General features: G+C 41.3%; 3 protein-coding genes across 13 annotated transcripts in view; 1 reads left to right on the forward strand and 2 right to left on the reverse strand.

The window, feature by feature from the left end:
• Positions 1 to 21,085: 21,085 nt before the first annotated feature.
• Positions 21,086 to 45,842, forward strand: LOC129705171 (uncharacterized). 6 transcript variants are annotated; one of them, XM_055648625.1, is made up of 11 exons: positions 21,086 to 22,017; positions 30,707 to 30,764; positions 32,984 to 33,089; positions 33,999 to 34,049; positions 34,691 to 34,768; positions 34,885 to 34,941; positions 38,168 to 38,227; positions 42,030 to 42,088; positions 42,675 to 42,779; positions 44,026 to 44,146; positions 45,268 to 45,842. In XM_055648625.1, exons 1-11 carry the CDS (start codon positions 21,975 to 21,977, stop codon positions 45,292 to 45,294), a joined length of 765 nt encoding a protein of 254 aa, XP_055504600.1. In that variant the 5' UTR covers positions 21,086 to 21,974; the 3' UTR covers positions 45,295 to 45,842. The 6 variants fall into 6 exon arrangements, with proteins under 6 accessions (XP_055504600.1, XP_055504599.1, XP_055504597.1 ...); XM_055648624.1 differs by lacking the exon at positions 21,086 to 22,017 and adding an exon at positions 26,729 to 26,859 and having other exon boundaries at positions 34,002 to 34,049; XM_055648622.1 differs by lacking the exon at positions 21,086 to 22,017 and adding an exon at positions 26,729 to 26,859 and having other exon boundaries at positions 45,268 to 45,841.
• A 1,017-nt stretch (positions 45,843 to 46,859) lies between these two features.
• Positions 46,860 to 85,411, reverse strand: pdpr (pyruvate dehydrogenase phosphatase regulatory subunit). 2 transcript variants are annotated; one of them, XM_055648621.1, is made up of 19 exons: positions 85,211 to 85,411; positions 83,828 to 83,925; positions 82,523 to 82,864; positions 80,053 to 80,186; positions 78,255 to 78,336; positions 76,475 to 76,638; positions 75,463 to 75,584; positions 74,573 to 74,690; positions 71,629 to 71,778; positions 68,990 to 69,182; positions 66,792 to 66,916; positions 65,134 to 65,289; positions 61,600 to 61,733; positions 58,683 to 58,831; positions 57,645 to 57,757; positions 52,399 to 52,493; positions 50,824 to 50,913; positions 50,092 to 50,274; positions 46,860 to 49,089 (listed from the first exon to the last, which is right to left on the reverse strand). In XM_055648621.1, the coding sequence occupies exons 3-19, from the start codon at positions 82,783 to 82,785 to the stop codon at positions 48,685 to 48,687; spliced, it is 2,676 nt and encodes an 891-aa protein (XP_055504596.1). In that variant the 5' UTR covers positions 82,786 to 82,864; positions 83,828 to 83,925; positions 85,211 to 85,411; the 3' UTR covers positions 46,860 to 48,684. The 2 variants fall into 2 exon arrangements, with proteins under 2 accessions (XP_055504596.1, XP_055504595.1); XM_055648620.1 differs by lacking the exon at positions 83,828 to 83,925.
• A 9,736-nt stretch (positions 85,412 to 95,147) lies between these two features.
• Positions 95,148 to 144,179, reverse strand: part of LOC129705173 (Golgi apparatus protein 1-like) — a 90,922-nt gene continuing 41,890 nt past the window's right edge. The window contains exons 9-27 of one of the 5 annotated variants that reach the window (XM_055648629.1): positions 143,773 to 143,894; positions 137,695 to 137,796; positions 131,402 to 131,555; positions 128,785 to 128,922; positions 128,127 to 128,213; positions 126,497 to 126,559; positions 126,213 to 126,326; positions 125,221 to 125,309; positions 123,254 to 123,371; positions 121,891 to 121,983; positions 119,270 to 119,407; positions 115,312 to 115,435; positions 111,263 to 111,405; positions 107,312 to 107,413; positions 107,046 to 107,153; positions 104,708 to 104,828; positions 101,008 to 101,114; positions 99,311 to 99,474; positions 95,148 to 97,170 (exon numbers count right to left, since the gene is read on the reverse strand). In XM_055648629.1, coding sequence (XP_055504604.1) covers positions 97,125 to 97,170; positions 99,311 to 99,474; positions 101,008 to 101,114; positions 104,708 to 104,828; positions 107,046 to 107,153; positions 107,312 to 107,413; positions 111,263 to 111,405; positions 115,312 to 115,435; positions 119,270 to 119,407; positions 121,891 to 121,983; positions 123,254 to 123,371; positions 125,221 to 125,309; positions 126,213 to 126,326; positions 126,497 to 126,559; positions 128,127 to 128,213; positions 128,785 to 128,922; positions 131,402 to 131,555; positions 137,695 to 137,796; positions 143,773 to 143,894 — 2,133 coding nt within the window. In that variant the 3' untranslated portion in view covers positions 95,148 to 97,124. Of the gene's footprint in view, positions 97,171 to 99,310; positions 99,475 to 101,007; positions 101,115 to 104,707; positions 104,829 to 107,045; positions 107,154 to 107,311; positions 107,414 to 111,247; positions 111,406 to 115,311; positions 115,436 to 119,269; positions 119,408 to 121,890; positions 121,984 to 123,253; positions 123,372 to 125,220; positions 125,310 to 126,212; positions 126,327 to 126,496; positions 126,560 to 128,126; positions 128,214 to 128,784; positions 128,923 to 131,401; positions 131,556 to 137,694; positions 137,797 to 143,772; positions 143,895 to 144,179 lie in introns of all 5 variants that reach the window. The other 4 variants (XM_055648628.1, XM_055648632.1, XM_055648631.1 and 1 more) reach the window with 4 other exon arrangements.

The following is a 144,179-nucleotide window of genomic DNA, read 5'->3' on the forward strand; positions in this document are numbered from 1 at the left end:
CACACATTTTTGTGCCTATCCAAAAGCCTCCCACATGCCATGCATCTGCACCCATCACCTCATGCAAAAATCGCCATACATGTCTCCTTTGTCGTGAGGCTGCACGTGAGTATTGCGTTTAGTTTTTGTTATCCTGCTATAGAAAAGATGCTATTACACCAGAAAGAGTGCAGAGAAGATTTGCAAGGACGTTGCCAGGACTCGATGCCTGAGTTCTAGGGAGAGGTTGGGCAGGCTGGGGTTCTATTACTTGGAGCAAAAGAGGCTGTGAAGAATTGAATCAAAGCGCCTGCTTTTAGGACATGTTTGCTTCATAAAGTATTTCTACCTGACTTATGAGTAACTGTCACTTCTTTGAAGCGATTAAGCACGCATCCACCGAGTTTCCTTTTTCCCCCAGTTTTATTTTCTAGATCTAGCATGCGCACATTTGCTTTGCATTTTAATGGTACCAGGTATCCATTACTATTCCATTACTATTTTTACGTGGATTTAATAATAGTATAACATTTCCTGAAAATTGTTTTGTAATATTGTAAAAAATATCCTGAAAAAAATATTTAAAAAAAAAAAAATATTCTATACTATTACTTAAACTCTAACCCCCCCCCCCCCCCCACCACTCCCCCCCCCCACCCCCACCACCACACTCTCCCACACCACACACAACACCCGTCCGCGCCACAACGCTCCCACGCCACAACCCTCCCACGCCACCCCCCTATTGATAGTGGGTGACTGAGGTTTCACTGTACCTAGGGATCAGATTTTGTCATTCATTCTCTTCAATCATTCTACAAACAACATCTTAATTTGATTCTGATATACTCACATTAGAAGTATATCTGCATCTCTTGGATGACCCTTACAATCCATAATTTTTACTTTTACTTTTCTGATGTCCTTTCGCAGTTGTTATACTTGTTGTGGCTAATTCATATTTCTGATTTAAACTAATAGTTTCATAACTGTCCTACACATCAAGTAATTTGGAGCATTACAAGTTGACATTCAAGATATAGAAATTGCATAGAATCTCAAGATATTATTTGTGACTGCTGTTAAACATATCTAGATAAATTATTTTCACAAGTTCCAGCCTTCTGAGCTTTGATACTGAAGTAAATTATGTATTGGGTGCAGAAATGCTTGACAAATGAGACGGGAAACATTCAAATCTGTAGCGAAAATAAAAGTAAAACATTTGAAATGCTGGAAAACTGAAAGCAAAGCAGACAATACTAGTACACCGATCAGACAATATATATGAAAGAAGAGTTAATGTTTCAGATCAAAGATGCTTTTTATATATATAAAAACTTGTCATGCACATCTCCTTTAAACTTTGCCCCTTTCACCTTCAAAGCTATACCCTTTTTTTTGACATTTGCACTCTGGGGGGAAAAAGGTACTGACTGTCTCCTCCATCAATGCCATTTTTGCAAATTTGAGATGCGTTTCCATATCTATTTTATCACTACTTATGTGGCCTAGCCTTGTAATTTACCATTTAAAGCCTTCATACATGTAAGGACCTTCAGCTCTTCTTTGACTATAATACTGACTGCTCTCAAGATTCGTTTATTGACTGCCCAAAGTTCCTCAGTCCTCCATGGTAAAAACAGTGGAAATACTCATTGAGGACCTTGCCCATCTCACGTGGCTCCACACACAGTTGACCATTTTAATTCCTTAGGGGTCCCACTCTCTCTCTCTCGTTACCCTTTTCCCCTTTATGTACTAAAATCATGTGGGATTATCCTTAATGCTAGCTGCCAGAGCTATCTCCTGTCCCCCTTTTGCCCTTCTGTTTTCCTTTTTTAGTTTGCTCTTTAGTTCCTTAAATACCTCCAGGGTTACACTTGACCCCAGCTGCCTATGTCTCCTTCTTACTCTTGACTAAAGCCTCAAATTCCCTCTTCATCTCGGCTTCATTACGTTTGCCTGCCTTGCCCTTCACTCTAGTCGTCTTGAGTCTTTTACACTAAAGTGAAAACAAACTTTATGTTCATCCTCTTTTTGTACTAATCTTGCAGGAAATATTCTTTATGCGCACATCTGCTCTCGCCCCCCCTCTCCTCCAGCACGGAACAAGCATAGAGTTAATTTGTTCCTTGCTTCTCACTGCATTCAACAATTCATTCTCTGCATCGTCCGTCGTCTGTAAAAGAATTCCACCACTGGATACATTTTTCCCTTTTGGCATTTTTCAGGGACCGTCTCCTTCATGATTTCCTGGTCTACTCTTCTGTTCCCATCAACCACCCCCTTACAGGACTTTGCCTTTCAACCATACATGGTGTAATACTTTTCCTTTCACCCTTCCCTTCCCATCATCCAGAAACCCAAACATTCTTTCCAGGTGATGTGGAGATTCACTTGCACTTCTTCCAATCTAGTGCGTTACATTTGGCATTCACAGTACAGTTTCCTCGGTACTGGAGAAAACAAATGCAAATTGGAGATCCTGACTCGATATTGAATTCTTCAACTTCTAGTAACTTGATACTTCTGCCAATATCATACAGCCTTCTGTGATATTGGCTCTGCTTGTTTGTCTCCCAACCCCACGCATTTTCGTTTTTTTCCTCTGGGAGAGGTCATGCCTATTCTCACCCGCTGGGCAGATATTCTTGCTGTGCATTTTTGCATTCTGCATTCTATTGTCTATGTCCCCACTCTCTAATTTCTTATCCTACGTTGATCAGATAACACTATTTACAGCTTATCCCTACGGTCATCCTGGTTTTACCTTATTTGTGGCATTCCCTATTCCACACCCTCTCTGGGGCCTAACAAGTTTATTTTGCCTTTTACTATGCTCTGACAATGTAATGTTCGGTCTGAAATATTAATTGCTTTCCACAGCTATCTCATAACCACCTCAGTTTTTCCAGCATTTACCATATCTATATTATCACCATTTATATAGCCTAGCCTTGTAACCTAACCATTTACGTCCTAACATCAATCTAGCATGTTCCAAAGCCAATAGCTATTTTAAACTATAGTGCCCAGAAGCAAATGCCTTTTAAAAAAGGTAGACTTAGGTTCTGTAAAATTGAAGCTTTTCTTCTAATATTTTAATCCCTAGTCATTGAAGTGAAGTAAGGGGTTGGACAGGCTAGGTGCAGAAAGATTGTTCCCGATGTTGGGGAAGTCCAGAACAAGGGGTCATAGTTTAAGGATAAGGGGGAAATCTTTTAGGACCAAGATGAGGAAAACTTTTTTTCACACGGAGAGTGGTGAATCTCTGGAATTCTCTGCCGCAGAAGGTAGTTGAGGCCAGTTCATTGGCTATATTTAAGAGGGAGTTAGATGTGGCCCTTGTGGCTAAAGGGATCAGGGGGTATGGAGAGAAGGCAGAACAGGATACTGAGTTGGATGATCAGCCATGATCATATTGAATGGCGGTGCAGGCTCGAAGGGCCGAATGGCCTACTCCTGCACCTATTTTCTATGTTTCTATGAAAGGGAATTTGTAAAGCATATTTGGTTAGTCTTTGTTTATATGCACTGGCTATTAAAGGGTCTCAAGAGCTATCAGTGTGTCTAAATAAGCAATGGCATTAACACAATTATACTTCTACCAAGTCCCTCCTCTGAACAAGGACATTAAATGGCTCTCCAAAAACCATATTTCCATGTAATATGATGGAATGGCCACAATATGGGTGGAGTTGGGGAGATAATAATAAGTTACTTAACTCTTGAACTAGTTGTCTGTTATTTGTATCCACATGTGGTTTCCATTATTATTCTTGCACATGGCAGCTTGTAATTGAGGTTTGATGGCAAAGCTCCTTGTGTATTTGTAGTAACTGCAATTTATCAAAAGCCAAAATAAACTTTGTAATGTTATCCATCTAATGGCTAAATTTAACTTGCATTTCCACTAAAGGATGAAAATGTGTTTCCACTTCAATTTATTTGTAACACAGTGTGCAAATATCAAACTATTTAAGGAAACTGCCCTATATCCGATAGTGGCATTTACATTTCCGTCATTAATCAAATGTTATGTGCTTTCAAAAATGATGCCGTACTATTCAATCTTTGTATTTAGACCAGAGTTTACTGAATTAAATTATAAAAAGACTTTGGAGCAAGGGAATAAGAACAATTAATTACAGCTTTTTTGCAATACTCTTCAAATGGTGTTGAGATGTATTATCCCAAGCAATGCAAGGTTTGATTTTCACCATCTTTCCATTTTGTTCTTGGAGGTTGCACTCTGTGAATTGTTTAAAGCTGGCTGAAGAATGTTCTATTGACTTATGTACTAAAGAACATTTGATGGCCTTAACAAGAGGTCAAATGCAAGAGGAAAGTATATAGTAAATGACAGGATCTACAGGATCTTGGGGTGCAAATTCATAGCTCCCTGAGAATATCAATGCTAGTAAATGGGGTGCTAAAAATGATGTACAATATACTTGCCTTCATTGGTTGGGGCATTAAGTATAAAAGTTAAAGTTGTGTAACAGTTTGGGTTAGGCCATATTTTGGGTACTGTATGCTCTTATAAACTTCTATGGGTGAGACTTCTAAAGCATACTATTGGGTTGCATCAAAACTTGTTTTGGGAACACCTCTGCCCAAGACCACAAAAAATTGCAGTTATAGATGTAGCCCTGTCCACCATTGACTCCATCTACTCTTCATGTTACCTTGCAAAAGCAGCCAACATAATTAAATACTTGTTCCAACCCAGTCATTCCTTCTTCTCCCTGCTTCCATCCAGCAGAAAGCACGGACCTTCAGACTCTGGAACGGCTTATTTCTCTCTGTTCTTGGGCATCTGAATGATCCTTCCATAAGCTAGGTCTTTGTCTACGGAACTGGTGCACTAAAATTTCTAACCACCAAGGGTCCTCAATCAAATTTCTGGGAATTGAAGGAAGTGGGTGTTCAGCAGGCAGACTATTTTTAAGAAGGTAAAATGATTTTTAATCTCAAAACATCATAAATTAATAATTAGCCTCGAATTACAAGCTAATTAAACAAAATCAAAACTTACATAGATGGAATAATATCAAACACATTTTAAATCAAACAATGTGAAATATCACATGGAATAGCAGGAAATGGGTAAATGTGCCCGTCTAGTAATCCACAAGAGCAGAATGAAAAGTTTGAGGGCACCAGTTCATTGGCTATATTTAGAGGGAGTTAGATGTGCCCTTGTGTGCGTAAAGGGATATGGGGATATGGAGCGAAGGCCGGAACAGCATACTGATATTGCTGCTTTGCAGATTCTACCATAACAGGGCAAAGGCTACAAATGTGCCATAAAAGTTCAATGATGTGCATTTCCTTTGAATAAATAAATGTAAATAAAATTTGGCTTTGAACTGGAAATGACAGATATATAGCAGAGTAATGGTGAATAGCACCCTTGGATTAATATTAATCATTGCTTGAAGAGGTATTGATTGAATTAAATCCTTTATTTGTCATTCAGACCTTTCGGTCTGAATGAAATGTTGTTGCCTGCAGCCATACATGTAATAATAACAACACACAATAAACACAAATTAACATCCACCACAGTGAGTTCAACAAGCACCTCCTCACTGTGATGGAGCCAAAAGTCTTAGAGTTACTGTCTCTTAGGTGATATCCCCAACCGATGGTAAGTCAGTCCCGCGGTTCAAGCTCCGCGGGCCGGGGGTGGTCGAAGCTGCTGCCCTCCAGTCCAGCGGACGCAGTTGTTAGAAACATAGAAACATAGAAATTAGGTGAATTAGGGCAAAGTTTAAATATAGCCAATGAACTGGCCTCGACTACCCTCTGCGGCAGAGAGTTCCAGAGATTTACCACTCTCTGTGTGAAAAAAAGTTCTTCTCATCTCGGTTTTAAAGGATTTCCCCCTTATCCTTAAGCTGTGACCCCTTGTCCTGGACTTCCCCAACATCGGGAACAATCTTCCTGCATCTAGCCTGTCCAACCCCTTAAGAATTTTGTACGTTTCTATAAGATCCCCTCTCAATCACTTAAATTCTAGAGTGTATAAACCAAGTCTGTCCAGTCTTTCTTCATAAGACAGTCCTGACATCCCAGGAATCAGTCTGGTGAACCTTCTCTGCACTCCCTCTATGGCAATAATGTCCTTCCTCAGATTTGGAGACCAAAACTGTACGCAATACTCCAGGTGTGGTCTCACCAAGACCCTGTACAACTGCAGTAGAACGTCCCTGCTCCTATACTCAAATCCTTTTGCTATGAAAGCTAACCTTTGAATAAATAAATGTAAATAAAATTTGCAAAGGCAATGCGATAACATACCATTCGCTTTCTTCACTGCCTGCTGCACCTGCATGCCTACTTTCAATGACTGGTGTACCATGACACCCAGGTCTCACTGCATCTCCCCTTTTCCTAGTCGGCCACCAGTTGCCATGGGAGCTCTGGAAAACAGGCACCAGCCTGTGACCTGCGAGCTCCCAACGATGTCGTCCACTGGCCCGCGGCCGAGCCCCGGATTCAGGTCGCTACCGCCAGAACGCCGCCTCAGCCACCGGAGCACCGTCTCAGCCCCGCACCGGGCCGCCCACACGGGAGCGTCTCAGCCCCGCACCGGGCTGCCCCCTAGGGAGCACCTTCCAGCCGGTAGCCGCGCCGCCCACACGGGAGTGTCTCAGCCCCGCGCCGTCCGCCCTCACCGGAGTGCTGAGTCGTGCCGCTGCCCGAACGTCGCTGCAGCTCGAAGACGGCCAGCCTGGCTGGCTCTACCTCCGGAGCCTCGAGGTCAGTCGCCGGTTGGAGGCCGCCAGCTCTGCCATTAGGCCTCAGCTCAGGCGGGGGAAGAGAAGGGGGATGACAAAAAAGTCGCATTCCCCCGAAGGGAGAGACAGAAAGCCCTGTTTCACCCCCCCCCACACACATAACACCACCTAATAACCAAAAATTTAACTGAACTAGACAAAAAAAACAACACAAAGTAAAAACAGACAGGCTGCAGGCGAGCCGCAGCCGTTGCACAGCGCCGCCACCTGAAGGTACTGAGGGAAAATGTTAACCAACTTCATTACCCAAATTTTCTTTGTGTGGTTTAAAGATAATAAATTGAAAAGCTTGTATTATTTGACTTTCCTCTATGCACCCATCTAAATGCAGCAACTGGGTATCCAGTCATTGTCAAGCACACTGTTTAAACAGTGTGTCTGTCACTTTAATAAAGACTTTACCATAGCAAGGCAATTTTTTGTGTTGATAATAATTCCGCTGTCTTACAGGACAAACAGAAAACTGTCAGTTTTTCCTGGTTCCAAGAAGTCGCACATAACTAAAAACCTTTTCTTCCTATTAAAACTAATGAAACGTTTTATTTAAGCATATAAAACATTGAAGAGTTAATTAAGACTTTTATCTTTCATTAATTAAAACATAAACCAGTTCACAAGTAAATAGAAACCTAATTTAATATATTTATGAAGATTTGGCAGGGCAACCGAAAAGTTAAAATTACCCCTGGATTTCTACTTAAGCCATGTGCAAATTGCCAATATTGTCAAACGTATCAAAGCATTTTCTATTCTTGAAACACTGACATCAGTAATGGGGTTCAAGGGACCAAATCCATTGGGTTGGAGTTCACCTGAAATGACTTGGATCAATAACCATAACCATATAACAATTACAGCACGGAAACAGGCCATCTCGACCCTTCTAGTCCGTGCCGAACACATAATCTCCCCTAGTCCCATATACCTGCGCTCAGACCATAACCCTCCATTCCCTTCCCATCCATATAACTATCCAATTTATTTTTAAATGATAAAAACGAACTAGCCTCCACCACCTTCACTGGAAGCTCATTCCACACAGCTACCACTCTCTGAGTAAAGAAGTTCCCCCTCATGTTACCCCTAAACTTCAGTCCCTTAATTCTCATGTCATATCCCCTTGTTTGAATCTTCCCTACTCTCAGTGGGAAAAGCTTTTCCACGTCAACTCTGTCTATCCCTCTCATCATTTTAAAAACCTCTATCAAGTCCCCCCTTAACCTTCTGCGCTCCAAAGAATAAAGCCCTAACTTGTTCAACCTTTCTCTGTAACTTAGTTGCTGAAACCCAGGCAACATTCTAGTAAATCTCCTCTGTACTCTCTCTATTTTGTTGACATCCTTCCTATAATTAGGCGACCAAAGTTGTACACCATACTCCAGAATTGGCCTCACCAATGCCTTGTACAATTTTAACATTACATCCCAACTTCTATACTCAATACTCTGATTTATAAAGGCCAGCACACCAAAAGCTTTCTTTACCACCCTATCTACATGAGATTCCACTTTCAGGGAACTGTGCACAGTTATTCCCAGATCCCTCTGTTCACCTACATTCTTCAATTCCCTACCATTTACCATGTACGTCCTATTTTGATTTGTCCTGCCAAGATGTAGCACCTCACACTTATCAGCATTAAACTCCATCTGCCATCTTTCAGCCCACTCTTCCAACTGGCATAAATCTCTCTGTAGCCTTTGAAACTCTACTTCATTACCCGCAACCCCACCTATCTTAGTATCATCTGCATACTTACTAATCCAATTTACCACACCATCATCCAGATCATTGATGTACATGACAAACAACAGTGGACCCAACACAGATCCCTGTGGCACCCCACTCGTCACTGGCCTCCAACCTGACAAACAACCATCCACCATTACTCTCTGGCATCTCTCATTCAGCCACTGTTGAATCCATCTTGCTACTCCACCATTAATACCCAACCATTGAACCTTCTTAACCAACCTTCCATGAGGAACCTTGTCAAAGGCCTTACCGAAGTCCATATACACAACATCCACTGCTTTACCCTCATCAATTTCCCGAGTAACATCTTCAAAAAATTCAAGAAGATTAGTTAAACATGACCTTCCAGGCACAAATCCATGTTGATTCGGGGATGTTCGGGGAAATGTTCGGGGAATGTTCGGGGAAATCATATATCTAAAGTATTAAAAGCATTCCTGCAAATTGCCAGAGTTTGGGATTTTTGAAAGATGCTTCCCTAAGCAAATTCATAAGTCAGTAAATGTTTTCCATATGTTTAAAACAAAATCCAATTGTATTTTTCAAAAACACTGAAATCACCACTGGCATCTGAAATAATAATATGTGATTGGCCATATGATGATATTTTATGTTTTCATTTAATTTAATGTATCTTTCAGTATATTCATTAAATGAAACATTCAAGGTCTTGAGGGGTTTTCACAAGGTGACTGGCAAAGGTGAGTTCTTTTGTGGAAGAATCTGAATCTACTGTTTCCACAAAATAAACTTCCCCTTAAAACAGATCGGGCAACATTTTTTCTAATGTCACAATTTTTGGAACTCCCTTCTTTGAAGGCTGGTGCATATTTTAATGGATTCTAGTCAAGCAAGAGGATGAAAGACTACTACGTGTATGCAGAGTTAAAGTTGCAGTCAAATCAGGCGTACAAATATTAAGTGACAAATATTAAGTGACAGAGCAGACTATAGGCACTGAATGGTGTCTGTTTTTCTTGTTGAAGTGATGGTGGGAGAAGGTGAGCAGATAAAGTTGTTTACTGATGTTCATTTCATGATGATGATGTTGAACTTGAGTGGATTACTGCAGGTTCTTCCTATGGCTGATATTCTACGCTTATAGATGATGTTGATGAAAATGTGGACATCTGGTCACATTTAGTGCAGCGATTCATATTGGGACGGTCATCTTTGAAGGTGTCTACAACTTTTTGAATGTGATGAGCTTTTTCATAATGAGCTGCTTTGGTGCTGATGATGCTATGTTGGTAGCTATTTTTATTACTCTTGCAACCTCTGTAAATTCTTCTGCGCAAGATTTCAGTAATTCTTTCATGTCATTCTGATCTCTGACAAAACTTTTTTTCAACGATACATTTTTGGGGGTTTGTGAATCTATGGCATGCAATCTGGCCTAAATTTTTCAGTACGTCATTCATTTCAATAGTTGAAAAATCTCCTCCCACCCTCCCATCCGCCCGCCCTCGGGCTCCTCCTCCTCCCCTTTTCCTTCCTTCTCCCCCCCCACCCCCCATCAGTCTGAAGAAGGGTTTCGGCCCGAAACGTCACCTATTTCCTTCGCTCCATAGATGCTGCTGCACCCGCTGAGTTTCTCCAGCAATTTTGTGTACCTTTGAAAAATTATATGGTCGCTTTGATTATGACATCCCCAAAGGCGCTGAAATAGTTTCTGACTGTCTTGATGTTGTGCCTTGTCAAACAGGTGTTTGACATAGCTGTTTAAATATTAAATGACATGCCAATAAGACAGGGTACAGATTGCACCCTAGTAAATTATTATAATAATGAAATGGTTCCAGGAACGCAAACACTAACCAGATGTTCTCAGTCATGTCCTTGGCATTAATTGGATGTCACAGGCATTGTGGATAATGAGAAAGGCTCCATTATCTGGCTTATTCCTTGCACATTATCATTTGAGGAAGGAGGAGAGGACAGCATAATAAAATATTAGAAGAGTTTGTATTGTCTTCCTTTGATTTGGATTGATTTCCTCCCATGCCCCAAAGATATGTAGGTTGATTGGTTAATTGGCCATTGTAAATTGTCCTGCAGGTGTACACTAGAATCAGGGTGAGCTGAAGACTTTGTGGGGGAAATAATCGATTGGTGTAAATAAGTGCCCTTTTGTTAGCTGAGAATCAGTAGATCAAAGGCCCTGTCTCCATGTTGAATGATCCTGACTCTAAGAGCAGCTCTAACATTCTTGGAACGTTGACCTTTTTGAGTGGTTTTTAGAGCCCCAAGATTTTCTGACCTGTTGATTAAGAGAGGTTTAAACTTCACATTGCTTCCAAAGAGAAGAGAAGATGCACATAAATGAGAGCATCTTCTTCCAAAAGACTTGTTTAAAAACTTGTTTAGGAGAGTAACCACTTCCTCTTAATTTGTTTCAGTTCCTTTTCCTCGCCATACTATCTGCATTAGGTGCCTCCTCTACAAGATGAATATTATGCAGCTTTGAATGTTTCTTAAAGTTTAAAACCCACCATGGAGAGACTTGAAGGTGTTGGTACTTTCAGAAATTTCATTACCGTTGCATTCATTCAAGTCATTCCTGTGTCACTATAACTTTATGGAGATTGCATTGCTCTGCTTGTTATCTTGATTCATCACAATGTATTCTGTGCACCTGTGGCTGCAAAACATCCTAACAATTCTGAGCATTGCAGGCTTTCTAAATGTCAGCAAGCTATAACCATTCATATTTAGTTGGATTCATTGAATAGAATTGGCAAACTTTAATGTTTGGAAGACTTCAACTGTTTATTAAATCTTGCAGTGAGGCTCAAAAAAAGATTGTGCCCAGAATGTTACCTCCAGGAGGTGCATACATTGTGTCTAGGGGCTAGCGGAATCGAGGGATGTGGGGAGAAGGCAGGCACAGTTTACTGATTGTGGATGATCTGCCATGATCACAATGAATGGCGATACAGGCTCAAAGGACCAAATGGCCTCCTGCTGCACCTATTTCTATGTTTCTACATCATGCACCTTCGTGAATGGGAAATATATTGTTGGTCCCTTGTTGTTCTTGGATCTGAATCCTGGATTTCCCTACCTAATACTACTTCAGAAATATTTTCACCAGAAGGACTGCAGCGGCTCACTACCAAATTTTCAATCGCAATTAGGGGTGGGCATTAAGTGCTGGCCTTGCTGTGGCAATGCTTGAGTGCTTCCAAAAGTAGAAGTGGTCCATGACAATTGTTTTGTTTGATAGCAATGTTATAAAACTAACTTGCAATGGAATGCTAAAATTAGTAGATGAAATCTGGTAAATGGTTGAAGAAGTATTGCCAACACTGCAGTCCGTAAAGTGTTTGGCTGCTGTCTACGTCAGCAGCTTTAACTTTCTGAAAATTGCGCAATAGAATGACTGAATTCAAGGCAACAATTGTAGAGAGCTTGCAGAAGCAGCAAGCTCCTACCAGCACAGCTAGGTGAAAATATAATGAATTGTTTAAGAAGGAACTGCAGATGCTGGAAAATCGAAGGTAGACAAAAATGCTGGAGAAACTCAGCGGGTGAGGCAGCATCTATGGAGCGAAGGAAATGGGCAACGTTTTGGGTCGAAACCCTTCTTCAGACTGATCAAAATATAATGATTTTGGCTTGGGTGCCTGACACAAAAGCAGTTTCTTGATCCCTCCAAGGGTAGCTATGAAAATGGTCAAGTTAAAATTAGCTCAGCTATTTTACAGCATTAAACTAAACACTTAGCATGAACATGTTTGGTTTTGGTAATTAAATAGTTCACCACATCACAGACACAACATCCAATGAAAGTCACTGCCAACATGTAAAAATATGAAGCATACATTTTGGAGAGAATTACTGTGCCATGGAAAAAAGTAATGGAACACTTTCTTTTGTATCCATGTATTTTTAGTAATCAAGGTCCATTTGATGGATGTCAAATGAAAATTGTTACCATTTTGCTTGTTGACGATGGTTTTTGTAGTTTGTTCCTGTAGTTCTAGGGTTGTTCTCCATTGTAGGATTTGCAGTAGACAGAATATCCAGTCGACTATCAGCAGAGTAAGCAAATACAAGACCATACAAAGTTTCTTCTGTTTTATTGGAAGCATCTTTTACTATTTTTAAATTGACTCTGATATAGTTGATTTGTACCTGGCCGTGAATTGGTGGTAATATTATGGTAATACTTTTTGAGATTAGCATCAAGTACTTTAAGTTCTCAAAAATTGGCAACATTGGAGCACTAAATTAGTTGAAATTCCCACCTCTAATTTCTAGCCTATTGCCGTGCACACGAAGAACTCTGCTTCCACAAGTTTATAACTAATCTGAGGTCTAAATCAGCATGGGAAACAACCAATGACCATCTTAGTATATTAATTCTTCGAGATTGTTAACACTGTCCCCTTCCCTAAAGTCTTAATATATAAGATTTATATTGAAATGTGTTTTTTGTTGCAAGTGCTCAGTGTGTGTTTTGCATGATATATAGCACCACGATAGTTTCTGAAATTCCATTCCTTTGACCTCCGTGGGTATCAGATTGGACAAAGTATATGGAAACAGTTAGTTTGATGGGACTAATTACATTTGGGGTTCTTTTTGATATTCTCTGTGACTTGAGAGTTTCTCAAAACAAGGAATAGTGGCAAATATAAACTAGTGGTACAATAATATTACAATATTCCCTCTACAGCATTGAAGAAAATGTAAGTATCTTGAGTAAGCTTCATAGAGCAGCCCAGTGTTATTAAACCCATTATTAAACTTCCTGCTGTTAAGAGGCAGATGCTGAGCAGTGTAGAGATTCATAACTTCAGTAAGATATAGATTGAACCATGAAAACAGATAAACAGAAATAGACCAGTATTAACCCAAAAATGCTAAATTCGAGGTAGGTGGCATCATGAAATCTAAAATCTTTAACATATTTTTCAATCATTAAAATTTGTGTAGTGTCATGAAGGTACACTCTTGCGGGTTACAGTGAAATCCTCTGCACTAAATACATTAATCTATTGTCACTAGTCAGAGCAACTTAATTTACTGTGTAAGAAGGAACTGCAGATGCTGGTTTACACCAAAGGCAGCCACAAAATGCTGGAGTAATTCAGCAGAACAGGCACCATCTCTGGAGAGAAGGAATGGGTGACATTTCGGGTCAAGACCCTTTTTCAGACTTTTTCAGAGAAGAAGGGTCTCGACCCAAAACGTCACCCATTCCTTCACTCCAGAGATGCTCCCTGTCCCGCTGAGTTACTCCAGCATTTTGTGTCTATCTGCTTAATTTACTTTTGTTTAATCCATACCCAGTGATGGTGCTGGGAATCGTAATCTTGTTTCCCAAAATTAGTGACACTGGTCATGGATAGGAAAAGATTTAATAATATCTGAGTATCTCAGCAGCTCCTTGTTAAACAGTAAAAAAAAAATTCCACAAATGCCTTAAACATTTCCCATGGAAAGAGTAATGTGAAATTATGGGTGGAAAGATATTTGGTATTACAGTAGAAAAGACAAATAATAAGGAAATCAAGTCAATTTAAAACAATCTCAGTCCAATGGATACTTTTCTCACCAACTTTTATTATCACTATACAGGGCAGATTGGACGGAATGCAATGAAGAGTCACAAGATTGGTTTCCTTGAATGGAGGTTTTGTCCTACGAAGAGACAACAGAGCCGGGCTTGTGTTTGAAAGAATGAGAGGTAATCATTGGATTATCTTTGAAACGAGGACCTTTTTTGTGTGGAGATAGACAAAAAAGCTGGAGTAGCTCGGCAGGACAGGCAACATCTCTGGAGAGAAGGAATGGGTGATGGTTCGAGTCGAAACCCTACCTGCTGGACCCTCTGCAGTTTGCATATTGGGCCAATCGATCTGTGGATGATGCAGCCAACCTGGGCCTGCACTTCATCCTACAGCACCTAGACTGCCAGGGGACCTGTTCCTGTTTGTTGATTTTAGCTCTGCATTCAACACCATTGTGCCAGAGCTACTATACTCCAAACCTTTCGAGTTGACTGTGCCTGCGACAATAGGTGACTGCCGCAAAATTTTCAACATGTTGAAAAAAAATTTCAGCTACAGTTTTTGTTGTCATAGGTTGACGTAGGTGTTGTCGCAGGTGCTGTCGTAGGTTGTCGCCAGGTGTCGTAGGTGAATTCAATTAAAACTAGTTCCTGGCAGTTGCCTAAAGAGTCGTGTAAGTGGGACAGGCCCTTTATGAAATAAGGAAATATATTATGAAATATCCCTCGTGGAGAGGAACGTGTTTTGCATAATTAAGAATTGATGGGATGAATAGCCTCTTTCTGAGTCATTATAAGATTGATAAAACAACCTGGCATTGCTGCTTCCTTGCAATCAATGTGGGCCGCTGCGCACGCCGATTAAAATCCAGCAAATTGAATATTTGCATCAAATATTAATACAGGTACCACAATGTCTGGCAAGTGAGGGCGGGGGGGGGGTGGGGGAGTGGAATTTAACATAGTTAAACATTATCCATGTTGACCTGGTGCTATTTTTATGGTGATGGGCTATGTGATTTGTCTGTGTTCCGCTGTATTGAGGTGGAATATTTCATGTAATCCACAGTAGTTTGGAATTGATTTACTATGAGCATCGACTTACAAACCAGTTGGGGTTTGGCTTCTTTGTCTTACAATGAAGATTAACTGGCATTCTCTCTCTTCAAATTGCTGGACTGTGGACCCCCTACCTACTGCTAACTGGAGGCGATCTGCAATTATTTCCACTGTATCCTTCTCACTTTCCCACAATAGCCAGGTTATCTGTCTGCTTAGTTTGAGTTCTCGGCAGGAATTGGAACTTAAAAAATGATAATGAGCTTCTGCTACTAAATGAGACAATCAGAGCTTCCACAATTTGAGTTTTTCTTTCCTATCCACCTGTGATATTTAGGAATGGTGATTTGGAGTCTTTGATAAACTATTCATCCACCGATGGCTTCTTGTTTGGCAATTGGGTTCATCATCCAATCACAATTGGCTTTGCCTTTGGCCAACTAAATTGTAAGACCTATAATTCCCTCCCTGAAACCCTGATCACTATATCTTCTCTCCTTTGAAAGGCGAGAATAAGGAAAATCTTAATAAGGAAAATCTTGCATTTATATTGTACCGTTCATTCCCTTTTCAAAATATACTGAAGCATTATACAGCCAAATATTTTTAAGGTGTGATCACCATTGTAATAGACAGATTTTGTCAATAGCATGGATAGTTCACATAAATAAGAATGTGCTTATGACCAAATAATCCGTTTTTGAAAAATTGATTCAAGTGTAAACTATGCAGTTTAGACCAGCAGGAATAGTTCACTGTTCTTCTTTAAAATTGCATCGCGGAACCTTTGCTTCCACCTGAGAGAGCAAACAGTGTCTCCGTTTAATATCTCATTTGAAACACAACACTTTCTATAGTCTAGTAACTCCACCCCAAAGTATCAGCCTAGATTTATGTGTACATCCCTTTTTACTGGGATTTAAACCTAGAGTTCTAACATGGGTGTGAGATCCACAATTGAATCCCAGCTAACAGACTAATTGGTCTTTCTTTGGCTCGGTGCTACTTTGTGTTTAATGAAGCTTCTCTGAAGTCCCATGGGTTGTTTCCTGGGGTTAAGGACACTGTACATGATCTTTGTACATTACCTAAATGCGGGTAAATAAATCCGAAGATATCTTTTCTTCATACATTCTGCACTGCTGGGTGGTGTGGCAATTATTTTTATGGAGGGGCAGTCCCATAGATGGTGGAATTAGGAGTACTTTACTCCCTGACCTAGATCCAATAAAACACTAATTTAGATCCAATTAAGAAACTGGCAGAAAGTTTTTTTTTATCACTGTTGGCGAGTAGATTTATTTGCACCTGCAAGGGCTGATAGGTAGCTTGGAGCTCCAGAATTGTTCAGATGATCCAGTCTGTCAAACCATGCAGCAATAAATTCTAAATATCTAGTCTCGTTTTCAGTGGAAAATGACAAAAGCTGGAGAGTTGAACTTTTTCTCCAAGTGCAACATCACCATCTGCTGACCAAAAAAACCCAAAATCGACATGTCTGTTTATTCTGTGCACAGTAATTGCTGGTTAAAAAGTAAGTCAAAGATCGATTTGTTTCCTTCTGTAGTCTGGTTGAAGCTTGTGACAATTAAATGAAATAATCATAGCAATCAAACTCTACCTATTAGTCTACAGTGGATACAAATGTGACATCCTCATCCAGGCTGTCATCCAAAATCGTCAATAATAGTTTACAGGTACAGCGTGGAAACAGGCCCTTCGGCCCACCGAGTCGGCACTAACCAGCGATCCCCGCACATTAACACCACAATGTTTATGAACAGGGACAATGTTTACATTTACACCAAGCCAATTAACCTACAAACCTGTACGTCTTTGGGGTGTGGGAGGAAACCAAAGATCTCAGAGAAAACCCACGCAGGGCACGGGGAGAACGGACAAACTTCGTACAGACAGTACCCATAGTCAGGATCGAACCCAGGTCTCTGGCGTTGTAAGGCAGTAACTCTGCCGCTGTGCCACCGTGCTGCTCGCTTTTGATATTAACTAAGGATCTATTCCTTCCCTTACTTTCGGCTGCCCTCATCTACAAATAATCTCCCAACCACATCAGCTAAATACATTGCCTTGGTATCCATATTTGCATACTCTTGCCGCCTGGCTTTATCTCACTACCACTTTTCTTGTTTCCTTCATGATTTCAGCATTGTCAGATCATTTGTCCACTACTTTGTACTGAGCAAAGTTTCTTCCATTTTAATATATTCAGTCACTGTCACGTACTTTGTTTCCAAAGTGCCTCGTTCCTGCCAGAAATCATGGTAGTTTTCTGGATGTAAGAGGTAAAAGGAATCATCTTCCCAACCTGTTACTTTTGAGTTTTGCAAGCACCTTTGCAAGTATTTCAACAGCTTTCATCAAGTATTCGGTAAAATGTTTTATCTTGGTTTAACAAAAAAGATTGTCAGACCATATAAATAATTTTCACCACTTTTTGTACTTGGATAAATTTTAAATTGTGTTAAAGTGAAATCCAATACAAAGCTTACACACATAACTGAATACAAAATGTGTTGGAATACAGACAGAATTTTCCAGACCCACCTGGAAAAGCTCCTTCATTGTCCATATAATATTCATTTCTAAACCCTGCTGACGTATTGATATGTCTTACCTATGTCTTACACAGGTTGCTTATCTGTGTAACATAAAAATTATCCAAATGAAAGAAAGTAGAAGCAAGCAACTGCTAATGCTGGTTTACAAAGGAAGTAACATTATCTATTGTGATCATTTTAGTAAAATCTCTTGGATTAAACTCCCTCGCTGCTGTCATGCAAGGGAAACCTGTGTCCTCATCATTGCTCACTGTTGGGGGTATTCCACACAGAGCATATTTTGCTTATACAATACGGCATGTATTTTCTTTTAAGAATTGTACATTGTAATGCATATACTGTTAGTGGATAGTGTCGATGTTCCTATATTTCTCTATCCTGGTTCACTCCCTCTTCTTCTGCCTTATTCTTTTTCTGTCCCTCACAATCTTCAAAACATCATCAAACTCGGTGAACTAGGTGTCTGCTCATCTCTTTGCAATTAGATCCTCGACTTCCTCAACAACAAACAGTACGAAATTGCCACAACATTTCCTCTTCAATAATCATCAACACAAGAGCACCTCAAGGATGTGCTCAGTCCCCTGCTCTACTCTCTCTCTACCCATGACTGTGTAGCCAGGCATACTTCCAAGGCCATCTTTAAATTTACAGACGCTAACACTGTTGTTCACACTTGAAATCTGAAATAAAAACATAAAATGCCGGAAACTGTCAGTATCTGTGGAAAAAGAAACGTTAACATATCAAGTCAAACATTTCTTTGGAATATGACAATAGGGTATTCTTTTGCTTCCGCTTCATTTTCTACCAGGAAATCAATTGTTATTGGCTGTTATAAATGTTTATTGGTGAAGGTAGGAGAATCGGGGGAGTTAATGGGCATGTGGAAGAGAATAGCAGACTGGAAAAGAAGTGGGGGAATGGGATTACTCTGAGAGCCAGCAGAGATATGATAGACCATAAAATGAAATGGCATTTATAAAATTGTGGAAGTAATTCCTGAAAGTAACTAAATAGAATTTAATTTAGCCTTTTTTTGTTTTTCAATTGTAGGCAATCCTTATTTACCCTGAACATGGCTGAGAGCCAGCTTTAACTGTTGCAATCTTTTGCTGAAAGTACTCCAATAATATTTTGAGGGAGAAGTTTGGATATGGACCCAATGATGATGAAGAAACAGTGATGTATTTCCAATGTGCAGGATGATGTACAACTTGGAGTTGGTGATAGTTATCCACATGTTCTACTGGCACTGGCAGGAATATTGCATTGAATAAAATAAACAGGTGAGAAATCCATATGCATCATTTGAACTTTTGAGGTAAAACCACAATCCCTGCAATATGAAATGGTCTAACCAACAAGATTTGAGTAATTGAATCTTCACATCAGTGACTGAGCTAAATATGGCTGATGGAAAATAATATAGAACATTTTGACAGAAAAGTTTAATATTTTTAAAATCTAAAGGGGTTGGAGTTCAAAGAGATTTGTTGGTGTTTAAAGAGGTCTAGGTGTCCTTTTACATGTGTCACTGAAAGCCAACATGCAGCTGCACATAGTAACTAAGAAAACAAATGAAATGTTTGTCTTTATTCCAAAGGAATTTAAGTACTAAAATATTTTAGTGCAGGTATATAGGGAGTTGGTGAGACCACAGTGGCAATATTATGTAAAGCTTTTGTTTCCTTATCTAAAAAGGATATATACGTAAGACAGTGTGCAGCAACTGGAGAGCAAGTTTGCTGTTTGCAGAAAGATTATGTAGACAAGGACTGTATTACTTTTCAAGCTGTGTTAGTTTCAAAAAATGAGAGGCAATCTCATTTAAACTTACAAAATTCAGTTAGAGCTTGGCAGGCTGGATGCAGGAAGAATGTTATCCCTGACTGAGGAGGCCAATCTCAATGAATGAAGGCCATTTAGAACTGAGATGAGGAGAAACTTCTTGACTTGGAGGATGGTGAAACTTTGAAATTCTATACCCCAGAAGATTCTGGAAGCATGGCCACTGAGTTCATTAAATATGACAGTTTTTTAGAGATTAAGGGAATTGAGAGATATGGGGATTGTGCAAGAAAGTGGAGTTGAGGCAGCAGAATATACATGATCTTCACTGACCCTCTCTTGCTCCTATATTCTGAAATAGTTATAATGGAATATGACCTGCTTTGCCCATAACCCGAGAGAAAGTGAAAAAACATAATGAATACATTGGTGTGTAAACTGTCTAGTATAACCATTTCCCATGGTGGCATAGAAAATGCAAAGTATGAAATCTCCAACAGTGCAGTAAATCTGAAAGCCAATATATATCTGAGCAACAAAAATGAAGAGAAAAAAACAGAATACAATGTGCTGGAGTAACTCAGGCAGTCATGCAGCAGCTCTGGAAGATATGGATAGATGACATTTTGGGTCAAGACTCTTCTTCAGACTATTTATAGTAGGGGAGAGAAAGCTGTAGTTGTGCCTGAAGAGCCTGTCCCACTTTCATCACCTAATTTGCGACCTTTTTTACTCGTGGACATTTTTCATCAGGCTAGGAAAAACGCCCTGACCTACTTGATGCCACGAGTACCTACGACTGGCATCACGACCTTCCTACGACCTTCCTATGACCTCCTAAGACCTCGTGACGACCATGCTGCGAATACGAGTCAAGGGCAATTTCAGCAGAGGTCGTGAAAGTGGGACAGGCCCTTTACAGTGCCAGAGACCCAGGTTTTATCTTGACTGCGGGTGTTGACTGTATGGAGTTTGTACATTATCCCTGTGACCATGTGGGTTTTCTCCGAGTGCTCCGGTTTCCACACACACTCCAAAGACACACAGGTTTGTAGGTTAATTGGCATCTGTAAATTGTAAATTGTCCTTGGTGCATAGGATAGTGCTAGTGTACGGGGTGATAGTTGGTCAGCACAGACTCGGTGGGCCGAAGTGTCTGTTTCCATGCTGTATCTCTAAAGTCTAAAAGTAGGAGTGGGACAAAGCCTGGCATGTGACATGTGGATATAGATGAGGAGCGTTTTGATTGATAGACAGTTGGATAATGCCATAGATTAAATTGTGTATGGGGGGAAAAAACAGGACTAGATATGTCTAGGTATTGTACAGTAATGTGAGTAGGAAAAATAGAAATGGATAAAGGGGTAGTGGATATATTGTACCAATTAGAATCAACATCATGGCCATAGAATCGACATAAATACAGTAAAGAAAATCAGGGTGAACGCAGAAAGAACAATACAGCGCAGGAACGGGTCCTTTGGCCAAGACCAACTCTAAGCTCCCTGCACATAACCCATATTCCTCCATTCCTTGCTTATTCACGATTGTATCTTGTCTCCCCCACCACGACTGGCAGTGCTTTCCAGGCACTTGCCACCCTCTGAAAAGAAAACTTGCCCTTCTTTAAACCTTGCCCCTCTCACTATATTGTTATGTTCTCTAGTATTTGATATGTCCATCCTGGAAAAAAGATGCTGACTATCTATCCTTGCTGCTGAAGCTATTAATGGCATCTTAAACCTCTGATAGAAATTAAGAGTATGAAAGATTTCCTGGAATATTATTTCATACAGAAACTATTGACACTCCTGGGGCAGATCAAAGCCAGAGACTGTCGGTATAACTACCAAGGAATCAGAAAGGGAATTTAACATAAACATTTTTACCCAGAGAATGGCAAGAATATAGAATCTGTTACTGCAGGGAGCAGTAGAAATTAATAGTGTCAATAAATGTAAGTGGAGGGGTAGTGAAATGCTAATCATTGCCAGGAGGGTGAAGGAAATAATTTCTGTTGGTAAAGAAACGATGTGCATTGTTTAGATTGTATTTTTGCAGCATTTTCCGAATGGTGTAGTAATGTTCTTTTACACAGATCTTTGATTCGGGAATTACGTGCGGTTAACAACAAACCCATATTGTGAAGCATACAGATATTAGATACGTTTTCTGACTAGCTCTGAAATTAGAATCTCTCATATGGGTCACTGTTTTTGTAGAGGTCATAGTCAGTGACCCACAGGAGAAGCAGGTGGTTGCTGACAAATCATAATGGATAAAATATGCAGATTTTACATGGGTTTGAATACCAGGTTCATGATTGAACAATTGGTTGTGCTCCATCTGTCCATGGCCCACTTTTATTTCAGTGCTTGGTATTTTAAAATGTCTTGATGAAATCCTGGAATAAATGTGACATTGTGACATCAGAACCTCCCACATTATGACTTCATAATTGCGCATATATTTTTAGGTTAACTGATGTCTGATTGCAGGAATATGCAGTACTGCACACCCTACAATGGTATTATTCTGGTTTTTGTGCTAATAATTTTCTTCAGTGTGAAATTTTATTGGATGTCTCCATATATATTCTACAGATGTAGAGATGATGTACAATGCTTGTGTAAATTCATAACTCTTATATGAGAATTTTCCAAGATATTTAGACCTATGCTCCAGTTACCGAGGTGTAGCTGGCCATTGGGCTGCACCTGCCTGACCTCTGGATATGTGATCAACCTAGTCCAAGACTTTGTAAAGTGGCAGAGGATAAAGGCTTAGGCCAGCCTGATCTGGATTATAGTTTTGAAATGAGGCAGTGACTAAGTGCAGTATCTCTAAGCTATATTTCTTGCGAACCAGCAGATCCTAATGAGCATTGGATGAGAATTATTTTAGCGTGGCTGTAAATTTTCAATTATGTAGAATATTTGGTTAGTTATCCTCAAGGAAGATCTTCCCATCAGTTTTGACATTTGAGCACTACAACAGAATTTGACCAGGCAATCAAGTCTAACACCCTAATGCAATAATGAGGCAGTTGCATCCTTTACATAGGTGGCTGAACTAGAGTTCAACTCCCTTTGAATGTTCAGGTGAATGTTCTTCTGGTGACCTGGACTGAACCAATATCAATAGGAAGGAACAATGGCTATTTATTCATCTCGATTGTTTGTGAGGTGTGATTGTTGAGTAGGCCTATGTTTGGCTACATTACCACAAACAATATACTTTCATAATAATTGCAGTTATTTTTTGAGAAACTTTGATGTGATAAAGCACTTTAATGACTCGGGAAGTCATATTGCACCTTTATAAAGCTTTGGCAGGGTGCATTTGGAGTATAGTGTGCAGTTAGGGCTGCCTCATTACAGGAAGGATGTGGATGCTTTGGAAAAGCTGCAGAGGAATCATGCCAGGATTGGTGGTGAAAGCGGATATGATAGAAGCATTTGAGGGGCATTTAGATAGCCACATGAATAAATGGGGAATGGAGGGATGTGGTTCATGTGCATGCAGAAGGAATTGGTTTAATTAGTCATCATGGACCCAAGGGCCAGTTCATGTGCAGCACAATTCTCTATACTAGGTGTTTTTCTTTGTTGCAACTTGCTAATGTGAATGATTTTCCCCAACTTTTATTTAGCTATTTTGAAATCTCATTGTTCTGTTGCTAGAATTTTAAAGTAATGCAAATGATGGTTCTGGAAAGATACCAATTATGTGTTCATTCTGTGAGGTGCTGTATTAAATGCAGCCAATAACATGAAATAAATTCACCACTGTTTATGCATGTACATTAAGGAGCCTGATGTCAAATGTATGATGTAGTAAGTGTAGTTATGTTTTATCATGTACAGGTAATATTGTGCATTGGTAAATTACTGCTCTGCATTTCATATACTGCATGTATGCTTTACTGTTGCACATAAATAAGAGCAAGCACCATTTGTTTCAATCATTAACCTGGCCTAGTTTAAAATTGCTGAGTGCTTGCAGAGGAGACACCAATGCGGCAGCATGGTGGCGCAGCGGTAGAGTTTCTGCCTTGCAGTGCTTCAGCACCAGAGACCTAGGTTCGATCCCGACTATGGGAGCTGTCTGTGGGGAGTTTGTAGGTTCTCCCCATGACCGCGTGGGCTTTCTGCGAGATCTTCAGTTTCCTCCCACACGCTAAAGACGTACAGGTTTGTAGGTTAATTTGCTTGGCAGAAATGTAAATTGTCCCTAGTATGTGTAGGATAGTGTTAATGTGCGGGTCGCTGGTTGGCTCGGTGGGCCGAGGAGCCTGCCTCTGTGCTGTATCTCTAAACTAAAAATGTGAGTTACATTGTACTCTATATATTTTGGCCTTGGACCCTATGTGACACAAGGTGGACTGAGCCTATTTCATTCCATGGTAGAACAATTGAAGAATCAATCATTTCATATGGCTCTCCATCCATTGAATATGTAAACAGTACATCTCCTTTCCTTGATTCTGGTTCCCTGTCATAAGATAAAATCCAACAAGCTTGTACAATATAGTCAGATCACTTGGGGTCCTTGGCGAACAGGTGGCTTCTTGAGGATGGAGTTCCTTTGCACCTGTGTTGACTTCGAGTTCAAGGAGATAACTTCTGTAAATTAAGAGACCCAAAAGCAAATCTGCAAATATGCTCACCACTGTGTGCAACTGCCAGGTTTCACCTAGGTCTCGGGGTATGGCAGTATCCCAGCTTTACTGTAAAGTGTATTCTGTCTCTGTCAGGTTCAGGACAGGCATCTGCTTTGCAGCAACACCCTACTCAATTCTGTCATTACATTTGGCAGACTATGAATGTCCTTTCAAGTTATTTAGTCTGCTTTAATATTAAAAACATGCATGCTGTTTTTAAATCCATTTCTGATGTCCAATATCAAGATTAACATTCTATTTGACACAAATTAAGTCCAATTTAAAAAAAGAAAAGAAAAAAGAACTGCAAGAAATACCTCTGAATGTAACTAATGGACAGTATGATCATATGGCCAACTAGCTGCACAAGAGAGTTGAAGGAAAATGGGTGTGGCCGGGTTATTTTGAAACTTTTCAGATGAGTAGAAAGTTCAACTTCTGTTGGGACTTTGACTGCAGAGGAATTCCAACAACTTTCTGTAGTTTCTGCTACACTGCATTCACCCATTGGAATCTTCGGTTCCATTGGAACCGACCTTGAGTTTTCACGGAGCCAAAGGAGAAGCGACATTGCTTGACACTGCCTGCCATGTTTTTTATGCTCTTTAAAAGCAATTACTGATTACTCACTTTGAGTCTTCTGTCCATTAATTCCTGTTGGAACATTTTACCAAATTATATTTACATTGAGCACAACTAAACCATGCAGCTCAGGATTAAAAATAATCCTCAGTAACTGCTATTGTATCCTATTTTCAGTGTTTTTGAGGCACACATCTGCTTGCAAAAATAGATTTTGCATGTAAGCAAGAGTGTTATGGGAATAATTTAATATAACTCTTTTAAACACATCACTTCTCACCTGCTCCATTGTCACCAGCAAACACTATTACCTTTAATTCATATTGTATTGTATTGAGTGTCACCAAATTGTTTCCATGGATGTGGGCACCTCATACCTCTGTTTCCCCCATCTACTTTGGTTCTCTCTCTTCAGTCCTCAGCTGTGCTTAAGCATTTTTGTTGATTATATAAGGTACATGGTAGAAACTTACTTGAAATCATCCTGCTCTCCTCTCAAGATACAAACACAATTATTATCCCTCAATCCCAACTCTATTTCCAGTTAATTTCATCCTTCCTATAAACTCCCCTAGAATCAGAGTTTAAATGAAATATGGTCAATGCAAAATATACACTGGTCACTCATGTAAGTCTTCCGATGGTTTATGAAGCAGCTTGAACGTAGAAATTCATCCCAAGGTACTGCAGTTGATTGTTGCAGCTAGGAAATATTAGGAAAACCTGGTAGAGAGGGAATTCTGTTGCATGTTCCATGATTCTGTGATGACGACTAAGTCGGGCTGTTTCTTGATGAATGTGGTATTGCGCTCCTAATTTATACACAAATCTGCATATGTTTGAGAGGAGGAATAAAACCATTAAATGATGGAAACACTCAGATGATCAGGTAGTATCTGCAGAAAGAGAAATAGTGTTAATTTTACCAGTTGAAGATCCTTTAATCAGTGTGTGAGGAGGAGTTTGTGAGGATGCCTTTGGCTGGGAAAGACATTGTTTTCTTGCAAGTTAGGTTGATGCTGGGAGATCTGTTTTTCTTCTTTCTCTACTTTAACAAGTGCGATAGAACTGTATACTTGCCTGAAATGAGAAATAAGAGTAAACCACATTGTTGGTTATTGATTGAATTTAAATTCTGTAGTTGCAGTAGCAGGATCTGAACACATAACTCTGGTGCCTTAGTCCAGTGCTCTGAACATTTCCTTTTCCCTTTAGTTAAACATCAGGAAGACCAGAACGGTTATGTGGCCACAATAAATTCTGCAGCTTTGCTACCAACTTCCTGCACCCTCTGCCATCATTTGCTTATGCTCATAAAACCTTGATGACATATCAGACATTAAATTGTATTTCATATACCAAAATCTATCCATGTACCAAATCCTTAACTTGACCTGCACCATTTCATTTTCTTTCATACTTAAGTCTTTTCTCCATGGCTGGAACACTTTTTTGCATACTTTTCATTCAAAAACTGCATGCTTCTCTTCTCCCTTTCATTGTTAGTCAACCAGTAACTTAAATATGTGCACAATGCAGTTCACGTCTTCCTCCACAATACTGGCCATACTGTCTCCTGATATCCCAATGAACCTAATTTAAAGTTCTTGTTTTCATTCTGAAATTCTATTATTTGTGCAACTTTCTCCAGCCTCTAACCTCTTTTCCCCCTTCAGCCCTCCCTTCACATACTCAATTAAAGCACCATTGACAGGGATTTTGATTGCTTTGGAACCTGTTCTCTGGACCTGCCTCCCTTCGCCTCTGGAAACCTCCCCTAATCTTTCTCTGGCTCTGTATGCATGTATTATTTATCTGCAAAGTCCCATCTCATACATTACAGGTACCATATAAATGCAAGTTATTATTGTTATCACTTACTACAAATTATTGTGGCATGATTGTAAAATCACTCTGGGAACTAGTTATGTGAGATTTTTTTAAAGCATGTGTAATACTTGTAAATAATGCAGCTGCCATCTGTCCATTCACCAACAGAATTTCCCCCTTTTTCTAAATTCTAAAATCCAGAAATCTCTGGTGATAATGACTGAAGATATTTGTTGAAAATGTCTATTAGATTTCAATCCAACAGTACCATCAGCACCAAGAGAAAATCACAAGGTAAGAATACAAAGCATCTACAGCTTGAGCTGATGGGGAAATCAACCATAAGAATCTTTACACATACACTTCATCTCCATACTTCATCTCTAATGCTCCGAGCAACCTAGCTCTAGGTCTAACTATTGCAAAAATTATTGAAAAACCCAAGTTCTCAAGGTATAAAAATAAAATAAAAATTCTATACCAGCAGTTCTTTTGTCCCCTGAGTGCAGATTGTGACTTCATTCCATAATTCTTATTACTGCCACATGGAATTATGACTCCCACATTTATTACGATTTTCTTAAATTATGACTAGGGATAGCCTTCCATCTTGTTTCTTTGAACATGTGAAGATAGATACGAAATGCTGGAGTAACTCAGCAGGACAGGCAGCATCTCTGGAGGGAAGGAATGGGTGACATTTCAGGTCGAGACTCTTCTTCAGACTGAGAATCTGGGGAGGGGAGATACAGAGATAAGGAAGTATCAGATGTGAGAACAAGGCATCAAAGGAAGTGGAAAATGTTGAATAGATCATTGTTAGCTAGAAGGTAACAACAAAGGAAACAGAAAGTCTAACCTGGGACAGTCAGACTGGTTGGAGAACTGGGAAGTGGGAGGGATGGAGAGAGAGAGAGAGGGAAAGCAAGGGCTACTTGAAGTTAGAGAAGTCGATAGTCATATCACTGGGGTGTGAGCTGCCCAAGCGAAACATGAGGTGGTGTTCCTCCAATTTGTGCTGGGCCTTACTCTGACAATGGAGGAGACCCAGGACAGAAAGGTCAGTGTGGGAATAGGAGGGGGAGGTAAAGTGGTTAGCAGCCTGGAGATCAGGTAGATTTAGGCGGACTGAGCAGAGGTGTTCAGCAAAACAATCGCCAAGCCTGCGCTTGGTCTCACCGATATATATAGGAGTCCACACCTAGAACAGCGGATACAGTAGATGAGGTTGGAGGAGGTGCAAATGAATCTCTGCCTCACCTGAACAGACTGTCTGGGTCCTTGGGCGTAGTCGAGGGAGGATGCACAGGGACAGGTGTTGCATTTCCTACGGTTGCAGGGGATAGTATCTGGGGAGGGGATGGTTTGGGTGGGAAAGGATGAGTTAACCAGGGAGTTGCGGAGGGAACAGTCTCTGCGGAAAGCGGAAAGTGGTGGCGATGGGAAGATGTGGCTAGTGGTGGGATCCTGTTGGAGGTGTCGAGGATTATGTGCTGCATGCGGCGGCTGATGAGGGGGGAGCAAGAGTGGAGTTGCAGAATATCGAGGAGACCCTAGTGAGAGCCTCATCTGTGATGGAAAGAGGAGAGCACCCGTTCCCTAAAGAATGAGGACATCTGAGATGTCCTGGTATGGAACACCTCATCTTGGGCACAGATGTGGTGTAGTTCTTTGAACATTCCATGCTTGAAGTGCTATCATCATCTTCTGATTCCTTACAAGTTAAAATATTTCAAGTATGTTAATAAAAGGCATACTTATTTTGACACAGTAATTGCTTTGCCTGTAGTGGATTTGGTGTTGCACAAGAGTGCTGTTTATTATTGTGATTTTTGATTATCTTGACTTGGTGGGGGGGGGGGCATTCAAAAGCCTAATAACAGAAAGGAAGAAGCCACTGCTGAGTCTGGTTGTGTGTGTTTTCAAGCTTCTGTACCTTTTGCCCAATGGGAGCAGGGAGAAGAAGGAATTACCAGGTTTGGATAAGATTTTGATTATGTTGGCTGCTTTTCTGAGTCTGCGTTCTTGGGCAGAATTGGTCCCAAACTATGCTATGTTGCAACCTGACAGTATGTTTTTTATGGTGCATTTGTAGATGTTTGTAAGAGTCACTGGAGACGTGCTAAATTTCATTCATCAATCAATCAATCAATCAAATACTTTATTGTCATTCAAAAATACAATAACAAATGCAAGTCTGAGCGAAATTTTGTTGCATCTGGCTCACCGTGCAACATAAAATACCAAAAGGGTAAAATAGATAAAAAGCTAAAATAGATAATAGTGGCGGCACATTATATGGAATTCAAGAGTCTGATGGCTCGGGGGAAGAAGCTGTTGCAAAACCTGCCCATCCTTATACTGCGATACCTTTTGCCCGACGCATCACAGTGAACAGTCCATGATGGAGATGTGTGGGGTCTTTTATAATGTTGTTGGCCTTGGACAAGCCACGCTTGCACGCAATGTCCCGGATTGAAGGAAGAGAAGTCCCAATGATTTTTTTCAGCCGTCCTCACCACTCTCTGCACGAACTTCCAGTGGGAGGCTTTGCAGTCCCCAAACCAGACAGAGATGCAGCTGGTCAAGATGCTCTCCATGTTGCCCCTGTAGAAAGTGGTGAGGACGGGATGGGGGAGGTGAGCTCTTCTCATCCGGCGCAGAAAGTGCAACCACTGCTGCGCTCTCTTAACTTGTGATGTTTTGTGACCAGGTCAGACTGTTTGTGATCTGTTGTGACTGATTTCCTCAGTCTCCTAAGGAACTGAAGGCATTATGTCCTTTTGGCTGTCGGATCAATATGGTTGGTCCACGGCAGATTGGTACTAATATTAATGCCAAGGAACTTGATGCTCCAACAGCTCGAACTTGATGCTTTCCACTTCTGCACCATTGATGCGGATTAGGGCAGATACTCCACCCCACTTCCTGAAGTTGATAACTAACTCATTTATCTAGTTGACATTGAAGGAAAGGTTGTTGTTGTGACACGGTGTTACCAAATTCTCTATCTCTTTCCTATACTCAGTCTCTTCATTGGTCCTGATTTGGCCAACCAAAGTTTAAAGAAGATTCGTAGGGCAAGTTATTTTTTTACAGAGATTGGTGGGTGCCTGAAATGCACTGCCAGGGATGGTGATGGAGACTGATATTGTGGCATTTAAGAGACTTTTGGAAAGGCACATAGATATGCAGGGAATGGAGGGATATGGATCGCATGCAGGCAGAGGAGGTTAGTTTAACTTGGTATCTGGTTTGTCATGGATATTGTGGGCCAAAGGGCCTGTTCCTGCGCAGGACTTTTGTATGTTCTGCATGCCACAATGTATCTGTCACATTTGATTTTGCTAGTTTGAGTCAGCCTTAGAAAGGTACATTTGCAACAATACTGGTAAATTTTATGAATGATTGGAGGTTTTTTTTTTAATGTCCTCATACTTTCCATTATCTAAGCATATTACAATGTAGCCCAGTTGTATAACAATAGTGCCCCCTTGAGATTCAGAATGGATATGTGCATCTCTCCAGCATGTGTTTCTCCAATCTTTTTAAAGCTAACAAGGAGAGTTCATCGTAAAACAAGTCAGAAATGAATCTGACAGCGGCCTTAGTTCAATGTACGAAAATGAACAAAGAAAGCAACAGTTAAAGTAAATTTCAATCATCTTAATCTGAAAGTGTAAGTGCCTCTGGCAGGAGCATTACGAGGTTGTATGCACAGTCCCCCGCTCTACTCTCTCTATACCCAAGAATATGTAGCAGACACAGCTCGAGCGCAATCTCTAAATTTGCCGATGACCGTCATTGGATAAATGACGAGTACAGAAAGTAGATTGACAGCTGGTTGAGTTGTGCAAAACAACAATCCTGCTCATCATTAACAAGACCACAAGACCAAAAAACTGATTTTTGACTTCAAAAAGAGAAAGCTGAATGACCATGCACCTATTTCCATTGGCAGGTCAGTAGTGAAGATAGACAACCACTTCAGGTTCCTGGGTATGCACATTTCTGATCATCTGTACTGGACCCCAACACATACACTGTAGACGCAATTTCAAAGAAAGCTCACTAATTACCAAATCCTCTATCGAATGTCTATGGCGGAGGGCCAAAGATAATCTTTTTTTTTCAATTCTAGTAGATGATGACCTGGTGAAGTTTGAAGCATCTGGAAGGAACTCTGGTGTTGATATTGAGTAAGTAAAAAAAACCATGGTGATATGAAATTCTCCTCCTGAAGAAACTCAATTAATAGTGTTGAGCATGAAACACTAAAGAAGGGAGATATGTTCCCAAACACTGGCTAAAAGCTGACTCCATGCTAATACAATGCAATAATTAATTACCGTAGCTCGACACACTAACCATGCCGAAAGGGAAGAAATTCCAAAAAGAAAACATAAGCAAGTATCCTTGGAAATGCACTCGGCAAACTCATCAGTGCAAAATAATGGAATTGCGCAAATAAGAATGATGCTACATTGACCAGATCCCTCAGTTGTCATTTATTGAGTGAAATGAACAACTTATTCTTCAGTAGCTCTGTCTGTTGTGTTGATGCAATGACTTAAATGGACTTGAGCCGAGCCTCATGAGGAATTATCTGATGTGGTCTTTATTACCATGAAATGTAGACTAAGTGCATTTCCCTACCCACTGAATGCCAATCTGATCAATATAATAAGTGTTTCCCTTGCTGGGTAAACTTGATTTATAATGAAATCTTGTGAAAATCATTCGAATAGCTATTTAATCAGGTCTCCCAAAGTCAAACAAATATAAGTTTGAGTAGTGAGAAAATCTGAAAAACTATCTTGCTATATTCTTAGTTTGACCAAGACTTCTGCAGTGGTAGAGTGTGGCGCTCTGAGGTCCGATTCATGTCTGTATAGATGAAAATGGGTGTTTGATATCAAGTGATGTTATTAGATGTATGTCTTACTCCAGGTTCAGGCAAATGGAACTAACATTGTCTTGCCCAGACCAATTTCACAACCAGCATAGTTTCACTCAGAAACTACCATTATCACAATCCATTCAATGTAAAATTAAAATCTGATCTCACAGTGCTGAGAAAAGCAGGTGCAATGCAATTCATTTTTTCCAGTTAAATATTTTAACAGTATGATTTTTTTGTAGACTTTGTAATGTTTGTGAATAACATTTATAACTGTTAAATGTCTTATAACTTTGATCGCTGCTTAGCCTGGGGAAATATTTTAATTGGTTAGAACATTAATGGCAATGGGGTTTAGTGATTTCATCAGCAAGGCCTTGTCCTGCATTGGGCCTTACAGATTGAGAGCCAATTTCAAGGATTGCATTGTCCATCCCAATAAAGAGCAAAGAATCAAGCAGTAATGGCAGTTCCAATTCAATGGCTGACGTCAAAAATATCTCATGAGTCAAATGCAGGTCATAATGTTATACGCAAAGATAATAAATTGGCATCCTAGATCCAAAAGACTAATTGACCTTTTTAATGAGGTGACAAGGCAACAGATAGTAGACAAGGCTTGTATAAGCTTGACAATAACTTGGATTTTCAGAAGTCCTTGATATCAAGTGATGTTTTGGGTGATCTTTTTACCTTGTCTACTCATCTGGACGCCCGCAGCAGTTGAGGTCCTGACCATGGGGGGGAAATGGAGGAGGACTGGCCAAATTTTGTGCCTTCCACCACAGTGATGAATGCTGTGTGGATGTTTGTGTTAAATTTTTATTGTGTTTTTGTGTGTTCTTTTTCATTGTATCGCTGCTGGCAAATTCATTTTGCTTGCACTTTATGTGCAAGTGACGAATAAAACTGATTGATTCATTGATTGATAAGGTTATACACAACAGTCTTGTAACAAAGTTAGTGCAATCTGGACAACTGATGGAAAAGTGAATTGGCTAAATAAAATATAAAACAATGAAAGAATGGGCATAGGGTTGTTATTCAGATTGGAAGCAGGTAGAAAACTGTATCACAAGAATCAATGTGATTCATAAATTAAACTTAATAAATTAGATTCAAGAACAATGAATCAACGTCTACATGTCATGACACTCAGTGAGTTAATATTAACACTAAGGAATATAAGACAACCGTTGACTGACAAAAGAGACAGACAAGAGAAATGTTTTAAATAAATGTGTTAGAAAACATAGACACATCAGCTACACCTTAGAAAATGAAAAGTCGAATGGGGTGAAAGAGCATGAGGGCTGAATATCCATTGAGCTATAAAATCTGTTACGTTAACAAACCCAGACATAAATGAAATGAATAAGGTGGGACAGACAGGTTTTGTGCAAAAACAGTCCTATCCAAAGCTGGGATTCATTTAGTCTTCATCAATTTATTGTCTTTAATTCATGGTTAAACTCTGGAAAAACAATGTTTAAATAAATAGCTGACTCATTTTTACAGATTTCATGAATCATGCAGTGAAGTCCGTGTTCTCCAGGACATGGTGAAAGAAATGGGCAATGTGGAGGATGTATATTGGCAACTGAAGAAACAAAACTTTTGGCTGGTCAGTACTAGAATAGAATAATATAAGATCCAAACAAGGACAAAGAGATCAGAAACCAAGTCATCCTGGAAAATGGGACAAACAATGAGAAGAAATTAAATATTGTACTAAGAAAGATTTATAACAGCCAGCAGATTTGGAACAATAGATAAGGTTGACACAGCCGGAACTTTTCGTATTGGGACAGATAGGGAGACACTCAGACTAAAACAATTGAGTAGTGATTTACAATATTTTAAAGTGCAGATGTATGGCATTTGGCCAATCAGACCAGAATTATATGCGTTCTGAAGAAGGCCTCATTTGTATCTCCAAAGTGATGTCGGTAAGTGAAATATACTAGTGATGGTAACATTGGATGTGCAAGAAATGTCCTGGCATTGTAGAATTTTCAGATTGTAATCAAAACATTTAATTTGCTGTTGGTTCAGTGGAGGGATTAAGGCCATATTTAGACAATGGGAATTAACCATCAGCCTTCTAACCTTGGGCAGTAGTGCACCAAGGACAGAAATTGTAGACAAATTGGACAAGAACAGCCATGTAAGGACAGGAAAATGATCTCCCAAGCTGCGGCAAATGCATCATCACTGTAAATATCTTATTTTTATTAGATCGTTTATTTATCTGTAATTACCATTTTTTAAAATTAGTTATAAACTAGCACAAGTAATTGTTTATATTTTTTTCATTCACGAGGGAATTGCAAGTATCACAGGTCTAGCTCTTATTTATCGCCTACCCCTAATTGCCCTCAGCAAGATGGCGCAGAGCTTGGGTTCCATGATTCTGACTCTACAATAGAACGGTGGTGTATTTTCCAGTAAACTCATACACTAGGTTGATTGTGATTTGATTCTGTGGCTTTGATTCAGTCTGTGAACATAACGTGTTTCAATTTCATCATAGCAGCAGCAACAGGAGAGTCTTCTTGGCCAGTTCAGTTTTTACGAACAAGAGGTAAGTTCGTTTTAACCATGTTTTAACTATGCCCCCTGTTATCTCATTCCCATTGTTCCCTGCAGGCTACCTACACATCAATGTTCTTCCTCAAGTTGTGCATCTTGTATGTGCATGCTCTCTCTAGCGTAACCCCTTGTGACACACAACTGCATTTAATGGGGAAAAAAAAATAAATGTGATGTGAAAACCTTCTGACAACTCTATGGGTTGTTTCTTTTGGCATTATTTTCATTGCATTCTCTATAAGGCCGCATCGTCATTGCCACTGCCAACAAATACAGCCCCAACAAAAACAGCCATTTTAATAGTTTTAGCAGATGTAGATGTCTGATATCAAGGAGTGAGTAACATGCACGACTGTGAAGAGTTGGGTGGTAATTAAGCTTCTCTTGAAAGGCATCCATCTGGCCAGCCAGGTCTAAAACTGAGAAAAATCCAAGGGATATGCCCTCATTAACATACCCTTCTGTGGAAAGGTTGATTCCAATCTCTCTCCACTATCATCCCAGTCAGAATTAAAACTGAAATTTGTGTGGTGTTTGAGATTTTCTTCAGATTTAAGAAGCTTGCCAATTGAAACTGACATGGATTTTGGGGCTTAAAATTACTTTAACATTCCTTCTTTTGTTTTAATTAAGATTGAGAAACTGGAGGATCAGAGATGTCAGCAGGAGCACATTGTTAAGGACATGATCAACAAGGCAAAGTTCCTTCATGTAAGTTGTATTCACTATGCCTGAATTGGATTCTCGAGTGGTGATAATCTAATGTTATTTTAGAAATGTTTTTGAAAAAATTCTCCTGAAATCTGATATCAACATATATCTTACAGGAAGTGTTAGATGAAGCCAGAATGTTATCTGAAGACAGAGATCACATCATAACTGTGGTAAAATAACTTCAATCTTTCCATTGGTGTATTGTTCTATGCAGACCAAGTCCAGGATTGTCAAAAATACTAGCTGATATTGACTGCTCTGGTCATTGGGTTGTGGGCGTGGAGCATAAAATAGATTTAGCCTCAGCTTGTAGACTGACGTGGTTGAGCTGAACACACTAAAGTGAAATATTTGGAAGGGACAGTTGTGTCTGCCTCTGTCTGTTCAAGGCAGCAGAGATAGTTCACTTACACTAGGATGTGTATTTTAAGCATTAAATGTTTTTAACCAGAACTTGCGCTGGATAAGCACAATGGGATCAAACCCAAGAATTAAGAACTTACCTGTAAAGACGAGTCAAAACGCACTATGTCTTCACTACTGTTTTATTACTATTAACAATACTCAGATACATTACTGCCCTAGCTGTCCGTGGTCTGTCACTGGAGCTAGAGAGCGATCTAGAGGTGGGGAGGTTACAATTATACTGGTGATATGGGGAGTGGTTAGTAGTGGTGAGGTCACTATGTTAAAGGAACATGCACTAGTTTACATTACCATTGCCAACCACTGTAACTAATGATTAGCGTGGATCCGCAGGTAGCGTGTAGATTTGACAAAGGAAATTGAGCTATAACATAACTTTGGTTCCATTGCACTGTAGTACTCGTGATATAAAGACAAGTATTGCATTAATCTTTTTAATTGTTTAGTGACCTGTCCATGACATTTTTATATTGTGTGTATGGAGTTATGTGCCTCTGACACCATTTGGAAAGTACTTTGTCTCTCACTTTTGGATCCAAAGTGCATTACGTGTACTTGCACTGAAATCCATTTGACACTTCCCCCACCATCAGCCTAAAAAACCCCATCCCCAATGATTCCTGGAAACCTCTAATCCATGGCCTCTTCAAATGAGGAAGGAGCATTTGGGATGGTACAAAGAATCGGCTCTGTAGCACAGAACCCCTGCAGAAAGGGTAGAGACATTTCATCAGAGTATCATGTCTATCATTAAAATTTGTAGGAGGCATACATTCTTCTATGTTAGACTTCAAGTCAAGTGTTCAAGTTCAAGTGAGTTTATTGTCATGTGTCCCTGATAGGACAATGAAATCCTTGCTTTGCTTCAGCACAACAGAACATAGTAGGTTTTCGGCCCGAAACGTCGCCTATTTCCTTCGCTCCATAGATGCTGCTGCACCCGCTGAGTTTCTCCAGCAATTTTGTGTACCTTAGAACATAGTAGGCATTGACTACGAAACACATGAATAAATAAACTGAATCTTTGAGGTTTGAGCACGTGAGATTAACGTAGATGGGCAAAAAGGTCAGCATAGACACTGTGGGCTGAAGAGATCGTATCAGTATTGTATGACTCATCTACGTATTTGAAAAGCAAATTAAAGATGCTGGAAATCTGGAAATTCACAGCAGGACCTGCAGCATTTGTGGAGAGAGAAACAGTTGGGCTAAAGATGTTCTTCATTCTTTTAGTTTGGTATTTCTCAATTCTCAGCAAAGAGTAACATTTGGTTGCTGAAAGGTGGGTGGAACATTGAAGTATACTCAGTCAATATCACTTGATAGTATTTCAAGAGAGTCAAGAGTCATTTAATTGTCATTTGGAAAAATACATTACACACAAAAAGACCCCAGACACAACATAATGTCAATTAACACAAACACCCCCCCCATAACCGTGATGGAAGGCCAAAAAAACTTATCTCTCCACTGCACTCTTGTCAGAGTCAGAGAAAGCCCCCGGCTGGCGATGGCGTTCCCGCGGCCATTAAAGATGTGGTGCGAGGTCGCATTCTTTTTGGAGCCCCCGGTGTGCGCTTGGCCATTCCAGCCGCGCGGGGCATTTCAGGCCTCGCTCCAGGAGTTCTTCACCCCGCACACGGGCGGGAGAAGCCGTTAAGCCCCGAAAAGCGGTTGGCTTGCCGCGTCCGCAACCCGCAGTTGCAGCCTCCGACTCAGCAGCAGCAGCGGCAGCGGCAGCGCTCCTCCACCGCTCCACCCGCTGCCAGCCCCGCGACGGCAACGGTGAGTCGGCACCAGAGTCCCCGGCTTCTTCCCATTGGAGGCCGCTCCTCGTTCAGTCAACGACACCTGAGACCCGACGAGAAAAAGTCACTTGCAGGGAGAGATTCAAAAGTTTCCTCCCCCCCACCCCCCATCCCCCTCCCACCCATCCCCCCCCCCCTCCCACCCCACCCCAGTCAATAATTTGGTATATCTGACATACCAGTGAATGGATATCTACAGATTGATGTACTGTCTTGCCTTCACTATTAATATGGTGACTAGACTAACCCTATCAATTGGTACCATATTTTGTGGCAGAGTTCCAAATGTTACTGTCCTTGAGATTCTCAGCATTACTGATAATTGAAGCAATGCTCATTTGAGGACAGCTGCACTAGGCTGGTCATGCAGGGCATGCATTCCAAGGATTCCACTATGTAATCAACGACAACAAGGACACATCTCAGCCCCAGGCATATCCAGTAAATGGGTATTGCATTACCTCATTGATAATTCCCACTTCAGACTAGAGTTAGTGTAGGCCTCACACTGTCGACACACAACCAAGCCACCAGCGTGGCAGTACTTGCAAATCACAAACCAGTTTCATGTGATGTAAGAGTTCACAAATAAAATTCTCTCTTTTCAATAATTTGGTCATCAATTACTTTTAAACATTAAGTTTTACTCATAGATGTGCCCTCCGCACATTCTTTCCATTTGTTTACTCAACAAATTAGGTATGTTTGTCTGAATGATTGTCAAAATTTGTTGTCAAGTTGGGGCTGAACAATTGAGGTTGAATTTCTAACCTCATCCTTTACACTCTTAACAAAGTGTCTAGTTGTTACCATCTTAAATCGAGTTTTAGAAAAAGATTCCTACTGTGAAATTCCAGTTAACTTTACAGTAACTCAGTTTCCATTCATTTGCATGGATCTCTAACTGCTGTGTTAACAAATCCACATATAGAGATAAGATTCACCCACACACAATATAACAGGAAGAAGGAAAGCTTGTTTCTAATCTCTAGACCCAGAAAATTTGGAGTGGTAAGTAAATTGGGTAATCAGACAGCCAGCGTAAAGACCTTTGCACCGTTTGTGGAAGGTGGGTCTTGTTATTGGTATGAATAACCTTGTACTAAATCATGATCAAATTCATCAAATCTTTCTAAATATCAGTATTTCTTGTTCCTTCCAGAAAAATCTGTACATTGATCAACTGATGAACACGCTTGAGATGATGTTGGAATCAAACATGGTAGGTCAGTGCTCACTGGTATTTATGTTAGGATTCACCAATCTCGTAATCAGTTATACAGTGCCCTCCATAATGTTTGGGCCAAAGACCCATCATTTATATATTGGCCTCTGTATTCTGCAATTTGAGATTTGTAATAGAAAAAAAATCACATTTGGTTAGATCTGACACATTGTCAGATTTTAATAAAGGCCATTTTTACACATTTTGGTTTCACCATGTATACCATACATAGCTCTGCTTGGCCTGTATTGCAGCCATCTTCAGCTTATGCTTGTTTTGGGGGCTAGTCCCCTTCAGTTTTCTCTTCAGCGTATAAAAGGCATGCTCAATTGGGTTCAGATCGGGTGATTGACTTGGCCACTCAAGAATTTTTTAGCTTTGAAAAACTCCTTAGTTGCTTTAGCAGTATGTTTGGGATCATTGTCTTGCTTTAGAGTGAACCGTCAGCCAATGAGTTTTGAGGCATTTGGTGGAACTTAAGCAGATAGGATGTGTCTTTACACTTCAGAATTCATTATGCTACTACCATCAGCAGTTGTATTATCAATGAAGATAAGTGAGCCAGTACCTTCAGCAGCCATACATGCCCAGGCCATAACAACCCACCACCGTGTTACACAGATGAGTTGGTATGCTTTAGATCTAGGGCAGTTCCTTCTCTCCTCCATACTTTTGCCATCATGCTGATATGTTCATCTTTGTCTAATCTGTCCACAAGACCTTTTTTCCAGAACTGTGGTTGCTCTTTTAAGTACTTCTTGGCAAACTGTAACCCGGCCACCCTATTTTTGCAGCTAACCAGTGGTTTGCATCTTGCAGTGTAGCCTCTGTGTTTCTGTTCATGAAGTCTTCTGCGGACAGTGGTCATTGACACGTCCACACCTGACTCCTGAAGAGTGTTTCTGATATGTCGGACATGTGTATGGGGATTTTTCTTTATTTATAGAGAGAATTCTTCTGTCATCAGCTGTAGAGATCTTTCTTGGCCTGCCGGCCCCTTTGCGATTAGTAAGCTCGCCGGTGCTCTTTCCTCTTAAAGATGATCCAAACAGTTGATTTTGGTAAGCCTAATGTTTGGCTGATGTCTCATCAAGTTTTATTCTTGTTTCTCAGTCTCATAATGGCTTATTTGACGTTCATTGGCACAACAAGCCTCTTTGTTGGGTACGTCGAACAATCCTTGTTTGAGGCGTACTAGGGCCCCATCACCGACCCCTACCTCCGCTACATCAACGATTGCTTTGGTACCCTCCTGCACCCTTGTGGCTAAAGGGATCGGGGGGTATGGAGAGAAGGCAGGTACAGGATTCTGAGTTGGATGATCAGCCATGATTATATTGAATGGCGGTGCAAGCTCGAAGGACTGAATGGCCTACTCCTGCACCTATTTTCTATGTTTCTATGTTTCATCCGCTTCACCACTAACTTCCACCCGGCGCTCAAATACACCTGGATCATTTCCGACACTTGCCTACCATTTCTTGACCTCACTATCTCCATCGCAGGTGATAGACTTCTGACCGACATTCACTATAAACTCACTGAAACCCATGGCTATCTTGACTATTCTTCTTCCCACCCTGCTTCCCGACTCCATTCCCTACTCCCAATTCCTCTGTCTATGCCGCATCTGCTCCCAGGATGAGGTGTTTCACACCACGGCATTGGAAATGTCCTCATTCTTCAGGGAACGGGGGTTCCCCTCCCCACTATAGATGAGGCTCTCACCAGGATCTCTTCCATACCCCATAACACTGCTCTCTCTCCCCATCCCCCACTCGTAACAAGGGCAGTGTCCCCTAGTCCTCACCTTTCACCCTACTAGCCGTGACATACAACAAATAGTCCTCCGTCATTTTCGTCACCTCCAACGTGACCCCACCACTCACCACATATTCCTATCTCCCCCCCTGTCTGCTTTCCGCAAGGACCGCTTCCTCCATAACTCCCTGGTCAATTCTTCCCTTCCCTCCCGCACCATCCCCTCCCCGGGCACTTTCCCTTGCAACCGCAAGAGAAACACTTGTCGCTTTACCTCCCCCCTCGACTCCATTCAAGGATCCAAGCAATCGTTCCAGGTGCAACAGAGGTTCACCTGCATCTCCACCAACCTCGTCTATTGCATCCGCTGCTCTAGATGTCAGCTGATCTACATCGGTGAGACCAAGCGTAGGCTTGGCGATCGTTTCGCCGAACACCTCCGCTCGGTCCGCATTAACCAACCTGATCTCCCGGCGGCTCAGCACTTCAACTCCCCCTCCCATTCCGAATCTGACCTCTCTGTCCTGGGCCTCCTCCATGGCCAGAGTGAACACCACCGGAAATTGGAGGAGCAGCATCTCATATTCCACTTGGGCAGTCTGCACCCTAGCGTCATAAACATTGAATTCTCCAATTTCTGGTAGCCCTTGCTGTCTCCTCCCCTTCTCTGCTCTCCCTCAGCCCTTGGGCTCCTCCTCTTCCTTTTTCCTTTCTTCTCCCCACCCTACATCAGTTTGAAAGTTTCGGCCCGAAACGTTGCCTATTTCCTTTGCTCCATTTCCTCTGCTGCACCCCCTGACTTTCTCCAGCACTTTTGTCTACCTTCGATTTGCCAGCATCTGCAGTTCCTTCTTAAACAAAATTCATTGGTACAATTTTGGTCTTCATGTTGATAACAGCAATAAAAGTTTCCAAAGATGATGGAAAGACTGGAGGAAAGACTTGGTGCTGAGAGCTCTCTTATACCTTCATTAAGGAGGCAATTAAACACACCTGAGCAATTACAAACGCCTATGAAGCCATGTGTCCCAAACATTATGGTGCCCTGAAATGGGGGGGACTATGTATAAACACAGCTGTAATTTCTACATGTTGAAACCAAAATGGATAAAAATGGCCTTTAATAAAATCTGACAATGTGCACTTTACCCACATATGATTTTTTTTCTATCACTAAGCCCAAATTGTAGAGTACAGGCAAATAAATAAATGATGCGTCTTTGCCCCAAACACTGTAGCTACTAATGCATTAAATGGGCAATGTTTTACAAGCTTCAGAGACCATAATTGCAAATTTTCTTCATAACTAGTGGAGATGTATATCCAACCAAGAGTGTAGAAGTAATCAAATGTACTTTTTGTACATTTGTGAAGTTACCAGCATTGTAGTCCAGTTATAAAGAGTATTGATCTCCTTACATAAGGGTGGTTGTTAATGCTTTGTTAGCAGTTCAGCGGAAATATAGCAGACAAGAATGGGCAGGTTGTCCTCTGAGGAAACAATAGGCATGCTCAGCTTAGATCCACTGAAATTTAGAAGAGTGAAAGACTATTTGATTGAAATGTACTAAAGGGTGGCTGTGGAAAGGATGTTCCATCTTGTGAAATAATTTAGAATTGGGGTTCATTGTTTTAAAGTAAGGGGTCTCCCATTAAAGATAAAGTTAAAGCAAGCTTTGATCTCGTGTAAAGTTTTGGTCCCATTGCCCTTTGAGGAAGAGAGTTCCAAAGTCTTTGAAAATACTTATGTCAGATATCTTTGATAAATAAAGAGGAGAAAGGTTAGCTTGGGTCAATGGGAAAGCAAAGCTGAGGTTATGGTCATATCAGCTACAGTATGTATTGTAGCAGGCTTGACAAAGTGACATTTATCTTACTGCTCTTCAGGATCCTGCAGTTTCTAAATTAGCTGCCAGGATTGAGCTTATTTAAAAAGTAGCTATGAAGCATTTTGAGACTTTAAATAAAGACATGCTTCTGCGGTCAGTATTTTAATCTTGCTCTTACCATCTGATTTATCAATGCAATTTTCCTTAAGCACCTAAGAGAAGAATGCACTTACCTGCAGAAAGAACTGAAGAGCTTGGAAGTAACTCGGTGAGTAACCAAGGCATAGCCTTTACATGGCTTTGTTTAAATAGCACTATGGCTTGTACATGTCCTTTATATACTGAGCAAAAGTGCTTCATGAAATTACACCAAACTAGTTATCATCAGTTCCAATTCAACCATGTGTTCACTTGTTGCTGCAAAAATCGATTAATAATGGCATTAAACGGTATCGGATGAATCATCCCCATTTATACTGTAAATCAGGAGCAAGAAGATAGTGTAACATGAAGGACAAGACTGCTCCAGGAAACAAGCATTAGTGATGAACTCATGTAGGTGTGTCTAAGCATCAAGAAGACCTACTTTTAGTTGAATCATTCCTCAATCCACCTCTTAATCTGAAACTCCCATTTAATACTTTTACTAACAATTGACTATTCCACTTTAAATGAGGAATGGTGGCATCCACGCTATAGTGAAAACACTTGATACATAATTTACAAGGTTTACAAATTGCTATGTTGAGTGGATAAGATTATTACAAGGTTACATTGAGGGGCGAATTTAACAGCATAGTTTGTGTTCCTTTCGTCCCTTCTCCGACTATAACTTATGCCCCTGTCCCACTTAGGAAACCTGAATGGAAACCTCTGGAGACTTTGCGCCCCACCCAAGGTTTCCGTGCGGTTCCCGGAGGTTGCAGGTGGTGGCCGGAGGTTGCAGGTAGTGAAAGCAGGTAGGGAGACTGACAAAAGCCTCCGGGAACCGCACGGAAACCTTGGGTGGGGCGCAAAGTCTCCAGAGGTTTCCGTTCAGGTTTCCAAAGTGGGACAGGGGCATTACTCTTTTACAAAATACACATAACTGTACAGCACAAGGACACACCCTTTGGCCCTCAATGTCCATATTTAGATTAGTTTATTATCATGTGTACCGAGGTACAATGAGAAGTGCTAACCAGTCAGCAGAAAAACTAAACATGATTACAATCAAGTCATCCACAGTGTACGGATTCATGGTAAAGGGAATAACGTTTAGTGCCAGTTAAAGTCCGATTAAAGATAGTCCGAGGGTCTCCAGTGAGGGTTGATAGTAGCTCAGAACCACTCTCTAGTTGTTGATAGAATGGTTCACTTGCCTCAGAACAGCTGGGAAGACATTCTTGCCATAGAGGGAGTACAGAGAAGGTTCACCAGACTGATTCCTGGGATGTCAGGACTTTCATATGAAGACTGGATAGACTCGGCTTGTACTCGCGAGAATTTAGAAGATTGAGGTGGGATATTATGGAAACATACAAAATTCTTAAGGGGTTGGACAGGCTAGATGCAGGAAGATTGTTCCCGATGTTGGGGAAGTCCAGAACAAGGGGTCACAGTTTAAGGATAAGGGGAAAATCTTTTAGGACCGAGATGAGAAAAACATTTTTCACACAGAGAGTGGTGAATCTCTGCAACTCTCTGCCGCAGAGGGTAGTTGAGGCCAGTTCATTGGCTATATTTAAGAGGGAGTTAGATGTGGCCCTTGTGGCTAAAGGGATCCATAATTAGCACTGCACCACCTATGTAAACATTTGTCACATATAATTACTATTGATGAGATGGTGTCATTAATCATGAAAACCATGTAAGTTAATTTTTTTCACTGTCTGAAAACAAGAATATAACCTCTGACTACAAGTGACAGTACTGGAAATTAATTAATAACAAACATCAATAACAATCTTGTGTGATAGATTTCCAAGGATTTCCCTATTAGTTAAAACAATCTTGTGACAGGGAAATATATGCAGCTAAAAATCCACAAAGAAATGGCATGCCACTTAATATGCAATGCTACACAGGGACCACAATATCTTATTGTGTATTCCATAGCAATGCAGCAGCTGGCATAATCAACCAGCATACCAAGGTAATTAGGAATTAAAACATCTCTCAAAATCCACGATTGTCTTAAGTTATTCTCTTTCACTTTCATTTTAGTCTAAATGGACTGGAACCAAGTCAAGAGATTGATGTCCAGCCGGAAACTCCAAGAACTTCATCCTTCATCTTTTGCTTCCCATTTCTTCACAGAAAAAAATCCAAGGCACCAAAGGACAGGGTAAGCAGTTATTCCACAGTAATAAAACAGAAAATGTTGGAAATAGTCAGCAAGTAAGGTAGCATCTGTGGTGAGGGAGACATCATTTATGTCAGGCTGATAACCTAATTTCAAAACCTGAAACATTGTTTCTCATTCTACAGATGCTGCTGGGCCTGTTCAGTATTTCCAGCAACTAACTTTAGTACAATTGCTTGAAATTCAAAGTATTTTGTCTTTAGATTATTCCAGTGGATTTTTCAATCTAAGATAGTTTGTGTAATTAGAAACATAGAAAATAGATGCAGGATGAGGCCATTCGGCCCTTCGAGCCAGCACCGCCATTCATTGTGATCATGGCTGATCGTCCCCTATCAATAACCCGTGCCTGCCTTCTCCCCATATCCCTTGATTCCACTAGCCCCTAGAGCTCTATCTAACTCTTTCAATTAATCTGGGTTAGTTAGCAGAAAATGTTATAGTAATAGAACTGTCTAGCGAGTAAAACAAGAAAGTCCAGATGCTGATTACAGAAAAAGACAAAGTTCTGGAGTAAATCAGCGGGCCAGACAGCATCTCTGGAGAAAATAGATGTGGGGGTGGGAAGGAAGCTGCAAAAGTGGAGGGGTAAGACATAGCTTAGCAAGTAACAGGTGGTCCTGGTGGGAGAGGCCACCACATGTACAATCTGTAATAAATCCTGAGCAAACAATTATCATTGTTGACCTTGTTCTATATTTAATACAATTCACCAACCTGTTCCAAAGATATTGAGTGAGCTGCATTTGCATTGATTACTCAATGGTGGTAAGTTTTGGGATTTACAGCAGAAATCCTCATTGACATTTTAGAAGACATTTCCAGCGTTCATGAAATCAATAGGCCACACAGCCCCTAATGCATTCAATCTCCAAGACCAGGCATGGAAACCCCAGTCAATTCTGCAAATCCTGCCATAGTGCAATGGTTGAGTGGCCAGACAATTGAAGTTGGTGGGGGCTCAAAGCTAGAATAACACTGCTCGAGAAACAAATATTCAGAAAATTCTCAGTCATCTAGAATGCCAAAATTCAATAAAAATAACAACAAATAAACAAGATTCCTAGGATTATGATGCTCCTTTTTTTCCCCCCCATTTGCAGAGTGCTCACGGACTGAAAAGCAAATGAAGAGTAAAGAGGAGAGGAAATGGTTTCATTTTGCATTCTTTTTATCCTCTGTTCTGTATTTTGAAACTTTAAATGTTTCCTTTTACCATGGAGGCCTGACTGTATCTTTCATTGAGGGGATAACTATCATTTTATAAAAGAACAATATTGTGGTTGCTATTGAGTTGGGAGGAATGGCAATTTTTTTAAAGAGGGAGGAAGGAAAATATAAAATGGAAACAACAGCAACATCTGATAACAACAGAGTAATTCCTGCAGACAAAAAAGGAGCAAATTGGAAATAGTTTCTCTATATATAAACACACTCTCAGACTTGTATCCGTCCAGTCACTGTTGAACTTATTGATAATGACCTTCAGTCAAAGTAGGATTGTGCTACAAGTGGCCAGTGACTCTGAATATATAATTCTGTTACCAATATTTCAATAGCTCATGAACTTAGTTGGAATGGAATGCAAAATCCGAATACTCTGATTGTAATTTGTTGCTACCTGTCACATACAGCAGTTGGGATATGTGAACTCAGATTAGACTTGCAGCAATGACTAAGGTGCCCCCCCCACAGCTTCCTTCCTTATTTCTGACCTTTGTTCCAACCATCTACCTATCAAACCCCCTCTCACTTGTGTTGACCTATTATCTGCCATGCTGTCCTCCCTTTCCCCGCTTCCTTTCTCCCAAGTCTGCAGTCGCAACCCAAAACATTACTTATCCATGTTCTCCAGGGATGCTGCCAGACCCGCTGAGATACTCCTGCACTTCGTGTCATAAGTGATAGTAGAAATAGGCCATTTGGCCCATCGTCTACACTGCCATTCAATTATGGCTGATCTACAGTATCTCTCCCTTCTAACCCCATTCTCCTGCCTTCTCTCCATAATCCCCGACACCTGAACTAATCAAAAACTTATCTACCTTTGCTGTAAAAATATCCATTGACTTGGCCTCCAGAGCCTTGTAGGATCCTGTAGGATCTTCTGATGTCAGTCTTGGTGACTGAGATTGCCATACCATCGAGGGCTATGTGGCCCAAGAAAGGCACGATTAGTGTTCTCCCTATTGAAGTGTGCGTAGAACACATTGAGCTTGTCTGGGAATGATGCCACGCTGTCACTTCAGATGCCCTCTGATTTCACCTTGTAGGAAGTGATGGTGTGCAAACCCTGCCACAGGTACACAATGTCTGTCTGATGCTCTAGTTTAAAGCAAATGTCCCTTTTAGCCTTTTGATGATCTTTATCGTGGCCGTATCAGGACTTCTTACACGAATCTGCGTCCCTAGACTTGTATACCCAAGGTCTGGTCATCAGAAGATTGTGTACTTCCTGGTTTATCCGAAGCTTCTGGTTGGGGAACACTTGGATAGTTTACATGGAATACACTCCTCCACACATTACCTGTACACACAATGAGTTTTCAGTGTTTGTTGGACCCAATGGCTCAATAGGTGAGTGCAACAAATGGATTAGTTACAAAAGGTTGTTGACAGACCCTGCAAAACAATGAACCCCATTCCTCCCCACATATTTTGTCTAGGAAGAAAAACATCAAGCAATACTTGAAACTATTTTTCTTCTTGTATATGAAGTATTTTTTATTGAACAGATCATCAATGCACACAGTAAAAAGCACAAATCATTCGACAATACAAGAGGGTGGGGCCCCTCATTACCAGTGTATATGTGCAGCATAGGGATCCTCTGGAAGAATAAAATGAACCCATAAGAAAATAAATCTATTTTAAATGTTTTCCAGCTGAATGTAAAGTTGCAATACACGACCTTCCATGTGTTAAACCAAAATGAAACACTAGTAGGTTCAGGGTGTAAAAATACATATAGGCCTTCCTCACTATCCAGATATCCCCTTTTCAGCAGGACTCAGTATCCCTTATTAAATTATTTCCTATCTAGTTCAAGGGCTGGAAGTCTGGGCTGAATTAAGGTCAGCCAACTCAATCAATGCAGCTTGAACTTTCTGGTCACCTCACTGGGCAGCACATGTGCCTACTGAGGCTCTGGGGGCAGCAACTCACCTTGAACAAGTATGGCAGTGGCCATATCATGGAAAGAATCCAACCCATTTCCATATTCTAGCCATGGAGTGTATTGCTCATTCAGCAGCAATGTATTGGAGGCCAAGAAGCGATGCAGTTATGCCTTGACCCTCTCCAAGAGCATGATTTGTGTTTGCACAGATTCTACAAAAATGCAAATGAAAATCACTAAATGAAATCTGACTTGCTTTCCCTGTGAATATATCTGCCCATCACAAGCTCAACCAACACATTAAACAGCCTCACGTTGCAGTAAATTAATATCTAAATTCCATAAGATACCCAGGCAGATCTTAATACTTTGGTATCATTTGAACACAGTGACTGTCTCCATCCATCCGAATGATGTAATTAACCATACTTGTAGAAATGTGTTTTTGCATAATACCAAATTAATTGTAATTAAATCAGTCCGTGGACATTCACACATTTGCCTTCTCACCAACGGGGAATAATATCCTTAGAATCTGCACCCTTACAATAGGCATACATACCTCATCTTTCCTTGGTGAACTGCCAGTCACTTTGGACCTTTTATTTTCTCAGGAGACTACCAAAATTATAGATAAAAGAAAAAACATATATCCACTACACTGAACCAGATAAGAGTTATTGATGTACCTTGTGCCCATATAGAAAATACTATGTTATCTAGTTACTCTCAGTAAAAATTCAATGCAAGAGATATTCTCCACAAAATGGACATGCATGGTTGGGTTAATGGCAGTCAGCTAAATATCACAGCAAAACAAGGAGGACCTCATAATTGAGCTTACTGGCACTGAATTGGAAAGGAATTGCGTGGAGTTAACAAGTTCTTAATTAAATGTTTAAGTTTGTCTGTAAAGATTTGATTTTTAGAAGCCAAATAAAATTAGTTCTGACCCCAAGATAAAATTGAATATTTTATCGAGATGGTGCACAACCTGCTATCATTTATGAAGTCAAAGGTAGTGAAGAGAGGCTCACAAGATCGAAGTCTATGCCATCAGCGAAAGGTCTTGTCATCAGCTGCACTGGCAGCAATGCCAGGCCTGTATCTAACTCCAAAACGTACACATTCATCGGAACAAAGGAACCAATATATCAGGGGCTTTGATATTTGTTCCCAGACAAAAATAATGTGACAAGTTAATGCACCAACCCACGGCATCATTTTCCATTGTTGGTTAAAGACAGTAAACCCAAATTCAGTGCCTTCAGGTACAGAACCATCTTTAAAACTATGATTACATACAATGAAAGACCAGAGAAATGACTGCACACCACAGCTTGTAGCAATGGCCTCTGCTTCCTTCCTAGAGTGTGTGATGGGTGGAAGGTACTGCTGGGTCTCATTTCCCTTGAAAGCTGCTCAATTCCATCTCATCCTTTCTCTGCTTCTGTGTAAACAGGGAGCTGAATGGGTAAAGTTTGGCCTTGGCACAGAAGCGTTGTCTGGCAATCTCAATCTCATAGTCTCCAGCATTAACGTACTCTGGGGTCACCACCAGTTTGTCTCCATTGCCTTCTTCATACTGGTGAACAAAACCCAAACAGACGTGGCGGGCCAGTGTGTAACTATAGGCACTGCTCGTTGTCATGCCAACATAGCGGTCATTTCGGTATATGGGCTCTCCCCACCAGGGCCAGATGTCAAGGTCCATGTCGTGATCATCCAAGATAAACATGGTAAACCGGCGACAAACTCCTTCCTGTCTTTGCTGCAGCAATGCCTCACGGCCAATGAAGTCAATGCCCTACAATTAAATAATGAGCAATACAGAAAGAAGAGATATAAAATAAGCATTAGCACATGTAACTATATAAAACATGTTCAAATGGACATTTTGTAGCCTAATTAGATCATTGACTAGATTAAACCCTTACTGAGGTTCTAAAGATGCACACTGGCTCCTCTCCAACACCTCGGGAACCCCTCATACCTGTCTGCTGGTCCTTCCATTGTCTTTCCTCCACTCTCTTTGCCAGTCTGATAAGGGATGGACAGATTAGCAGGCAAGCTAATACAAAACAAAACTAAAGCACTAGGGTGAGCAGGCAGGACAATTGACCCCATTCACCTCAGGAGCACAGTGGCTGCTGTATGCTTGTTAGGGCTTCCAGCACATGGGAACACCTGCACTTATAGGTCCCCCTCCAAGTTTCACACTATCCTGCCGGGGGAAGATATAATGGAGGACTCGGCGAGGTAGGACCGCCATGAGGAAGGGGGAAGAACAATGGAGGACCCGGTGTGGGGGGGGGGGAACCGCTGTGGTGGAGGGTGGGGAGGAGAAGAAGGGGAGGGAGAACAAAAGGGGGACCTGGCATGGGGGTACTTTGTAACCCTAAGCACCCTTTATGGGGTGACTATTTGCATACCTTGGGTATTCAAGCCAAGAATTTCACTGTGACTTGTCACATGTAACAATAAAGCATTCATTCACTTGGAAACATATCATTGTTCCTTCATTGTTTTTGAATCAACCCACCCAACAATATTCAATGTGAGCCCTGCAGAGATTTAAAGCAGCATCTCTGAACCACCTTTTCAAGGGGAATTAGTGATAGGCAATAAATGCTGGCCTTGTCAGCAATACCTAGATCCTATGAAAATTGATAAATTTTACAAAGTACACAAAATAAATACACATTTCAAATAACATCTAAAATATTTAACCCGATCAAATAAATTTCCTCCAAATTAAATTTGAAAGTTAAAAAAGAGATTTGGTTACAAATCCTTGTCGGAACATCACCTTGTCAAATTTGACTCGGAATTCACGACCACATTCCAATGGTGTTGATAAAGCATCCAGATCCTGACCCCAGAATGCAAAGAACTTCTCGATCCTCAGGCTGCGCAGTGCGTAGTAGCCAGCATTCCGGATCCCGTACTTCTGCCCAACGTTCATGACTTCATTGTAGACGTGAAGTGCATACTGAAAAATGGAGCAAGAGTCATAGCGATTGGCTGCCACTGCTGTACTTCCTCAAGCTGCTAAATCTCGATGCAGACATGGGCTGCAAGCAGAGACCTCCATCTACTGCTCACCCAAGGAACCATTCTATCTGCTAATGGCAAGCACCATTATGAAATACAATTCCTGGTTTTATCTAATGTTGGAGATTTTAATTTCCTTCCATTGGTCTCTAGAGATTAATCTGGAGCAGAAACCCTACCTGATTTATTAAATCAACCACCATCTATCTAATCCAAGCCATGAAGTTCAATGATAATGTCTTGCCTGCCAGCACAGTGAATATTAACAGCACAAAACTGGATCAAACTGCTCTGAATGGTTCTATGCTTTCCCCACCGAATCATGTGCATCCCTTGGAATATGCCAAATATAAATCTGTATTTATGTAATAATCCCACTAATGAATACCTCCAGGTTCACATGTTTTTGTCAAGATATGTTAATAATAATATATTTAACTACAATGAGAAATCTTATAAACCATTACATTGAGTGCCAAACATTTACCTCGATGGGAATGTACAGCATAAAACCAGGTTCTCCTGTATGTGTCATGCTCATCACCCGGATACCATTAGCATAACCGACACTCATCTCCTGTTAAATGGAGACAGAATAAATACCAGCACATCCAGCTTTCAACATGGTCCTTCACATGAAAAACATACACAATTGGTATATCTGGCTGATCAATCCGGCTTGCATCACTCCCACTGTTAAATTTGCCACCCAATCTTAACTCTTGAAATGAAGACACGGAAAACCCAATTCTGCAGCATTTACAAGGAACTGCAATAGATAATTACAGGAAGCAAAATTTCTTCCTTCTTTCCCAATTACCCAATACAAGACGGCAGAATTTCCTTTCAGGACGTGGAGTTGTTGGCCTGTAGAAAAGCTTGGCAGGAACTTAACAAGTGCAGCTCCATAGAGGTTACAGTAAACCCTCTTTTTAACCGATCCCTTTATAATGAAGTTTGGATACAGCGGATGGGCCAGCCAATGCCACTCCAGGTCACACTGCCTGTCCAACCGCTTACAGCCCCGGCTTCTGATGACACTCCCGACTCACCAGGTGCAGCAGCGAGAGCCCTTCTTCGCCCGCTGTACAGTCTGGTCGACTCAGGTGCTGCTCACATAGCACCCCTTGGGTACAGCGATTTCTTCAGTCAGGCATCACGGACAGGATGCCCTTGGACACCATCCCTCCACTCACCAGCTGCTGCTTCTTGCTGTCAGCATGACCACCGCCGCCTCCTTCTCCCATTGCTCTGTCCACTCGGTCTCTCCACCCACCCACCACCGCCTCCTCCTCCGGAGACACTTCACTGGCAGCTGGTGAGAGGGGAGAGAGCCTCCATGGTGACTGAGCGTGTCCTGTGGTGGCTGTGGCCTAAAGAAAGCACTGTCCCCAGGGGCTACATGAGCTGAAACAACAGCCCTGTCACCAGACTGTGCAGTGGTTGAAGAAGGGCTCACTAGTATATACCAGCGGCATCGGCGACTATTTTTAAGGTGAAATGACACAAAGTGCTGGAATGAATCAGTCTGTGGAAGCGTCCCAATGTCACCTACCCATGTTCTCCAGAGATGCTGCCTGACCTGCTGAGTTACTCCAGCACTTTGCATATACACCATTATTTGCAGTTCTTTATTTCAACTACACACAATAACATTGTACTCAGTTATCGTGGACAATCAACAATTATGAACACAATTTTCCTGACCCATTATAACGAGGGTTTACTGTAATGTTGCAAAAGCATTGTTATATTCACAAAAATAAGCATCACAACAAAACATTTGATAAAAAGCTACAGGTTCATTCCCTTCACATCACTACAAATCATGGGAAAATGTTTTCAAATGGAACTTCCCACTTGTTGATGCATAGACAAGGAACATGGCATGCACCATGGAAATACCTCAAACAATAACTGGAGAGAAGAATATCTGGTACAGGCAAGACTCCAATTTCTCAGAGGAGCAATTGGCCATCAGTTACCTTGCAAGCAGGGAGCTACTAGAGCCTATTCTTTGCTGACACTTGGTTAATGTCAGTGATTCATTTCTTTAACCCACCTTACAGAACAGCGAGGGGAAGTGATCAGGAGTCATTGGGACATAGGACAACTCAGAAAGGACATCCATTGCACGGGGACCAATCAAGTTCAGAGCTAGAGGGGAAGAAAACAATTTCACCATTATAATAATTCATTTTCCTGCACTAATGCCCCCAATCCCACTATTCTCATCAGCTTTGGCAGCTGATCAGGATATTAAACCAATGTGAGATACAGGTTTGGTCCCATTACAGGTGCCATAGACTTGGAACGCTTCTGCTTTAGAAAGAAAACAGATAAAACAAATTAAACTTTGGTAATTCTAAAGAAGTGTAATAAACCCAAGGAAAAGGATCTCATCTTCCCCTAAGCTCACCACAACCCCCAAGGATGTACTCAATTCCATACCCGACTCATCCTCCTTTTTCCTGACCAGAGCATCAATTTCACATCATCCAGGGGTTCTCATTCCTGCCTGCCTTGCCCTTCACTCTAACAAAAACATGCATACTTGAAATCTCAATATCGCACTATTAAAAGCCTCACACTTCCTGGACAACCCTTTGTCGGTAAATAACCTACTGCAATCAACTTTGGCAAGTTCCTGCTTGTACCATCAACGTTGGCCTTGCCCTAATTAGAACTTTAATTCGTAGACTAGCCTTGTCCTTTTCGATACTATTTTAAAACTAACTGAACGGTGGTCGCTGGATCAAAAGTGCTCGTCCAGTGACATTTCAGTCACTTGCCCTGCCCAATTTCCTTCCAGTAAGTCAGGCTTTGCCTTCTCCATTGCAGGGTCAGGGATATATTGCCTGTGAAAATTTGCCTGAATACACTTGACCAATTCACCCCATTTAAGCCCTTGTATCAATGGCAGCAAGGGTCAATATTAGGAAAGTTTAAAAACCTTTATTATGACAGCCTTATTATTCTTGCAGGTGTCTGCATTCTCTCAACATACTTGTTCCTCTAATTCGTGTTGACTATTTAGGTGCTTCTAGTATAATCTCAACATGATACAGAGACATGTGAGGTGTTCCAATTTGGGACGCCTAACAAGGGCAGGACCTACACAATGAATGATAGGCTTCTGGGGAGTGTTGCAGAACAGAGGAATCTAGGAGTGCAGGTGCATGGTTCCTTGAAGGTCAAGTCGCAGGTAAATACGGTGGTTAAAAAGGCTTTTGGCACATTGGCCTTCATGAATGAATACGTTTATTGGCCAAGTATTCACATACAAGGAATTTGCCTTGGTGCTCCACCCGCAAGTGACAACATGACATAAAGTGACAGTTAGGAATGACACATAAAACATTAAACATTAATAATACATTATCGATTAAACATGTGAGTTAAATAAAATACCAGAGCAAAAGGAGGCTACAGATCTTTGGTTAATGAGTAGACCTACTACTCGTGGAAAAAAGCTATTTTTATGTCTGGCTGTGGCAGCTTTGACAGTCTGGAGTCGCCTTCCAGAGGGAAGTGATTCAAAGAGTTTGTGGCCAGGGTGAGAGGGGTCAGAGATGATCTTACCCACTCACTTCCTGGCCCTTGCAGTTCATCAATGGAGGGAAGGTTGCAGTCAATAACCTTCTCAGCTGATCGGACGATTCGCTGCAGCCTCCGGGTGTCGTGTTTGGTGGCTGAGCCAAACCAGACCATGATGGAGAAGGTGAGGACAAACCTTCGGTAGGCGGTGCGACTCTCGTCAGCAGAGGCCTCTGCAGCCCGTCTGCGTTTTTATTATTTTTTGTCTATGTTTCTATGTAGTTTTTGTTATTTTTTGTTGGGTGTGTGTGTGGGGGGGTGGGGTGGGGTGGGAGGGAGGGGGTAACTTTTAAATCTCTCCCTGCACGGGAGACCCGACCTTTTCTGTCGGGTCTCCGTTGTCGTTGTGGCTGCAACGAGGAGCGGCCTCCAACAGGAGAAGACCGGGGACTCTGGTGCCGACAACTCACCTCACCGTCGCGGAGCTGGCCGAGTCCGGAGCGGGTGGAGGGGTGGTGGAGCGCTGCTGTTGCGGCCCGACCTCCGGAGATTCGGAGGCTGCAACTGCGGGTCTGGCGGACGGCGGCACCGGGAGCCCGCGGGTCCCTGGAGGGAGACCGCTTTTCAGGGCTCCCGCAACGCGACTTCTCCCGCCCGAGTTGCGGGGTCGAAGAGCTCCTGGAGCGGGGCCTTACAGCACCGCCCCGCGCGGCTTGGAATGGCCGCGGGACTCTGCGAGCGCACGCCGGGGGCTCTAACATCAAGACCCGGTGTGCGACCTTGCACCACCCGGCATGGCTTTAATGGCCGCGGGACAATCGCCATCGCCAGCCGGGGGCTTTGACTTTGATTTTGACATCCGGGGGGGGCGGGGGGGGGAAGAGTGCAGTGGAGAGATAAGTTTTTTTGGCCTTCCATCACAACGATGTGATGGATGTTTATGTAAATTATGTTGTGTCTTGGGTCTATTTGTTTGTAATGTATGGCTGCAGAAACGGCATTTCGTTTGGACCTCAAGGGGTCCAAATGACAATTAAATTGAATCTTGAATCTTGAACTCTACAATGGCAGTATAGAATTAGACCATCATTGCCTGTGGCAGATTGGGCTTCCTCAGCTTCCGCAGGAAGTACATCCTCTGTTGTGCCTTTTTGACTGTGGAGTCAATGGTGGCCCCCATTTAAGGTCCTTTAAAGTCAGAGTATTGAGTATAGAAGTTGGGAGGTCACGTTGCAGTTGTACAGTGCTCTCCATAATGTTTGGGACAAAGACCCATCATTTATTTATTTGCCTCTGTACTCCGCAATTTGAGATTTGTAATTGACAAAAATCACATGTGGTTAAAGTGCACATTGTCAGATTTTAATAAAGGATATTTGTAAACATTTTGGTTTCACCATGTAGAAAATATAGCTGTGTTTATTATCCCCCCCCCCCCCCCCCCCCCCCCCCAATTTCAGGACACCATAATGTTTGGGACACATGGCTTAACAGGTGTTTGTAATTGCTCAAGTGTGCTCAATTGCCTCCTTATTGCAGGTATAAGAGAGCTCTCAGCACCTAGTCTTTCCTCCAGTTTTTCCATCACCTTGGGAAACTTTTATTGCTGTTTATCAACATGAGGACCAAAGTTGAGCCAATGAAAGTCTAAGAAGCCATTATAAGACTGAGAAACAAGAATAAAACTGTTGGAGACATCAGCTAAACCTTAGGCTTACCAAAATCAACTGTTTGGAACATCATTAAGAAGAAAGACAGCCCTGGTGAGCAAAGATACTAGAGGAGCTCCTCTAGTATCTTTGCTGGTGAGCTTACTAATCGCAAAGGGACTGGCAGGCCAAGAAAGACCTCCACAGCTGATGACAGAAGAATTCTCTCTATATTAAAGAAAAATCCCCAAACACTTGTCCAACAGATCAGAAACACTAAGTCGGGTGTGGGTTTGTCAAAGACTATTTTCCGCAGAAGACTTCATGAACACAAATACAGAGGCCACACTGCAAGATGCAAACCACTGGTTAGCCACAAAAATAGGATGGCCAGGTTACAGTTTCCTAAGAAGTACTTAAAAGAACCACAGTTCTGGAAAAAGGTTGTGGACAGATGAAACGAAGATTAACTTATATCAGAGTGATGACAAGAGCAAAATATGGAGGAGAGAAGGAACTGCCCAAGATCCAAAGCATATCACCTCATCTGTGAAACACAGTGGTGGGGTTGTTATGTCCTGGGCATGTATGGTTGCTGAAGGTACTAGCTCACTTATCTTCATTGATGATACAACTGCTGATGGTAGTCTTCTTCTTAGGCCTCCCTCAGTCATGGCTGACCATGGGTGTCTCCAGGGTTGGAGGATGCCTGTGCGTGACTTTGTTTAACGTGGGGAGGCTGGTGCACAGACAGCCACCACACGGTCCTTGACAGATCTTGGTCAGGGTCCGGTGGCATGGAGTCCAAGACGACCGGAGACCCTTTTCTACTGCAGCCTTCGTCTGCCTTCCCAGTCGTTGTAACGCTCCACTAAGGTCAGCCATCATCCTCCGCCTGTTCCACCGTTGAGGTCTTGGTTGGATTGCTCTTTGTCAGTCCTCCCCTCGACCTTCGTAGCATAATGAATTCTGAAGTATATAGACCTATCTGTTCAAGTTCAAACAAATGCCTCAAAACCCATTGGTCGGCAGTTCATTCTACAGCAAGACAATGATCCCAAACATACTGCTAAAGCAAAAGTAGTCAATCACCTGATCTGAACCCAATTGAGCATGCCTTTTATAAGGTGACGAGAAAACTGAAGGGGACTAGCCCCCAAAACAAGCATAAGCTAGAGATGGCTTATGGTGATACAGGCCTGGCAGAACATCACCTGAGAAGACACTCAGCAACTGGTGATGTCCATGAATCGCAGACTTCAAGGATATGCAACAAAATACTAAACATGATTACTTTCATTTACATGACATTGCTGTGTCCCAAACATTTTGTTTGCCCTGAAATGGGGGGGGGGGGGGGGGGGGGGGGACACACAAAGATATTGTCAAGCTTGAAAGGGTTCAGAGAAGATTTACGAGGATGTTGCCAGGACTCGAGGGTCTGAGCTATAGGGAGAGGTTGAGTAGGCTGGGTCTCTATTCCTTGAAACGCAGGTGAATGAGGGGTGGTCTTTTTTGGAGGTGTATAAAATCATGAGAGGAATAGATCAGGTAGCTGCACAGAATCTCTTGTCCAGAGTAGGGGAATCGAGGACCAGAGGACATAGGTTCAATGTGAAGAGGAAAAGATTTAATAGGAATCTGAGGGGTAACTTTTTCACACAAAGGGTGGTGGGTGCATGGAACAAGCTGTGAGAGGAGGTAATTGAGGCTGGGACTATCCCAACATTTAAGAGACAGTTAGACAGGTACATGGATGGAAGTTTGGAGGGGTATGGACCAAGAGCAGCTAGGTCGGACTAGTGTAGCTGGGACATATAACCATATAACAATTACAGCACGGAAACAGGCCATCTCGGCCCTACAAGTCCGTGCCGACATGTTGGCTAGTGTGGGCAAGTTGGGCCAAAGGACCTGTTCCACACCGTATCACTCTATGATTGATTTTGAGAGAATTTTTATTCCCCAAGCAGCAAAACCAGGACACTTTACAGCTGAAGATCTAGAACAAGAAGTTGATCAGAAAATACTCCACTGAAAGTAACCGAGCAACAAACATGGTATATGACTCCAAGGACAGTTATTGGTTATGGTGTGCAACCATCCTATATGCATGCAGTACCTGTGTACTTCCACGTTACATCCTCAAGATGTAGCTGATTGTCTTTGGGAATATGCTGCTTGAGCCAAGACCAACCATGCACCTGCTGGTCAGTGGGGGAAATGATAAAGAAGCTGAAATAAAACAAACATTCTTATTAAATTCCTTACTGAAAAGGAAAATCAACTCAAAACACCACTTCTGTCTGACTCCTGGCAGTCAATGGTGTGGAGAATAATGAGGATTACATCTTAACTTCTGCAGTTATTTCGGTCTCCAACAGAAATTTGATCTTGGGCTTCTTTCATTATTTAAATATTCAGTCCCACTGAATATAAGCATTCCTCCCATTTGTGCCTTTTGTACTGGTATAGAACCCTCTTCATTTATGTAGGTTTGCAGGAAAATATAAACTGCAGCACGATAACTTTACAACTTTACAAAACCAAAAAACCTGAAGAGTTTCAACCCAGCTGGCAACAAATTAATTTTAAAAAAATGTTTACTATCAGACAAAACTTCAAAACATAACAAAATGTCTAAATAATTATGTTTATACTCTTTTATTAGGCAGAGTGCTCAACTCTCCAGAAATCAAAGCACAGTGAGCCTCGCTCCTTGCTGGCAAACGCAACTGTAGTGGACTGAAATGTGATGATGTGGCTAAGACAAACAAGAGTGCCAGCAACAGATGAGGTCAACTCAACATCGTCACTGCAGAATTCACTGCTCAGCAACACAAGCTGACCTTGAGACAAATACTGCAAGAAGTGCAGTGAATTTGGAGGTGCTTAGTTAAATTAGCAGTTGCCTGGATATGTGCTTAGCCATATCAACACAAGGTTCTCTCCTAAATTGAACAGAATCTAATCAAGCATTCCAGGAAAAAATATTTTACCCTTGGCAACGAGTTTAATTCCCAAATCAAACTGCAAAATTGTCCCACTTACTGCTAAGATTTCCTCAGCCACTGTATGAGAAAGAAGCTGGGCCACTGATATTCAATTGTGATTTTAATTAACAACATGTATCCCCACGTGCAGTCATATGAACAAGTACCTGCGTTTGCTGAGCCGCACAACACTGCAGTCGTTCTGGTAGCCACCTCGATCATTCAGCATTCCCGTATGTACGATGTGTCCCACAGGAACATCTAAATCGTTGGAGCAGAGATGCTGCAAAATCTCAAGTGCCTGGTCACCTGAAGACTGGATTAGATGGTTAGATTGTAACACACAAGATCGCAGTGAAAAATATTTAGTCATATTTGCAATGGTGCCAGAAAACGGGGCCAGAATCTAAGTGCTATGTGCAAAAAAATTGCTAAACTCGATGCTTCATTTTCAGGTCCGTGCAACCGATCTTACCAACATTTCTACCTCAACCACCAGCATCAGAAATTGTCACGCTGGGGAAGAATAATTGGGATCTTCCACTGGGAAATCTTACATTTCACAAATGGTTGCCACTTCTACCAACAAAACTGTTGTTGCCTGAACATGAAGTTTCAAGAACTGCACAATGTTCTCAGTCAGAGTCATTTGGTCCACAGTATGAGGTGCAACACAGAAATGGTTTCTGGTAATATCAAGGCCGTCAGTCGCAGGTTCTCCAGTACAAAAGAAAATAAGTCAAAATAACCCAAGAAGTCATTGTGCAATCAATGAATAGAATTACTTGAAAAGTTACACAAAGCATTTTCAAAGCGTTTTGTGTTTAAACCGGAGGCAAGTTTTTTTTAAACTTCCTATATGAATGACAACTGAAAAACTTGAATTCCACTTCACTGATTTAGGGGATATAATCAGTGGAACACAAATTGAAGAAGGCAGGAAATGACACACATTTGGACATATCTTTACTGTGAACAGATTTCTATTGTTTATAAAAGATGAGAGAACACCATGAGGGAAATAGCTATGGTGAATGCACAGTCTTTTACCCAGAGTAGGGGAAATCAAGAACCCTTTAGTTTTAAAGAGAGGGGAAAGATTTAAATGGAATTGGAGGGGCAACTTTTTCCTCACACAGATGATGATGGATATATGGAATAAGCTGTCAGAGAAGGTTGTTGAGGCAGATACTATAACAGCATTTAAAATACATTTGGACAGGTACTAGGATAGAAAATGTTTCGAGGGATATGGGTCAAATGCAGGCGGTTGGGACAAGCATAGAGGGGGCAACTTGTTTGGGATGGACAAGTTGGGCCAAAGGGTCTGTTTCTGTGCTGACTCTATGCCCAAAGTAGCTAATCAAGGACAACAAATAGTTTGTGAAGGACAAATTGAGACAAACAAGTTAATGGAATGTATTCAGGAAAATAATGAGAATGGAATGGAAGTATGTGATAAGGTCACACCAGGGTGAGAAATTAAGTCATGGGCATAAAAGAGAATATAGTTGCAGGGTTCCAAGGAGACCAACTAATTATAGGTGTGATTATGATAACAATGTTTTTGACACTATTTTATTTTCAGTAGACAACTTTAGGAATACTTAACACTGTATATATTCCTATAAATATCCTTCATGAATATGCTACAAATAAAGGAGCTCTCAACAATCAAAAAAGTCTTAAACATACATATTGCCATTTCACCAACAAACTCATAAACAAGCAACACTAGACACACAGGACTCGTGCAAATACAAATTGATCTTATGCTAGATGGTGCTTATTACTCAATTTTTATGTGCTATTTGTAACTGCATTTAGCCACAACTAGATATTCAATTAAACATGTGGTAATGTACAGGATGATATTGGAAAAATTAGTGGATGAAGTGCATGGATATAAATGGCTGCTTTGCAGTTTAATGCTGTATGGCTGGCACTGTGCAGCAGGGTCCCAAAACTAGGAGCTCACTTCCATTCATCTAATCAATTTTGGTAAGCACTAAAGGAATGATATTTGTTAAATCTATCATCTTCAGTGAAAGGTCAGATTGAAGAGGAGTAGAATCTAAAACAAAACTCAGTTGAATGTCAGATTTTTTCTGGAATCAGTTAAAGCTTTCAAAAGCATTAAAGCTTTACAACAAGTGGAAGCAAAATCACATCCAACAAAGTTGTACAAATGTCGATGTAGGGGGGACACCCACACAGCTAAAATGTTGCTAAGGAACTGAACGTAGCAGAGGAAAGCTGTTTAAAGAGTATGATAATGTTCCTGCACACTGGAATAGATTGTGCAATTCCAAGTATCCGATTCTCAGAAAGATATTACACCACAGGTACGAGAAACAGAACGCCATGAATGAGACATAATAGCATTTCAAAAAACAGTTTTCCACAACAACAATGTGTTTGGATGGAATCTAATTAAGACTCCAGATTCTGGTGATTTGGATAGGTTGGATAGGAACCAGTGCTCGAGATTCCTCAGTGCTCTGACACCACCTCTATATCTAAGATCATTGCCAGTACATCTGCAAATAATGCCAAATTTTCCACAATAAATTATATGTCACATCTGGACCTGGTGACGACTTTCTAGTGTAAGCTCTACCTTAAAATTTTCACCACTCTTGCAGACATATATTTTCACTGTGACAAAGTAGTTATCTTGTCCCACACCCATGACTCATCTCAATAAAGTGAACTGTTTTGTTGATCATCAACCACACTTCTCCTTTTTCTACCTATTTGTACATCTATCAAAGACTTTTGTTAGTTATTGCCCATTCTCAAATTCTTTTTTCATCCTTAGTTCCTCAACCAATCCCCATGATAGCTTTCTTTATGCCACCTGGTTCTCAGTCAGTTGGAATACATCTAACTGTCCCATCGTGATATTTTAGCCAGATATGTTTTAATACTATATTTTTTAAGACTCCTGTTTATGATATTTTCTTCAACTAATTTCTCTTCAACAAATGTCTTTTGAAAATACACAACTTTACGATCCATCACAATCCCTTCAGCAAAACAACCAGAGATTTTGTTGACCCAGATGTTTCAATGTAAACTTACACTCAGTTCAAACTTGGTGAAAGACGACATGTCAATCACACAAACAGCTTCCTTGCAGCATGTAACTTCTGCTCCAACAATGTCAAACCAATCAGGTTTGTAGAAGGTCTTCCTCTTGTCCAATTCCAGCAAATCTGGGAAGATAGGAGAACGAATTTCAGACAGATTTCAAATTACATGTTGCAAAAGGAAAGCGGAACAGCTGGTGGCCACTCAGCTCCTCACACTTGCCCTGGCATTTAATATGATCATGGTTTATCGGCTCCAATCCTCATGTCCTCTTCTGCACTGGTCCCTCATACCCATCAATTCCCTATTCTTTAAATACTCGGCCAGAAAATACCACTGCTCCACCTCAGGACCAGAGGCAGAGGTCCAGGCAGCTCCATTAACCAAAGCCCCTCACCGCTCGGCTGTTAAAAGATCCCTTGGCGGAGCTGGTTTGCCAAATGGCGAGGAGGTACTCACTGACAAAAGCCAGGAGTTTCCTCCGTCTGGTGATACAGCCTTTTACTAGCTTCATCAGAAAGCTGTCAATTGGAAGATTGATCAGCAGTCATTCCACTCGTCCATCAACCTGCTGATCAGAAAGGGAAGCAAAGACTAGCAGTTACGACACGAGCTGCCAGAGCATAGATCAGATGATCTGGCACATCCTGAGATGTGGGTATCATTGGCAAAACCATTCATTGCCCTTCCCTAGATGCTCTCCGTAAGCTGCTGCTGTCTCTCCGATGAAACTACTCTCCCAATTATGAAAGTAAAGTGTTCCAGGATTTAGATCCAGCAAAAGTGAAGAGCAGCGATGTATTTCCAAGTCCAGGTAATGTTTAACTTGAAAAATAATCTGCGGGTATTGGAGTTCCATACATCTGCTGCCTCTGCCCTTCTTAGTGGTCTTGGGGAGGTCACTTGGAGGACCCTCAGTGGGTGATTGTCCAAGTGCAGCATCAAAATGCATTAGCTTCGGGACGGCTGCTATGGAGAGGGGACGGCTGCTGGGGAGATGAGACAGTTGCCCACTTCTTTGGAGTGTGTGAATTTGCGAAGATGGTATGAAGAATTATGCAAGTGTCCTTGTCATGGCTCACCCTGATCTGCTTCACAATAGAGGACTCTCTGATTTACAGACTGTTCCCAAGGACATATTCGGAGACAGACAACTAGTGCTGCAGGAAGATCATCAACTCGGCAAAAGATGCTCTTTGGTCGGCCCGAATCAATTGTCCCCCAGCACAGTGAGATGTCTGTCAGGGAATGTTACTCATTCCAGACTACAAAAGTACGTGCTGAGGGATGCACTGAAGCCTGGTGCAGCCAATGCCAAGGATGTGTGGGGGAGGACCACAATCCAAGGTCCTTCTGCTGCTGGAATTATGGTCAGAATCCGGTGGGGCCACTCCTTACACAAGGAAAGGTATTTCACCTCAGGGGCCACTAGTGGCATGCTGTTTTGTTTAAAGAACCCTACTGAGTTTAACATTCTTGAATGTATAGACACTGAGAATGTATGAGGAGTTGTTGCACAGTTTTGTTCAGTATATATTTTTTATTCTGATAAAGATGGTTTTGGGGAAAAACTGTGAGTAGTTATTAGTGACCACAGACAACTACACAACCTTCTCTAATCATCAACCACCGCATTGCTGTTGCTCTGATTGGGTGGTAACTATCAATTGTCCCCATCCAGTTTTTGTGGACAGGAACGTACCATTGGCAAAATTGTGCTCATTGATGCACTGTGTTGCAGCCAATGCCTAGATGTGTGGGGGAGGACAGCTTCCTTAGAAGTCTGCTGCTGGAAGTACGAGTCAGAATCCGGTGAAACAGAACTCTTCACATAGTAAAAGCAGAATGTCGAGGGGCCCTATCACCATCACTGTATCCAGGCCTTAAACCATTTACAGATAACATTCTTGAATAAATCACATTGGCTGAAAACTCAATTGAGGTGATGTTGCACAGTTTTGTTCACATAGACATTCTGATAAAGAAACATAGAAATTAGGTGAGTAGTTATTAGTGACCAGTGCTTCCTTCCTAATTCGAGCCCGCATTGCCACTGATTTAATATGAACTATGGCTGGTTGAACCAACTTTCAGTGGACAGTACCTACCTTGGCTTTGTGCTCATTGATTAGTGTTGTAACTAGACTGGAACAGCTTGCTTAGAAGTATGAGAAGTATGAGTGGTTCTGAAACAGAAATCTTCAATAGTACAAGCAGAATGTCGTGGGGTCCTATCACCATTCACTGTATCCAGGCCTCAACCATTTACAGATATCATACAGAATAAATCAAATTGGCTGAAAACTCAATTACGGTGATGGCAGGGATCTCGGGAAGCAGCTGAGAAGTTTCATCCACTCAACACTTTTTCCTATATATGGTTGAAATGCTTCATCACTGACAAGTGGGATCCATCGTCAGAGAGGTTAGGGGATAATCTTGGAGCCACCTCCTCTTGTTAGTTGGTTTTAATGCCCATCATTATTTACAAATGTGTAATAAGACTGCAGAGGGGTTGATCTGCTCCATCAGTAGTGGGTCATTTAGTTCTGCATAATGCTTTCATCCATTTAACACATGCAGCTACTGTACATGTATTGCAGGTTCACAGGTCAGCTATTCATTTCAAGATGCTAGTGCTGGTCCCACCATGACCCCCCCCCCCTGCATTCCTCACAGTTGATCTCCCATCTGATTATAAAGGTAGAGCAATGAATGGGCTATTCCACAAGGTCAGAGATTGTGATAGTGTGGACTTTTGCTGCTGACAGTACACAGTGGCAAATAGATGGCCTGATTTGAGCTTCCCGATCAGAATCTAACCCATTTAACCCAACACCATTAAAGCTTTTCACTCTGTACCTCATTATGGCAAGTGGGACAGGACAGAGTTTAGAGTGTGACTAACATAGACCATCTGGAACAGCAACAGAAACTGGATTAGAGTTCAACATTCAACGCAGACAAATGTCACGTCACTGCAGCTTCTATTATATCTCCAGTTACTCGAAGGGACATGTGCAAATTTGAAATATTTCATCTGATGCAATGGAAACTGGAAAGGTGACAAATATTTGATTTGAAAACATTGTTCCGGCTAGCCTAAAGCAAAAATAAAAAGCTAAGCAGGTCACCTTCAAGACTTAAAGACAGTAACAAAAACGTACAAGACAACCTTTCAGACGGTCACTTTATATTTTTTAATCTTAAAAGGTACTAGGTGAGTGGTGATACTATTGCCTTGTAATCAGAAGAATATAGGTTCAAAACGCATTGGAGAAAACCGTGCATAATGGTTAGGCTAACACACCATTACAGTACTGTTGGAGAGCCACATGCCAAAACATAAGGCATTAAAATACATGTACCCCTGGTCAAGTATACAAGATCCCATGGCACAGTACTGAAGACCACAGATCATCTCATTACTACCTTGCTACTTCTGTGACATTGCTGCACACAAATTATCTGCTGCATTTCCTGTCTGATTCATGACAATTTACTAATCACACTATATGCACTTACCTTTCCCAGGAGGGACAAAATGTTTGGCCCTCTCAAAGCCATGTTTTTCCATCCAGCGAGCGCCCTGTGCATCTAAACGATCGTACAAGGGAGAAGTCCTGAGTTGCCGGCCAGTTTGGAAATCCCAGCGGGGTACCTTCAGTTCATACATTAGAGCTACAATTGGAAAAGAGAACCAAAAATGTAGCGTGTTACTTTACAAATAAATTATTTCTTGTCTGCTTTTATTTCCTTTCATTTTTCCCTTTCTGATATCCCACGAAAACACCAGGCTGGAATTCTTCCATGTTGAACAACAGATGGACACTTATAGCTACATTGTGAATGGCAGGGTCAACAGGACACTTCACATTGGTTGATGGGCCAGAACAAAAGTGCCAGACAACAGGAACCAAACAGAATTCTGGAATTCAATGTGTGGAGTAAAGGGCCTGTCCCACTTGCATGCGTTTGGCGCGACCAAAACGGAAGTGGAGTTCGCGCTAAGTTAGTGCTAAGTTCATGGTAAGTATGCGCAAAGTACGCAGTAAGTACGCGTTAAGTTCGCGCGTGACGTAATTCACGTCATACTTACGAATCAGTTGGGCAGGAGGCGGGCCGACTGAATTTGGGCGTCACCCGGTGTCGGGCGGTGACGTCATCGTATAAACGCCACGCGCTAGGCGTACGCCGTCAAGACTCTGCATACGCCGTCAAGGCTCTGCATACGCCCTCAATGCGTCTGCGGGCCGACAGGTCGTTAGCGCGCGGAGTTTTCGGACAGTGCGGGATTTTTGGAGCCCCGCGCGATGTTGGGACCAGCCCCACACAACTCCATGCACCTCCGCGCTTGGAAGTGGGACCAGCCCCGCGCGGCCCGTACACCTCAAGCGACCACGTTTGGTCGCACCAGACGCATGCAATCAAATGCAAGTGGGACAGGCCCTTAACAGGCAGGAAACTGCATTCCAACACCCCATTTCATTTGTATCTGACAATTCTGGAACACAGCAGAGCATCAACGACACCTTCCTTGTCCTGTCTTAGTTCCTCCACCTTCCCTCTCCTCAGGATCAGCTTCTGTAATCAAGCTTCTGAATGGTCCTTCCATAAGCTAGGGTACTGCCCAATTCACCCATTATGGACATTAGACTTTGACAATGCAACTGATGTACTACAATGTGTTACAATGCCAAGAACTATATTCTGCACTCTGTATCTTCCCCTCTGCTCTATCTATTGTACAGACTCTCCCCGACTTAGGTTTGGGTTACGTCCCACATTCTTGCGCAAGTCAGATGTCACACAAGTCGGAAACGGAAGTCCTACTGTCCACGCGTAAATTTACTGTTCGACGTGGAGATAAAGTGGGAGCCCCTATGCGGCGAGCACATGCATGTCAGTGGGTTTAAAGAATTGCTTACATAAGTGCGAGTTGATGTAAGTCGCATATAACACAGGTCAGGGAATGCCAATACTTGAGTTTGACTTGATTGCATTTATGTATCTCCGATCTATTTAGCTAGCATGCAAAACATAGCTTTTCACTGCACCTCAGGACACGTGACAAAAATAAATCCAAACTTACATTAGTGCTGAAGGCCTCCAAATGCATTATCAAGCCAAAGTTCCTCTTTTCAAACACGCTTTATTTACACATAGGCTGTCTATAGACTTACGCATCACCTCCATGACACGATGTCGAAGGAACGTGCGGCTGCTCTGGAGCACTCCAAAGCGTTTGATGTCTACAGGCCAGAGGTTTGCGGAGGGATATCCATGGACCATCCATTCAGCCAAGTATCTGCAGATTGCAAGAAAGCATTGGATCGGGCAACCAAAACTAGCTGCAAAAAGACTACAATAGGAATTATTTGTTGTACACAACTTTCAAAATTTAGTTCCACTGAAGTAAAATAACTGTAGAACGAGTTGTATCTAAATATTTATTTTTCCATCCCATCCCAAACCAGCAGCAGATAGCAACCGATAGATAAACCCAACTTTATTCACCCTAAACTCAGACTTCATTCATCAGTGTTGAGCTCAAGACATCAATAACACATTATGGACACAAACTGATGGAGTAACTCAGCGGGTCAAGCAGCATCTCTGGAACATGGAGAGGTGACCCTTCTTCATACTGATGTTTTAGACTCTTCAATCTAAGTGAACCTTAAAGCTGGTTCTGCTGAGGTACAGTGGAACCGTGGTGGTCCTACCAGAAGATTGTCTGTTTTATTGGATATTATTGCTATTAATATCCAAACAAACTGTTTTATACATTATATTACATTTTCCAGTGAATCAGGCAAGTCCAAAGGGAGTGGGTAATACCATTGCCAATACTCTACACCTGGCTCCATCTGCACGCCTGGTCCATAGGACCTCACCCATACTCTTGTCCAATCAGGCCCTGTTCATGTTGGACAAAGATCGGATTTTGGAAAGAAGGACGCAAAAGTGCTGGAAACTCAAAAACATGGAGAAAGGTGCATTGTAAGGGGGGGGGGGACTAAAGTGAGATGGTGCCGGAAGAGCTAGAAGGCATGGGGGGGGGGGGGGGGGGCATTGATGCCCAATAGTTGGACAAAGATCAGAAGGACTAAATGTGGAGCTAGAAAGTTTGATGCCAGAAGAAGGAATGTGGGTGATGGGGGAGGGAAGAAATAGGTGCAAGTCCAGTCAGGGCACAGGGGAGAAAGGGAAGTGGGGAGGGGTTACATAGAAAAAGATTTAATTTTCATCACTGGTTCTTGTTTGAATTTACTAACATCTATGGGAGCTTGTTTGTTTGTTGGGAGTGTCCATAACTCGGGAGGACCTGATTATGTAGGTAAGTGGAAGAATCATCGAGTTATAGAGCATGAAACAGGCCCTTCAACCTAACTCATCCATGCCAACCAAGATACTCCATCTAAGTTTGTTCCACGCATGCATTTGGCCTATATCTCTCTGAACTTTCCAACCCATGTACCTGTTCAAATGTTTTTTAAAATGTTGATATTGTACCCGCATTTGTATAGTACTACTTCCTTTAGCAGCTCATTCCATATAACAACCACTCCTCCGTTTCCTATTAAATCCTTACCCTCTCACCTTAAACCTATGGCCTCTGGTTCTTGATTCTCCAACTTTAAAGTTGGAATAAAGACCTATCACCCTATCTATTCCCCTCACGATCTTATATACCTCTATTGTCATTCCTCCGCCTAGCTGATCAAGATCCCGCTGTAAGTCTTCATACCCACCTTCACAGTCTATGGTACCACCTATATTAGTGTAATCTGTAAACTTACTAAATTTACTAATTATACAATTTTAATTGTCTTGTTCATTCACATTCAAATCACAAATAGCAATGGGCCCAGCAGTGATCCCCGAGGCACACCACTAATCACAGGCCTCCAACCCAATAAACAACCTTCCACTACCACCTTTTGCTTCCTACCATGGAGCCAATTCTGTATCCAGTTAGCGAGATCTCACTGTATCCAGGTTAGCTAGCAATCTAATCTTTCGGAGCAGCCTATCAAGCGCAACCTTATCAAAGGCCTTCCTGGAGTGCATATAGACTACGTGTATGGTCCTACCTTCGTCAACCTTCTTGGTTACTTCTTCAAAAATCTGGGGGGGAGTTGATGACAATATAGGGAAAATTTTTAAATGGGATTAATGTAAATGGTTGCTTGACTGTTGGCACTGGCTCAGTGGCTGTTTCTTGCTGTGTCTCTGTGACTCAATGGTACCAGTTCTCCTAAAAATAGGAATAATCCGATAACTCCTTTCAGATTAAACTCATCATCTTTAGCCTCGGCTGTGTGGATTCCCACATATGCCCAGAGCGTTCTAAGAGCACACCCTCACTTCCACTCACTTCCCTGCTCCACCAGCGAAGGATGAGCCACTGGAGTTCATTCCCGCCAACACAAAGTAGTTTTGCACGGCTGCTGACTCTCCCATGATACACCTCATGTCGGCAGTGAAAGACTCTGGACAGTTCACCAGCTGCAGGATCTCTGTTTCCTCCAGGGAGGGCATCCGCCGCAACAATGCACTTAGCAGAGGCTCTGGAAACACATGACAGTAACACCAATAAATCAACACAAACACATTCATCCTGCAACTTTGCACTTTATACTAAGTGTTATGTCCTTATCACGTATATAAACACTGTAAATGGCTTGATTGTAATCATGTATTGTATTTCCGCTGACTGGTTAGCATGCAACAAAAGCTTTTCACTGTACCTCAGTACATGACAATAAACTAAACTGAACTTCAAGGTTCTGGTGGCGAGAGCTTCACATTAATCACATTCAGTAATTTCCCCATTCCTACTCATGGAGCCATTTTCTGACCTGGCAGGTGTAACATAATGTGGGGAAAATGTGATGACATCCACACTGGTAGAAAAAAATCTGTAAGGCATAGCATTCCATAGCATAGCATTCTATATGTCAATGATTTTCAAAGGGACCTGGGTACTCTTGTACACGTCACTAATAGTTCATGTGAAGGTACAGGAGGCAATTAGGGAGCACGTTGACCTTTAATGCAATAGTATTTCTCCACAAGAGTATAGATGTCGTACTCAAATTGTTTTTGGACCCAAGGAGAACATGCTTGAAATACCGTGTACTGGTCTAGTCTCATATGCAGGGGAGGATATACATTCAATAAATGAGTGTCTAGGTTCCTGCGACCTAGGTTTGATACTGACTCGGGGTGCTGTCTATATGCAGTTTACACATTCTCTGTGATCACATGGGTTTCCCCTTGGTGCCCTGGTTTCCTTCCATATCATAAAGATTTGCTGGTTGGTAGGTTAATTAGCTAGGTACTGCTAGTGTAAATGGGAAGAATGCAGAGAGGATTCACAGGGATGTTTGCAGGACTTGAGGGCATGAGGGACAGAATGGGCAAGTTAGGACTTTATTCCTTGGACATAGGTGGCTAAGGGGTGATCTTATGTGTGTAAAATCATGAGGGGAATTGATAAGGTGAATGCCAGGGTAGGGGAATCAAGAACCAGATGGCATAGGTTTAAGTTGAGGATTTAATAGGAACCTGAGGGGCAACGTTTTCATTCAGAAGGTATACGGAATGAGCGGTCCGAGGAGGTAATTGAAGCAGGTGCAAGAGCAACATTGGAAAGACACTTGGACAGGTACATGGATAGGAAAGATTTGGAGGGTTATGGGCCAAATGCTAACAAATGGGACTAGCTTAGATCGGCATCGTAGTCGACATGGGGAAGTTGGGCCGAAGGGCCTGTTTCTGTGCTATATGATTTATGGCTCTATAACAAGAGAATCAGGGCTGATGGACTTAGGACAACACTGAAGGTTCACCAGAGTGATTCCTGGGATTGGGGATGGGTGGTGGATTTCTTACTACGAAAGGAGGCTCTTGATTCATGATTAGTACAGGTGTCAGAGGTTATGGGGAGAAGGCAGGAGAATGGGGTTAGGAGGGAGAGAGAGAGATCAACCACGATTGAATGGCGGAGTAGACTTGATGGGCCGAACGCCTAATTCTACTCCTATGATCTTATGAGAAAAGGCAGCCTGGGCAGTGAATCTTGGAATTCTCTATCAAAGGCAGCTGTGGAAGCCCAGTTGATCCATATATTTAGGACAGAAATGGTTGGTTTGGATACAAAGGAAATCAAGGGATATTGGGTTTACAGCACTGAGATGGAAGATCAACTAGGATCTGGTCAATGGAACATGAAACACAACAGTCCTAATGCCTGACTCATGCTTCGATTTATGTACTTAGACCCAAATAGGAACATGGCATCCTGCCAATTCAAGGTTATCACTTACACTGCAATTTGTTATATTGGCTTTGTTATATTAATGGCTTTGTGACAAAGTAGAGTTAAAAAGAAAGTTTGGGTAGCACATGCATTCTTTTAAGGAAAGAAAACAAACTCCTTATCTGTATTAACAACATCTGCAACACCTGCCTCTAATAATCTAATGATTCTTTTGACAACACATTGGCCTTTCATCTTCCAGTTATCTTAACCATGCACACAAAGTTGAAAAGCTGATGTACACATACTCCAATGTGTATATCATAAAAAGAGGACTTGAGTATAGGAGCAAATAGGTCCTTCTGCAGTTGTACAGAGCCCTCGTGAGACCACACCCGGAGTATTGTGTGCAGTTTTGGTCTCCAAATTTGAGGAAGGGCATTCTTGCTATTGAGGGAGTGCAGCGTAGGTTCATGAGATTAATCCCCGGGATGGTGGGACTGTCATATGTTGATAGAATGGAGCGGCTGGGCTTGTATACTATGGAATTTAGAAGGATGAGAGGGTATCTTATTGAAACATATAAGATTATTAAGGGTTTGGACACGCTAGTGGCAGGAAATATGTTCCCGATGTTCAGAACCAGGGGCCACAGTTTAAAAATAAGGGGTAAGCCATTTAGAATGGTGATGAGGAAAAAAGTTTTCACACAGAGGGTGTATCTCCAATCTTCTGATCCCTAGGCTACATACCGTAGTGATCCCAATCCTCAAGCATGCTTTGGAACTCCAGCTGGTTCCTGCCCTCTGTGAAAATAGGTTTCGGGTTCTTTTCAAAGCCTCCAGATAGCACGCCACCCTGCCAGTTGCGGATATAGATCCTACCATCAAGATCCATGATCACTGGGAAAGGAAAAACATAGCTGATTATTAGGAAATACTCAATTCCATGAATCGCATGGGGAAGGGGAAATTAAAAGTTAGTATAGATGAGAATTTGGGCAAACACAAACTAACATAGCTACAGTTTCAAAGACTGTTCTGTACACTGCTGTAATTAATGCTTGGTGTGGGGATCCATCAGAATATGGGGGTGGGGTTTGGGATTAGTGTAGGAGTAATCCAATTGGGTGTTTAATGATCAGCACAGCAACGAAGGGCTGAAAAGTTGTCACTCTTCCTAACAACATGGTATCAAAAAGAAATACAACAGTTTAGAGGGCTGACTGTGGCAATGGGATACTGGCCCTCTCATTAGCCATAGCCTAATATAACTGGAAGGTTATGGTACATTTATCTAAAACATTGGTTAAGCCATAAGTGAATTTCTATGCACTTATGGTCACAAAACTAAATGAGGAATGTGCACAAAAAACGCATCTAGAGCAATTAAATCACCTGTGGACCATGTGTCGATAAACGGGGATTACTGGGTCAGCAAGGACATGATGGGCCAAAGGGCCAGTTTCTGTTCTGTCTAAATCTATCAAAGTAGTTCAGTACTTAAAGATGGGAAATAAATACTGGCCTTGTCGGGAATGCCCACAACTTACAAAAATTTGTATTTTCTTAAATAAAATATTTTTCCCACCACAGCAGTTCTCAAGACCAGGAAAATAGCAGTCTACGCCAAATATTGAAATACACCATTCTTTTTTATTGTACCTGTACTTCACCATACTTGTACAATAAACTCAACTTGATTTGTTATATTAGTAAAATATGGATCAGATCAACTGAGGCTGCCAGAAACTCAAACTGGAATTATTCCATACAGGACTAAAGGAAAAATGCTCTTAGGGAGTGCGTAAATTATTAGCACTGGTCTCCCCTCATATGATTGTAAGCACCCGTGCACCACCCTAGGTATGTTCCAACTCGTGGTGGCACCCTCAATGTAACACTGCTTCTCTGATATTTTGCTGTGGGGAAAAGTTGAAGGTCCATACATTATTTGACTTTCCAATTGCAGCATAGAAACATAGGTGCAGGAGTAGGCCATTCGGCCCTTTGAGTCTGCACTGCCATTCAATATGATCATGGCTGATCATCCAACTCAGTATCCCATCCCTGCCTTCTCTCCATACCTCTAGCCACAAGGGCCACATCTAACTCCCTCTTAAATATAGCCAATGAACTGCCCTCAACTACTTTCTGTGGCAGAGAATTCCACAGATTCACCACTCTCTGTGTGAAAATAAAAATTCTCATCTCGGTCCTAAACAACTTCCGCCTTATCCTTAAACTGTGACCCCTCTTTCTGGACTTCCCCCACATCGGGAACAATCTTCTTGCATCTAGCCTGTCCAACCCCTTAAGAATTTTGTACGTTTTTATAAGATCCCCCCTCAATCTTCTAAATTCTAGCGAGTATAAACCAAGTCTATCCAGTCTTTCTTCATATGAAAGTCCTGACATCCCAGGAATCAGTTTGGTGAACCTTCTCTGTACTCCCTCTATGGCAAGAATGTCTTTCCCTCTATGGCAAGATTGTCTTTCCTCAGATTAGGAGACCAAAACTGTAAGCAATACTCCAGGTGTGGTCTCACCAAGGCCCTGTACAACTGCAGTAGAACCTCCCTGCTCCTATACTCAAATCCTTTTGCTATGAATGCTAACATACCATTCGCTTTTTTCACTGCCTGCTGCATCTGCATGCCTACTTTCAATGACTGGTGTACCATGACACCCAGGTCTCGTTGCATCACCCCTTTTCCTAATTGGCCACCATTCAGATAATAGTCTGCTTTCCTGTTCTTGCCACCAAAGTGCATAACCTCACATTTATCCACATTATACTGCATCTGCCATGCATTTGCCCACCCACCCAACCTATCCAAGTCACCTTGCAGCCTCCTAGCATCCTCCTCACAGCTAACACTGCCCCCCAGCTTCGTGCCGTCCACAAACCTGGAGATGTTGCATTCAATTCCCTCGTCCAAATCATTAATATATATTGTAAATAGCTGGGGTTCCAGCACTGAGCCTTGCGGTACCCCACTAGTCACTGCCTGCCATTCTGAAAAGGACCCGTTTACTCCTACTCTTTGCTTCCTGTCTGCCAGCCTGTTCTCTATCCACATCAATACTGAACCCCCAATATCGTGTGCTTTAGGTTTGCTTACTAATCTCTTATGTGGGACCGTGTTGAAAGCCTTCTGAAAGTCCAGATATAACACATCCACTGGTTCTCCCTTATCCACTCTACTAGTTACATCCTCTTAGCATCTTAAACAGATTTATTTTAAACTCTTCACTAGTAGAACCACGTCAGGGTGGGTTAACATTAGTGCTTTGTCTCTTTGGTGCTTCAACTGCAAAATGCCACGTCGAATGATTTGATAAACACAAGAACTTGGCTCTAACTGTTATTGTTCCTGGTTGGCTATGATGTGGAACATTCAGACCTGGCTACCTTATCCCTTAACTATACTTATTAGCCGACCAATGAAAACAACTAGTTATGTGCAAACTGTTGGCATAAATCCCACCAGGAAACATAGCTTTAACTCTATTTGTAATGAGTTTAATTTTTCGTTATAAGATTTAGTTGGTGGTGCTTTAATCAATATATAATGTAAATCATCTGCTCCAACAGAAGAAAAGCTAAACATCATTGTTTCTTCCAAAATATTGCCACAATAGAGTATTAATATTTAACCAAACTGCTAATTACAGTGTGAAATGAATGGCCCACCTGGCGAGTCATGGGGCAGTGCCTGCTTGAGGGGTCGTGTCACCAGGTAGAAGTGCTCACATGGATGCAAGGGGACGGTTACTGGCACCTCACTTGCTAAACCAAGCTCGTAGGCCCACTAGTCAAAGACAAAAGCGGAGACATTGAACAATGTTAGCTTCAAGCATTTTACTTAAATGAGCTAGACTGCAAGTCAACGTATTCTGTGTTAATTCCTTCAGACTCTCTGATGCTACCTTGCATGAAGCCAAATCTAGAAACTGACATAAACGGCTGAAATATCAGACTAACATTGGCGCAATCCATGAGCACTGCCCATTCAAATTGCTTAATGAGCATTAGGTACATGATAAAAACATTCAATTTACAACTGAAAATTATGATGAATTACTCTGCAGCTACAAAACATATCCTGCTGTGAAGATATTCATATTTAACAGGGGAGATATATCTTACCATCCAACTTTCTAACATTAACCTTTTATCCCTAAAGCACCAGCCCCATGCATACATCATCTCAGACACCACATGCCACCATCACTGCACATCTTCAAGCTATTTCACATCATGAAAAACAACCATATTCAAATCTTAAATGTACAGCTGCCGATAGCTATGGACCTTCACTGTGAAGTCGTCAAGATGCAAGGAACAATCCCGCCTTCTACTTGAAATTAACAAAATATTTAACAACCCATATAAATCAAATGGTCTGTTGAGATATATGTATGAATTAAAATAAACAATTTATAATTTCTATTGGTTTGCAACTAAGGTTGAACAGTACACTACACTACATTTCCTAGGTGTAGACAGATCAGCAGTTTTACTAGCAGTAGGAATGAAATGCAGAGATTATCATAGATCCGCAGCCAGTCTGGTTTGCTTACCTGCCCTGCACAATTGACAAAGTATTCACACTCAATGTGCCCTCTGTCAGTTTCAACACCAATGACATGACCATCATCGACTACCACATGATTGACACTAGTGCCTTCATATATCTTGACACCTGCGTTAAAGAACACGTTCAATCAAAAATTAGGTTTCACAATTCAATAATGTTAATACACAAGAAAAGAAAAAAGAATAGGCCGTTCAGTACTTCTTTTCTTCATCATTCAATATGATGAAAGTTGATCTTTTACTTCATTACCAATTTCTTTCAAATCCTTTGATTTCCCCAATACCCAAACATCTATTGGTCTTAAATATGCTTAGTAACTAAGTGGGGATCATGACAGAAGCCTCCTTGTGGCGATCCCCAGAAAAGCCAACACGATGCACTCTGTGACGGGTCGTGCGACCAATTCTGTTAACTTGTTGGACGACGACAGAAGCCAACAGCAAGTGAGACCTCGTCTGACACACGAGCGAATGAAGTAACCAAGACTCCAAAGATCCACTGCTCCAAGTGAAGAAATCTCTTCCCATCTCTGTTCAAGATGAATGACCTTTTATTTTGAGATTGTGATTCCTGGTTCAAGACTTCCTAAACAAGGAAAACATCTCCATACTTTCCTTATTAAGAATGTTGTACTTGTCAATGAGATTGCCTCTCATACTTCCATAGCTGAGAGCAAAGGCCCAGTATATTTAATTTCTCATTGTATGTCAAATGCGGCTTTGACATGGACCGTTTTCTAGGAACGCAACTTAACGCGGGGGTCATCTGTATGCAATTGAGGTCCCAGCACAAGCCCAATGACACCTTACTGGTCATATCCACCGAACATAAAGTCAGCTCATTTATTTCCCACCTACTTTCTATCCACAAACTAATCCTTACAGGCAATGTTAACTCGGAAGCAAAAGTTTTTATTAAAACAATAATTTTTATTGTGCATTGTTTATCATTAAAAAATAATCAAACTGTAATGATCCAATGATTAGGAAACTCGCCATTGTTTGCAGCAATTGTTGACAGTGCCAGAGCAACATCTGGGGGTGAGATGACCGCATCACCTGGGACATGCATCGCTCCAACCAGGTCATGGATATTCACTAGAGGGTGTAGTTGTGCTACCTGTTTTGGACTGATGATGTCACAGGGGATCCCCATTACCCTAAAACAAACATGAAATTACATATTTTAAACATCCTATGAAGCAACTCTTACAGAACACACGCCTAAAGGAGATTGATAAAATTATGTGCATTTATGAGCAGGCGTTGAAACTATCAATGCAAGGCATAGGTGACATTTTAAGTCGAGACCTTTCTTCAGACTGAGAGTCAATTTGTCCTTTAGCGAACGACCCGAAGCATCACTTATTTCTTTTCTCCAGAGATACTGCCTGACCCGCTGAGTTACTCCAGCTTTCTGCATCTAACTTCAGTGTAAACCAGCATCTGCAGTTCCTTCCTACACATGTTGATCAAATTCCTGGACCCCTTTGTACTAGATCCTTGACTTTCTTATCCATAGACTACACTCAATGAGTATAGGCGACTGTCCTTCAACAATAATTCTCAGTGGTGGTGCTCAGCAAGGATGCTTCTCAGTTCCTTACTAAGCTCCATATACACATACAACTGTGCAACTAAATTTTGCTCTAACTCCACCTACAAGTTATGCCGATGAGACCACTGTAGTAGGCTAAACAATGACGAGACATAGTGCGGAAAAGAAAATATTTAGTTACATGGTGCCAAGACACAACATCTCCCACATTGTTGACAAATGTGTTAGATATTGACTTTAGGAAGGATGGAGGAGTACATGCCTCAATCAGCATCAATGGTGGCCAAATGGAAATAGTCAAGAGCTTCAGGTTCCAAGGTATTAATATCATCAGCACTGTCCTGGACATCCAACCACATTGAAGATAGAGCCAAAAAAGCATGCCATTGTCTACTTCTTCAGAAGATTAAGGAGGTTCGGCAACTATTACCAAATTCCACTGATGCACTGTAGAAAGTTTAGTTTGGGAAGAGCTCCGTCCGAGATCACAAGAAATTGCAGAGTTGCAAATGTAGTCCAGTCTGTCATGCAGACCCGACTTCCTATCATTACTCAGCGAATCAAGCAGCATCTCTGGAGAACGGATAGATGATGTTTCAGGGCAGGACCCTTCTTCAGACTGATTGTTGGGGCAAGGGGGATGGGGAAGAATTCTAGGGGAGAGGAGAGGAGGGACAATGCGTAGCAGGTGATAGGTAAACACGGGAGAGGGGGAGTTTCCACAGGCAGATGGTTGGAACAAAGGCCAGAGATTAAAACCAATGGTGTGAGACTAAAAAGATTGAAGAGTCGCGAATTGCAAAGCTAGAGGAAATAATATGTGGAGGGGGAGAATAGGTGCAAGTCCAGGTGAGGGAGTGGGGGGGGGGGGGGGGGGGGGGGGTTGCAGGGGTTACGTGAAAATGGAGAATTCAACGTTCATACTGTTGGGTCATAAACTAAATACCTGCCCACAAGGAAGCGTGCAACGACACCAAACTTTAAACTATCCGACCAGGTTTTTTTTCTTTCTTATAATCCAGCTCTAAATCTATGATTGCATTTATGCTTTAAATCGCAGCACTTTCACTATTTAATCAGCTGCAAATGGCAGCCCTACCCATGGCCTCATGGCAGGCACTTTATGGAGTACTTTGCCTGAACTTCTCATTAAGTGCTCAAAGTGGACATTCAAATATATCACCCGAAAGTGAGCAGTGTGTAACTTGTTTTACTTACTGTAATCGGGAAACAAGACGGCGCAGGGAAATTAGCCGATCCTGCGTATGAGCCAGTGAGATCGATCCAGTTTGCACATAACCTGGTAAAGGCAATAGCTACAAATGAAGCTACAATTCTGCATTCATTCTCTCTGAAGATGTGCAGCAAGTAATGGGATCTGTGCAGCCCATCATATAGATAAACATTGTGAACAAATAAGTATGGAAATGAAAGGGATAAACAAATAAATCTGCAACCAATCCCCAAGTACATATATCAATAGTGTTAGCTGAAACACTACAGATCTCTGACCCCAAGCACAAAAATATTCCCTTACAGCCCACCTTATCTTCTGCCAATCTATAATAATCTCATTTGCTTGCATTAGGCCTGTATTCCTCTATGTTCTTCCTATTTATGTACCTGTCCAAATGTCCTTCAAATATTCTAATTGTATCTGCTTCCACTTCCTAACTAACTACAGCCCTCCATTCTAGCAACGTACTTGTGAATCTCTTATGTACTCTCAGTATTTCTACCTCATATATCCTGTTGTGTGATGACCAGAACCGTATACAATACTCCAAGCGAAGTCTAACTAACGTTTCATACAAATTAAAAGACGGCAAGCAAACCAAATGTCTTTTGCACTACCCTATCCATCTGCCTTGCCACTTTCTGGAAGCTGTGGACTTGCACCCCAAGATCTCACTGTACATCAATGCTTCTAATTCCCCTGTCATCAACTATGTGTCTTACCAGAATTGCATCTTCCAAATTACATTACATTACATTGGATTATATGCCATATGACTGCTCTCCACTTAACTTGACTCAACAATGTCCTGCTGTATTATTAGACAAACTTCTTTGCTAGCTAAAATATAAATTTTCTTTTTGTCAGCAAACTTGCAAATAATCCCACCTACATTCTCATCCAAGTAATTTAATAGACATTGCAAACAATAAAGGTCCCAGCACCGATCCCTGCAATACATCAGGTGAGGGAAACATCCATCTACCACTACCATCTGCCTCCTATCACCCAGCCAATTGTGCATCCAATTTGCCAACATGCCTTGGATCATTTGTGCCTTAAATTCTGGACCAGCCAACCACACAAGACATTGCCAAAAGCCTTTCTAAAATCCATCTAAACCAAATCTACTGCCATGCCCTCATCAATTTTTCTGGTCTGCAACTCAAATAAAATACTCTCAAATTTGTGAGACATGATCTTCTCAGCATAAAGCCATGATGACTTCTCCTAATCAGTCCCTGCCTTTCCAAAGTGAACATAGATCCTGTCCCAACGTACAATAACTACCTCAATTATCTGGTGAACTCATCCTACTCTCATAAAAGCTACATCAAATAATTGACATGATTCCATAAATGAATATTTAGTCTTTTCAACAATTGAATCTGTCAAATCAATCCTTCAGAAAGTGGATGGAACAGCACCTATGTAACCTAATCTGCAGAAAACAAGTGGAGGTCCTCACCAGGTTACTAATGCCTAATTTATGCACAGGCTGAACATACGAGGGAGCACTTATGAGACCGGTGGGATGGATTTGCCGGCTGCCACAAGACCACAAGTGTCTTCAGCCATGATTCTTGCCAATATCTGAATGGTTGAATTAAGTGCCCTGGTTTAACTACATGTGGCCCTGGTTAGCCTATGTGTTTTTATTTAAATATATTGCTAGCTGGCCGCATTTTCGATTTGCAAATGATTTGGGTTACAAACATTTTTCAAAAGAAAACATTGTCACGATCGGGGGAAGGACCTGCAATGTCAAAACAGTCTTACCCGTTTGGATACCAGTTTCTTGTGCCAAATGCTGATAAAGTTTGTTTGAATAGTCTGCCATCTGGGTTTCTATGCTGATATGTTTCACAGTGCTTACAATGCCACCACAAAGACGGGTAGTTCCTCCAGCTAACCTGCCAACAGGAAGAAACTGAGAGGGTCAATGAAATACAACAGGCTGGGTCAAAGCCATCTATCACTCTCACCTCCTCCCACACTGTGCCACACACCCATCAAATACATGGAGCTATTCATGCATGCTTCCAAACAGCATACTCTGAAAGAAAAGCAACAAAATGATATTAACAGAAATAAACACGGAGGAAATATACCCCACAAACAACATGGAAAAGTCAACACATCAGCATTCACATAAAAAACAGTTAGCAGTGGAATATTTTAGGGTCAGTCTAGTGTTATAACATAGAACTGCGAAACTAAAGGCTTTATACAGCATTAAATCCTATTACAACATCTCCTTCCACAGCTGCCTGACTTGATGAGTGTTTCCAGTATCAAAACAGTGGTTTTGGTTTAAACCAAAACAACATTGTACACCCATTGCTATATTATACCATAGAGCATGCTGCTAAATGTATCATAAATGAGTTTCTTCAATACAAAGGCTCAGTTAATTGCTCAGTTGGTAAGTGGACCACATTAATTGATCAAACTATGAAAGGTCAATGGATTCAATACCTAGTTTGGAATTCAGATGCGTAATCTTAGATGATTCAAAGAAAATGTTTAAACACCTGCAGATACAGGCAATTCAAAACAAAATCACAAAATTCTGTTAACACTCAGCAGGTCAGGCAGCATCTGGGGAAAGAGAAACTGTGTTCATTAGATAAAGGATCAGACCCAAAATATTAACAGTTTCTCTTTCCATAGTAACCAAAGATAGCAACTGCTTCACTTGGTGAGCTTTTCCAACATTTTATGTTTTATTTCAGAAGGTCCAACTGCAGGAACAATAGAAATGACAACCACACTGGGTGATTAAGGAGGACAGGGAAGACAGCAGAAACTTAATAGCACTTTTTCTATGTTAAGGTTCCACCATGAGTTTTGTTTTGAGGGGGCTGGGGGTTGAGGAGATTCTCTCCAACAGCCTTCATTCATCTTTCTTTATTTTCCGATCAACTGAATGAAACCTAAAGCAACTGTCACCTGGGCAACCACTACTTCCACCTCATCACTGCACTTCACCACCTCAGCCTCTGCCAGTGAAAGATACTTTTCCAGTTCTGGTGAAGTTTAGAGATGGAACCCAATTTGAAAGCAGCAGTGGCAAGTTACTTAAGATTGAGGTCAGGAGAAAAATATCCTTTCTTTAATATACTTGCATCACAATTGATTGAATTGGGATGTGTACTGAGGGATACAAAACATAAGCATTTAATGTCCAGAACTACATTTCAAGGACTTGTTTACTTCCAGCTTTGCACCCTCCTATTGCAAAAGTGTGGCGTTTCCCAGAGCCATAACACTCAAAGCTCTCTGTGCAAGTAGATATACATAAATTGAGGCATTATCCTAATGTCCACATACTCACTGAGGGTTCAATAGGTATAGTAAACAGGTAACCTGGTTTGTATGATCAGTTTCCAGTTGAATTAGGATTAGGGTCCTCTGTACAAAAATTACGCATCACACTCAATCTCCACATTAGGCCTCCTCATGAGAGCATTGTTTATGCGCAAAGAAACATGGAAAATAGGTGCAGGAGTAGGCCATTCACCGCCAGCACCGCCATTCAATGTGATCATGGCTGATCATCCAGAATCAGTACCCTGTTTCTGTTTTATCCCTATATCCTTTGATTCCATAAGCTCTAAGAGCTATATTTAACTCTCTCTTGAACACATCCAATGACTTGGTCTCCACTGCTAGCTGTGGCACTGAATTCCAGATTCACAACTTTCTGGCTGAAAAAGGTTTTCCTCATCTCAGTCTAAATGGCCTACCCTTTATTCTTAAACTGTGATCCCCAATATGGGGAACATTTTTCCTGCATCTAGCCTGTCCAATCCCATAAGAATTTTATGTTTTTATATGATTCCCTCTCATCCTTCTATATTCCAGTGAATATATAAGCCCAGTCGATCCATTCTTTCATCATATGCCAGTCCCGCCATCCCGGGAATTAACTTGGTGAACCTACGCTGCACTCTTTCAATAGCAAGAATGTCCTTCCTCAAATTGGGAGACCAAAATTGCACACAAGGAAAAGATTTTCTTTCCACATACAACATAACAACTGGCAGTGGCATGCAACAAGGACAAATTAAAACAAAGTATAATCACAGCAATGGTATATTACACTGAAGTAGCTGAAGACAAGTCTTTATACTTCCCACTTTAACTTTATCAGAATTGTACCTGGTGTAAAGCATCACAGGGCTCTACAGGATCTGTATGCAACTCGGTAACAAAAATATTTTCTCCAACAGCTTTCTTGTCTTACCGTCCTTGCTCCAGCAACACAACATCGTTCCACCCGAGCCTGGAGAGGTGATATGCCACCGATGACCCTACAATCCCTCCACCACAAATCACAACATGGGCCTGACTGGGCAGAGGCCTCACATGTGACTCAGGCACGGTCGAACTGCCCCTCTGGCAGCTGTTGGACACATGGCGCTGCAAGGGCCGGACAATATTCGACACCATGCGGGGAAACATCTCAGCTCGAAGGCAGCTCCGTCCTGCCACAGAACAGCTCCTCATTGTTCAGTGAGAGATGGACAGCTGTTTACTAATACCCAAAAGACAATTTCCATGTATAAAAATGAAGAAATACGTGCATCTAAACAAAGAAAGAAAATATTTAATTAATATTTAAGTAGTTGCAAATGCTGTAAATCAGAATTAAAAACAGAAAATGCTAAGAGCAGTCTGCAGGTCAGGCAACATATGTGGGAAGGGAAACAGATAATATTTCAGGTGAAAGACTATAAGCGAGTTCAGTATTCCGAAAATCGCAAGGAATCATGGGATTTGTCGAAGGCCATTCGTAATTATAAAAAGCGAACGAAGCACTAGCTGTATAAACTGTGTATAAATTGTTAAGTATTCTACCAATTAATTAATCGAGAATTCTGTTAACTCAATAGCGACAGGCATCGCTCTTTTATGAACATTAATTTTATCTTATTTCTATCTCACTTCACAAACCCACCCTCTGGAATTCTGCAGAACCTCTCCGACAGCGTTGGAGAGAGGTTCTCTCTCTCGCTCAGATTTGTGAGATTCCACTCACAAATCTGCCTCCTGGGGTTATGCAGGAGAGGGGTGCGTGGCTCACCCCTGTATAACCCGGGACGGCAGCCTGAGTGAGAGTAGAACCCATACACCCAGGCTGAGGTGGACCAGATAGTGATTCATCTGTTGGGACAGTGAGGAGACAGGGAGAAAGGGAGAGAGGGAGTGAGAGGGAGAGGTGGAGAGAGGGATGGAGAGAGAGGTGGAGAGAGAGGTGGAGAGAGAGGTGGAGAGAGAGGATAGAGAGAGAGGATAGAGAGAGAGAGGGTTCCTATCCATGCACATCCAAATGTCTTTCAAAATGGTGTCATTATACCTGCCTTAGTAACTTCCCCACCACCCACTATGTTGAAAAAAGTTGAACTTCAGGTTCTTATTAAATCTTTCCCATCTCACCTAAGCCCCCTAATTCATTTTGGTCCCAGAATTTGGTCTCAGCCAACTTTCCCTCCTTCCTTCACACCACCTGTTCGCGTGTCCATCCTCCATGCGTCCTCCGATGACTTACCTTTACCTAGTTAGATTAATTTGGTTTAGGGACACAGCACGGAAACAGGCCCTTCTGCCCAACAAGTCCACGCCGATCATCTGTTCGCGCCCGCAGATCTTTGGAATGTGGAGGAAACCAACAGGGAGATTGTGCAAACTCCACAGACACTGACCCAGGTCAATAGACAATAGGTGCAGGAGTAGGCCATTCGGCCCTTCGAGCCAGCACCGCCATTCAATGTGATCATGGCTGATCATCCCCAATCAGTACCACGTTCCTGCCTTCTCCCCATATCCCCTGACTCAGCTATTTTTAAGAGCCCTATCTATCAGGTCAGGGTCGAACCCGGGACTTGGATTTGGCCAGATTTCCCCCACTACGTCTACATAAGCTCACACAATAAACCACCACCAATTGGCACATTTCACATCAACATCTGTACTCCAGGACATTTGATGCTTTGTAATATCTTGGTTCTGGTTAGTAACCCAAGACCTTTCTCTTCCTGTGAATAGTCCCCACCATCTGGCATGTCATCACCTCCGCCCAAACTCCAATATTAATGCCGAGAAATTGGCCCTCTCACGCACGTTTTTGTCACATGCAGTTTGTGCACATTAGATTGTCACTGATGAGATTTCTGAATGGACTAGTGGAGAAGGGTGAAATAGTGTCGCCAACTCCAGTACCAATTCAACATCGCCTGCAGCGCCGGAGACCCGGGTCCGATCCTGACTATGGATGAAACGCAGGTCTCTATACATGCAGCAGCGCAGCTGCCGAGAATGTTTATCTCAGGTGACCTATGACCTGGACATGCGCTGTTGAAATATCGAACTCGCTTATTCTTCCTTCCCACGGTCTGCTGAAAGTTCCCAGAAAATATTTCAGATTAAAATGCAGTTTTTCTCTCTCCATAGACCCTGTGTGAATTGTTGACTAATTCCAACATTATCTGTTGCTATTTCAGATTTCCAGCGTTCATAGTATTTTGTTGTTGGATCTCATTAACACCCAAAGGATAGCGTGCCAAGGCGTTTTAAAGGTGTACCACCTTACAAAAGTTAACATTGAACCAAATGAAGAGGCGACAGTGGGTCAAGTGTTAATTCCTATTCCGAGCGGCGATTCGGCGAGGGAAGGGGAGGAAGGGTGCAGTAAATATAATGCTTGTATTAGGAGGGCTGGAGGGAGAGGTCACTGAAGCAGCACCGAGGGTGACTCCACTAACGCCTCTTTTTACGTGTGTACACGAACCTGCTGGCTTGTGCTACACGATTCACAAGTGTTTACTCCCACCCAGAGCCCCATCGGCTCACGCACGACCCGGCGCCTCGGAGCCCGGCCCGCCTGACCTTCCCAACCCCCGGCCAGGCCTCCCGACCCTGACCCCCGGCTCACCCGTGGGCAAGGCAGGGCTACGCCGCCATCGCTCGGTGCACGCAAGCAGGCCCCGTCTCAATCACCGGCCCCGACGGCTCTACGTGAGCCGCTCCAAGGCGCTTTAACCCCGGGCATGTTCTACCGGTTTCAGGCCGCCTCCGCACCGCCTCATTGCGTATCCGCCTCGCTTGCTCCTCCCCAACGGCGCGGCGTCCGATCCTCTCCCTGCCCGTGGCTGGCGAGATGGGCGTGTGTTGGAAGGAACTGCAGATGCTGGTTTACACCGAAGATAAGACACACAACATGCTGGAGTAACTCAGCGGGACAGGCAGGTGGGAATGTGGCGGAGACGGTGCTGAAAATTTCATGCAACTATGAACTCAAGATGGCCATTGTGGATAGTGCAGAAACTGAAATGTCTCGACCCTGAAACGTCGCCCATTCCTTCTCTCCAGAGATGCTGCCTGTCCCGCTGAATTATTACAGCATTTTGTGGCCATCGGAGATGATGGACGGGTTGAGTAAGGTCAGGTAACCTATGGGAAGTGGAGCTGCAAGGTATTACTTCATAGCTGGAATACACAGCAGATGTTAGAAATTTAAAATACCGCAAATCAGTCATGGAGATAAACTTCTAGCTCTGAGAAAGCGTCAGCAACCTTATCCATCGATTTATTCTATAATCTTTTCTAGTATCTTGCGTTTTTGTAGAGTCAAGAGAGTTTTATTGTCATGCGTCCCAGATAGGACACTGGGATCGTGGCTGCCTCCTAATACCTAACATCAAAACAATAGCAGTATATATATATACAGTATAAAACAATATATATTGCGCATCTCGTATACGTATGTGACAAATAAACTTGACTTGACTTGATATATGTACATACATACACACACATATAATATATACTAGACTAAGTGGGACCCGTTGCGTCCCAGCATCACGGGAGGGCTGGTCCCCCAACGCAATATTCCACCTTTCCAATATTGGTGGTCAGTGGGGGGCGGGCTTTCTGGAGCGCTAGTATGGGTATTGTGGGCTGAAGGGACTGGTTTAGTGAGGGCTAGTATGGACATTGTGGGCCGAATGGATTCTTGGGTTGGCGGCTCAGTCACTCAAGCCTGTTGTGCTGGCAGCTCTCACGGCTGGTGGGATGGCAGTTGACTCTTGGCTATTCCTTGAAATTCCATTTCAAGCAGGGTGCAAGGCCACCAGATTCAAGTGCAGTTTCTTACCACTTCAAGCAGGGTGCAAGGCCACTAAAGACAGTGAGTCATGGCCTCTCCCTCCTCCATCTTGCAGAGACTGAGCCACGCTTACACTTCTGTGTTTTATAGTCCCTCTACTCCCTCCCACCAGAAGGGGCGTGGCCTTCATGGCATGATTAACAGGAGAGAGAATCTCAACATTTTTTAAACACTAATAACTCTTTTATTTTTCATCGATGGGAAAAATCCTCGGCAGCTGATGAGCGGAGGGGGACTGAGTAAGATGGCCAAAATCACAGCCGTACGCGGTAGCGTTTTTTCTAAAATCAATATAAAGCGCAAACAGGAAGTGGTCAAGGTTAGACTTTTAATTATATAGAAGGCAAGGCAACTTTAACTAGGCAAGGCAACTTTAACATGGCAAGGCAACTTTAATATGGCAAGGCAACTTTAATACGGCAAGGCAACTTTAAATAGGCAACACAGCTTTAGCATTTCCAAACCAAAGGCAACACAGCTTTAGCATTTCTAAACCAAAGACAACACAGCTTTAGCATTTCCAAACTATATTTTCAAACCACATTAAGGCCACTGACAGGTCAATAAAACCACTCAGTTTAGTAGACATGTGTTCAGTGTCATTCACAGCTCAGACTGGGAGACATGACCCTCTCGCTCCCCGATCTTGCAGAGACAAACTGAGGCACTCAACACTTCGGGATTTTATAGTCCCTCCGGAAGGGGCGTGGCCTTCAGGAGAGAGAATCTCAACATTTTTTAAACACTAATAACTTTTATTTTTCATCGATGGGGAAAAGCCTCTTGTCCTGCGCAGCAGAGGGGGACTGAGTAAGATGACCAAAAATCACAGCCGTAAGTGGCAGCGTTTTTTCTAAAATCAATATACAGAACAGGAAGTGGTCAAGGTCAGACTTTTAGTAATAGATATATATTTGTGTGTGTGTGTATATATACACATTTATCTATCTATCTATATTATATATATCTATATATATATATGGTATAATAATATATGGTGTAAATAGACCGGAGCAAGGAATTAGGCTCCGCCTAGAGTAATATGAGCATTGAGCACAAGATGGCGCTTACTTTTTCCAATCTAATTTTCTAATTAGCTTAATTAATTAGTCTGCAACTTTTGGCACTGACGAGTTATGAATTCCTTCTCAATTATATTTAATCTAAATCTGTGCCAAATTTCAAGTACATACCAGACATGGGTCACGAAAGAAATTCTTGATACATTTTCGATGCTCGGCCCACGGCCTATTGGGAGGGAAGACAAAATGTGGGACCAGTTGGATTGTCTTTACATCGCGCCAATAAGGACGCAACGGGCCTGAGCGCGCAGAGAGAAGTTAATCAGTATAAAGAGGTGAGGGATGGGGCGATACGGTCATGAAGGGGCTGGCAGGTGGAATCAGGTGAGGTGGGTTTGATGGCCAAATGGAGCCAGGAGGGATGCACAGAGGCGACAGTGACTAATGGGTTATAGGAAGAAACAGCCAAGGAGAGCAAAAAAAAGTGTGGGGGTCATTCAAAGGGTGTTGTAGAGAAGGCCAAGGCCACGTTGGTGTATGAATGGGAAGGAGTGTTGAAATCACATGCAACCATCAACTCAAGATGGCGATTATGCATCGTGCAGGAACTCTGCAAAACAGTCATCTAGCCAATATCTGGTCCCGGCAATGTAAAGGAGGCCACATCAGTAAGGTTGCAGGTCTCCTGGATCCCTTTGTACTATGAAGCAGAGGTTTCCACATTATTGCTGGATGGTGACCCTTTGCGATATACATCAAGAACTTCAATTTATCAAACTCAAATGAACTGTGTCAGAGGGTTGCCATGGCCAATGTGGTGTGTGTCGGAAAATGGGCCCTCGCCACCCATAAATTATTTAGATTTAAGTGCAAATGTCCTGACAAAAACTTTTGCAAATAGTTCAAGGATTGTCCATATATGACAATCTGATTGTCTGACAATGGAGAAGGAAATCTCTTGATTGTAGAAAGATATCAATGGTCTAGATGACGGCACTTCTATCTTGACTACGAATGCTATCTGTTCGGACTTTGTATGTTCTCGCTGTGACTGGGTTTTTTCTGGGTACTTCGGTTACCTCCCACATTCCAAAGACGTGCAGGTTTATAGGTAATTGGTTTCTGTAAATTGTCCCTAGAGTGCAGGATAGAAAGTGGAAAATGGAAAGTGATTGTCGGTCGGTGCAGGCTCTGTGGGCCGTTGGACCTGCTTCCAATACTGTCTCTCTAAACTAAATTAAACTAATGTGTTCTTATGTCTGAAGAAGGGTCTTGACCCAAAACATCACCCATTCCTTCTCTCCAGAGATGCTGCCTGTCCCGCTGAGTTACTCCAGCTTTTTGCGTCTATCTTAAATTAAACTAAGAACTGGACAAAAAGTGGCAAATGAATGTATCCAAAGAAATGTCAAGTAATGCATTTGCGAAGGTGCAATAAGTGACCACACAATGAATTACAGGTGGAACAAAGGACCTTGGTTGACAGATCTGATGCTCTGTAATGGCAAGAACTATATTCTGCACTCTATCTACCTCTTTGTTCTATCGTATGAGTTTGACTGGATTGTATTTATGTATAGTATATCTGATTCGTTTGGATAGCATGCATAACAAAGCTTTTCGTTGTTCATTGGTATATGTGACAATATACCTAAACCTATGATCTTAGACAATATTTTTGACTTGTTCTACCATCTTTAAAGGTTTATGAGATTTAAATACAAGTGTAAAGACATCACTGAAAATGTATAAGGCATTTCTGAAGTTGATGTCAAAACACAATAAACAGCAAAGAGCATTTGGGATCTTTGAGAATAACACAACAACTTGCATCTCCTTAAACAGTCAGACTGCAACCACTATTGAACATTGTAAACTGGGGAGGTGTGAAAGAAAAATATCAAACCAGATGAGGAAAACCAAGTAGAGGAAAAGGAATGCAAAGTTGATATCCAACAAGAGATTCCATACTTTTCATTGTTCCATCACTGGAATCTGGCAATGATTTAAAATCTACTGCCATTCTCTCTCGGGTCTGTCTGCGAGGCCAAGGCTTGCTTCCACTCCAATCCTCTGGGTTCTGAGGTGGCTGATGAACCTAATGTGATATCTGCACATTCTGCAACAGTTGGGAGAGATGGCACATGATAGGGTTGGTGGCTGGTAGATTGGGAGGTGAAGCACATACTTAGTTTATTCTGGATTTGTAACACATGGACCCAGTTCTGTCCCAACTCAAATGCTCTTTATCAATTTTGTTTAGCCACAGGCCACTAATTCCCATGTGTTGGTGCGGATGTTTTTCTCCCCCCCCCCCCCCCCCCCAGGGGAAATTTGGGAAATCCTTGAACCATTTTCTACTTGATAATCTCATTCCATGATAGAGCTCAGCATAGAATGCAGGTTTTGCATTCAATATGCACACAATATAATGCACTGAAGGTGATAATTAATTTCTACATCTTTACCTGCCATTGTTGAGAGCCGACTTTGAAGAGAAGCATTTCATTTCATGTTTTCCTGAGTCTTGTTATGGACCTGTACCGTCAGAGGGCAACACTACAGTGTTGGATATATTTTGGTAGAGGAATGCACACATTCAGAGACCAAGTTTATTTATGTCACCTGCCTGCTAAAACACAGAATGGATTTATGACTAAGAACTAGGAGACGCAGGATCATTTTATTACAAAAAGGAAGAAAGATTCTAAGGGGAGTAGGAGGCAACCGTGGCTGGCAAGAGAAGTTAGGGATAGAATAAAACTAAAAGAAAAGATGTATAACACAGCAAAGAGTAGCCGGAAGCCAGAGGATTGGGAAACCTTCATAGGACAACAGAAGGAAACAAAACAGGCAATACGGGCTGAAAAGATGAAGTACGAGGGGAAGCTGGCCAGGAATATAAAAGACAGTAAAAGCTTCGTTAGATATGTTAAGGGGAAAAAGAGTAGCAAAGTCAAATGTGGGTCCCTTGAAGGCAGACACGGGTGAAATTATTATGGGTAACAAGGAAATGGCAGAAGAGTTGAACAGGTACTTCGGATCTGTCTTCACTAAGGAAGACACAAACAGTCTCCCAGATGTACCAGAGAACAGAGGATCTAAGGGGATAGAGGAACTGAAATAAATTTTCATTAGGCGAGAAATAGTATTGGGTAGGCTAATGGGACTGAAGGATGATAAATCCACTGGGCCTGATGGTCTGTCTGCATCCCAGGACCCACAGGGAGGTGGCTCTAGAAATAGTGGACGCATTGGTGATCATTTTCCAATGTTCAATAGATTCAGGATCAGTTCCTGTGGATTGAAGGATAGCTAACGTTATCCCACTTTTCAAGAATGGAGCGAGAGAGAAAACGGGGAATTACAGACCAGTTATGTGGGAAAGATGGAGTCAATTATTAAAGAGGTAATAATGGGGCATTTGGATAGCAATAATAGGATTAGTCCAAGTCAACATGGATTTATGAAAGGGAAATCATGCTTGACTAATCTTCTGGACTTTTTTGAGGAAGTGACAAGTAAAATAGATGAAGGGGTTCCAGTTGATGTAGTGTAGCTAGACTTTGAGAAAGCCTTTGATAAGGTCCCGCACAGGAGACTGGTGACTAAAATTAGAGCACATGGTATTGGGGGTAGGGTGGTGACATGGATAGAAAATTGGTTGGCAGACAGGAAGCAAAGAGTAGGAGTGAACGGGTTATTTTCAGAATGGCAGGCAGTGGCGAGTGGAGTGCCGCAAGGCTCGGTGTTGGGGCCACAACTGTTTACCATATATATTAATGATTTGGAAGAGGGAATTAGGAGCAACACTAGCAAGTTTGCGGTTGGCAAAGCTGGGTGGCAGTGTGAACTGTGAAGAGGATGTTAGGAGGTTGCAGGGTGACCTGGACAGGTGAGCAGATGCAGCATAATATAAATAAATGTGAGGTTATCCACTTTGGCGGCAGATTATTATCTCAATGGGGTTAGGTTAGGTAAGGGGGAGGTACAGAGAGATCTGGGTGTCCTTGTACACCAGTCACTGAAAGTTGGCATGCAGGTACAGCAGGCAGTGAAGCTAATGGAATGTTAGCCTTCATAACAAGAGGATTTCAGTATAGGAGTAAAGAGGTTCTTCTGCAGTTGTATAGGGTTCTGGTAAGACCACATCTGGAGTATTGTGTCCAGTTTTGCTCTCCTAATTTGTGGAAGGACATCCTTGTGATTGAGGCAGTGCAGCGTAGGTTCACGAGATTGATCCCTGGGATGGTGGGACTGTCATATGAGGAAAGATTGAAAAGATTAGGCTTGTATTCACTGGAGTTTAGAAGGATGAGGGGGCATCTCATAGAAACATATAAAATTATAACAGGACTGGACAAGCTAGATGCAGGAAAAATGTTCCCAATGTTGGGCGAGTCCAGAACCATGGGCCACAGAATAAAGGGGAGGCCATTTAAGACCAAGGTGAGAAAAAACGTTTTCACCCAGAGTTGTGAATTTGTGGAATTCCCTGCCACAGAGGGCAGTGGAGGCCAAATCACTGGATGGATTTAAGAGAGAGTTACTCTAGGGGCTAGTGGAATCAAGGGATATGGGGAGAAGGCAGGCACGGGTTATTGATTGGGGACGATCAGCAATGATCACAATGAATGGCGGTGCTGGCTCAAAGGGCCGAATGGCCTCCTCCTGCACCTATTTTCTATGTTTCAGTTTAACTCTGAATACACACGTCCAAGCATCATGTAATGCACAGCTCAATAAATGAAATAGTCATACAGCACAAAACAACCCCTTTGGCCCAACCTATTCATGCCAACCAACGTTAGCTATCCCGGTAGGCGGCACGACTCTCGTCAGCAGCGGCCTCTGCAGCCCGTCTGCGTTTTTATTATTTTTTTGTCTATGTTTCTATGTAGCTTTTGTTCTTTTTTGTTGTGGCGTGTGTGTGGGGGGGTGGGGTGTGAGGGAGGGGGTAGCTTTTAAATCTCTCCCTGCACGGGAGACCCAACCTTTTCTTGTCGGGTCTCCGTTGTCGTTGGGGCTGCAACGAGGAGCGGCCTCCAACAGGAGAAGACCGGGGACTCTGGTGCCGACGACTCACCTCACCGTCGTGGAGCTGGCCGAGTCCAGAGCGGGTGGAGCGGTGGTGGAGCGCTGCTGCTGCTGCGGCCCGACCTCCGGAGATTCGGAGGCTGCAACTGCAGGTCTGGCGGACGGCGGCACCGGGAGCCCGCGGGTCCCTGGAGGGAGACCGCTTTTCAAGGCTCTCGCAACGGCGACTTCTCCCGCCCGAGTTGCGGGGTCGAAGAGCTCCTGGAGCGGGGCCTGACATCACCGCCCCGCGCGGCTTGGAATGGCCGCGGGACTCTGCGAGCGCACGCCGGGGGCTCTAACACCAAGACCCGGTGTGCTACCTCGCACCACCCGGCGTGGCTATAATGGCCGCGGGACAATCGCCATCGCCAGCCGGGGGCTTTGACTTTGACACAGGGGGGGGGGGGGGGGGGGGGGGGGGGGGGGGGGGGGGGGGGGGGGGGGGGGGGGAGTGCAGTGGAGAGAGAAGTTTTTTTGGCCTTCCATCACAGCGATGTGATGGATGTTTATGTAAATCATGTTGTGTCTTGGGTCTATTTGTTTGTAATGTATGGCTGCAGAAACGGCATTTCGTTTGGACCTCAAGGGGTCCAAATGACAATTAAATTGAATCTTGAATCTAATTGCCTAACCAAACTCATCTCACTTGACTGCAACTGTCCCATATCCCTCCAAACATTTCCTATCCATGTACAGTACCTATCCACGTGTCTTCAATATCAGAATTGCACCTGCCTCTACCACGTTCTCAGGCAGCTTGTTCTGTACATGTACCATCCCGTGTGCAGAAGCTGTGCTTCAGTCCCTTTTAAATTCAACACAAAACCAGGCCAATTATCCCTAATCAGTCCTAGGTTTTACAAATGCATGTAGATCATTGCTCTAAAAGTCCCCTTCAGTAATTTATCCACCACTGATGCAAGGCTTACTAGTGTGTTGGTTACAGGTTTTTCTTTGCATTCCGTTTTGAGATTTTGAATTGGAGATCATTTAGATTGAACTGTTTCCCATGTTTTTTTCTGCAGCAGAAAACTTGATGGAGATTGGGTGCAATATTGCAACGTGAAATACTGAGAATAGTTGTAGGGCAATGATGCGACCTTGTTTGAAAATAGTCTACACATAGATGGGGATGTTGTGGACCCATTAAGATTAACAATAAATTGGTATTTACACAGAAATACCCCCAATTTACCAGTGTTTTGTAACTGGTCCGGATTTATGCTAGATTAGAAACTTCATGCCTTTCAACATTTGTATGGGGATGAGATAGAAACACATTTAACCTAAACATCAAAATCCAAATTAAACAACCATCTAGAAGCATTTTCATACATAATCAGGACACTCGACCCTAATTTAAATAAAACAGTGTAGTCAGCCCCCACGATTAGCATGTAGATTTGAGATTTTAATGTGGGTGAACTGAAGTTGTATCATGCAATGTATCCAAAGGGTAATTTTAAATCCACTATAATTTTAATTCCAATTTATCTTTTGAAAGTAGTTTATTATACTGCCAAGCCTAATCACTAATAAAGCAATACATTCTGCACTATATGCTCCTGCGTAGGCAGGCAATTTAGCGACATTTGCACACTTAACTTATCCAGTTTCATCAGAACTATAAACCATTAAACTAAATTTGAACTGAAAGATTTGGAACATCTGTGGTGTCAGTCAGGGCAGAGGGAAATTATTTTTAAATGTATTCTGGATGCATTATGCTGCAGCTGCAGATGCAAATCAAGCCAATAGATACCGCACAACCACCTACTTCTAACTCAGTGCCTCCTGCAGAAAACACCAACCTTTTCATCAATCCAACATCCTGGGTCCCCACCCCCGGGTGCTCCCAACATCTTTCACCTCCTCTCTCCACAATCACCCCACTCCATTCCCCTTCTTTTACTTGTTCCCACATTCCCCTCTCCTTGCTCCCACATCCCTCCCTCCAGCTTTACATTTCACTCCTCTGCTCCCTTTTGTCTCCTTTACACCAAGCCACATATTGTCATCGATCCACCTATCAAATCCCCCTCACTGTATCCAACTATCACGTCAGGTTCTATCCCATCCACACCTCTTTTCCAGTGTTCTCCCCCCCCCTTCCAATCAGTCTGAAAAAGGGTTCCTGCCCAGATGCTGTCTAACCCGTTGAGTTCCTCCAACACTGTTTTGCTCAAGATTCCCGCATCTGCAGTTTCTTATATCTCTATTTTCCAAGTGATTTTACCAATTGTTAGATTGCGGATAACTAGGAGTAACATGCCCAAGTTTACTTGTGAGGAGGACGCTCAACTGCATGAACAACCCAAAGGAATGAAAGGACCCCTCAACACCAGCAAATCAAAAGTCAGATCAACTTATGAAAACCAAATATGGCAGTGGCTAGAAATCTGAAATAAAAACACAAAGCACTGGCTCCCAAAAAGAACTTCCAATGTAAATCGTCAACCACATCTCTTTCCACAGTTGTAGCCTGAGTGTTTCTAGAATTTTGCTTTTATTTCAGATAACTTACCCAGAAACAGTTCAAACCCACTAAAATACAACTTTGGCAAATAAATACAATGAACAGGACTCAAAGGGAAAGGACAAAGTTTAAAAACCTGCAGACCATTTTATTAATAAATTCTGCCATTTCATCTGTACAGAACAAAGAGCCTGTATGTTAGGATTTCATTAACATCTCAAATTACACAGCATGATTGGGAACAAGTATATTTTACGTTGAGAAAGTGGATTTTATACACAGAAAAAAAGTTTACAAATCCTGGTTTGTAAATTTTACTTCAAAGTGACATTGACACCTACAGCAGAACAATGCACAACTTTTCCGCGTTTTCTCTGTACAACACACAGGGTAACATCTTGTAGCACCCCTGTACACAATTTCACTACAGATAATCTGTATTAAAAATGTTAAACACCCTACAAAGGAAATTTAAAAAAATGATAATCCCATGTCTGCAACATGCAGGTCACCCTCTCACCATGATGGAGTCACAAAAGTGACCAGGTATATCCACACAAGAACTTTAAACAAGGCAACAGAAAAGAGTCGACAGTTGCAGGCTGTGACCCTGCTAAAAATTATTAGTAAACAATAAATAAGGCTGAAAAGTCAACACATAGGGCAAAAATAATTGTGTGAGATACTTCTGTTAACAGTCAGAGATCAGTATTTAAAATGTACATTGCCAAATTAGATCATTGTGCAACTGATGGGATTTACAACAGTCTGATGAAATAGTTTTGATCATTGGTAGCACCCTTGGGTGCATCCAACAGAGATCCTGTCAAATCTGACTGAGGCTGATTAAAGCATTTGGTTTATTATCTGATCACTAACTTCATGACCAAGTAGTCTCTCAGCGTAAAACGAATTTCAAACAACTACAAAAGTTCAAACAGCTAGCAGATTTTGGCATTTGTTCAAACAGATTTTTTTTTGAATGGGCAAAATACACTGCCACAGAAATTTACTTCTATTGATTCCAAGTCAGCAATATTTTACATCATATGTTTCATTCTTTACATCGTAGCTTATGCCATATAATCACACAATTCACTGCTGTAACAGTGTGTGAATATTCACCTCATGAAATTACATTCTCCTAAAACAAAATAATTTTAGGCTGGTTATTTCCCACTAGAAAACCTTTTTTTTTTTTCAGAGAACCATGATCAAAATTGAGCTGTGAAAAAATTGTGCAGGATATAATGAATCAATTAATGAGCCTTGGGGCATAATTCAAAAAGTCCTGGGGCATAAAGTGACAAAATGAACACAAACTGGAGCTGCAAAAGAAACCCAATCTTCAAAGCACAGGATACAAATAAAATAATGACCACCAATTTACACAATGCCAAACATTTCAAATATACAGTGAATTTGGCCTGAATACATGTGGACACCTTAGAAGAGTGGCTCAATCTTTATGTTCTGCAGACAGGTCCCTTAAAATCACTGGCACACAATTTAATTTACAAGCCCGTTTTCTCTTCCTCACCATCACCTACAGCAAGCATGAACAATCTTTAATAAAAAATGAATAAATCAATCCGATGTGTACAGACCACAAGAGTTGAAGCAGCCACTTTTCTAAAGTATCCTACAATCTACTTGAACTGATGCAATTCTTTGGAATCATTCCAGTTGTGGCAGTTAACTTTCCTACAGGTGAGAATCTCTGTTGGATTAGACTGCTACCAATAAGACTTGCTGATCTGGGTGAACGTGATTCGGATATACATTGGAAACCAAGTCTACAGGAAACTAAAGAGAGGAGTCCTGCTGGAGCAGAAGCAGCAGCTTTTAGTTCGCATATTTGTTCTGCAGGCAAAATTGGTGCAGAGCAAACTGCGAGCCAGTGTAAAGGACTGGATTACGTCCGCTGCTCTTATTTAAGGAGACTATACAGAGGCTGTACAAAAGCAGGCTTGAACCATGCTCTACCTATCCTTCAGCTCCTGTGTCACTCGTTTGGTGATCCTGCCACAGGTCATTCCCAGTAGAAATAGGACGCACACTCCCAATGCCAACAAGCCCATCAAGTAATTTTTGGATGGAGATGTCATAACTTGATAGGCCAAGTCTGCAAAACCCTCAGCTGGGGCAACCTACAAGGGGAAAAAAACAGGATGATATTCCATGATAAAAAGCAAGATTCTTGATGAGCACAAAATTTTATGAACATAAATTCTAATGCAATACATGTGAAATTGCATGTAGATCTGCTTTTTCACCTTCACCTTCTCCCCCCTAGGAATGCACTAATCCCAAAGGTGGTGAAATTACCCTCAGAATTCTAGCCATTTGAGTTGACCTATTCACAATCAACCCACCCATAAACTCCACCTTTGAAGACCTGAAAAAATAGCTCCCTGGCAAGACCATGCATTTCAGAAATGTACTGTGGTATTCGGTCCAAGTGAGCATCGAAAGTCAAGGTCCACTGAAGGCCGATGGTATTGAGGAGTTCGGATGGTAATACATCGATCATAACTTGTTTATTCTCTCCATAAATCTGTTGAGCATTTTCAGTCATTTTATTCAAACATTGAGATTCCGACACTGGCAGTATTTTCAGTTGTTTTTGTGTTTCACTGAGCATTTACACCCAACACCCCAAGAAATGTACAGTGCCCTCCATAATGTTTGGGACAAAGACCCATCTGTTGCCTCTGTATTCCACAATTTGAGATTTGTAATAGAAAAAAAATCACATGTGGCTAAAGTGCACATTGTCAGATTTTATTAAAGGGCATTTTTATACATTTTGGTTACACCATGTAGAAATTACAGCTGTGTTTATACATAGTCCGTCCCCCCCCCCCCCCCCCCCCCCCCCCCCCCCCCCATCCCCATCCCATTTCAGGGCACCATAATGTTTGGGATACATGGCTTCACAGGCGTTTGTAATTGCTCAGGTGTGTTTAATTGCCTCCTTAATGCTGGTATAAGAGAGCTCCCAGCACCTAGTATTTCGATCATCATTGGAAACGTTTTTTGCTGTTTATCAACATGAGGACCAAAGTTGTGCCAATGAAAGTTAAATAAGCCATATTGAGACTGAGAAACAAGAATAAAACTGTTAGAGAGACATCAGCCAAACCTTAGGCTTACCAAAATCAACTGTTTGGAATATCATTAAGAAGAAAGAGCACTGGTGAGCTTACTAATCGCAAATGGACTGGCAAGCCAAGGAGGAACACCACAACTGATGACAGAAGAATTCTCTCAATAATAAAGAAAAATCCCCAAACACCAGTCCGACAGATCAGTCACATTCTTCAGGTGTGGATTTGACAATGACCACTGTCCGCAGAAAACTTCATGAACGGAAATACAGAAGCTACACTGCAAGATGCAAACCACTGGCTAGCTGCAAACATAGGATGGCCGGGTTACAGTTTGCCAAGAAGTACGTAAAAGGGCAACCACAGTTCTGGAAAAATGTCCTGTAGATAGATGATGTATCAGAGTGATGGCAAGAGCAAAGTATGGAGGAGAGAAGGAACAGCCAAAGATCCAAAGCATACCACCTCATCTGAGAAACATGGTGGTGGGGTAGTTATGGCCTGGGCATGTATGGCTGCTGAAGGTACTGGCTCACTTATCTTCATTGATGATCCAACTGCAGATGGTAGTAGCATAATGAATTCTGAAGTGTATAGACACATCCTATCTGCTCAAGTTCAAACAAATGTCTCAAAACTCATTGACATTTATTTTCTGCAGACAGGTCCCTTTAAATCACCAGCACACAATTTAATTTACAAGACAGAATCATAGCCCGTTTTTCTCTTCCTCACCATCACTTAAAGCAAGCATGAACAATCTTTAATAAAAATTGAATAAATCAAACTGTTTTGTACAGACCACAAGAGTTGAAGCAGCCACTTTTCTAAAGTTTCCTACAATCTACTTGAACTGATGCAATTCTTTGGAATCATTCCAGTTGTGGCAGTTAACTTTCCTACAGGTGAGAATCTCTGTTGGATTAGACTGCTACCAATAAGACTTGCTGATCTGGGTGAATGTGATTCAGATATACATAGAAAACCAAGTCTACAGGAAACTAAAGAGAGGAGTCCTGCTGGAGCAGAAGCAGCAGCTTTTAGTTCGCATATTTGTTCTGCAGGCAAAATCGGTGCAGAGCAAACTGAGAGCAAGTGTAAAGGACTGGATTACACCTGCTGCTCTTATTTAATGAGACTATACAGAGGCTGTACAAAAGCAGCTTGGACCATGCTCTACCTATCCTTCAGCACCCGTGCCACTCGTTTGGTGATCCTACCACAGGTCATGCCCAGTAGAAATAGGACGCACACTCCCAATGCCAACAAGCCCATCAAGTAATTTTTGGATGGAGATGTCATAACTTGATTGGCCAAGTCTGCAAAACCCTCAGCTGGGGCAACCTACAAGGGGAAAAAAACAGGATGATATTCCATGATAAAAAGCAACAGATTCTTGATGAGCACAAAGTTTTACGAACATAAATTCTAATGCAATACATGTGAAATTGCATGTAGATCTGCTTTTCACCTTCTCCCCCCTTGGAATGCACTAATCCCAAAGGTGGTGAAATTACTCTCAGAATTCCTGCCATTTGAGTTGACCTATTCACAATCAACCCACCCACAACTCCACCTTTTAAGACCTGAAAAAATAACTCCCTGGCAAGACCATGCATTTCAGAAATGTTCTGTGGTTTTCGGTCCATGTAAACATCGATAGTCAAGGTCCACTGAAGCCCGATGGTATTGAAGAGTTCCACTGTTACTTAAAGGTCTGATTGTAATACATCAACCTGTATCATAACCTGTTTATTCTCTCCATAAATCTGTTGAGTATCTTCAGTCATTTAACTCAAACAATGAGATTCCGACATTGGCAGTATTTTTTGTTGCTTTTGTATGTTTAATTGTGGAATGTTTCACTGAGCATTTACACCCAACACCCCAAGAAATGTACAGTGCCGTCCATAGGGTTTGAGACAGAGACCCAACATTTATTTAGTTGCCTCTGTACTCCAGAATTTGAGATTTGTAATAGAAAGAGATCACATGCGGTTAAAGTGCACACTGTCAGATTTTATTAAAGGCCATTTTTATACATTTTGGTTTCACAATGTAGAAATTACAGCAGTGTTTATACAATAGTCCCCTCCCATTTCAGGGCACCATAATGTTTGGGACACATGGCTTCAAAGGCGTTTGTAATTGCTCTAGGTGTGTTGAATTGCCTCCATAATGCAGGTAGGAGAGAGCTCTCAGCATCTAATCTTTCCTCCAGTCTTTCCATCATCTTTGGAAACTTTTATTGCTATAGAACTGGCGGTTCATTCTACAGCAAGATAATGATCCCAAACATACTGCTGAAGTAACAACGGAGTTTTTCAAAGCTAAAACAAAGGATAAATTCTTGAGTGGCCAAGTCAATCACCCGATCTGCACCCTATTGAGCATGCCTTTTATATGCTGAAGAGAAAACTGAATGGGACTAGCCCCCAAAACGAGCAAAAGCTAAAGATGGCAGCAATACAGTACTGGCAGAGCATCACCCAGGAAGACGCCCAGCAACTGGTGATGTCCATGAATCGCAGACTTCAAACAGTCATTGCATGCAAAGGATATGCAACAAAATACAAAATATGACATTGCTGTGTCCCAAACATTATGGTGCCCTGAAATGGGGGAGGGGGGGGGGGAACTATGTAAATACTGCAGTAATTTCTGCATGGTGAAACCAAAATGTATAAAAATGGCCTTTATTAAAAATCTGACAACGTGCACTTTAACCACATGTGATTTTTTTCCATTACGAACCTCAAATTGTGGAGTAGAGGCAAATAAATAAATGATGGGTCTTTGTCCCAAACATTGTGGATGGCACTGTATTGGTGTAGCAGCACACTACTCACCCCTTACCTAGGCACCAATTCACATTACCTTTGCTGCATAACTCCACATTTCCTGACGATCTTGTAATCTCTTTTTGCAGTCTGGTTGTAATCTCACTGTTTTATCTTCAAGTTGTTCGAGCAAACATGACATTTCTAGTGGAAGTTAAAAATAAAATCAATAAATATCAAACCATTCAATGAGTCAACCACAGGAAACCAATACAAAATGGCATTAATCTTAAGCTTGGAGTGTCATGTAAGCTTCAAATATTTAAAGATATCTTAATTAAACTTAAAAATTACAAATTCTCTTAGCATTATAATAATTGAGACAAAATATTGCCTTAAGCTACAGCAAGGTCAGCAACAATATTTGTCGATTGTAGAGCTGTCATCAAGACATGTAGAAACCTGGGAAGCTATGGATGCTGATAATATTGCAGTGCGATATAACGAAGGTGTGGGAGCTAAGTTTCATGAAGACGCCATCCACACCCTTGGAAAGCGTCCTGGGGTTCCATGGTCAGTTCAGGAAGCGGGATTTGGCGACCTCGGTGCATGAAAGTTGAGGGCGGCTGCTGGAAGCGATTGACGGTGTGAGTGCACAGGTTTAGTTTAGTTTTGAGATACCGCGCGGAAACAGGCCCTTCAGCCCATCAAGTCCATGCTGCCCAGCAATCCCCGCACATTAACACTATCCTACTCACACTAGGGACAATTTACAATTTTACCAAAGCCAATTTACCTACAAACTTGTATGTCTGGAATACTTTGGGTTGTGGTGTTTGTGTAAATAGCCATTGGAAACCCAACTGGGTTTGCGAACAGATTGAGTGCAGCCTGTGGCAACTAAATGGAGCAATGGTGAAAAGGAGCTAGGCTGAACCTTACATCAACCCAGCACCACCAAGACACTGAGTCTTAAAGTGAGAAACTAGAAAATGCATATATTTAGGCCAAGATCAGACTTTTTCTGCAAATTTGCATTGCAACATGGCCACTTCCAAAAGAGAATCTACTTACAATCGTTTTACTCTTACTCGGGTATGATTGCACTCATGAATAGCATTCATTTGACTGGATAGCACACAAAACAAGCTTTTCCCCCTCCAATTACTCCCTCTTCTCCCCTCTTAGGCAAGAGGTCGAGATTGGAAAACGCATACCTCCAGATTCAGGGACAGTTTTTTCCCAGCTGTTATCCAGCAACTGAACTGACCTCCCACCAGCCAATGAGGTCATGACCTCCCATTTACCTAATTGGAGACTCATGAACTATTTTTATCACACTTTATCCTGCACTGAATGTTATACCCTTTGCACTGTATCTCCACAGACCCATCCTTTCAGCCTGGTCTTCTCAAATCAGAATTTGATTCTTCCTAGTCCAACCTTCTGCTTTCCTCCTAACATTTAAATGTGACAATGTAACATTGCTGTTGAAAGGTAGTGGTAAACATTAAACATTGCAGTCCTTATGGAGTATAGATTCAAGATGAAAGGCACGACAATGTAGAAATACTGAGATAGACACAAAATGTTGGAGTAAAGGGCCTGTCCCACTGTACGAGGTAATTCAAGATCTCTCCCGAGTTTTAAAAAAATCAAACTCGTGGTAAGTACGTAGAATGTACGTAGCGGCTACGTTGGAGCTCGTGGATGTCTCGTAGCGGCTCGTAATGCTAACGGCAGGTCTTCGGTAAACACGGTAACTCGTGAAGTTTTTTCAGCACTGTGAAAAATGTACACGAGAGCCCCGAGTACCTACGAATGGCTATTACCGTAATTCTCCGAGTTCGAATCATGGGAAACTCGGGAGAACTCTTGAATTACCTCGTACAGTGGGACAGGCCCTCAAGTCACCAGGCCAGGCAGCATCCCCGGAGAAAATGGTTAGTTGAAAGAACGAGATTTGTTTCTAGATTCTTTTCTCAAAATTCTACCTGCTGTGTAACATCACAGCTGCTGCTCCAACTGCCACATGTCTGATAATAGTCCAGAATTGTATAAGATTAAAAGAATATCATTTTGCAAATATTAGTGGTAGGCCAAAAGATTGGGAATATTTTAGAAAAATACAAACAATAACAAAAAAATTATATAGAGGCATAACAGATTATGAGGTTAAACTAGCAAATAATATAAAAACACACAATAGGAGCTTCGGCGGTTTAACACAAACATAAGAGCTAAAATAAAAATGGTCTTTAGATTCAGTCTTCATATAATAAAGGACACTACAAATATCCAATAATAATAGATAATTAATTGCCCATAAGGAGGAAGATACATGAACAAATTATTACTAGAGAAAAGGTACTAGGCAAACCAAGGTGGCTAATGTTCAATATGTTCCCTGGACCTGATGGTCCACATCTTTGGGTGTTAATGTGGCAGCAGAGAAAGGCGTAATCTCACAAAATTCCCTAGACTCTGGGTGGGTCCCAGAGAATGCAAAAACTACAAATAGAAAAGCAATTTTTGAAAAAGAGAGGTGACTACAGGCCAGATATCTTAACGTCTACCCACTCCTAGTTCTAATAGGCAATCTCTGCCAAGGCAGTAGGTGCATGGGAATGTTTCAACCTGCAAAATCCCCTCCAAATCACACGTATCCCCATCACACGTAAATCATTGTTCTTTCATCTTTAATGTGTCAATACCCCATAAGGACTGCATTGTTTAATGTTTACCAATACCTTTCAACAGTAGTGTTACATTGTCACATTTAAATATTAATTTTCATTACAATGTCCAAGAAGAGACTTTATAGCAAATGACATGCGTTTTAAAAATTAAGCTTTTTAAAGAAGGAAAGGAGCAGCAAAGCATACACACACACACACACACACAGTAAAATGATAACCAAATGATTATTTTCCCTCTGTATTGGTGCAGTTAGGTAGTAGTAGATTACGATTCTTAAACACACATTAATACGTGCATCTCACCCAAATGATAGCAGCTCCTCAGCAAACACTCAATACTACACCCAAGTGTTAGCCTACATTTATCTATTCAAGTTTCCAGATTGCGAATCTTCTGAATCAGAGGCAAATGAGCCACCAACTGTCCAATGGCTGCATGCTATAAAGGGGAGGGTTTTTATAATGCCTGTATGGAATCAAATGGACACATTTCTGCCAGTATCAGCATCAGGATCTGCCAGGTAGCGTTTTAGATTAGAGATGCAGAGCAAAAACAGGCCCTTCGGTCCACCGAGTCCGCAACGACCAACGATCCCCGCACATTAACACTATCCTATACTAGGACATTAACAAAAAAAAAAAAATTATACCAAAGCCAATTAACCTGCAAACCTGTATGTCTTTGGAGTGTAGGAGGAAACGGAAGTTCTCAGAGAAAACTCACGCGATCATGGAGAGAACGTACAAACTCCGTACAGACAAGCACCTGTAGCCATAATCGAACCCGGATCTCTGGCGCTGTAAGCGCTGTAAGGCAGCAACGCTACCGCTGCTCAACTGCGCCGCCCTTCTTACTCATTTCTAACAATCCACCTTCACATCTAAAGGGAATCTCATCATACCAGTGGGAAATAATCTGCACTCAACCCACCTGGCAGAGTCACTTGGCAGAGAGCAATATGGTAGCTTAAAAATGTTCCTTCAAATCCCTTTCCCCCCCGACCCCTCATCACCCTTATAGCACAACACCAATTCTGTTGACTAGTTACAATATTGCACACTCTCTCAACCCCCGTTCTCCTCCCACTGTTCACTTACGGCGTCCTTTGCCAGGAAGGATTGAAGCACAATGGTGCCTGATATCTAGGCCGCAGGCTGCATGAAGCACAGGGTCCACGAAGATGTCAGCTTTGCTCTCTTGCAACATGTTCAGCACCTCCTACAGGACAAAACATCATAACATTACATAAAACAAAAGCAAGCATTTTCTCCAGTCACATGCAAGAGATTGTAAACAGCAATATAGGAAAAACGAGAACTATAGTTGGTCTGACTACGGGTGTTAACTGTACAGTTTGTTCTCCCTGTCACCGTGTGCATTTGGTATCTTCTCACTCTCCAAAGACGTACAGGTTTGCAAGTGAATTGACTTCTGTTAATTGTAAATTGTCCCTAGTGTGTAGGATAATGCTAGTGTACAGGGTGAGCACTGGTCGGTACAGACTTGGTGGGCTGGGCCCATTTTCACACCGTACCTCTAAAGTGAATTACTGATTACTAACCTAAAGGTCATTCAGTTCCTCTTAGCTGCTCTGCCATTCAATAAGACCACTGTCGATCCTTTTCCTTAGCACTTGATTTCCTCAGATTTAAAAAAATTGGGTGGAAATCCAAAGAAATACTACACTCCAAATGAAGGCGTTTGAGTGAGCTCATATGCTGAGATTGTGACGACTGGTTTCAGTTAGGAGAAACATTAACTCTGTCTCTATCCTGTTAAACCACATAATAATTCTTCAAAGAGAAACCTACTCAATTCTAAACTCCAGACAGTTATAGGCCATGTATGTTTGCCCCTCATTGAACTATCCCAGGAATACATCTGGTGAATCTCTGTTGCACACCCTTCACCATAAGTACAGTTTGCTCTTAGCCATTGAGCATCTATGGGGAAGGGGAAGAGGAGTAGGTGGTACTGATTGCATGAGAATATCTCAAACATTATGGCACATCTCACACATGAACTCTCTGAATAAATCTTTAAATACATTGTCAAACTATATCTCCTTCGCTTTTGAAATAACAATGCAATTCTATATTTTAAAGCTAAACAGTGCAAAATACAACATAATAAATCATCAAACAAATGACCGTATTCCCCATCACAAGAAATGCCAAACCTTCAAAAAGGACGTTACTTCTAACCAGCCTATAAATGCACTGCTCTTATGTATAAATGTAAATAAACAAAGTTTCTGGTATTTTGCTTTGGGAATTCTTAGGCAATCAACAAAAATTTCTAAAGCATATTAAACAATTTTAAATACTGACTTTCGTGTCATACCCATTTGGTATGACACTTGAAATAAAAGTCACGAGTTAAAATTGTTTAATATTTTAGAGTTTTTTTTGCTGATTGCATGAGAAATCACCAAAGCATAAATGCCGGATGATCACATTTTTCCACATTACATTCCATTTGTCATCTTGCATGCACTGTCAAGACCAGAAAGGAACAAACAATCCATCCATCAATTTCAAGGAAGGCCATGACATGTACAATCCACATGGTGAGTTTTAGGGATACCTTAATTGTAGAGAAAATTATAAACAGTAGCTATGTTTCTGCATTGTACGATAACACATGAATATGACAAGCACAAACCAGTCCTCAGGTTCATCCACCCAATTTATGATATTTGAAACATTACAATGCATTCATGGTATTTATAGCTCAATAAGTGACTACTTCACGTAGCATGTTTTGGCTCAAAGGGCTATTTTAAGCTTTCTTCAGCTAACTATTAATGTTTTATTCTATTCTTCCTTGTGTAGATAACTGGCTTGCTCTCAAATGCATCTATTCCACAATTGAAAATAGTGCTTGAGATAGTAACTTTAGATAGATGCATAACATTAATTTGAAGATTTTAAAATAAATTTATCTACACTGGATTTATTTTTAAAAAGCACAATGAACTTTGGTTTTAGAAACATCTTTATCCTTACACGTGATCAAATCCCAGTAAGAAAAAAAAAAAAAAAATTCTCACTTCATCTCTCAGCTTTCATTTCTGCAGAAAATAGCCAGCTGTCTATTTGGTTTCTTTTTTTTTAAACTATAACATTGTAGTTCTTGTTTCATCTTTGCAGATATGTTTTGTACATTTATCAGAATCTTTAGGCTTCTTACAATATGTACCAGAACGCACTTCCTCAGTCAAGGTATAACGACCATTCTGTTTTTATAACTTCCCTGCTTTCAAAATCTATTTTTTAAAGCACGAACCCCCGTGCAATGCTTGAAATTTGTATTGTTTAACTTATGACTAATTTTTATGATCTGTGAAACTGTACTTATCCTTTTGCTCATCTATTTCTGAAATTATTTTATAATATTGTTTTAAACCTAACAATGTATTATAGATAACCTTACCCTTTTGCAGGCCTCTCGTGCAATCTTCAGCAGGTTGATTTTCAGACACTCCTCTACCTGGCCAGTCTGCTCTTGTGCTGCCGCCTCCTCTCCGCACAACGTGTTAATCTGCAACATTAAAGGCAATTCACAGCATCATCATAATTATATCCTTCATCTCATGCAATCCCCCTTTGTCCCAGTCACTATTTTCACCAACCACACTAGTTGCCCCTAATCGTCACATCCTTTTCAGGGGTCACTGTGTTGTCCTGAGCTCAACCTACCTCTTTAGTGCAGTGGATCTGCAACTGAGGATCCAGCCTGTAGTCCAAAGCAGACTCTTGGATAATCACACGGATCTGATCTTCACAATCTGAAGACAAACGCTGGCAAAAACAAGATTAAATGGAGCTCAGTCACTTTAACACAGTAACATTCAAACACTCTTGTTGGGAGATTAACTAAAAAATCAGTTTTAAATCAAACCTAAGTTTACAAAGTAAATTTTGGCAAATGTTGATTTTTTTCCCTCCTTTCTCCTCCCCCCACCCCCCCCACCACATCCTCCCACCCAGCCACCACACCCCCCACCCACATCCTCCCACCTACCTACCCACCCACCCCCCCCCCCCCTCCCCCCGCTTCGCTGCCTTCTGTAATTATACCTTGACTTAATAAGCACTTTTAAACAGGTTTTAAACTTAGCTGTGCATTCATCATTTTCAAATTAACAGGGAGGGAAGTTATCATTAACATAGACAGCTATTCTGTCTAATTGACATTAAGATATTTTGCTCATAAAATGTCAGATAACAAGCAGCTTTCCTTGAACACAACACAGAGGAGGAGTAGGCCATCAAGCCCTTCAAATCTGCCCAACCATTTAATGTGATCATGGCTGATCTATGCCGGCCTCAAACCCATCTTCTCTGTCATTTCTCTACATGTCACTAATTGGTCGATCTATCAAATATTTACCGACTTTCACTTTAAATACTTCCAATGATCCAACTTCCACTACCCTCAGGGTGCAGAATCCTAGAGATCCACTACCATCTCCAAGTAGTTTCTATCAGTTTTAAATGATCGGCCCATAATTTATAGTTATGTCGACTTGTTCAATAAAAAACACCCCAAAGATGGACCAACAAACCCCCTCAGCATCTTGCATCTTTGAACAAGATCACCTCTAATCTCCAAGGAATACAGGCCCAAACTAATCTCTCTTGGTCAGACAACTTTCTCATCTCAGGAATTAGCCTGGCAAATCTACTTTATACTACCTCCAATATCACAATTTTGATACACAAAACTGTATTCCAGCCTCACCGCCATCCTGTGCAATTGCAATAAAATCATCCTGCTTTAAACTCCAACTCCTTTGCAATGAAGGCAAGAATGCTGTTTGTCTCCTTAACTACTTGTTGAACATACTTGCTAACTACTTTGTGATACACAACAATTAGATCCATGTGTATTTCACTTAATAGCAGTTATTTGCTCAACGTAGTCTCTGCAAACAAAAGAACATGTCAAACAGTAAAAAAATCTGCCTGGAATTGACAAATGAATTTGTGAGCTGAAATCCTTGTTTGCATGAAATAATGGGGTATTAAGAAAATATGAAACAGAATGTTGAAATCTGAAATGAACAGTAAGTGCAGAAGCATGCTGAGGAGAGGCAGTGTGTAGTGGGGAAAGAGCCAATGTAGTAGCTCCATAATCTTTCATGACAAACTCATTATAGGTGCCACTCTATTATTTTGTCGGAACATCTTGAAACAATCTCAATGTTGATCATAAGCTGCATTGCTTTGTTTGAACGCAAAATGCATTTTGGAAATTACACAAACTTATACAATGTGGAAAATGCTTGCATTCAATCAATATAATGTAAACCCGAACTTCAACTCTTCTTTTTCAAGGCTGAAGGTGGCCAGTACATACTCAATAAACACAAAGCTGACTACTCATCATCTCTGTAATCGCATGTAGGGATGGGCAACAAACACCAGTTTTATCAATGTGTGCAATCCACAGCTGAACAACAGCTGAGACCAGAGCAGATAAAGTATTGCAATAGGGAGCCTCAGAGCAAAATATGAAAACTTAACTAATACCATTATTAAATTTCTGAGATAGATAAAAATAGAATGGTCATGGATCCAGCAGATTGTAGTTTAAGCAACTAATGTAATATTTTAAATAAAAAGGCTCATGTTTCTAATATATCTTAGTGTCTTAGTCGTTACTATAGTAATGATTTCAAAGACTGTTAAAGCAACTGCATTATATATTGACTTACTAAAATGGCACTAAGTCAAAAAACAAAACATGATAAGACAATTAGGTCAAAAACAATTTTAACTGCAAAGAATATATTGAAGCAGGAAATGTTATACTGAAGGAGTGTGTAAACTGAAGGTCAGGTTACCAAGTAGTAGACGAGTTGAAAGTGCTTCAAGTACAAAACCAGCGACAAAACATTAATTAAATTAACAAGGAACAAACTAACAAGGGATAGTTGAAAAACAGGTAGATGTAGGGGGAAGAACATCAAGAGACTAGTGTTTAATGGTTATATGCACCAGAACAATTAAATTATTACTTGCTGCAGATAAAGTTAAGCACACTGTACTTAGATAAAGAAACATTGGTAGCGGAGGTATTGGTAACGGGATGAGACTGAACAGGTGAAAAATAAAACATTCAGGATGTGGGAGAAGATACTAGATTAAGGATTAAAAATAACAAGGAGTGGGATTGAAAGAAGGTTAATTGTTATAATCAAGCATTTATAAGTATAGAGTATAGAGTCAGAAAAGTAGGGAGGAGAAGAGAACTTGCAGTCAAAGGGTCAAAGTAAGGAGGAGGCAGGCAATGCTGTAGTTATTCAGAAAATAACCACAAAAGGTTTCCAAGAACTTCACTTCCCTCTTTATTAAGGATTGAAATTAAATGGAAATTATTTGGAGCCAGTCTACCCCACGACAGAAAGGGGAGGGGTTGTGCAGTTTGATAGCCGCAGGGGAAAAGGATCTCCTGTGGTGTTCTCTGCTGCATCTTGGTAGAACCAGTCTATTGCTGAAGGTGCTCCTCAGGTTGACCAGTGTGTCATGGAGGGGTTGAGCTGTATTGTCCTAGATACTCTGCAGTTTCAGAAGCTTCCTCCACTCCAAGACCATCTCCAGTAAATCCAACTCCACCGCCAGGATGGGGCCAGCCTTCCTGACGAACTTGTTAATTCTGTTGGCATCCATGGCTTTTGCCCTGCTATCCCAGCACACAACAGTGAAGAAGATAGTACTGGCCACCACCGATGGATAGAACATCTGCAACATCTTACTGCAGACGTTGAACGAGTGAAGCCTCCTCAGAAAGTACAGACGGTTCTGTCCCTTCTTATATAGTGCCACCACGTTCCTGGACTCCCTGGACTCTATACATGTACAATGATGTACATGTACATGTACTCCTTGGTAAACTACACATTCACACCCTTGATGGAGACAGGGCACAGGAGCGTTCCTCTCCTCCTAAAGTCCATCACTAACTCCTTAGTCTTGTCGGTGTTGAGCTGCAGGTAAATTAGCCCATACCACTCAACAAAGTCGTTGACTACACCTCTGTATTCAGCTTCCCTCCACTCACTGATCAAGCCCACAGTTGCAAATATGCAATAAGTCTAGATACTGGTTAGAACTTCACAATGGAGGTTGCTACCTGGCCTATCATACCCACAGTGGTTCCCTGAAAGTGCAAGTCCATTTCTTTTAGCAGAAACTTTAACTCCAGACATACAGGTATGTCCTCCAGCTGCTGACCATTATTCATTTTATTTCTGATAGGTTGTATCAGGATAAAATGTCCATGAACACATCCATTTAATTATCTCAATTTCATTTTGTTCTAACGTTTTCTTCTTTTCCCAGAAGATCACCAATTGGCAAAAATCTTGGGGGGTTTTCTGCTTGTACCTCTTGAATAGTTAAAATAAATGATTCAAATCACTCCTGTGCTGTAAACCTTCAGGTTCTCTAAAAACTGGTAACAAATGGCTCAAAGCATTGCCAAAATAATCAAAACATTAGGTGTCTAACGATAGGTACATTTCCTTACCTTGGAATGCAACAATGGGGGTCGGGGTGGGAGAGGGGGAGAAAAGAGAATGAGAAATAGGCAAAATGCAATTCAGCTGAACTGTCTTTTCTGTGGCCCACCTGTCCTTTCAGTACCTGGTCAGCGTATTTCATTTTCAGACAGGAGACGACCTGTCCCTCCAGTTCTTTGCCATCTTTTACAGTGTTTAAAACGGACTGGCAGAATTTAGGGATATCAGCCTTGCAAGCCTTCCTCAGAACTGGATTTAAACGGTAATCTGAAAAAGACATGCAAAAATTAAATGCAAAATGGAGTAGAATTATCTATAATTGTCATCATTTGGCAAAACACAACACATTTGAAGCTAGCTGTGGGACAGCACTACGTGGGATGTGTAACGCAATCTGGTAAATTAGCATGGTAAATTACCTAAAATTACAGGATTTCTCAGGAAGAAAACAAAGGTGGTTAGCCTGGGATCCTACTTGCAACTGCTCAACAAGCCCCTAAAGAACAGAAATGACAGACCCAAGCTTCAGTGGTTGTTTTGCGAGAGATATTGTACTCAAATTCCAAGAATGATTAGAGAAAATGCATTGAAAGCCATCACTTTCTACAAGGCAAAATCAGGCAGCTCAAATATCAGCGAAGCATCACTCCCTGACGAGCTCAATGCGTTTTACACACGCTTTGATAGGGAAAATACTGATGTGCCTTCCCGAGCCCCCATTTGACATGATGGTATTTCAGTCAGTCACAGAGGTCGACGTCAGAAAATCCTTCAGAAGGGTGAACCCTCAGAAAGCGCCTGGACCCGATGGTATACCCGCTCGTGTTCTGAAAACCTGTGCGGACCAACTGGCTGGAGTTTTTACGGACATTTTCAAGCTCTCACTTCTGAGGTTTGAGGTTCCCACCTGCTTTAAAAGATCATCAATAATACCGGTGCTCAAGAAAAGCACAGTGACATGCCTCAATGACTATCGACCAGTGGCACTAACGTCTGTGGTGATGAAGTGTTTTGAGAGGCTGATCATGGCGCAAATTAACTCATACCTCGACAAAAACCTGGACCCACTGCAGTTCGACTACCGCCACAACAGATCAACGGTGGATACGATATCGCTGGCTCTGCACTCCGCTCTGGTCCACTTGGACAACAAAAACTCATATGTCAGGCTGTTAGTCATTGACTACAGTTCGGCATTTAATACAATCATCCCCTCCAAGCTGGTTACCAATCTCTCAGAACTGGGTCTCTGCGCATCCCTCTGTAATTGGATCTTCTACTTCCTCATTCACAGACCACAGTCCGTTTGCATTAGTAGAAATGTGTCAGCCTCGAGAACAATTAGCACGGGAGCACCTCAAGGCTGCATGGCTCAGCCCCCTGCTGTACTCTCTATAGTCATGGCTGCGTAGCCGGTCATAGGGCAAACTCCATCATCAAGTTCGCCGACGACACCACTGTTGTGGGACGTATCACTGATGGAGTCTGGGTATAGAAGTGTGATCGACCGACTGATCTTTAGAGGCTATTGATCCAGCACAATAACCTGGCTCTCAACACCAGCAAAACTAAGGAACTAAGAATGGGGACCCACAGTCCCGTTTATATCAACGGGTCGATGGTGGAAAGGGTCAAGAGCTTCAAATTCCTGGGCGTGCATATTTCCGAAGATCTCTCCTGGTCCCAGATCTCTCCTGGTCCCTGATGCAATTATAAAGAAAGCACATAATCGCCTCTACTTCCTGAGAAGATTACACAGTCAGAATGTAGAGGAGGACTCTCTCGAACGTCTACAGGTGCACAGTAGAGAGCATGCCTACCGGTTGCATCGTGGCTTGCTTCAATAACTTGTGCGCCCAGGAGCGGAAAAGATTGTAAAAAGTTGTAAACACTGCCCAGTCCATCATCCGCTCTGACCTCCCTATCATTGAGGGGATCTACCGCAGTCGCTGCCTCAAAAAGGTTGGCAGCATCATCAAGGACCCACACCATCCTGGCCACACACTCATCTCTCCGCTGCCTTCAGGTACAAGGTACAGGAGCCTGAAATCTGCAACAACCAGGTTCAGGAATAGCTACTTCCCCACAGCCATCAGACTATTAAACTCAAATCAAACAAAATCTGAACTTTACTGTTGCGCTGAAAGCAAAGCAAGAATGTCATTGTCCTAACTGGGACACATGACAATAAACTCTCTTGAATCTTAAATCTTGAATCTTGAAGCAAAGAATGAACTTCACAGAACAGCCATCACAGCTTGAATTTATTAAAACAACATCCACTCTGTTTTCAGAAATTTAGCATAAAGATTTGATTAACTGTTTATTATGTTTTCTTTTTAAACCTGTAATTCAAAGTATTTATAAGATTTCTTTTAAATCAAACAGTAGCAAATATCTCATAGCAGAAACAAGGAAATGCAAATAGTTGGTTTATATAAAAAGACAAAGTGCTGGAGTAACTCAGCAGGTTAGACAGCATCTCTGGAGAATATGGATAGGTGATGTTTCGGGTTGGGACCCTCACGAGAGAAGTATTTGAGGGCAATGAACAAAGCCTAACCACCTTAACTACTTTATCAAGCACCGTCCTTTCATTTCGTTGTTCAGAAGTGGGGTTAATTTTCAAAATTAACATAATGCAATAATCCCTAGTTCTATTTATTTATGGGGTCTGTGCATCACTAGCAAGGCCAGCATTTAATGCCCAACCCCTCAATTCTTCTTGAGGAGGTGGTGGTGGACCACTTTATTTTACCATTGCAGTCTTATGCCATTGGGTAAAGGTCACCAGGACAAAGGAATTAGACCCAACATTGATAGAGGAACAGCGATATATTTCCAGGCCAATGGACTGCATCACATGGAGGGGAACCGAGAGGTGACTTCAAGACCCAAAAAACCCTTGTTCTTCTTGATGGTAGAATTTGTAGGTTTGGAAAACTCAAGAGTAGCCCAGAGTGTAAATGCGGTGGATGTATAATTGACACTACAGCTGCAGCATTGGCAGTGAACTCAATGAATGCTCAGAGTTTTAGGCGAGGTGAGGTGCCATTCCAGAGGGTTGCATTACCATGGTTATGGTTGAGCTTCAAGTGCTGTTCGAGTTGCACTTAACTTGACCAGTACCTTGTATGTCACAAGACAAATCATTCACCAGCTTCTGACCCGTTCTTGAAGCCCATGTATTTATGTGGCTGACCCAACTGAATTACTGGGCAAGATTGGAATATCAGCAATCAGAATGACATTGGATGTCAAGAATGGGTGATTGGACAAATGGGGGTTATTGGTTCAGTGAAAGGACAGTGCTTGATAAAGTAGTTAAGGTGGTTAGGCTTTGTTCATTGCCCTGAAATACTTCTCTCGTGATGTCCTGGCTCTGGGAAAATTTACTTCTAACAACCACAATCATTTTCCTTTGTAGAGTTCATGGTAATTACTGATCCATATAAATGAGACAATGGGCTTAAGCAGCTAAAGTCCTGTGACTCCTGTTTTAACTCAAGTGCAAATGTAACAAACGTTTGAAACTGCAGTAAACTCTCAATTACTGGAATTGGAACATCGAGTAATTAAAAATAAATCCATCCAGTACATTTTAGTTTAATATTCTGCTAAGTAAGTGTGAAACACCTTTATATTTATACATAATAGTTGAGACTGTACTGCATATTGTGGCTAAGTCTCGTCATTTCCATGTAATTTTAAATGGCTTCATTAACTCAGTTCATTCTGTTAAGAACATTATGAGAGGCCCACTTTTATAAAACTACACTATTCACAACTGTAAGAGTTATAATCCAGAAAGAAATCACTTCTGGTGCAATTTAAGCATTTTGCACCAATACACACTGCAATATTATTGATAGCTTTTAAAAATATACTTGCACAAAGTTTCTTGCACCAGATGGTGGACTCGGAAGAGATGACAGCCCATGTGTACATGGAAGGAGCAATCCACAGACTTTGCTCAATCACAACTTAGTGTTTTTTTTCTTTCCTAGAAATTACGTTAATTCCCGTTTCCAAACAGTGCAACTCACAGCACAGAGCTATGCATAGTTCCAAATAAATGCCAACTTTACAGCCAACATCTTTTCTTCCAAGCGATGGTAAGCAATTTTCAATTTTCCTAATTTTGTTGGATGTTCTGGAGTTAATTGTACATACCAGTGTTCTGTGTGATTTGTCGTTTGGTGATCATCTGCTTGCATTTGGGATCCATGAGTTCAGCATTCTTATTTTGTTTCAGGCACTGCAGCACATTCTTGGAGTCAGAATCAGCACAGTAACGCTGTAAACATAAAGCATACAACCAGTTAATATTCATGTAAGCTTCTAGTAGCCAAACATGAAGTGATTGAAGAAGAGTCTCGACCCAAAACGTCATCCATTCCTTCTCTTCAGAGATGCTGCCTGTCCCGCTGAGTTGCTCCAGCTTTTTGTGTCCATCTTCATAAAGTGATTCATGAGTCAGAAGATTGACAGGATGCAGCCCAAGTAAACACCCCTCAAATAACCAATGTTACATTGGCGTGGCCCACATTAATTACTACCAAAATGCAAATTAGTAGCCACTCAAATAGCAGTTTAGAGAGTCTGAAAATTTAGCCTTACCTCACCCTTTTCTAAATCACCAGTTTATAAAAAATGGCTTTGAGATTTCCGTATCCTTGGCATCATAATATTCTTTCTTTGGTGTGAATTAGTGTAGGTCAATTAAATCAATTGCTCACCTAACAATGTTCACATATTTCACATGGCATTATGACCCGCTAGTTATCCTGCAGTTTCCTACCATTTAGATGCCCTTCAATACTTAATCATCAAAATCTACACTCATTCAACATCACAGCTGAGCAAAGCTTAGCCATCAAACCGGCCAATTATATTTAAAGATAAAGTAGTGCATATATGGAACGCCTGCAATTAACAGAAAATGGCCTAATTGTTTGAATCTACAATCTGCACTCAATAGTAACGTAATTAGTCTCTTAACATTAACTCAGTTCTTGTTTTTGGTCCAAATGCATCATCAGATCCCATATTTTACAGTGCAACCTTTCCCTCCATCTCAAACCACAACTGTAAACAATCAGTTAGACTTTGAATGGAGCACATTTTTCAACAACATCACTGGACATCGGCTGAAGGTAAAGGGGCAGACAAGACTGGTCTTGACAATAAATAAAAAGCAGTACGTTGTTCTCGATATAAATATCAACACAAAATAGAGGAAGCAGCTTGCTCAACATGTCTTACTCCTAAAATTGTCTTTTGTCTTTCAAATACCATTAAGGCATTTGGAAAGGCAGGATGGTTTCAGCAGGAGGATCCAAACTACAGCATACAGTGCCCCTCATAATGTTTGGGACAAAGACCCACCATTAATTTAGTTGCCTGTGTACTCCACAATTTGAGATTTGTAATTGAAAAAAAAAAATCACATGTGGTTAAAGTGCACATTGTCAGATTTTATTAAAGGCCATTTTTATAAATTTAGGTTTCACCATGTAGAAATTACAGCTATGTCTATACATAGTCCCCCCCCATTTCAGGGACACATGGCTTCACAGGCGTTTGTAAATGATAAGATGTGTTTAATTGCCTCCTTAATGCAGGTATAAGAGAGCGCTCAGCACCTAGTCCTTCCTCCAATCTTTCTATCACCTTTGGAAACTTTTATTGCTAGTAATCAACATGAGGATGAAAGTGGTGCCAATTAAAGTCAAATAAGCCATTATGAGACTGAGAAACAAGAATAAAACTGTTAGAAACATCAGCTAAACCTTAAGCTTACCAAAATCAACTGTTTGGAATATCATTAAGAACAAAGAGAGCACTGGTGAGCTTACTAATCGCTAAGGGACAGGCAGGCCAAGGAAGTGTATAAATAGGATGGCCGGTTACAGTTTGCCAAGAAGTACTTAAAAGAGCAACCACAGTTCTGGAAAAAGGTCGTGGACAGATGAGACAAAGATTAACTTATATCAGAGTGATGGCAAGAGCAAAGTATGGAGGAAATGCGCAAGATCCAAGGCATACCACTTCATCTGTGAAACACTGTGGCTGGAGAGTTATGGCCTGGGCATGTGTGGCTGCTGAAGGTACTGGCTCACTTATTTTCAATGATACAACTGCTGATGGTAGTAGCATAATGAATTCTGAAGAGTATAGACACATCCTGTCTGCTCAAGTTCAAACAAATGCCTCAAAACCCATTGGCCGGCGGTTCATTCTACAGCAAAACAATGATCCCAAACATACTGCCAAAGCAACAAAGGAGTTTTTCCAAAGGTAAAAAACGGTAAATTCTTGAGTGGCCAAGTCAATCACCCAATCTGAACCCAATTGAGCATGCCTTTTATACGCTGCAGAGAAAACTGAATGGGACTAGCCCCCAAAACAAGCATAAGCTAAAGATGGCTGCAATACAGGCCTGGCAGAGCATCACCAGAGAAGACACCCAGCAGCTGGTGATGTCCATGAATCGCAGCCTTCAAGCAGTCATTGCATGCAGGATATGCAACAAAATACTAAACATGACTACTTTCATTTACATGACTTAGCTGTGTTCCAAACACTATGGTTCCCTGAAATGGGAGGACCATGTATAAACACTGCTGTAATTTCTACATGGTGAAACCAAAATGTATAAAAATGGCCTTTATTAAAATGTGACAATGTGCACTTTAACCACATGTGATTTTTTCTATTACAAATCTCAAGTTGTGGAGTACAGAGGCAAATGGTGGATCTTTGTCCCAAACATTATGGAGGGCACGGTACTATCAGAACATCAGAAACAGGCAAACATTTTTCCTAGGTATGTCTGTTGAAGAGCAAATACCACACAGGCTTGTTACTTAACTCAAATCCCTGTTGATTAATTTGGAATCTAAAGCATTTGGTGTGACAATGATGGCAAAAAGCTCAGAAAAAGATGGGAAATGCAGGATCAGCTGTAGTGTTCCAGCAAGAACCCTTTAATAGGCTAGAATTACAACACAATAAAAGGTGTTGAATTGTAAACGTTACAGGCACACTGTCTATGATTCCGCAATGTTCAGCTACAAAAGCTGCACATTCACCTCAGTCTCCTCCCTGTCCCAGTATAAGAACATAGCCTCAGGCTAAAGATTAGGAAAGGTAACCATTAAGAAAAGCTGACATTGCAATGTGTCACTGAGTGCTGAGCAGACACAATTCACTCTCCCAGGAGGAAACATTTTCCAAAGTGGTAAGAAAGGTTCAACACTGCAATTATAAATACAGCAGTTAAAGAGAAGAATGCAACAGTTAAGTGTCCAGCCTGGAAACCAATCTTTCTGAATACAAGTAGATTGGCCACAATAAACTGCATTCTCTTTCTTCCCCAAATTCATTAAGGGCCTGTCCCACCAGCATGCGATTGCATACGTCTAGCGCGACCAAACGGAATCGGAGTTTGCGCTAAGTATGCGCTAAGTACGCTGTAAGTACGTGCAAAGTTCGCGCGTGACGTAATTTACATCATGCTCACCAATCTGCTGGGCAGGAGGAGGGCCGACTGAATTTGGATGTCGCACGGCGTCGGGCAGTGACGTTATAACGCAATGGCACGCCGGGCGGTGACGCCATCGCGCAACACCATGCGCTAGGCGTACGCCGTCGAGACGCTGCGTACGACCTCAATGCGCCTGCGGGCCGACAGGCCGTTGGTGCGCGGAATTTTCGGACAGTGCAGGATTTTCAGAGCCCCGCGCGATGTGGGGACCAGCCCCGCACAACCCCATACGCCTCCGTGGTTCGAAGTGGGACCGGCCCCGCGCGGCCGTACGCCTCAAGCGACCACGTTTTTTCACGCTAGACGCATGCAATCGCATGCTGGTGGGGCAGGCCCTTTAGCTTGCAAGGATGCATCTAATCTTTATTTTATTACTTGTAAAGTATTTGGGAATTTGGGAAAGTGGCTTTAAATCAAGAAAATTGGCAATTGTGAAATATTTTCAGCTGAAGAAAGAACTGCCTTCAAGGACAGTCCCAATCTTCCCAGCCATAGTTCATGGTGACAGGAACATCAGTTACAATAAAAAACAAACTTCTAGCTTTAAGTCTCCACAATGAAAATGTGTCTCTTCCCTCCTACCTTAATCATTTGCTTGCAGACTCTCATGAGGGTGTAATCTAGCTCGGGGTCACTCATTTCTGTCTCCTGTAGTTTGAAGATTTTGTCATGACAATGGCTGGAGAGAAACTTCTTGGCATCTTTTAGACACTCGACTACCTGTTAAGAAAGAACACATGGGGCCTCATAATCCATGAGATCCAAGGATTTGCACTAATCAAATGCAATTTAAAAAAATTGTTTTTGCCGAGTGCCTTAATATTGCACAAAACAAAAATATTAGGGTCCAAGACATAATATGCAGCTGGGCAGGGTAGTAATGGCAATGGAAATAGGGGTCAAGTCAAGTTTATTCATCACATACACACACGAGATGTGCAATGAAATGGAAAGTGACAATGCTCGCGAATTGTGCAAAAAAACAAACAAACGACAAACAGAATCACATATTCACATATTACATATTTGTGGTAGCGAAGAAAAAGGAAAAAATTGCAATTTTAAAAAGACACCACACAACAGTAAAATGGTACAGTAAAGTTAGTCCCTGGAGAGATAGGAGTTTACAGTCCTAATGGCCTCTGGTAAGAAACTCCTTCTCATCCTCTCCGTTCTCACAGCATGGCAACGGAGGCGTTTGCCTGACCGTAGCAGCTGGAACAGTCCGTTGCAGGGTTGGAAGGGGTCTCCCATGATTTTGTTGGCTCTGGAGTTGCACCTTCTGATGTACAGTTCCTGCAGGAGAGCAAGTGTAGTTTCCATAGTGCGTTCGGCCAAACGCATTACTCTCTGCAGATCCTTCTTGTCCTGGGCAGAGCAGTTCCCTAACCAAATCGTGATATTTCCGGACGAGATGCTTTCCACAGCCGCTGAGTAGAAGCACTGGAGGACCCTCAGAGACAGTCTGAATTTCCTCAATTGCCTGAGGTGGTAAAGGCACTGCCTTGCCTTACTCACGAGTGCTGCAGCGTGTGATGTCCATGTCATATCCTCAGAGATGTGGACTCACAGGTATTTAAAACAGCTCACCCTATCCACAGTATCCCCATTTATCTTCAATGGTGTGTACGTCCTCGGATGATGTGCCCTCCTAAAGTCCACGATCAGCTCCTTCGTTTTTTTGATATTCAAGAGGAGGCTGTTGTCCTGACACCAGAGTGCCAGATCAGCCATCTCCTCCCGGTAGGCCTTCTCATCGTTATCTGAGATCAGGCCCACCACCACAGTGTCATCAGCAAACTTGATTATCGAGTTGGAGCTGAACCTCCTAAAGGCCACACAGACATGTGTGTATAGGGGGTACAGTAGGGGGCTGAGGACGCAACCCTGGGGGGGATCCTGTGCTCAGGGTGAGGGACTTCAATGTATTTATTGTACATCAAAGTGAGGGACTTCAATGTATTTATTGTACGATGTAGGTCAAATTAATACTTAGTATAATTACATTTAGTTAATAATTATTAATAATTATTCCTGTCCTCAAACAGGAAACTTGAATAGCTAGTAAAAATTCACCTTGATCTGCTTGGGTTTTAGACCAACTTCTGTGATGGAGGAAAGCTATTATAAAATCACCAACTGAACACAAGATTTGTGCCTAAGCCAGTGGATTTATAGCTCAAACCAGAGTACACAGGCTCCTTAGTCATTAGCTTTCTTTAGGATATCGTTGCTTTATTGATGCCTGAATTGGTTTCAGCAACTCGCACACCAAAAAACCCTACAGTCCAGAGACGTGCTCTTTACCATATTCATTATACATTCATTGCCCCAGGCCTCAATAAACTCCATTCTTTTTCTTCCCCAAATTCTTTAGCTTGCGCGGATGCATCTAATCTTTATTTTATTACTTGTAAAGTATTTGGGAAATTATCCATCTCCCGTTATCCATTATCCCCTCATTCATCCTGTACTGATCCTGTACCCCCCCCCCCCCCCCCCCCCCCCCCCCCATTCTTCTTTTACTGGACGCCCCATTCATCCTCTGGTGATCCCCCAATTCATCCTGCACAGACCCTCCGATCCACACTGCACTGACCCCCGCCCCCCCCCCACCTCCATTCACCCTGTACTGATCCCCCATCCATCCTGTAACGATACCCCATCCATCCTGTAATGATCCGCCCATTCATCCTCCACAGACCCTCTGATCCACACTGTACTGACCCCACCATTCATCCTGTACTGATCCCCCATTCATCCTGTAGTGAACCCACCATTCATCCTGTACTGATCCCACCATTCATCCTGTACTGATCCCACCATTCATCCTGTACTGATGCCCCCCCGGCAATCCCGTACTGATCCACCCCATTCAACCACACTGACATCCCCTGCGCTCTCCCCTCACAATTTTACCTATTCCAACCAATACGCAGTAATTCCTCTCCCTTAATCCATCCATTCTGCATCTTGCCTTCTCAATACCACCCCCCCATCTATCCATCCCGCACTGATATAGCCAGCTTTAGTTGACGGTGCTACTTTTAGAAGGAATCAATTCTACTGTGCAACTCTACACAGCCATTTGCCAAGGTTAATCAGGATTATTACACTCCTGACATCTAAAAATAGCCCACATTTCTCACTTTATTGCTGCAAAACACAAAATACTTTTGTAAATTGAGGTCTTAGTTGCTCACCTGTGCATTCCCAAATGGAATATTCTGACAGTATTTGTCAATGTCTGTTTTGCAGGACACATAAAGCTCAGGCTCCAAACGAATGTCCTCAGTCTGTCGAGAAAGAAAAAACATAATTTTGTTTTATATAACCTCTTTGTAAACTTAACAAGAACTATCTGTTAGGAACCAGAGTTCTTTCCCAAAGGAAACAATTATTTTGAGTTACTTGAATGATAGCAATTGCACATAATATCACAGCCACTTAAACATCCAATTTTTAGAGTCAGGAACTTGCTGACTGTTCACATTTCAGAACATATTCATACCCCAGTATGAATTAGATACAGGGAGAACCTAATCAGCCCATCAATCTGCCATTCCATAAAATAAAGGCATAGTTGATCTGACTAACCGCAAAGCTGGGCTCCATGTACCCACAGTAATCTTTCCACTTGCCTGTCAAGAATCTGTCCAACTTTGCATTAAAATGTTTCAAGACTATTCCTCAATGGGGGGGGGAAAAGGAGTTTCAAATATCCTGAGAGATAAAAAGCACATCTCTGTTAAATATGTATCTACCCCCCCCCCCCCCCCCCCCAGTTTTAATCAGTGATTATTTAATAATCTATCACTACATTATTTCAATCGTTAAAAATGGGAGGTTATATCCATCAAGATTATATCACAAGCAAAAACATCCTCTCCATATCGACCCCTTCAGGATTTTCTATATTTAAAATCAGCATGCCTAAGCTCCCAACAGCTACAAGCCCAGATGGATCCACCTTTCCTCAAAGGACAACCTGCCCAGTAGGAAGGTAGGGAAATAAGTTCCGAAAAGAATACAAAGAGGATACAAAGGGATGTGTAACTAGTCAGGGATCACCTGCAAATATAACCTCAATCTTTTACAACAGCCTGCCAATAGCCGATCATGTGGTTCAAAGTTACCAAGCAGAAGCAGGCGGACAATTAATTGCTAATATAGGAATAAAAGTCTTGGATTTAGGGACAGTCTTACCATGGTTCCCCGTTTCAGTTTGATACACTTCAAGCTTATAATTGGAGAGAACATTTTGGATTGCCTCCCATACTTTGATGCGCCAGGTTTCCCCAGCTATCAGTATAGTATACAGAACAAGACAAAATTAACCTAGACCGCAAACTTGGCATGCTTTTCCACACTCGAACCTGCTAAGAAAGGCAAGTTCCTCAACACATCAACTTGGCCCCGTGTTATCACCTCTCAAAGACCCCAACGGCAATTTGAGGACATGTCTAACATAGCAAGGGATTCATTTACCTGGTTGCAGACTATTTGTAATGAACGCTGAACAAAACCAACTGACACTGTCACTGCCACATATTCAGGGACACTTACCATTTCTAATTCTTCCACACGCAACTGTTTCCGACATTTAATGGAGACACGCTGTTCCTTGTTGTCCTGAAGTGTGTCATTTCGTACTGTGGTGCTCAGACAGAACACAACGTCCACCCTGCACAGAAATGCAACGATAAAGTGCCAGAGTTATTTTTATGGCAAGTTTCTCTCACCCTTTCTTTTAGTTTATTTCCTCTGCCTGACTGTTGCCATTGCACATGTCCATAGACATTCTCTGAAATCCCATACAAGAACCAGTAACAACCCACACTGTTCCAGCCTGCTCTAAAATTCTGAGAAGCTCCTGTAAACTACAACACTGACTCTAACCATATTTTGGGTGCACTTTCACTATGCAGACTCAAGTTCTTTTGGATCTTCCAGAGGCAACCTTGAATGGTAATGTCAAGTTGCTTGTGCACCATATTTAAAACTACCAAGGACAACATTGTCCCTGTTGCCATATCTGCCGATACCTGTAAATATGGAGATCGAGTATCAAGTTGGAGAAACAGAAATAATGTTAATAGGACTGAAAGAGACAAAAGACAGGGTTGGAGAGGGAATGCCTGTGATAGGATGACGCAAGAGCAAGCACGGGAATTAGCTCCTCCTGTTCTGAATTTCATATCTCACACATTATTTTGTTTATGTTCTTACTCTGAAATCTCTTATGGGCATGGGCGCCATTAATAACCCAGATAAGCTGCTTACAGTTTATTCCTTTGGACATCCTTGTTTAATCCTGTGAGAGGCATCACGTTTGCAGATGACACGTAGCTGGGTGGCAGTGTGAGCTGTGAAGAGGATGCTATGAGGCCGCACGGTGTCCTGGATAGGTCGGGTGAGTAGGTGCATGGCAGTTGCAGTATAATGTGGATAAATGTGAGGTTATCCACATTGGTGGCAAAAACAGGAAGGTAGATCATCCGAATGGTGTCAGATTAGGAAAATGGGCAGTGCAACGAGACCTAGGTGTGCTTCTACATCAGTCACTGAAAATAAACAAGCAGGTACTGCAGGAAGTGAAGAAAGCTAATGGCATGTTGGCCTTCATTGCAAGGATTTGAGTTTAGGCACAAGTGGTCCTACTACAGTTGTACAGGGCCCTGGTGAGACTGTGCCTGGAGTATTGTGTGCAGTTTTGATCTCCTAATTTGAGGAAGGACATAATTGCTATTGAAGTTGTGCAGCATCGGTTCACCAGGTTAATTCCGGGGATGGCGGGACCGACATATGATGAAAGAATGGGTCGACTGGGCTTGTATTCAATGGAATTTAGAAGGATGAGAAGGGATCTTATAGAAACATATAAAATTCTTAAAGGATTGGACAGGCTAGATGCAGGAATTTTTTTCCTGATGTTCGGAGAGTCCAGAACCAGGGGTCACAGTTTAAGAATAAGGGACAGGCCATATAGGACTGAAATGAGGGTGGAAAAATTCACCCAGAGTTGTGAATCTGTGGATTTCTCTGCCACAGAAAGCAGTGGATGCCAATTCACTGGATGTTTTCAAAGAGAGTTAGATTTAGCTCTTAGGGCAAAAGGAATCAAGGGATACGGGTAAAAGCAGGAATGGGGTACTGATTTTGGATGATCAGCCATGATCATATTGAATGGCGGTGCTGGCTGAAGAGCCAAATGGCCTACTCCTGCACCTATTATCTATGTTTCGACCCCTTTGCCAAATCCACCCTGCAGTTTTATCAGCTTCTTTTACCTCACTTTTAGTTTATGTGAAGAGTCTTTGACCTGAAACATAACTGTTTCTCTTCCCACAGATGGTGCTTGGCTTACTGAGCATTTCAACCATCTTTGGTTTCTATTTTAGCATCTGCAGTTTTATTTTTTACATTTTCTCTTACTTGGTGAGAAAGAGAATTAGCTATTCCTTCAAATCTAAAAGCAAAGCTTTGCAGATGTAGAAAAGAGCACAGAATATATTCAAGGTGTATAAACTTACTTCTTCTTGATGTTTGGGCACAGTTTCAACACATCTTCTTTACACGCCATCTTAAACTTGTATGAGAAACGGAAATCTTTCATTTGAATCTGTTCACAAATAGAAGGGAAAGGACTGATATTTCTGGTTAAACCATGACCATCTGAATTAATAATAAACATTAATAAAAGGTTTGCTCACATGATAATGACCAATAAGTGAAACCTTTACATGTTTGTTCAACCACCGATCCTAAGGCCATTGATCTCAGGACACCATAGAACAAATGAAACCTTTTGAAATTAAGAATCTACTTCATTGCTACCTAGCCAGTTCATTTCTGAATGAAACTCCTTCTAGGGAGATCTTTATTTTGCTGGAAAGTCTACCCCATAAGCACAGATAAAAGTCTACCCCATAAGCATAACCCCTGCACCTTCAAACACCGGCTCTGTTTGATTACATTAGTTGTTTTCTACTCATGAAGTTGTGTGCCATTTAAATGTGATTCTTCTATATTAATCTTCATGCTGACCCATCACTTTTATCTAGGAAAATGGGCAGCCACAGTGAACATGGGAGAAGGGAGCAAAAGAGAATTGTCTGGTAAAATCTGTAGATATTTTTAACACTGGTATATTACAAATATACATCTAATTAGATTAACACCATGAACTAAAAATCTTCACACAACAGCAACTTTTTCAGGGACTGATGGCTTCTTGGAGTTGTGTTCACATTTAACTTTGTTAACTGACAAGTTCATATTGACCAATTGACAATAGTATATGAATCAGTTCAAAACAGTCATGAAGTTTCATAACCTTTGACAAAAGGAGTCAAAAATGTATGCCAGCCTTTATTTTTTATGATCCAGGCAAGAGGTTGAGTTTATGAAACTCGTCTTATCTGCAGGGAAACCAGTAGTTTGCCAAGCAACAAATCTGGGAAGATGTTAAGAGACTGCAACCGATTCTTGTGCCCATCAACTTGATTGGAATGGTTTCTCTTACCAATTGGAAATGTGTAACTCCAACAGCACACTTCTCATTCATCTCTTTCTGGTGTTTATTTTGAACCAGACACTCCATCAGATCCCCACTATCAATCTGGTTGTCTGCTAACTCCTGCAGGAGGAGAAATACAATGAAATCATTGCTTAAAATGAGCAAAGGGATTACCACTATGCAAGAGAAATTAGATTATTATAACATCGATAAACTCTTTAAAAGCCTCCAACAATTTTTTATTATTTTTGCTTATGACAACAAAAAGGAAATACTTCTCAGTTACTCACGTGACAATACATCTGAACGACAGGATCACAGGCTCTCATCAACAGCGCTTCAATCTGAATATCCTGATCAAAAACAATGTAACAGAAATCAGACACTATAGTTTTCTTTTCACTAAACTACAGAGTAGATGTAATTCATATTTTGAAACACCTTAAAGGCAGTTTATAATTTCCAAATGATAAATACCAAAGGCATGGGTCAAGCAAATTTAAGAGAACTGTCGCATTATATTTAACAGACTTGTTGATGCAATACCTCCTTTAAACACTCTGCTGAAGTGGATCAAGAATTAAGCATGAAGCAATAATACAGTCGAAGTTTACATAGAATGAAGGCCATGGAAACATTATTGGAAATGTCAAGTAATGTTATGCAATTCAATATGATAGCAACATCTTGGGATTTTTGTTCAATTGCCTCTCATATGCTCTTAATTACAGAACTTTATTGCCAAGGATATTTTTCTGGAACTGGATTTTTGCATCATCAAGGCAGACCTCTCTCAGTTACTTCTATCTGGCAACATTCACAACATTAGCAAATAAAATACGCCACAGTACATTGTTTTGCTCTCATATGTTTAAGAGGGCAATTAGTTTAAAATCAAGGCCTACTGATCCTCCCCATCATTCAATAGGTAATTCAAGCATACATTGACTTTGTTAAAGAAATACAATGAAAAGCAGTTAATTCACTTCATCTTTGATAAACTTTGGAATTACATTGAAGAACTGCATATCAAAACTGATGTGCGACGATCATAAATACTGTGTGGATGGCAGGTAGGCTCATTTTTAATTTAAAGTGCTTTCTTTTTTCATAGGATACAATTCAGGCAATCTTTACACATCCTCAAAATCCCATGGCAGCAGTATGTATTTTCAACATATGGTATGTACAACACTCCAACTTCCCCAAATTCAGTCCCGTAGTTTACCACAGGACTAAAATGGAGTAATAATAATAGAATAACTTGGCAGAGTCAACCATACATTGCAGTTTCTACATTTCCTTTAATAAATCATGAACTTTGAACAAGTGCTTGCTTCCTTTAGAATTTCCTTTTCTTCTTGCGTATTTGATCCCGATAGAGGGGACAAAGTCGGATAAAATAGTCATTAAGATATTTAGAAGAAAAAAAATTTAAATCACCAACTCGTATGAAGATGACACCTTAACTACAAGTTAGATTTCCAGCATCTGCAGTTCCTTCTTGAACAGGTAGATATGTGATATACATTAAATGCTAGCTTCTTGAATTAGGCAAACAGCCAGGCCAGGAGCAACAAAATGGGTAGCATTGTTGAATGAGTAGCAAAGGAACACAGCACCAAGTCTCTTAAATTTCGAGAGCCCCTTGACTCCAGGATTATGTAACGATCACAGGAGACAGAGTCTATACAATTCCAAACCATGCATCCCCGAATGAACATGAATTGGGGAAGACAGCAGTTAGGGAAGGAGATTACAGAAACTCAGCTCGGATGAATAATTATGAAAGTTACAAACATATCCCTTTGATTTGCTGATCTGACAGCAAGTCTGGCAACTGTGGAACAGTCTCAGAGGATGTCAGTCATTAAAAAATGTGCTGGCTCACTCAAAATTGTTATTTGCTACAGGGCTTACCTCTGATTCCAGCTCTGTCAAGTTACCCACTATTTCCCTGCATTCCACTGCCAAGTCATCAAGATGGTCCTGGAGACACTCCAGTTCCTAAAAGGATAGCAATGCAAATCAGCAGTGAATGGCAACAACAACCAATTTAAGGCAAACAATGGTCTTGATTGTATCTCAGAATCAGTGAAACACGAGTACAAGCTTCCAGCAGTATCACAAGGAGATTCATTTTCTAAAGAAATTACATACACGTGCCAAATAAAATTGTTTTTTAAACTGTGTAAACAAGTGCCTGCCCACTCTCACTAAATGCGTATTTCTTTTTGAATGCTATTTGAACAACTTACATCAAAGTAATTACTTTGGACAAACTACAAAGAAACAAATCCTAAACTGTTTTACAAAGATGCCAATTGTAGCTCCAAAGCACACAACCTTTCAAGGCAAACATGAAGTAACTGTGAAATAAAGCAGAATAATGTTAAGTATGCCACAGGGCAGCCAATTTCATTAGGTAGGATTGAGCAGCTACTCAGACTAGTCAGTTCCATCATCAGACGTCTCTAACAGCTGTATACCTTGCCAGCAACAAGCATACAGGTCCGGATATCTCCACTCTCTAATCTTTTTGAGATTCAGGGTACATTGTCAATCAGCCTGGTGTTACCTGTCCAGGATCTGTCTTCTCACTGCACCATTTCCCAAGGTCTATTATGCAGCGTTCTTGTAATCCAGGCTCCATCTTCACATCCAAGGCTCTTTGATGAAGAATCCGTTGAATCTCTGCTCGACAGTCTCTGGATAACTGTGTAAAAAGTATGGTTCTGGTTAGTACATCTCATCATTGTCAAGCAATAGTGTACAGAATGTTTCTGCACAGAAACAGGTTTTATGGCCCAACAGGTTTGTTTGCATGTGCTCTAGACAAGCTTCTTCACACCTCCTGATGGTTATTGCATTAACATATCCAACTATTCCTTTTGTCTCAGATCACAATTCAGCTTCCTGTAAATGAATCCATGCTTCTAGCCACAACTCAACAACTGCCAGAATGTCAACCTTTACTTTGTGTGACTGGTAAAATTTATGAGGCACAATTTGAAACAAATATCTTGAATACAAATTGATACTTCTGCAAGGAAATATCCAAGGTAACAAGTGTGCAAAAGTAAGAATTGCTCACATCAATTTCCACTATGGTAAATTTCTTATGACCCTCTGATCAAAATGCCTGCAATTGCCAGCAGAGAACAATGCCACACAGTCCCACAGTCAACTCCCAGCGTTTCTCAAATGTCAGCCCTCTCCAATATGAAGAATTATTGAAGATCCAAAAGGACTACTACCGATTGTGAAGCATGGCTTTTGAATGTACTGCGAAAGTTGGCTGCTTAAATATTATATTTCAATGGTGATTACATTTCATTTAGCACCTTCCACCAAGATAGCACACATTCATATCAGGACATATTAAAATGTGCACAAATCAATGAGAGTAAATAAACACAATCTGTTAAAATGTATAAAGATTGTTTTCCAGAGCACCCTCTTACAAAGCTCAGCCAGGAGTTCAAAGATTGAAACTGTATGAATGCAAATTATTTCTAGTTTGTGAAATAAGACCATCAGAATTCAGTAACAAGTACCTTTTCACAGAAGGGACAGCAATGTTTGGTGTTAATGAGTCGAGATCTGCCTCCATGTGTTGGTAATTGCCATGCAGATTTGTTTCATGTTTAAAACACTCAATCGATATTTATATAATTTGCAAATGTCTTTACTACATTCCCTACATTTGAGTTCATATCTTAAATATCCCACAAAAAGCATGACACTGAATGCTCAGTTCTGTGGAACTCCAATGGTCATGTTATTTAAATCACATTAACCATGAGCCTTTGTTTCCTGGCAGTGAGCCAAAGTATAAAGTTTGAGTCTTCAATTTTTCACCGATTTAAAAAAAAGCCGACAAATGTTTCTCACTTCCTCCCCTTCTCCCTCCTCAAAAAGATGTGGCCTGACATTCCGAAATAATTTCGGCCGTCTCTGGCTTATGTCAATTTTCTACCAGCTTGAATCTTCCCCATTGGATTCATTTTGCCACTTTGTTTCCCACAAATTCCATGAGTTTTCACATTTTGATCAGCATGCCATGTTGGATCCTTTCAAATGCTGTACTGTAATCCATGTTTAAAAACAGAACTGCAGATGCTGGAAAAATCAAAGGGAGACAAAAAATGCTGGAGAAACTCAGCGGGTGAGTTAGCATCAATGGAGAGAAGGAATATGCGACATTTTGGGTCGAGACCCTTTTTCAGACAAAGAAAGGCCCCGACCCGAAACGTCACCTATTCCTTCTCTCCATAGATGCTGCCTCACTCGCTGAGTTTCTCCAGCATTTTTTGTCTACCTACTATAATCCATGTGACATTACACTCACTGCCCTCAATAACACGACTTCATGCTCAAACATACAATTGAGTTACACCCACATATTATGGGGTAGGCCATTTAGGACTGAGATGAGGAAAAACTTTTTCACCCAGAGAGTTATGAATCTGTGGGATTCTCTGCCACAGAAGGCAGTGGAAGCTAGTTCACTGGATGTTTTCAAGAGAGTTAGATATAGTTCTTAGGGCTAACGGAATCAAGGGATATGGGGAGAAAGCAGGAACAGGGTACTGATTTTGGATGATCAGCCATGATCATATTGAATGAGGGTGCTGGCTCGAAGGGCTGAATAGAAACAGAATAGCCTGCTCCTGCACGTGTTTTCTATGTTTAATAATCAGCTCACTGTTAAAAATTGATTGGTCTTTACTTACACATGGACTGAACATTAGACTTTTTGATTTTACTTTCCAGTTTTTTTCTTCATCTCTTTTCTTTGCTTACCTAGTATCCCTCTTAATTTCACTCGTGCACCTTCAAAACATTCTTCTTGTTCTAAATAGATCCATTCCTGTCCCAATGATCTCATTTTCAATCATGAATGCACTAATTATCCCCTCAATAAAAATGTTCACTCTTTTCTGCATGACTGAATGTGCGGGAAATGATCACCGCTTCGTCCAAAACCAAGCCTGGATGTGGACATCTTCTTAAGGCAAATAGCCTACCAGTTCAATGTTTGAACTCTAATGTAATAAACCCTAGGCTGTCGACACCACTAGCATGCCAGTACATCAAAGGCTACGTGAAAATAACGTAGAGACCCTGCTATTACAGTAAACTGCATGTGGTGCTTTTTAGCATTTTGGAAATAAACAAGCTATCACTCTCACCCTGCGCCCTTGTTCCTCTGTACGATAAGCATGGCGATACAAGCAAGAAAACACTGCTCCAGGAGGTAGCATCTCACTTGTTTGATTCCAACCCTGAGTATGGCACAGCCTTGAAGCATCACCCTGGCACTTGCGATAAAGAACAGGATCCAGCCTAAGGAGGGAAACCAAAGAGGATATTGTTCAAAGATTTCACAATTGCATTTTACAATAAAAGTCATTATATTTTCCCATTCGTACACTGAAATAATTAATTTACATTTAGATAAGTTGCATGACGTGGTCCTTTTCATAAAATATGTTTATTATAATTTCCAACGTCATATTAACTTGGAATTTGACGGTGCTATGAGCAGCAAGATCATTAAATATTTCAAAAAATAGTTTTTCTTTTGTCGCTAAACCTGCAATTATTCTCAGGCAATTGCACGAGCAGAAAGTCAGTGTATTTTTGTGATGGTATTTGACGGATGAATATTGGCCACGACAGTATACAAGGATAGTCTTTTAATTCTGCCATTTGTCAAACTACATGAATAGGCTTCAGTTACAAATCGCCTCTGAATAATGGTACTTCCTTAACAAATCCATTGTTGTGTAAAATTTCAATAACGGAAAGTGTTTTTGTGGACTTTTTGGGAATTGAAGAATGAATGCTAGTATATTTGGAAACATGACACACTGATAAAATAAATGTGTGGTTAACTGGTGCATAATTTTATCTGTGAGTATGGTAGCAATGAAAAAATCAGCATTAAAGCAATGTTCAATCATTTGTATGGTCTTCTGTATCGCCACTTTGCTTGCAATCAATGCAGTTAGTTAATAATCTAGCAAAGATGTAAAACTTTGCAGAAAAGATCTGTGCTTCAGCTCAGTACATAGTCCAGAGATTTTCTTTGCAGTCTATTTGCTTTCGCAGTTTTGTTTGATTGATTTGCCAAATCTAATTTTATTGTCCCTCTTTGACATCTCATAATGTACCGTTAAATACCTGAACATTTTACATGGTATCCACATCAAGTATAAACATTTACCATCAATCATTACATTTCATGAAGATACCAACAATAAAAGTATATGGAATATCGACCTATAAACATGCACTTTTTAAAGATAACATTTCAAATAATGTGTAAATTATTATAATTAGAAATTATATTTCATTCTTCACACACTATCATCTTAACGTCATCCCATCCCTAAAATTCAATTAGTATAAAATCAATATCTGATCCAAACAATCACATGGGCAGCTATCGTCAGAAGGTATACAATTAATATTGGAATATTAATATCAACACCTAGCCGTGAAAAATATCAGCCTTGGAAAATACTTCAAAATGTATTGATAAAGAAAAGCACTGACCAGTTTTGAACTTGCGTGGTACTTTTGTTTAGTTTAGTTTAGTTTAGACTTACAGCATGGAAACAAGCCTTTTGGCCCACCGAGTCTGCACCGACCAGCAATACCCACACACCAACACTATCCTAAACACATGGGACAATTTATATTTATACCAAACCAATTAGCCTACAAACTTGTGCATCTTTGGAGTGTGGGAGGAAACGCAGCTTCTCGGAGAAAACCCACGCAGGTCATGGGGAGAACAAACTCTGTACAGACAAGCACCGGCAGTCTGGATCAAACTTGGGTCTGGCGTCGTAAGGCAGCAACTATAACTGTGCACTACTGTGCTGTCCTAATATAAACATAGAAAATAGGTGCAGGAGTAGGCCATTTGGTCTTTTGAGCCAGCACCATCATTCAATATGATCATGGCTGATCATCGAAAATTAGTACCCCGTTCCTGCGTTTTCCCCATGATTCCCTTGATTCCATTAGCCCCAAGGCTCTATCTAACTCTCTTGAGTACTTGAGAATGTGTACTATTGTGTAGACAAGGACCACTTTGTATTGAAGCAGTGATTGACAGCGACATAATATGGTTGAGTTCTTCATTAGGATGGAGAGTGACATTGTTAATTCAGAAACAATGGTTCTGAACTTAAAGAAAGGTAACTTTGAGGGTATGAGACGTGAATTGGCCAAGATTGACTGGCAATTAATTCTAAAAGGGTTGACGGTGGATATGCAATGGAAGACATTTAAAGACTGCATAGATGAACTACAAAAATTGTTCATCCCAGTTTGGCAAAAGAATAAATCAGGGAAGGTAGTACATCCATGGATAACAAGGGAAATCAGGGATAGTATCAAAGCGAAGGATGATGCGTACAAATTAGCCAGAAAAAGCAGCATACCGGAGGACTGGGAGAAATTCAAAGACCAGCAGAGGAGGACAAAGGGCTTAATTAGGAAAGGAAAAATAGATTATGAAAGAAAATTGGCAGGGAACATAAAAACTGACTGCAAAAGTTTTTATAGATATGTGAAAAGAAAGAGATTAGTTAAAACAAATGTAGGTCCCTTGCAGTCAGAAACAGGTGAGTTGATCATGGGGAACAAGGATATAGCGGACCAATTGAATAACTATTTTGGTTCCGTCTTCACTAAGGAAGACATAAATAATTTGCCGGAAATAGCAGGGGACCGCGGGTCAAAGGAGTTGGAGGAATTGAGTGAAATCCAGGTTAGCCGGGAAGTGGTGTTGGGTAAATTGAATGGATTAAAGGCCGATAAATCCCCAGGGCCAGATAGGCTGCATCCCAGAGTACTTAAGGAAGTAGCTCCAGAAATAGTGGATGCATTAGTAATAATCTTTCAAAACTCTTTAGATTCTGGAGTAGTTCCTGAAGATTGGCGGGTAGCAAACGTAACCCCACTTTTTAAGAAGGGAGGGAGAGAGAAAATGGGGAATTACAGACCAGTTAGTCTAACATCGGTAGTGGGGAAACTGCTAGAGTCAGTTATTAAAGATGGGATAGCAGCACATTTGGAAAGTGGTGAAATCATTGGACAAAGTCAGCATGGATTTACGAAAGGTAAATCATGTCTGACGAATCTTATAGAATTTTTCGAGGATGTAACTAGTAGCGTGGATAGGGGGGAACCAGTGGATGTGGTGTATCTGGACTTCCAGAAGGCTTTCGACAAGGTCCCACGTAAGAAATTAGTATACAAACTTAAAGCACAAGGCATTGGGGGTTCAGTATTGATGTGGATAGAGAACTGGCTGGCAAACAGGAAGCAAAGAGTAGGAGTAAACGGGTCCTTTTCACAATGGCAGGCAGTGACTAGTGGGGTACCCCAAGGCTCAGTACTGGGACCCCAGCTATTTACAATATATATTAATGATCTGGATGAGGGAATTGAAGGCAATATCTCCAAGTTTGCGGATGACACTAAGCTGGGGGGCAGTGTTAGCTGTGAGGAGGATGCTAGGAGACTGCAGGGTGACTTGGATAGGCTGGGTGAGTGGGCAAATGTTTGGCAGATGCAGTATAATGTGGATAAATGTGAGGTTATCCATTTTGGTGGCAAAAACAGGAAAGCAGACTATTATCTAAATGGTGGCCGATTGGGAAAGGGGGAGATGCAGCGAGACCTGGGTGTCATGGTACACCAGTCATTGAAGGTAGGCATGCAGGTGCAGCAGGCAGTAAAGAAAGCGAATGGTATGTTAGCTTTCATTGCAAAAGGATTTGAGTATAGGAGCAGAGAGGTTCTACTGCAGTTGTACAGGGTCTTGGTGAGACCACACCTGGAGTATTGCGTACAGTTTTGGTCTCCAAATCTGAGGAAGGACATTATTGCCATAGAGGGAGTGCAGAGACGGTTCACCAGACTGATTCCTGGGATGTCAGGACTGTCTTATGAAGAAAGACTGGATAGACTTGGTTTATACTCTCTAGAATTTAGAAGATTGAGAGGGGATCTTATAGAAACTTACAAAATTCTTAAGGGGTTGGACAGGCTAGATGCAGGAAGATTGTTCCCGATGTTAGGGAAGTCCAGGACAAGGGGTCACAGCTTAAGGATAAAGGGGAAATCCTTTAAAACCGAGATGAGAAGAACTTTTTTTCACGCAGAGAGTGGTGAATCTCTGGAACTCTCTGCCACAGAGGGTAGTTGAGGCCAGTTCATTGGCTATATTTAAGAGGGAGTTAGATGTGGCTCTTGTGGCTAAGGGGATCAGGGGGTATGGAGACAAGGCAGGTACGGGATACTGAGTTGGATGATCAGCCATGATCATATTGAATGGCGGTGCAGGCTCGAAGGGCCGAATGGCCTACTCCTGCACCTAATTTCTATGTTTCTATGTTTCTATAACAGCTAGCCCACACAAGTGATTTGGATTTCTATCGCTGCATTTAAACAATAATTGGTTCCTCAACATATAGTGTTTGTTTAATTTGCATTTGTTTAATCTGGGTTCTGCAAAGGTAACATGATCATGAGACATTGTAGAGCATTTGGCCAAAGGTACCTGAAACATAATAAGGCCACCTCAAGACACCTGGGACAAAGGACATTAACTGAATTTCATCCAGTGAGACACACACCATAACCCCAAGCGACAACACACCTTTGTTAGAACCATACAAACCATGTAACAATTACAGCACGGAAACAGGCCATCTCGACCCTTCTAGTCCGTGCTGAACACATAATCTCCCCTAGTCCCATATACCTGCGCTCAGACCATAACCCTCCATTCCCTTCCCATCCATATAACTATCCAATTTATTTTTAAATGATAAAAACAAACCTGCCTCCACCACCTTCACTGGAAGCTCATTCCACACAGCTACCACTCTCCGAGTAAAGAAGATCCCCGTCATGTTACCCCTAAACTTCAGTCCCTTAATTCTCATGTCATGTCCCCTCGTTTGAATCTTCCCTACTCTCAGTGGGAAAAGCTTTTCCACGTCAACTCTGTAAGAACCACTAGACATTTTAATGTTATTGTATTTGGCACCATTGAAATAAACACCCCATCTTAAATTAGGACTGTGGATGGTCCACAATAGCTACTTGACAACTTAGTCTCACAAAAATGCTCATGGTTACATTTGATGGGCTATCAATCACCCGTTATACAGAGTTTTGGTGATTCACCCAAGGGATTGGCTTATACTGAATATACCTACTATTAAATCTATTACTCCAGGTGACATTTCAACTGCAACACAACCCCATGCAATCACAGCCACTCTAAATTTGATAAAAGCTTCAGCCCTTATAAAGTTTTTCTTCATCCATCTGAACCTGCCATTGGCAGAATATTGTGCCTGAACAATAACCAAGTCAGATTTGGTGCGCATGCCCAGAAAAGAAACTTCAAGAGCTAATAAAGTCTTATGGGCAGAAGTCACTATCTGACCACAGCATCAAGGGAAACACAGAGGCAGTGCATAGAAAATGGCTTTCTGGCAAAGTTCCCAGTCCACCACCCTGCCAAGTAACATATCCGGCTGCTGATGTAGAGTCAAACTTGAAGCTAACACACATTTATTCTCTGGCTGAGTGTCGAGTTGACACATCTACCACCCACAGACACTAAGTCTGAATTAAAAGATATGACCAAACCAAATAGTCAGGTCAGATCATCAGGTGCTCTTCCTAATCCTGGTATTTTCAGTGCACCAACATGCTAAATGAATGGGAAGAATTATCTGGCGACATCATTTGACATCATGTTCAGCACAGCCATGGTGTCCCAAGAGCCTGTTCCTGGGCTACACTGTTGAATCTTTACTCTGCAATCTAGTTTACATCTAAACCCCTCCTACATTTTTCTGCAGGAAAAAAAACTTCAATTTGTAACCATCACACAGAACATTAAATTTAACTCAGTAGCAAATGTCACCTGAATTAAACATTCTGAACAATATAGGAGGTTATAATGTTTGTACAAAAATGGAACAGCTGTACATTTAGCAGGACATTGGTTTAACTGTACACAGCACTGCAGCTTGTTCAATGTGCTGTAAATGAATCATGTTGAAGCCTCCCTTTCTTTACCTCTTGCAAGCAATGTTAATCATATTCAAATCAGTGATTTACTTAGAATTGGTTGTGTCTTTGCAAACATGATCAGTATAAGTTACTTGCGTCATTTATTTGTTTCTATGCAACCCCACCAGAGTTATGGCCAGCTCCGGTCTCCGAAAGCTATAACAACTTATTGGAGGTAGATGGGTCTCTTGGCGCTTGCTGCCGAATTGTTTTCACTTGCAGAAGCCAACTGATATTACTGATAGAGCTCCTTCAGCTTTGACCTCCAATTACGTGACAGCCAATGATTCTCTCTCCCTTCCGTAGATCATGTTTGATTGCAATGTAACTTGAAGCTTTCCAAACCTTCAGCACAGACGTCAATACTTACTTCCAGTCACGGGAAATGAAGTACTGCAGCTCAAGTAGTCGATGCTCACACTCTTCCACCATCTTTTCGGTGTAAAGATGCTCCATCAGACACGAGAGGATCCTGCCAGTAGAAAATAGTAAACATTAAGTGTGATTCTGAATCTGATTACTTAGAAAACATAGTAAAATAGGTGGAGTATGCCATTCGGCTCTTCGAGCCATTCAATATGATCATGGCTGATCATCTAAAATCAGTACCCCGTTCCTGCTTTTTCCCCATATCCCTTGATTCATTTAACCCCAAGAGCTAAATCCAACTCTCTCTTGAAAACATCCACAGATTCTCAACTCTCTGGTTGAAGGAGTTTTTCCTCATCACAGTCCTAAATGGCCTACACCTCATTCTTAAACTGTGACCCCTGGTTCTGGACTTCCCCCAACATCGGGAACATTTTTCCTGCATCTAGCCTGTCCAATCTTTTTATTTTTTATTTTTTATTAGAAGTACAGTAAATTACAATAATATACATCAGATATATCTTATTACATTTGTTGTACCACTTCGTTTTTCGAGCTTTAAAAAAGATAGAAATAAAAGTAGTAAGGAAAGTGAGCAAGAATCGTGAAGGTGCAGGAAAGTGTTGGGGAAAGAAAGCCCCTTAGGGAAGAAGTTAGAGAAGGAAGTAAAGAAAGGAAATAAGATCCTAGAAAGAAAGGGAAAAAAAAGGAAAAACAATCGCTCTATTGTAACACAAAACTCCGCAAAAAAGGATATACCAACCGTATTTTTTTTTTACATTTATTTTATACCAGATCCTGGTACCATTTATATTTTAAATTACTATTGCACCTTATGCTTGTAATAGTTCCATAAATGCAGACCACGTCTTTTGGAAGTGGTCTGCTTTGCCTGCTAGGAGGAGTCTCATCTCTTCCAAGTGTAGTGTTTCGAACATGTTTGAAATCCACATTTTTATTGTTGGTATTGGAGCATTTTTCCAAAATTTGCGTATAAGCTTTTTTCCTATTATTAGCCCGTAATTAAGTAAGTTTCTTTTGAAATCCCAGCTCTCTTTTGAATTTTTTAATTCGGGGTTACCTTCCGATATTTCCAAAAATGATCCATTCTGCTTTTGGTAGTCTTTTGTGTATTTTTTTATTTTGAAAATAATTTTGTGAAGATTTTCAATATTTTGAAATTCCAGAATTTTTTTGGAGCGTTTTTTTTATACCATTGTGTAAAAAAAATTGAAAAAGAGTGCGCTATGGTAGCTACTTGTGACTGACACTTTATCACAAATGGGTGAGACATTGGGGAAAAGTGTTTTTTTATTTTATGTTGCACCAAGTGCAAATTTTTGAATGAATATAGTCTATGTAATGTTTTAATATTGAATTAGCGTATGTCGTTTACGTTGATCGAGCATTTATGCACATAGAAACATAGAAATTAGGTGCAGGAGTAGGCCATTCGGCCCTTCGAGCCTGCACCGCCATTCAATATGATCATGGCTGATCATCCAACTCAGTATCCCGTACCTGCCTTCTCTCCATACCCCCTGATCCCCTTAGCCACAAGGGCCACATCTAACTCCCTCTTAAATATAGCCAATGAACTGGCCTCAACTACCCTCTGTGGCAGAGAGTTCCAGAGTTACATATAGTAATGTGTGTTTATCCCCCAGCTCTCTTTTGAAAGTGGTTTTTTATAGCTAGTTTTCTTGTTCCCAGTCTCTTCTAATCGCCCCAACCGCTCTACAGAGGATGCCATCGGTTGTAGGTATTTCGTTTAATATATTTAAAATAATGTTGTATAAGTATATCAGATTTTCTGATTCAGCCTTTGTCTTCATGGCTTCATCCAATAAGTCTGAGGACATGTTATGATAGTCTTTTGTGTACTTTTTTCAGGTAGTCAACGGATTTGAAGATATTTACAAATACTTGATTATTTTTCATCCTCAACTTTTAGGGGCACGGTGGAGTTTCAGTTGTAATTGTTGAAATGATGAATAATTTTCCTAATTCATGCAAGTCTCCGAGCGTTTTGATTCCCATTCTTTCCCATTGTGTAAATGATTTATCTATAATTGAAGGTTTAAAACGAGGGGTAATTGACTATTGGCATTAAAAGAGATAGATTTGAGAAGTGTTTTAAAATTTTCACTGGGAAACGTCTTTTCATTTTTCTTGCAAGATGACAATAAAGGTTTTGATTTTGATTTTCCAAGTTCTAATTGTGGTATGTATCATTGGATTTTTATTATAATTTTTGTTATTCAGATTCATTGGTGAGAGGAGAGTCGCTCCTGTATTACACGGAGAGCAGTCCTCTCTCTCCATTACAATCCAGTCCACCTGCTGGGCAGAGTTGTCCAGCAGGTGAATCATATTTTTAATATTTACTGCCCAATTATAGTACATAAAGTTAGGGAGCGCTAGACCACCCATCTCTTTTGGTTTACTAAGGTGTGCTCTTTGTATTCTGTGGGATTTAAAATCCCATATAAAATTTGTAATGTCTGAGTCTAGTTTTTTGAAAAATATATTGGAATTGATTGAAATAAATATAGGATTTGTGGTAAAAAGATCATTTTTATAGCATTTATTCGACCTATTAAAGACATCGGGAGCGTTTTCCAGAATTTGATTAGATTATTTAGTTTCTTAAGTAAGGGGCTATAATTGGCGTTAAACATAGCGTGATAGTTTCTAGTGATTTCAAATCCTAAATATTTAAATTTTTCTGTGGCTATTTTAAAGGGAAATTTCAAGAGATGTGTTGAGTCTTTCGGTTTTTAATCGACATAATTTCACTTTTGTTCCAGTTTATTCTGTATCCTGAGAAAGATCCAAAGTCCTCAATTAGATTTAATATGTTTGGTATACTGATTTGGCGTTTTGTGATATACAGTAATACATCGTCTGCATATAAGGATATTTTGTTATTTGAATATTTTGTATTATAACCGTAAATATCCGGGTGTGTTCTAATTTATTCAGCTAAAGGTTCAATTACCAGAGCGAATAACAGCGGTGATAATGAACATCCTTGTCTATTGCCATCTAGCCTGTCCAATCTTTAAGAAATGTATATGTTTCTATAAGATCCCCACTTATCCTTCTAAATTCCAATGAACACAAGCCCAGTCAACCATTCTTTCATCATATGTCAGTCCCGCCATCCAGGGAATTAATCTGGCGAACCTACACTGCACTCCCTCAATAGCACAATACAGTGCTTGATCCATTCTTTAAACAGCCTCTCATAAAAACATCCACCGAATAAGTGTGCAACTTTCCACAGCACATTGCATTTAAAAAGAGTAGCTTTTTATTTACAAATTAAATCCTGTTACTGCATTAATTTGTGCAAGTACCTTGCGGATTTTTAGTTTACCAATGTGCATTGTTTCTTTTAACACACTTTCATAGCTTAAAACTATTGCTCAGGTTTTTAGAAGATAGCCAGGCAGTTGAATCCAAAACCATCTTCTGACAACATTATACAATTTTAATAATTTGTCTGAAATGATAAAAAGGGTCTGAAGAAGAGTCTCAACCCAAAACGCTGCCTATTTCCTTCGCTCCATAGATGCTGCCTCACCCGCTGAGTTTCTCCAGCATTTTTGTCTACCTACAATTTTTATCAGGACCTGTTGGAGGGCAAATGTCAAGTAGCAACACACTGCTTCCTTCAAAATGTTAGAATGTGTCAGGTATGTTCACGAACACACAATTCCCACAAAGTACAAGGCCAACACAACGGGTATATCACAGTGCACAAACACATCCATTCAACCAATAAACCACAGCTGATGATTTCAGCATCAATATTAGGCAGTCTTTGGTGCCCCATAACCCTTCATTGTGCAGGAAATATGTGTTGCTAAGAGATGAGAGAGTGGAAATGAAATAGAAGGGCAAAGATTAATATGCGCATTGCCAACACTCCTTTCAACGTCATTGTTTCATAAGCTGATCAAATCACAGAGCAGTAATCCAGCAAATATGTTTTACTAGTTAAATAGACAGACACTGCTGGTTTCAAGAAGCACTTCCACATCCAAGACTATTTCTTTAAATACATAACAGATTTCCCCTTCATCTGAACCTGGGTGAGCCAGAGACCACTTTTCTTCCAGCGGTTACATGCAGCCAAGTGCCTTTCCACCAGAAACCGCCATAGTATTACAGATGAACAAAGGGGACTAAGGAGGTATAAGGGAAGAGCTGGCCAAAGTTGACTGGAAAGGGACCCTAGCAGGGATGACGGTGGAACAGCAATGGCATGAATTTCTGGAAATAATCCAGAAGATGCAGGATAATTTCAATCCAAAGAGGAAGAAAGATTATAAGGGGGAGAAAGAGGAAACCGTGGCCGACAAGGGAAGCCAAGGACAGTATAAAACTAAAAGAGAAGACGTATAACATAGCAAAGATGAACGGGGAGCCAGAGGATTGGGTAACTTTTAAAGAACAATAGAAGGTAACTAAAAAGGCAATACATGGAGAAAAGATGAAGTACGAAGGAAAGCTAGCCAAGAATATAAAGGAGGATAGTAAAAGCTTCTTTATGTATGTGAAATGGAAAAGATTAATTAAGACAAATGTGAGTCCCTTGAAGACAGAGACAAGTGAATTTATTATGGGGAAATGGCAGACGAGTTGAACATGTACTTTAGTTCTGTCTTCACTAAGGAAGACAAACAATCTGAATTAGGGGACAGAGGAACTAGGATGATAGAGGAACTGAAGGAAATTCACATTAGTCAGGAAATGATGTTGAGTAGACTGATGGGAATGAAGGCTGATAACTCCCCAGGGCCTGATATATATGACGAAAAACTTTTCCACCCAGTGCTGCGATATATATATATATATATATATTTTCGAATTCTCTGCCCCAGAAGGCAGTGAAGGCCGATTCACTGGATGCATTCAAAAGAGCTAGAGCTCTTAGGGCTAGCAAAATCAAAGGATATGGGGAGAAGGCAAGGACGGGGCACTGATTGTGGATGATCACATTGAATGATGGAGCTGGCTCAAAAGGCTCAATGGCCTACTCCTGCACCTATTTTCTATGTATCTAGCCTGTCAGATCATCTCCACAACATTGTATACTCCATATGTTCTCTGATCACTTCCAACCAATCCTTGATTCTATTGTTATTGTTTGTAGATCTAATTGTGCATTAATGCATAAATCCATTAGTGGTATACACATGTTCCATAATTGTAATGAAGATGGCGTGTTGCTACCTTTTGATAATTGAATTAGAAATCTAAATCCAGAATTCTTCATCCCAATAAATCTTATCTTCCAATAGACAGATATTTAAGTAAAATGCTTTATTAGCATTGGATCCTCTTTGTTTGATGCATATGGTGAAACAGCAAAGCACTTGTCAAAATATATTTGAAATGGCCAGTTCATTATGATTTTCTGCCTACCCATCTTCTCCCTTAGGAAAGGTACCATAATTATAAGGTCCTTTGTAAGCTAATTGCTTTAGTTCAAGGAGATTTAATCCCCACTTTACTGCCACGAAAATAGTAATCTTCCCTTCACCTTGGGAAATAAATAAATTAAGAAAGTCAGAACAAAGTAGCAGGGCTACTTTCAATGATACCCAACTTATTTCCCTTTTAACAAACATTTTTAAAGTTATGATATTAACTATCATGTCCCCATCATGTCGTATTGTATTTCTCTCCACTTTTAGAAAAAAGTGGGTGTGTGCGCTTCTGCAGAGTTCTGCCATTAGATGCTGGTCAGACAATCTGACCTATACATTTTCTGTCATATCATTTTCCCCTTCTCCAAAAACCTATTGCTCATCTTCAATCAACCTGGCACCAAAAATCTTTTGAGGAGCAATATTTCGAGAATTCACTCCCAAAAGCTGTCTCTGGTTTTAGGGTTATGTTTCATGTACTTTACCTGGATTTGAAATTCCAAATATTTATTGCATTCAAAAACACGATGCTCAGAAGCTCGACTCTGATATCCCATGCACAAACTCTATGAACTCCAAATTATAACATCAGTTTGTTTCCTACACAGTGGACAACGACTATTCTTACTCTGACTTACATGGGATCTCCACTGCGGATGTGTTTGCAAGCAGTTTGAATGACTGACTCACACGCTTCATTCAAAGCTCGATCAATGCGGTAGTCTGCACCAGGGTCTGTTTCTTGAATTAGGGTCTGAAGCTGGATTTGGAGCAGAAAGAGATTTAAGATATACAAACTAACAAGAATGACGCAGTAACCAGGCAGTTTACTCTATCTTCTCAAGTTCTTTGACTCTTTAGCAATCACGATGAGTTAATATTTCTTTATTTATGATGAAATCGCATCATTGTACATCAGACTGTCAGAGATAAAAGATTTTGTCTGTGTCATTTAGTAGAATTTACCAATGTTTTCCTAGTTATAACAATGATTTTCATTGCAGTCAAACATCCACTTCGTCATTCATTATCAAATGGTGTTCTA

Source organism: Leucoraja erinacea, chromosome 17 (assembly GCF_028641065.1).
Source record: "Leucoraja erinacea ecotype New England chromosome 17, Leri_hhj_1, whole genome shotgun sequence".
Taxonomy (NCBI): Eukaryota; Metazoa; Chordata; class Chondrichthyes; order Rajiformes; family Rajidae; genus Leucoraja; species Leucoraja erinaceus.

Coding starts and splice junctions, on each gene's coding strand:
- LOC129705171 (XM_055648622.1), top strand. CDS start 26,805: ATGTCTATTAGATTTCAATCCAACAGTACCATCAGCACCAAGAGAAAA. Junction 33,090..33,998: donor AGAAACAAAACTTTTGGCTG/GTCAGTACTAGA, acceptor ATTTCATCATAG/CAGCAGCAACAGGAGAGTCT. Junction 34,050..34,690: donor TCAGTTTTTACGAACAAGAG/GTAAGTTCGTTT, acceptor GTTTTAATTAAG/ATTGAGAAACTGGAGGATCA.
- pdpr (XM_055648620.1), bottom strand. CDS start 82,785: ATGAGGAGCTGTTCTGTGGCAGGACGGAGCTGCCTTCGAGCTGAGATG. Junction 50,914..52,398: donor TCCCCTCGCTGTTCTGTAAG/GTGGGTTAAAGA, acceptor TCCATTTAACAG/GAGATGAGTGTCGGTTATGC. Junction 50,275..50,823: donor TGCTGTACATTCCCATCGAG/GTAAATGTTTGG, acceptor TCCATTTTTCAG/TATGCACTTCACGTCTACAA.